The sequence below is a fragment of the Strix aluco genome, chromosome Z, assembly GCF_031877795.1.
Source record: "Strix aluco isolate bStrAlu1 chromosome Z, bStrAlu1.hap1, whole genome shotgun sequence".
NCBI classification, from domain to species: Eukaryota; Metazoa; Chordata; class Aves; order Strigiformes; family Strigidae; genus Strix; species Strix aluco.
Window position 1 is genome coordinate 24,456,910 of NC_133971.1, and position 144,179 is coordinate 24,601,088.

General features: G+C 40.5%; 1 protein-coding gene across 1 annotated transcript; it reads right to left on the reverse strand.

Moving 5' to 3' along the window:
* Positions 1–225: 225 nt before the first annotated feature.
* Positions 226–74,125, reverse strand: GRIN3A (glutamate ionotropic receptor NMDA type subunit 3A). The gene is made up of 9 exons (XM_074812134.1): positions 73,385–74,125; positions 43,019–43,623; positions 36,514–37,561; positions 20,718–20,863; positions 19,163–19,278; positions 16,610–16,761; positions 5,333–5,497; positions 4,476–4,549; positions 226–923 (listed from the first exon to the last, which is right to left on the reverse strand). Exons 1-9 carry the CDS (start codon positions 74,123–74,125, stop codon positions 587–589), a joined length of 3,384 nt encoding a protein of 1,127 aa, XP_074668235.1. The 3' UTR covers positions 226–586.
* Between the last annotated feature and the right edge of the window lie 70,054 nt (positions 74,126–144,179).

Here is a 144,179-nt window from a genome sequence, read left to right on the forward strand (position 1 = left end):
TTTGTGCTGACAGAGCTGAGGGAATGGTGTGTACTGGGATTGCCACCAAGAATTTGTCTCGTGAAACCACAGCCTGTGCCAGGAGGGAAGGGATTGCCAACACAGAACTAGCACCTGGCGTAATGAGGCAACCATAAGGAGCCTTAGCATGAACGGAGACTAGACCCATACATATCACAACAAAAACATACCAACAAGGAACATGCTTCCAATGAGCAGTTATAATTTCCTTCTTTTTTTTGTTTGTTTTTCTTTTTTGAATTAATGCACAGAAAGGGCTAAAAAAGTGGGAACCTCACTGTACTGTTAAGTGGAGGAACGAGGAACCCTTACTGTTTGGATATTCCTTGTTTCTCCAGTCCCTTGGGAATGGCTGATGTGTGCCAGGAGAATGAGAAACTTGTTATGAAAGGAGGAGGACTCAGGAGGGTGGCAGTGGCTGTGGGCTGCTGCAATTCTGCTCTCATGAAGAGCATATTGCGTGCTTTATTTTTGCACCTCTTTCTGGCATTACAAAAGTGTGTTACAAACTTTACAGGGGAAGGGGAGAAAGGAAGAAAAGGGAAAAGGGACCAGGTATGCTGGCCTAGGGCTCTGCAGTTCTGTTTGTCCTCTGATACTCTTCCAGCTCTGATTTCCTGTCCATGGCGAGTTGCAGCTCCTGCTTGATGATTTCGATCTGCTTCTCCAGCTCCATAAGCTCTTGCATCACTGAGGTCCTAGCGATATTGAGAGACTCTGCTTTTCCATTGGTTGTTAAAGAAGCCAGAGTCTCTCTCCTCATCTGTGGCAGGGGGATGTCCTGGTGCTGTTGGATTGACACCTCATTTTGCCCTTCATCAGTGCAGATATATTTCTTCCGGTGACAGTTGCCCAGATTGGCTGTATTCCACACAGCATGCTGGCTGTTCCCTAAATGGGACCTGAACAGAGATGTGAGAGTTAGTACAGAACCAGAGCCTGCCCCTGTGTGTATGCAACCCTCCCGTGTGAGCCATCCTACTGGAAAAATATGATGCTGCTGTTACAAATTACATAGAAATAGTATTCCTTTATCTTTGGAATTATTTTTCTTGAGAAGCACAAATCATGAACATAAGTGGCCAAATTTTTGTGGTTAAACCATAGCAGAGACTAGAACAGAATCCTAAAATTCATCTTTCCTGAAACTTTTTCTTGTTAGTTATGAAATTACAGTCCTCTCAACTACAGCTCAGGAAAATGTAAGTCCTCCTCCAAAGCCTTCTGAAAGCTTTTGTGGTTTCAATGTCCTAAGTTTATCCCAGCATTAGTTCTTTGTGTGTTAGTACTGTGTGCTAGCTTAGGCATTTGCTCTTATGGAGGAGGAAAGAGGTTGACTAGAGTTGGTGTGGAGAGATGAAGGGGAAAGCATGCCCTTTGGACTTGAAGTCTTGTGTAGTAGTAGCTGCTTGTGCTCTGGGGGATGGACAGGATGATGTGATGTATCCAAACCTTGCCAGGGACAGACATGAGCTTCCTGACAGAATAAACAGAACTTGGAGTTTTCATGCTGGGGGAGAAATGCCCATTTGGGAACTTTTTCAAACACTTCAATGTTTTCCTGTGGTAAGTCTTTCCAAAATATTTTGATTCCAGAGAATCTTTTTCCTCTTTCTTGGGAACTTTACTCTGCATCCCTCTGAAATCAGGGCATTTCCCAGGTTTCTTCCTGAACAGAGGAGCACCCTGTGGCCTCTGCTCTCCCGCTGGAACATAAGGAAGCAGAGAGTTTGCTGTTGTGGGAGAGGAGCTTGGCTTTCCTACCTACTTTCCTTTTTGGATAGATCTGTGTGCATTCATTTTATAAACTCACGTTGAAACTCTGAAGTAGTTGCTCTTAAAACTGCTCCATCATAGAGGCTGTCTGTGGGTATCCTTGGACAAAATGCCTATTAGTGTGAGCTACCAATTATCAGGTTGAAGAAGAGGAATAACATTTTGGGACTGGGATTGCTGAAAACAATAGGTTTCAGGAGGAGTCTGGAGCTGAGAGTAGATACTCTTCTCACCTGCCTGCAGAGAAGGAAGTTGGGAAGTGGAAATTTCTTTAGAAGAGGTGGTGATCAGGAGTGTTTTTAGAAAGATGGCATGGCAGACAGGGAGGAGGGGAGGCTTTAGGCAGGAGTGGCAGTCCCAGCCTGGGTCACACTCCAGAGGGTTCAGGGAACCGTAGCCAGGACGTGTATGTAGAGTTGTTTATTTTTGTGCAGATCAGTGATTTTGTCATAGTTCAAAATAAAAGACAGGAAGAGTCCTTGTGCTAAACTGTATGTGTGTTGCAATTAAGTTAATCTCCTGAAGAGATGAAAAACGAAGTACCTCTTAAGCACCTTTCAGACAGGGAATAGGATTAGCCTGGGCAAGTAGAAACTGACAAAGCATTTCCAGGGCCAAGAGCAGAAGGCCACCACACTGCATTTCCACACAGACAAAAAAGGCCAAGTAGGAACTACTGACAAGGGGCTGTGGTGCCCAAAGCTGACTCCCTGCTGTGTAGCTCTGCAAAGCCCATGGTTCCCACAGCCAGTGCGACCAACTTGCCTTGGAGCAGAAGTACCTGCCTCAGAAGAACCTGCAGCCCTTTGTTTTGTAAATATTTCTCAGAGTCATGTCATTAATCCATCATTTCTGATACATTTTGCTTTCCTCTTGTAAATCAAAACACTGCTTTTTGATAAAGTGCTAGTAACCGACAGCTTCTGCTACTGCTGGCAGTGGTGCTTTTGTCTGGGGGTCTGGGCAGGTGGTCTTAACAAAGGCCAGAGTCCACACTTAACACTCGAGTTTCATCAAGTAAACAAAACCCTTTACAATTTGGCTACTGACGCTGAGCAGTTCTGCTAGTTTTTGGAAAGTTAGGACCTGAAAAAACCAGTGGATTTTCTTCCCTGAGGAAAACAGCAGTAGCATAACACAAATTCTTTCCACCTTTTTTCTGTATCTTGGTACTTTTAATAATTCCACAGTCCCCAGCAGGAATAAAAGAAAGTGTAATAATAGAATTTATTTGAGAGTCCTGGGTTGTACCTTGCCACATCAGTGTTCATGATAAGCTAGGCAATGTATTATTAGGTGTCTTGAGTTAAATTCACCATAATTCTGCGTGAACAGCAACTTAGACCAGGAGAAGAGCAAGGGCAGTGAGTGGGTGTGTATGCACACACATGTGGGCTGGATGCTGTATGGGCCGAAGTTTCTGGGCAGCAGCACATCTTCATTCTCAATGTTGAAAGAATACTTATGTGGTTCTTTTCCTAAACCATTATCTGTGGGGCTTATGGCCGTCTCCTTGTGTTACGAATTTTTGCACTGCTCAGTATCTAGCAAATTCACCTGGTGCTTTTTGTATCATCAGATATAGAGAGCCCTCTCCTCTGGAAGACTCACCCTCGTGCTGAGTTAGTGCCTGAAGTTGTGGGAGTGTGAATGCTACCACCCAGCAAGGAGGGTGTACCAGGAGGAAATGTTTTGAACCAGTCAGCTCCTGATACTGCTGTTCAAAGATAAAAAGTGAGGAGTTGTGTGCAAGGAGGATCCACACTATGGGATTTTGTGGGAGAATAAGATGAAGGAACAGAGGAAATCAATTGCATGAGCTTTTATATACTTGTTTGTATATAGGCAGTCTGGAAGTTTACAGATGTTTACTTCTTACATTTGCTGCTATTAGTGCAGGAATGACAAACTAAACACAATATATATTTACATATGTGGGTTTCAGTCATGTCAAATATCTAGCAACAGCCTGGAAGACCTTTTTTTTCTATAGTCTGTGGCTGAACTTATCTGTAGAAAAGCAATACTGCTGCCTGTGTCTTTAAAAAGTGCACTAATAGTTTTGAATTACTGAGAAAATGTATAGTTTTAAAAAAATGCCTTGTGTTCCTGTTAGCTATAGATAAGATTGTCTCCTCTTCAGAAGAGACAGGGTATGAAAACAAGGCAAGGTTGTTACCTACTTTTTTCCCTCAACAGTTGTTTGAGACAAAGATTTCTGAAGGGACTACATTTTCCTCTTCTAAGCTTTCTTATTTCTCATTCTAAAAAGAAAGCTGAAGAAGTTTTTAACATATATACTGTCTGACCTCTCATTCATGGTGAAGCTATCTCACAGCGTCCTGGTTATTTGCCAGTGCTTTAGTATGTGAGTAGTTAATTACCTAAAAACAAGGGCAGTGGACTTACTTAAAAAACTTCAAAGCCTGTCTTTAGAATGGGGGTGCTTTTATTAGCTGTATGTGAAATCATGAAAGAACAGAATTTCTAGATTTAATACTTTCTACTGGAAACCATTAATTCCTTTCTGCCTCCCTCCCTTGTCACTTCTGTTTCCCTTTTTTTTGTTCTGTTATCTTCAGGGTTTATTAGATCCATCAGTAGATATCCAGACACAATGTATTTAATTTCAAAGTAATTTTTGTAGTTTGTTTTTTAAGGCATGCAAAACCTCCTACCTCTTTTCTACTCGTTTTGTCTTAGGCTGGCATTTGTCCTCAATAAATGAACTGTTCAGAGCACGATGTAATCTCTAGAGGGGAAAAAAAGAAAATAAATTAGTAAAGGGAAGATTAAGAATAGCTCCATAAATAGGTAAACAATTTGGGCTTTGTGTGATGGACTTGAGCATACATTACTTTGCATGTTCAAGGATATGAGCAATGTCTGTGCCTTGTCATTACAACAGATTTATTTTCCTGTGGTTTCCCAAGGAAGGGCAACTTGAAAGGTTGATCAACAGTTTGCAAACAATTCTTGGTGTTAAAATTCCTCAGAAAATAACAGTGGATCTTGGCAAACTCCATTACTTTCTAAAAGATCTCTTTCATTGTACTGCTTTAAAGCAACAGAAGCTCTTCCTTTTTGTGCCTTTTGCTGGAAAGTAACCTCTTCCTTTAGAGCAAACACCTAGAGCAATTTTCTTCCACTATTTTCCCTAGAATAACGAAGGAAGTTACTCAGCACTTCCTGCATGCATCAAAAGTTTGAGAACCCATAACAGTGAGATAAAATGTTCTGGTTAGCCAGTTCAAGATAACAACACTCTTGCTTCTAGTGTCCAAAGCAGTTGTAAGGTTACAAGTGCAAATGAAAAGGTCCCTTCTGTAGGCTTTGCGATTGTATTGGAACTGTCTCCTCAGTGCTTCTCACTCCATCATTAAGTAAGCCTCTGCAAATTCCAGAAGCTGCAGATACGCTTCAGATGCAAATCATCAGTGCTTTTATAAGCTTTTATAAGATTTTATACGTTGTTCTTGTCCAGGCTTTCTTAATCAGCCACATGACTTTCACAGGGTTACTTCTGAATACCCACCTGACTAGTATGGAGCCAGTACTTCATCTTGGATTTCTTCTTGATTCGTGGTAGGACCAGTCTGTACACAATGTGTTCCCCAATGGTAGTGAGAATGGACAAACCAAATCCAATGCACAGCATCACAAAGAGCCCAGAAAAATGCTTGATTCCCATTTGCAGTGTCTGTAAATAAAATCAAAAGGGGAGGTCAATGAAGTAGGCTGTTAGTGTATTTTAACAGATGCTTCTGCTTTCTCATTTGAAAATGTGTCTGACTGAATACACAGTGGTGAAATATTGCAGAATAGTCTGGATACTGTTCACAACAAACCCTTTCTGTGCTGCAGAAAACTTGGTGTTCAATCAGAGCAAAGGACCTGTCATGGGAATGAGAATCAGCCAAAGACCAGGGAATTTTTTTCCTCCTGCTGTTTCCCTGACGAGATTATGTGTTGAAAGCGTACAAGAATCCAGTATTTGTGGTGTCTTTGCATTTGTAAAAGCATATACTGCTTGACAGAATACAGTCAAAGAAATGTAGAGCAAGTCCTTCATCAGCAGTGAGCTAAGACCGACTGTTCATATTTTCTGGGAATTGATCATTAACTTCTCCTTTTTATGCTTTACCCTTGATGGAAGGTCACAGAGAAAATGTTTTGAAGTATTAGCACAAACACGGCACCACTCCACTCCCTACATCAACAGGACTGAAGTTGTGTTTGTTAGGGACCCTGACTGCAATTATGAAAAACAGAAACAGGAACCTTGTTCTGCTGACTCACCCTTTTCATGTAGGGTAGGAAGCCTTTAATTAATTTGCATCTCTTACTGGCATTAATCATGTTTGAAGACCAAGAAACCATGTACAACAAACAGTCTGTGCTACAAACACCTGCACCCCAATGGGTGGATCAGCTTTGCATGTTATGTATAATCTTAGTACCTTTATTCTCATGCCTCCGTAACTCAGTTGTGAGTTGATCAATAACTAAAATCTCTTGCTAATAATTACTGCCCACAGACTACTTTGGAAATATTTCCAAGAATACAAGTTCTGCTTGTGCTTTTCTATTAAAGACTGTTACTCCCCAGGTCAGGTAAAAAAAAGGCACAGAAAATTGCTTGGGTAGGGTTGTATGTCAGGAGATGGTATCCCGGATGCTATCACCCTGGAAAATTGACCTGTGTGTTCCTTCAGTTTGTTGTTAGTTTGGTGGGTGGGTGGTGGTGGAGATTGTGCTTTATTATGACTGTAGCTCTGTAATCCAGAAAAGAAGCTGGATTTAGTTGAAAGATAAATCACAGAATGTTTGAAATCTTGTTATGGGGTCATTTTAAGCTGAAGAGTTGAGTTTGCTGAAGTTGAAGGCTTGGAAGTCCCTTTGTGTACTTTCATTGGGCAATTGTGGGCAGTATATCTCTCTTCTGGTTTTCATATTTGATTTCTGTTCTTTAAAACACAGATGAGAAAGCATATCACAGATTTTTAACAAGGACAGAGCTTCAGCAATCTACCAGAGTGAGAACTTTTGCATGTGGCACTGGCAATGAACTCTTATTTCAGGGGTTCTCTGCCAAAATCAACCTGCTTGCCCTGAAGTGCACTGAGCAGAATTTTTGGGAAGAGAATTTTTGTACCAGTGAATAAACACTTCAAGGGTGTTGAAGGATATAATGGGGGTGTAAAAGCAATTTCTAAAGAAACTCACTGCAGCCTGGAAAGGAAAGTGGAAAACCACAGTAGAGTGATTCTGAGGTAGAAGGGTGTCAGAGTCTTGGCACGAGAGTCTTCTGATGCTGAGAGTGCATCAGTCCAACCTAGAAGCAAAACTACCCTCTCAGCATCAGAATTTCTTATTGACAAGAGCCTGTTGTCCCATACTGTGTCCTTCCAGTTAGAGGAACAGGATGGCAACACAAAAATCACAGGTGGTAGCACTTTAAACCACTCAAAAACCAAAGTGTTTGACTGGAGGTCTGTGTTACCTGGCCCATTTTTTTAAATGAGCAATGAAGCCCAACTTTTAGTCTACGTAGCAGAAAAACAGAATGAGGCCCAACATCTGACCTTTTTGTCAGAGGTCTTTAGAGCCAACTCAGTATGGTACATCTCTGAATTCAGCACATAAAAGTATCTGTAAGAAGCAAGAAGACTGCTCTCTGTACTAGCTGAATATACTGGTTAAATGTGCTTTTGCTAATTCTCCAAGAAGTATTAATGCAAATCACCTGCTTCCCAAGAAGGATGTTCAAAGGCAAGTATGAAACAACTTAGAGATGTAGAGTTAAGAGTAAATATAATAATAAATTGAATAAGAGATAGAATAATAAAGGAATAGATTTGTTCAGTTATCTGGAGAACACACCTATCTATATATGCTCCCAAGCTACTGCTGTTTGGTGTCACACAGAGTAACAGTCTACAGGTGAGCATTACCATCAACTCCCTCAGTGGCAGGAACCTGTGAATCACCTGGGTGAAGGTCCTTTTGCTTAGCTAACTTGAGAAGTAATGCAGAAGTCCCCAAAGGCAGGGGACATCAGTAGGGAGGCGTGATCTGCTACTGTTAGGTTGCTGTATGATAGGGAGCATTTATATTGCTCTGAGGATAGGAACTAGGTTTAATGGAATATGATAAAACTCTAGCCATTCAACATAATAATAAAAAAAGACACACAGTGGCAACTGCAGTGGGGATTCCTGCATGCGTGAGATGCCTCCTCCAGCCTGAGGTCAGTGTTTGATGCCACTCTAGTACTGGTGCAGAGAGAACACTTGGCCAGCTCCTTATATGAAAAATAGCTCCCTCATCTTCAGTAACGCTGCTCTGATTTATGCCGATCAGGGTGTGGCTCACTGTCCTGTCAGCTCTGCAGAACAGTTTTCTACCTTCCCTGGAAACACGTGAAAGAAATTCCAGCACTAGCATCTCTGATGTGTTTTTCACTTGTAATGGATAGCTTTTGAAATTGTCCCAAACAAGATATCTTTTCCTAGGAAAGACAATGCCAAAACAAATCATCAATAATATTTCATCTAGCAATAAAAAAGATAATGCATTGAAAGAGCTGCCTGATAAAGGCTGCACAGCAGAGGGAAATTTCCGAGACTAAATTAAGTGGGGAAACTAGGTAGGGGAGAAATAATTAGCACAGTGTGTCTTACAGTGTATGGAGTGATTATTTATAGCAATATCAGCACATTTACATACCACTGTAAAAAGGCAATTTATCAGCTGTTCATAATTACTGTAGACACACACATGCTAAATAGTAAAGGAAACCATCTAATAGAGGCACGTCTCATTTTCACAGCTTCATGCTGATTGGTATCAGAGCAGCAAGCTGTACTGCTTATTTTGTAGCTTGTGTATGTGTTTTTAGGTGCATATATAGAATAAACTGGACTCTGTATCACTACTTTCCTCTCTGCTGAAGTGGTAGGGTTCAGATGTGTTTGTGTTAGATTTTTGTTGGCAATAGAAGACCAACTGATTACTTTCTCTACTGCAATATCTTTTTTTTTTTTTTCTTTTTAAAGGAATAAAAGCCCAGAAAGTGGTGTGTTCTCTATTAACCCAGGATAAAAATACAGTCCTTGCTACAACTTTGTAATCATACATTCAGGAGGTAGCTCCCTGCATTTTAGAAGAAGGAACTCAATTATGCCCATGTGGTGGTTCTGAAGCAATAAGCAACCATAGTCAATCCTGTGACGATTACAGCTAATGGGTGCTAAGCTCTACAGTGGCAAGAGCCTCCAAGTTATTTGCCACTTGCAAATTGGGAAATTGGCAGTTTCTGAAAACCAACATATACAAGAGCAGAAGTGGAGGTATCTGCTTTTTTATATATCCTTGGAGAGACTTTCTGATTTATCAACCCATATTTACAATTGCTACCTAAACACTTCCTGCTGTCTCCTCTGTAGTTACATGCTTTTTCTTTGGGCCCTGAATAGAAGGAAGGGGATGCAGAGAAGAGAGTTTGATATTTGTGACCTTTTTGAAGGGGGGAGCAGAGACAAAAAACAGCACTTGGTGATTTCATTACTGGATTCACAGGAAAAACTCCTGCTTTACTCCCTACTGCAAGAGACTGTAAATGCTTTACTCTCCCTGGTTGTACTGAGAGCAGTGAATAAGCCATCAAATACATATGTGGTCCAGTTTTGACCGATTAGAAGCCTCTAAAGATTTTTGTGGATACTGTGGATACAATACAAGTTGGCAGCACATCACAGGTATTGGTGCTACACACTGCTGAACCAAACACTAAACAGGGACATCACGTGTATATTAGCTATAATAATAAGCTATCCTTTTTGATAGCATGTTCCCTGCAAGGATTTTAAAAAGCTCTGCTGAGATCAGGAAGTTAAATTTTGCAGCACCTCTGTGAAGAAGGAATTCTTTCCAGCTTTACTAGGGATAAATGAAGGGCAGATTTCTAAACACGTTTGGGCATCTCAGTAGGTTTGCAAAATCCTACTGATGCTGATGTTTGCATTTAGGTAACTAAACAGTATGAAAACCTGTCCCTCTCTTCAGATTGTGGCATTTCTTGTAGCTGCAGAGAAACTGTTATTTATTTATTATTTGTTCTTATGGCTTTTTGTGCTCTCAAAGAAGTGGCAGCATTGAAGTAATATATATTTAATCTCTTTAGGGAGATTATCTCTAACAAAGATCAGTCATTGTGGCTTTAGGGTTTCAAGTGCCAAATTTTAAGATACTGTAAATCATTGTCTTGTATTAGCAAGAGAAGTTGCTTTCCTGTCTTGTTGTGAGGACTTTTGCACAGATCTGGAAAAATACTCCCCTTTTGTAATAAACCTTTTTCTTTCAACTCATCCTCATTTCTGAGCCCTGTCTGTAGTGGGAAGAAAAACAATACACATATCGTCCGAATTAGGTACTGAGAAGATGTTTGCTTCTGTGATATCACAGGCTGGTGAACTGGGAATAACAGCTTTGTCTCCTCAGATAGTGAACTATTCTTTTTTTTTTTTCAGTTTTGACAGGTGAATCTAAATCTGTTACTCATTTTCAGGAGACTCAAAACATGCTTTTCCTGACTCTGATCAGACTCAATACTCATATACTCTTTTCTTCAGGACCATTGTGTAAAGTATTTTTTACCCCAGGGCAAGTCCAGATGCCACTGCCTGTTCCCACACTGGGATGATCCCTTCGCAATGTCTTTGTCGCTTTGTGATACCCTTCTTCATAATGTTTCCAGTCCTCCAGTGGGCAAGGGCTGACTCTCCTCCCCAGACAGCATACATGGAGACTGAGCAAACTCTCTTGGCAGCAAAATCTTTGTTCCTGTTCTTTGTGTTTGTTTTTCATGCACTGGTAATAAGGTACTGTGAAAGGTGACTGACGGGTAGCTTCTATTTATGAGCACAGGGCAGTTCGTTCCCTTTGTGGATGGGTCTGCATGGACTTCCCTTAACACCTGCAGTGCACCAGAGACAAACATAAAAACCAGAGCTTCAAGGTAATGGCTAGGAAACTGACTGTTGAGTTGCCAGATGATTTGGTGTAACAGAAAAGGAAACTAACTTTTGACCTGTGAGGAGACTAGGCAAAACTCAGAGCAGAAAGGCACAATTTGCTGGATGACAACTGGATAAAATCATGGCAAGATGAATGAGGCACTGATTGTGCATCCCAGGTGATGCCAAGGCCAAAGATCACCAATTCAGACACAAGCTATGGCAGGTCAAGTTTGAGCAAGTTCCTTCAAAGACTCCAGAGAGGAGCCATCAGTGGATCCCACCACTGATGAGAGAAGACGAGAGGATGAAAGGACTTCGTTTTCGCGGTGTGCCTGGTCTGGATCAGATGGAAGCCCATGGTCAATGACCAATCCCCACCATTAGCAGCATGGACCTCTCCCTCAGGCACTGGCAGGAGGTGCATGGCACTGTGCCCTCCCCAGTATCACCACCTGTGGAAAGTAGTGGGTCTGCACTAACAGAGTCAGTTTGGGCTGCCATTGTTTGTGCATATATTGTTATTGTAAATGTCAGGTTAGATACTGTTTGTGTGAAGCATCAGTAAGTTGCTGATATTAATAGTTGGAATACTGTTACGTAACGATATATAATTTTTATTCCATGTATTGGTTGCTATCTGACTGAACTGCTAGTCTATGTACAAAACAGTCTCTTAAGTTCTAGAACTTCAATTGTTTTGTGACACTTGGAATGGAGAATATGTAAGCCTTTCAAGTGAAATAGAAGATACAGTTTCAACAATAACATTTTAAAAAATGTAGCTTAAAAGCTATGCAACAGTCTGAAAGCACAGTTAGCTTTCCCCAAAGTCTGACTGCTCCCTGGACCAGGAGTGGCCCTTCTCTTTCATACTGTGTTGAGAAACTGTGGTGTGCCAGCTCATCTCCTCTACACCCTTCCCTGATCATTACTGTCTGGTCTAAACAGTCAAAACCTCTGCTAATTGACAGGCAACTTGCCTGTTCAGGCCATCCACCCTGCCTGCTGTCATAGTGGCTTAGTGCCATAGCTGTTCGGCTACCATGAGCAGAAAGTTGCAAACCTGCCAATTCACTGTATTTTGGTTCGCAAAAATGCCACACAAAGAAAGAATTTGCAGTCTCCCCTGAGTCTGGGTGGAACTAATGTTCTGGAGGGGAAAGTCCTAGGAGTCTGGCTCCTGCTAAAGTGGTATTCATGAGAATAACAGTAGGGTAGAGGAAGGGCTACATGTATGGTATGCAGACTGCAAACGAATGACATGGATTATGTCCAGATGTAATATGTGCAAATATAGTTCTGCCAACCCCACTTCTCTCCTGCACCATGCTCTGCCCTAAATAGGGACTTAGCAAATTTATAACAAAGAAATTTCCTTGAGACTAGAATATGACAATTTTAAATTGCTTGAGTACTCAAGCGATATTGCTAGCAACTAGCAATCAGCATGAACAGCCGCTGGTACCAACAATTACTTGTGGTGGAGAGGGTAAGATGCAATTCACTGCAGCAATTCATTCCAAGTTTGAGTTAGTTGCATCCCCCCTGAATGATCCAATGATGCTGGCCAGAGTAAGATGCCTTGGGCAAGTGCTTTTGCTGAGAGGTTCATACAAAACGGTGGAGTCAAGCCCTACTGGCCTCTGCACTTTCAAATTCATCTTTATTTGGTTTCTCAGCTTGAGGAGTCACTGCAATTTTCCAGTCCCAGTCTGAATCATACCTTTCCAAGACAACTTTGTTTTCAAATGCAATTTAGAATGAGCAAAGTACTGCCAGATAGAGAGAGATGGAAAGAGCTAGCAGTGAGTTCTTCCACGGGAAATATAATTTCCCAGTGTAAGATTAGGAAAAAATGATGAGTAGGAAGATGAATCTCAAAACAAATCTAAAGAAAAATTAACCTCCGTGGGCAGGAGTGGCAAGTGGATAAGAATCAGGTACAGCCTAAAGAGGTAATGACAAAAAAGGAAGATGGGTATTTCACCCATTTAAAGGCTACGGTGATCAGTATTTCACCTACGTATGTTCCCATTCTTGGGTCATTACGGGTGGTCAACGGGTGCAGTGCGTCACAGACCAAATTTATCAGAAGACATAGAAAAACACAAAGCCTTACTCTAGCTATCAAAAGGCAATTGCTGGGTCTTAGTTTGGTATATAATCCATGTGAATGACTACCCACTTGGAAGCTTAGACTTTTCTGAAAATTAATTATCGGCGTCTGTGTGGAACGTTGTCCACACTTCAGTGAATCTGTTGAATGTTACTGTGACTGACTGAAGGTTATTAAATAACAGAGATTTCTGGGCTGTACAGGAGTAAAGGATACAAACTGGCATAAAGATAAGATCAAGAATAATTCCCGTGCTTCTTGATGTAATGATGGGGAAACTATGCTTTAGAGCGTGTCTGCTGCCTGGCCCTGTTTAGTTTAGTGAAGTTGCCCCAGGTGTGAAACTGCAAGTTCTAAAACCTGGAAATTCCTGACCAAGATGAGTAGATAAAGAGGAGGGTGTGTTCATGGGAGATGCAGTGAAGTAGAAGAATTCCGGAAAAGGAAGGTCTGGACTTAGCAGAGCTTACCCCACAACGGCACAGCCTTACAAGTAGTCTTTTGTTTCCACTCACTCTTTCTGATTGCATAAGGCCTTTGAGTAGGTGTGGATTTGTTCAAAGACAAAGCCTTTGAGTGACTTTTTGGAGTCCTTCCGTTCATAGAATCATCTAGGTTGGAAAAGACCTTGAAGATCATCTAGTCCAACCCTTAACCTAACACTGACCATTCTCAACTACACCATATCCCTAAGCGGTATGTCAATCTGACTCTTAAACACCTCCAGGGATGGGGACACCACCACCTCCCTGGGCAGCCCGTTCCAACACCTAACAACCCGTTCTGTAAAGAAATGCTTCCTAATATCTAGTCTAAACCTTCCCTGGCGCAACTTGAGGCCATTCCCTCTCGCCCTATCACTGGTTACTTCGTTAAAGAGACTCATCCCCACCTGAACCAGCTTGCTGGACTTTGGCCTCTGAAGAAGAACTGTTACGCATGTTGGGTTAGTGCAATTGAAGATCAAATAAGGGCTATTGTCAGATAACCTGACTAGAAGAAGAGCAGCTAGACCTGCCTTCCTTTCTGTCCATCACATGGAGGTTACACTGGAAAGACTGAATTATGTTAAAGTACAGCATGTCTTCCAGCTGCGACCCCATGCTTAAAACCTATTCAACACTGAGAAAAAAGGAATTCCATGGGACTATTAATGTGACAAAATCAGAATTTCAGACTGGAATAGCTTTTTTCCCACCTCCGCTCCCTTTGCTGGCAGACCTTGAGGAATCTTTGAATAATTAAGCCATGTCATTGTTTTTTCATGCCATGAAGAGAAGTTTAAGGCTTACCTGGAAATCAGTGACTCTTAGTATTGTGTCACTGAACATGAAGGGGTTAATAAAAATCTAGGAAGCAAAAAAACTGGGTTTGCCTCAGATGATGTACAAGCAATAGCTGTGCAGGAAAGTGGTATGGTCTCTCCTCATATTTTTAAATTGCAAAGGGCTTTCAGAAGAGTAACTGTAAAAATGACATGCTGCCTATCAGATTTTTTTCTCTCCAGTTTGAATGCAAGGTTTATTCTATCTTTGCTCGTGTTTGCTTTTCTTCACAAGAAGACAAATCCAATTGGTTTTATAATATGCCTTTTGCAGTTTGTCCAGCCAGGGCTCATCGTTACTACTGTATTTGCTATGGCAGAAAAAAAAGTTCCTGTTTCTTGAGACAGTCTTGAGATCCTAAGGCTTAGAGCAGTGATCTCCAAACTTTTTTGATCATGCACCTCTATCAGTAACTTTTTGAGCATGCACCCCCATATATGTATATTTATTTATTTTTATATATATATATATGTGTATTACTGCAGTTCTAATATTTTCTTCCTGCAACCCAAAGATTGTCTCATTGCACCCCTAGGGGCTGTATGCATCTCACTCTAGAGACCACTGGCATAAAGGAGGTAATACGTATTTTGGGAGAAAACCAGCTCTAAATAAACCCATATTTTTTAACTGGAATATGTTTAGAATCGATTCTGTGTCTTAGCTATTTCTCTAGGAATACAGAGCCCTGGATATAGCTACTGGAGTAAGATTCTCATGATCAGAGGAAGTTCCTTATGTCTCATCACTGGGGAATTATTAAGAAAGTAGATTTGTCTCTGCTGTAAGAGTTTTCAGTTTTAAGACAGTTGTGGTAATTAATACCTTTACCATTTGGTAATTTTCCTGAGATTTAAATCAAAGAATTGTGTTAAAATGTAGAGTAACAAGAGGTCATTGAATAAAGTGCTTGTCAGGAACAGATATGTCAGCTACATTAAAAAGAAAATTCCCCAGATACATGTCTTGTTAGATGATAATATAATCTTCAAATAAGCTAGATCAGAATAGCAGTGAATGCACTCTTCTGTTTAAATGTGAGTTTTAAATTCCTGTGTTGAATTAATCACAAAAAAAAAGAAAAAATTTAAAAGTTGAATAAAACCAAATTTAATTCTATTCTATGAATGTCTGATGTTAAAATACAATTTATTTCATATTGCCACGATCTTAATGAAAAAGTCTAAAATGTAGTAAGAGATGCAGAAATACCTCAACAATCTATGCATTAAAAAATTCAATTAAAGATTTTGTCTTATCTCTAAAAAAATGCTAGTTTTCTAGTGAATTAGTCAGCAGTCAGAGGTTTGCAGACAAGACGCTCAGGTGACCACTGAAGAGTGGGAGTCAGAGCCCTAGGAAACTGGGCTTCTCTTTTAGGGGAGAATGGCCATGCTACCACTTCCTCGGGGAACACGTAGGGTTGGTTTGGTATTTGGCTGAATGCTCTGAGGAGATAGCATATTTCTAGCTATGTGTTTTGTACCATTGAGAATATGTAACCTGCATCTTTTGGAAGACCTTGAGCTAAAAGTGTATGCTCTAAGCTTCAGGCATGCTGGGTCTTTTGATTCCTCAGTACTTTATCTTTTTTTTATTTGACAGTCTAGGAAACTTGATGAAAAACTGCTATTCCCATAAGAGGATTCTTTTTCTCATAAATAATGGCCTATGTCTTCAGCTGCCACAGCTGGCATAACTCCTCTGATTTGATATCAGGATGTAAATCCAAGGAGATTTACTTCTATTTCCTGTAGATCTTCTTAGATGTGAGACCCGATTTTCTTCTGTTCCTAACATGATATCTTAAGGGACCATTTCTAGGCTGAAGTCCTATCTTTGGTAGAAGTAGCTGCCACCCATGTTAGGAATTGGTCAGGGTTATATCAGAAATTTGGAATATACTAAATTCCCACTTTGTCTGCTTCTTTTGCTTTTGTTGGTCTCTCTGTTAGCTATTTTAGCTACCACTCCCATGCGAGATGGTTCAGAATCACTGACAGATCCTGTAGACAGTGATACACATAATTGAGTGGAATCAGATAGATCTGTGGTGCAGTGTGCCAGGTCACTTTTTTAATGCTACGTTGCATGCCCCGTTCGTCTCTGAAAGTGCTTTCTGATGCATGCACTGCATGCCTAACTTAGCAGCACAGTCTTGCTGATGTTTTCCTTGTGCTCTGATCTGAACACTGCTGGGCTTAGCATCTCTTGCTTTTGAAGCCTAATGCCTTCCTTCAGCTGCAGCCCATCTCTCTCATGTGTGTACATCTACTGCACATTGTGAACACAAGGGAATAATCAGCAACTTGAGCAAATCCTCATTTATGTGACCAAAGCTCATCGCTTACCTCTGTGACAGCAAAGCTTCTTTTCCCACATGGAACAACCTTGTACCATTTGTCATGCAGAACATCCATGAAACCATGGGACTTGTACTGGCTTATCAGTTCAGAGATGTTTGAGGTGAGAGGAGAGTTGGGGGGAAGACCAATACCATATCCTAGAAGGAAAAACAGTACAATCATCTCTCTCTTACTTGTTTGCTTTTTGCTAAAGTATGTTCATTTCAGCTATAAACTACCAGCACGGCAGATCAAGTTGGCATTCAGTTTTAGCAAGCCAGTTCAAACCTGGATGCTGGCTTACTGTGGACTGAGAATGCCGAGAAAAGACTTTTTACTGTGCAAAGTAAAGTAGTCTAATACAAACAGGAGATGCAAATTCAAAATTGTTAAGGCCACAAAAATATGTAAAATTGGAGGTTCAAAAACTTAAGATGGAGGTACAGATAGATGAATAAATCTGTCTTATCTCTAGAAACACAGCCTTTTTCATGCCCTTGCCATGTGTTCTTCTTTTTTACCTTGTTTTAGGGGTACAAAAAAAGGCTTGCAAAAAGGCCTTAATGTCAAGTAAACCATTCTGTGATCCCTTTACATTTTTAGATCAGTGGATGTGACTGTGATGTCATATGTGACATTTTCTTTTTTTCCTATGTACTTTCTGATGAGAAGCTGTGTGAATGTAAATGTACATGGGAGCAGTCTATATTGTTGTTGCACAGCAATTTAAAGCCCAGGGGCTATGCTGTCCATTCGTGCAGTTCTGCTCTGGCAGTGACATGCACCTTTAGATAGTAATAAATACAGTTTTTAGCTACCATGTCTTCTTTCACCATGTTAAAGTGCTGGTAAAGGACTTAGTGTAAGTGAAAATGGATTCCATAACTATAATATGGTCTTTCAATTCGCAGAATCTATGTGTTTTGACTTTAGAAAAACAAATACAGTTCATGCCTGGAAGACATGCAGTTGCATGCAGAGATGTCCTGCCAGTTGCCTGCAGAGATTCCTTTCTAGTCTACCATGGATTTTTGTTTTTCAGTTCAGAATTCAGAATTTCAGACTGTCTCCTTTAAAAAAAACCCACAATACAGGAAGAAAAAATCCCCCAAACCCATAAATGTACATGAGTGGTAGATTTGCCATCACAGTGGCTTGCTTTTCAATGATGCAGAGTGATGTGGTGATATGCGTACCTACAATGCAGTAGCCTCCCTTGCTGCTGATTTTTGTACATTGTGCCTGTGTTTCCACCTGAATATATTTGCTAACATTGAAGGAATGAGAAGGCTTTCAGAGAAGGCATAGCTAATGTTCATGCATACTACATTTTCAGCATATTTAAGTGTTTCGTAATTAGGTGATATGAAGTCCAGTTATGTAAAAACGTATAGTTTGGGGTTTATTTGTTTTTTCTGTATTGAGATTTGCTTTACTTGATTCAAAGTTGTGGAAGCTGATGGTTTACTTCAGCAGAGCTGAGCTTTCTGAAGTGGAAGATTTACCAAGTTTCATGCACATGGTAAAACATGCAGCTGCACACACACAAATCCTCCTGCAGCCTGAACAGCTCTCTGTGCATCTATCCTTCCCAATAACAAAAAGAAAAGAAGAAAATGGATTGCTTTCAGGTCTCTGGTGTGAATTCAGATGAGAGACACTGATGAGGTATGGCAAAAAGGAGCATTCTGCAAAATGCCTAGTGCTGGTGACTTGTAGCTGAAATGATTAAAATGCTTAGCTTCCTCTGGCCTTCATTTAGAATACTGCCTTCCTCAATCAGGTTTGAACATTTCTGAAGAAGGTTGTTTTAATGTGTGATGGAAGTGGCCAGAATGATTGTCCCTGGAGGGGAGAAAAGAAGGACCTTCAATCATTTTCACTGGCCATCTATCACGAAAGTGATTCCTGAAATCTAATAGCTGCTAATGTGGTCACCCATGCTATTAGCAGCTTCAGATGAGCCTTGCTTCCAGGCTGCCTTCTGATCTGTCCTTGCTAACACACCAGGGCTGCCGAAGGCCACGTACCAGGGTAGTCTCCCTTCTTCAGCTTCAATCAGCTACAGATTCAGTGGGAATCTTTAAAATGGGAACTGACCTTTAAAATGGGAACAGTATTTATCTGCTTCAGATGAGAGTGAAAATGTAGAACAGCATTTTGAACATATTTCACTGAGTTTTGAACATGTGTAATGAAAGTGAGCCTACAAAAAGCTAGCCTCATTTCAGGACCTACTTTATTTAATTGTGAGCAGTGAAATGGACTGTGCCTCCTACTTGTTTGGAGACAGACTGCCTGAGCACTTTGAATAATTCCTATATAGAGCACGGCAACAGATGGTACAAATCATCTGAAAGTTCAAAAATCACAAAAAAGGGTGAAACTTTTGTTCTGCTTTATCACTGAGAATTTTACCATAATCCTCAAGGGGTCCACAGTTTCACCTGCATACTTTCATTGAGAATACCAAATCACAATAAAGCAAATGCAACACATGAGAAATAGAGCAGTATGATATTAAACTTCAATGATGGTATGCAGCAGTATGATTATTACCTTCAATGGCAAAGGGTTTTCCCACAGTTAGAAGCTTGCAGTCAGCATCTATTGATACTTCATAATCTAAGAGTGCTTTATCCATGATGAAGGCATCGAGTTTCTCTGGATCGTGTCTGTATTCAACATCAAAGTCAGAAACAATCATTTCACAGTCTAAGACTCAGTGATGCTCACTGAACATTTATCTATGCAGCTCTCTGGAAGATTACTGAATGAAAACCAAGACCAGGGAATGCTATTTTAACTGCAAACTGATGTATATTTTGGAGAAGGGAATTGTGCATGAAATACAAACTTTGTGCATCTACAGCAGGACAATGGGCATAGGACTTACTTTGCTCCCATGAAATACTACGGAATTGAAAGACAGGAAATAGTAAAATATGTTAGACTTTGACTCAATTGAAAGGTAGCACAAAGTTTTATTGGAAAAGATCAAAAATTGCTAAAATACCAGTGCTGTCTTGGCTTCTTTGTGATGTTAAAGTTATGGTCATGAGAGCAAAAATGCAGAAGGATAACTCATACAAAAGTGTTTCTCCTCCTTTCTCCTTGAATATGAGATAAATTAATTTCCTTCACCCAGATCAGCTTTTCTCTACGTTCAGTTTTTGTGAACACAGAGGACTCAATTTTACTAACAGAATCATTTATAAATAGCACACTTGCATAAAATGATGTTATAAAAGAACAGTTGCAGTGCCTCTTCTCATCTGATCCAGGGACTGCCCCCTCCACTTTTGTCACCTTAAAGGTCCCGGTGTTCTCCTGATGTGAAGTGGCATTACTTCATTGATTTCAATGGATTGATTCCAGTTTAACCGAAAGGAACTGCCATGTATCTTAATTATCATTAGGATGGTTCTGGGAAAGATACGTAAACAGGAAACTACTTCTGGTGAAAAATTCTCAGGCCATCTGTTATGCAACTTCTATGTGTAAAATGAATGAATTATTTCAGGCTTATTATCACCTCTCCTGTTTTCTGGCAGAGTGAATCAGTTGCGTGACCCCAGATTGTTAGGCACAAATGTCTGAAACACAGCGATACCATGATTCCCTAAAGCAAGAAGACTTGGTGTTTATTATTTTTTACCAGTCTAATGCTTCTTTTATTCATTTTAATGATAAATGCTTTAAGGTTTCTCTCTAAGAACCTTCTCTCCTCCCAGCATGCTGGAGATGCTGAGGAACCTCATTTGCAGCTTTTGCTTGGACTGTGATTTTTTTTCCGAATGCTCCTCACTGCCTGATGAAGGGCTCCCAAGCACAGAAACTTGCCAGGATTTATATGTTGCCCATGCTTGATGGCACTCTAGCAGTTAGTGTGAAGCACTGCTTCCCCTGGAAACACTCCAGCTGGTGCTACGCTAGCTTGCTCTCCAAGTACCGCTTCCTCCAGGTGACTACGTGCTTTCTCCTCTATCTCCCACACTCCCTTCAATGACTGTTTTGTGGGATAAGTGACACTGAAAGTGGGAAACCCATCACCATCTCACTGCTGTGCGTTCTAGTCAAGGGACCAGATCTGCTGTTGCACATAAAGGCTCACTTTAGATATGCCACTCCATCCGGGGTTGCAGGGACATTGTACCGTCGCATGTACTCATGCATCTCTGGGAAGCTTTGCCTCACATAATCTTCTGCGCTGCTTTCTCGCACGGTTCCAAACCGAAAACCTTGGGATGGGTGGTGGAGCTGAGGAGATGAAATTACAGATTAGCAGAGTCATTTGCCTCCTTCACAACTGGTATCTTGGTCTTATGTGTGAACAGTTTATCAGAAATTCTCTGCATTCAGAGACCTGTCTCTGATGTTTTCCTGCAGTCAGCTTTCCACATCACAGAAAAAGTTTGACAAGACTTACCAGGTGACTGATTAGCCTATTTGTGTACTCTCAGGGTTTTCTTCAAATGTGAAAAACATTTCCCTTGAGACACCCTGAACCCCCAAATCCAGGTGTTTATTTAGATTGTTTATCTTTCAGCATTTCAGACATTGTCATGAGAAGCCTCTAGGCTTGCTAGAATCCACTTTCTGGGTCTCCAGGTAGCCAGTGAAGGACCCACAATCTGGATTAGTTTTGGCAGAATGTCTTTTACTGGCTCCTTAAGGATGAGATGTGGTCTTCTGCAGAAGGGTAGCACGACCATTTCATTTCTAGAAGCCAAGACACCATACCATAGGCCGCTGCTGTCTTTGCTGCCATTCTCCACAGCGAAACTAAGGATTGAAGTGCTGTGGACACCAAAAAGTCTCCCCTGGCAGTGAGAAGGAGGAAGAACACCCCTCAGCATAGCCCAGGCTGTAAGCTTGATTACCAGGCTATGCACATAGACTTTTTGCAGTTCTGTGTCCTTTCCACAGCTGGCTCCACCTTCTGTATTAAAGCCCAGAGTAGTTTGGATGTTCACAAATTTCAGACTTCTGTTTCTAAAGTACCCTGTTTGTCTTTGGAGCATTTAGTGACTCATGGGGAAATTCTCAAATTGCAGCGGAGGTGCCAGGCGGTGTCCTCTATTATGCCAAGCACTTCCTTGAGATGGCCGAGTGTTGCCAAGACCATACTAATTGGAAAGCTTTCAGCAATGTACCAGCTTCTTAAAAGGTCAAACTTTCAGAGCACGGGAACGCAAATAAAGCTAAGGCTGAAATAGTCATGCTCTGTTTACTTTCCAGGAAGCTCATGATTTTCACAGCAGCTTGCAAAGATGATCTCACCATGGCCATGCTCTGCTTTGCAAAGACCAAGCAAAGAGGCATTGTGATGGCCCATCTGGCTATCTGTATTATCATCTATGTAAAACAGAGTGTAGGGCAACACAAAGCCACACAAAAGACATTTCTCACTCTTCTCTTCAATGACCCCACGGATAGAAGAGTATTCCTAGCTTTTTTAAGAATAAAAAAGGTAGGATGTAAATGCACAGTCATCTAGTTCAGTCTGAAAAGGAACAGAAAAAGGTCTTTTGGATGGTATTTTGATGACCTGGAAGGTATGAATATACTGTACTTCTGGTAATTTTTATCTGGAAAGTGGGCAGGTGCTTTCCACATTGTGCTCTGCTGATCTGGTCCCTGCGTTACAAACCAGGAATGAGGCCTGCAAGTAAACGCAAGACTGTGGGCATGGAGGGAGTCTTGGCATGTTTTTTGGGGTGTTCTGGTCTGGATAACCATGGGACAAGTAATGCTGGGTGCACCTCCATACAGAGCTGTCCACAGCGCTTGCTGTGCCAGAAGGACTGTGGGCGCAAATGGAAATGTTCTTGCCTGAAAGTGTGGAAGCAGCATGCAAGTGCCAGAAGACCTAAGTAACAGAGACTTGTGCTGTCACAAAACATCATGGAGACTTCCAGCACAATGCTTTAAACCCAAATCTAGTTCTAGTCTCAAGCCACTGAAAATGACAAGCTTAAAGAATGAGCTTGGAGTGGGCTCCATGTCCCAAGAAGCTAATCATCACAGTCAGTACTATTTTTTTAGGTTTATTTCTTGGCAGTTTCAGTGGAGAGACCAAAAAACCCACTGAGTCTCAACACAGAACCATACTGCCACCTTCTATCAACTTAGGTGTTGTGATATTTGTGGCCCACCTAGTGATGCCAACTGCATTGCAATGTCTGATTTGCAGCTAAAGACTGCTGATGCCTGACTTCACTGGAAACTATCCCGCAGTCAGACTGTCACCAATGTCTACATCTAGGTAAAAAATCGAGCCTCTGAGAAAGGCTAGTACAAAAAAAGAGAGTAAACTGCACCTCCATGCAGTTTTCTTTCCCAAATGCTTTACTGAGGACTCTCCATGCTTTGCTTTGTGTTGGGCACACTGTCAAATTTCACCACAAATGAGACAACATTGGAAAATGTATTAGATCAGAAGTCCATCTGGCTTAATATTGTGTCTCTAGCAACACCATATGTCTGGTGGGAAGTCTTAGGAAGTCTATGTAAGGAAGTTAGGTAGTGATCCTTGGCATCCTATGCTCTACCTGCTTCTGGCAATCTATGCTTTTTCTTAAGCATAATTATGCGTCTGCAACTTTGTATTTGATGACTCTGGACTCCTTTTATGAAGGATAAATCTTAATAGTGTTTTAATCCTCTGTGTCTGTTAGGACTTTTATTTTCTTCTTATTGCTGCTTATCCACATGAGGAAAAGGTTTGCTTGCAGCTATATGAAGAGTGAATTAACAAGGCAAAATGCTGCTGAAGGCAGATAATGGACTACCTGCACTACCTTCACTGCTGATCTACTGAGACTGCTAAGGGTTACTTGCTTCAACAGAAGATAAAAACTTCAGGATGGAAACAAGACTCATCAGTTCTCACTGCTGCTTTCTTACCTTCTGTAGTACTCTCCTGGGAAGATTCTGTGAAAAGATGGAATCCACAAATATCTGTGTCCCGACAGGATAGGTAAATGTCCTAGTCTTCCTGTGAGTCTTGCCGTATTAGTTGTCTCTTTTTTTATTCATCTTTTGTTTCTCATGCTCTGTTTCTTTTGTGTTTCTTATATTTTAAGAGTCCTATACTGAAAGAGTCTTTCTGTTTTCTTTAAACCGGTAACAGAATCCTAATGCCTAGGGCTTCAGAGAAATCAGGAACTCTGCAAAATCAGCATCTGAAGAATCAAGAATGGATTATGCTTTTTTTTAAACTGGTAATTTGTGGGAAACAGTTACTTGATTTTTTATCAGTAATAGCACATATAAACACTATCTTACCGAGATGAAACAGCTGTCCAAATTATGGGCATTTCTAGTATGTGGAGACTACACTTCTGTGTATGTTTTACTGTGTTTTTTCCATTCAAGGCTCTGTCAATGTGAAAGGTGAATAACCATCACAAAGCAGGTAATGGGCACTAGGAACTGTTGACACTTTTTATATCTGTATTGTGCCTAGAGATTTGCTGGCAATTCAAGTATGATTAAAAATAAATGATTGCAATAGCTGCAGATCCATCTCCAGACAGTTTTCTTGGCACTCAGCTTAGATAACCTTACAAGGTCCCTACAAAATCAGACATCTATGGCTGTAAGAAATCGAAAGAACAAGGTTTGTTTTGACCTAGAGAGAGACTTTCAGGGGACAGTGAATTCTCAGCTTGACAATTCACTGAACACTCACTCGTTTTTTTAAAAGGGTCATTGCCTCTGAATATAATTGCTCCTCAGTCAGTAGGCTAACTCTGTACTCCCAAGCAGCCTCTCCCATGCAGTGCAAGTGAGCTAAGCATTGCTACCACACGTGGGACTCATTAGTATTTAGCGAGTAACCAGCCCTTTGAATGTTAGCTAGCAAGGCCACCACAGCAAACTGCAAACTGTGACGACCAAGCAGCTGAGTGGGAGAGGTAGGGGAATTCCAACAGCCTGGGCAACGTAACAGTGTGTATATGAATATATCAATGGAGTAGCTAAAAGCTGATGGTTTTGGGGGGTTAAAAAGCTATTTAGTGTTGCTAGTTAGTGGCTCTCCCAAAAAAGGTGAAGGCTGTTGCAGTTAACAGTATCATTTTTGCAGCTCAAATATTGGAGATCAGGGATTTCATATTAGTAAATGGAGTTTTATATCTGAAGCACTGGTGTATTCCATGAATGGCCATACTACTTAGGTGCATCCCAAATTTTTAGAACTATCTCCCCAGTGCGAAAGCTGTTGCACATCAAGTTGTGAGACACGTGGTGACCTTCCACTTGGATCTGGGTTAGTATGTGGTTCAAACTCAAGAGATGGTCATGAGAGCCCTCGCAGCAGAGGGATGTAGTGCCAGAAGGAACCGAGCGCTTGTTGTCTTCAGTCAGTACTCTGAGTTCACAGGTTCAGGGCTGCAGAATGCCAAGACCAGAGGACCTTGCTGCATAGGTTGGGGGCAGATGGTTCAGGAAGATGACCCACTTTCTGTGACAACAGAGCTTTTGGGAGGGAGGACTAGGAAATACTGCTGGGAAGTGCAGGATGAAGGTACAGGAGAACGGCTGAAGAGTTTCGGAAGTGAGTACACTTTCTGGAATTGCGGTACTAATGCTGTCCCTGTGACCTCTAAGGACAATATCTACTGTGGGATGCATGGCCTGTGCCAGTACTTCCAAGGACAAGTCTCACTGTTTAAGAAAACATACCATGGCTAAGAAAACAAACAAGGACTAATGTTTTCCTACCTCATGTAATAAAACAAGGGGTAATGTGAATGCCTCCAAGTGCTGAGGAGGTGAAATGGTTGTTGAGTCACTTGAGCACTGAGACAGGGAGGTCATGTAGTGTTAAGGAAACTCAAGAGCTCTACAGAACATCCAGCTTCTCTGACAGCACCAGGAAAAGCTTTGGGACTTCTAAGAGTCTTCTATACCTTGTATAGCATTGTGCTACTAGACAAATGATGTTTGTGCTGCTTACTGCCAAAAGCAAATACTGCAGCTACCAGTTCCCTTGGATTGGCACCTTACTTTTAGATCTTCTTGGTTTCTGTCTTCTGTTGTTAAAACATCTGCTGTGTAGGAAGTGAAGAACTTGTTTTATTTGGGAAGATGTTGAGAAGAATTGGGCATCTGCATACATCTATGGCTTGGGGTGCCAATTATGCATGAAAATACCAATGTGATAAAACCACAGGAACAGAAACAGGAAAATGCAATCCTGAATGTCACGGATTTTTGCATTACTTGGCACATGCCAGTTTATGTAATACAGTGCCATTGCATTCAGTGCCATCAGCTAGGCTGAGAACACCTAGACTCAGACATGAAAAGACTCAGGCATAGAAATATCCTATGCAAGTTGGGATTTAAAGCTGAAAATGTATAAGATGCTGCCAGCAGTTAACCCTGACATACTCCAAAGTTGGACTGTTGGGTTTTGAGGTCTTTCTAGCAGGTTCTGGCTTCTGTATGATTTTCAGCGCTGCAAAGCTAGAGGATTTGGCTCAAAGACTTTTCCCCCCTTGGTGCCCTGGTTGTTATGTCTACTATCATTTTGAGGTTTGCATCAAACTCGGTTGTCGTGTATTTTTGCAGTGTGTAAGAACCCCAGGTATTCAGAATATAAATACACAGAAAAGATGGTCTCAGCTCCAAAAAAGCAGGCAAGACAATATTGCCTTCTGGTCCCGTGGAGTTTGAGCCTGCTGGGAACTGTGAAGAGACAAGGAAGGTCTAAACAGAGCAACTGTTGGGAAGGGTAATTACAGCTATTTTCTATAAGCAATGAAGTGACTGAAATCTAGGAAATGCTTTCACAGTACTTGATTGATTGATGGGGTGCACTAACTGCCTCGCTGAATCTGATTCAGAACTATTCTGTGCATCTGGATAGCTGGCTGGAGGAAAAATGCTTCAGGAACTCAATTTCTAATTGGCATCTCAAATAATTAAAATGATTTCATCATTTATTCAGTTAGCCTCTCCTTACCAAAATTCAACTCCATGAATTATTCTTTGAGGGAAATGAGAAAAGGGCAACCCAATATACAGTGGAGTGCAGTGCCAGTGACTGAACCCTACAGTGACAGATGTTAACGTGGATTCAGCTTTTACCACCACCTAGAATACTGCTTTTAATTTTCATAAGGTACAGAATGAGGGAATATGGCTGAAAACACTTTCCATACTTTTACAACAACTTCTAAGGAAAAATTATTATGTAAAGGTTTCTGCCCCATGATAGTGCTGGTTGTGTTTAACGGACATCTCGTATATCAGCAGAATTGCTGTTAGTGCAGCATGATCTCTGCCAGGGAACTGCTGCAGAATCTTGAAAAACTGTTTAGTTTTAGTTGCTAATCACTGGAAAGGGGTAGCATTAAGTGGTCTGCTCTGCTGTGAAGAGCTGACATGCTTTTAGAGCTGTGCTGTTTTGCAATGAGTCTTCTGTCTTTCACATATGAAGCAATAGCATTTTATCTTGCCCTATGTAACCAATACATTTAACTGGTCATCTAGCTGTTAATAAATTTCTCATGACCCCTTGATAAAAGAAATGCAATTGGTAGTGCTAAGCAAAGTTTCAGAAGAAAAAGAACAAAACAAATGAAATTTTTAAAAAAACAAACAATGTAGAACTCTGTTCATGGGCTTTTCCCTACTGGGGAAAACTAACTGGTGAATATTTATGGGGTGCAGAGGGAGATGAAAGAAAATTATTCACAGTGAAGCAATGAATTTCAAATTTTAGCAGATGAAAATTCACAGCTGAACTTCTGCAAGTGGAGGTTTTGTTCAGAAACTGTCCCATGTGTTCAGGCTTGGGAAGTGGAGACGTTCCCAGGGCCTCCAGGAGATGGTGTATGCAGAATACATTTGAAAGCTCACTTTCCATTCTCTGTTGCAAAAACTGTCAGTGGAGCTGATGCTTGGCTTGCCAGGATAATGTCAGATTTTGTTAAAATCCTGTCACTTTGAATCCAACTCAGTTAGGTCATTAGTTGGCATAAATCTTTACAGCTGCATTGAAGTCAATAAGCAGTTTCAATCTAGAAACAAATGCACAGTCCAGTACTGACAGTTTATTCTCCTGCATTGCAACAAGAGCATACATGAAAATAAATTGTGACTTAGGTCTCCATTTAAAAATATAAAGCCTCTGTATTGACACTCCCTGTGTGAGTGCTAATAATTAATTATATGATCTGCTCTGCTCCTCTGCGTGCTGCAGAAGCTGTACAGCTAAGGGATGAGACTGGGGACTGTAGTCTGTGGTAGGTAAGCTAATTTCTCAGGATTGCCTTGCTGATTGAGTTGCTGGACAGTGTTTTAGTGCAAAAAGCTCCATAAGAACAAAACTCTGGTGAATATGCAGTTAAAGGTGTGTTTATCCCTGTTTTTAATAGCACTTAAAGAGTTTTCTGCACAGTGGGATCTTTGAGTTGGGATTTATTTCAGGAGAGCTGAGAACTGTAAGATCGTAAGCGTAAATTATTGTAGGAAGAATTGATAGAGGAAAAAAAAAAAAAAGGGATCTAATTCCCAACAGGCAATAGATCAACTGTTTTCAGTTGTACTTCAGCAGCACAAAGCAGCCGTAAAAATGCTCCAGACTGAGTCACTTCATCTGCCATGTTCTTTTGCTTCCTACTTGTAAAATAGGGCTAATGCTGCTCTAAGGCAGGTGAAATCCTTTTCACATTAGAAGCAAGGGAAGGAGAGCTGTTTGGCTGAATACATGCTCAAACTACCAAAGAGACATGGGAGATTTCTCATTAAATAATCCCTCTTGGCCTTTATCCCGAGTCTCAGGTCTGTGGATGAAAAGGTATCACAGTTCTCTACAAGCAACTGAGGGCTGGAAGGGGAAACCTAATGTGACAATAGCTTAAAATGTAGGTAGCCTTCTCTACTTCAAAACAATCACCTTTCAAATCCTTTTTCTTAGAAATTTGTCCTGCTCCAGCTGTTGCTAGTTGATTAGGGCAACACTGTCAGTCCTCCTGGCCCCTGGCCATATGACAATTGTCCCCCAAGTACCAGGGCTGAACACAGTCCTCTATGGTGACACTGTCTAAACTTGCAAGGAAAGGCTAGTGCTCTGTGGTTTCCAGGAAAGGAACAGACAACGGTTTCCTGTTGCAAATGGGTCACCAGTTACTAGGATGAAGAGGTTTCCAATTGCAGATCATGGAACTGTCTACCAGTGCTGCCCTAATTTCTTAAATATATTATTTTCTGTTGGCTTTTGGTTCAAAAGCATCAAGTGAAGGTAAATCAGGAGTCCTTTGTTACTGACATATCCAACATTGGAACTAAATGTTATTTTTTTTCCTTCTTGGAATCAGTTTGGAACAGTGAGGCATGTATTAAGCATGGAGTGTAAAAGAAAAATGATGGGCTCACTCGTATGCCTTGACCTCTCTCACAGTGAAATATGGCCGACAGTATTTGACTTTACCTGGTGTTCAGCCAAATCTTATTGTACTCAATGAAAACTACTTTTTTTCTAGAGGGCTTGACCCCTTGGAATCCCTGAAATCCAGGGGATCAGTGTGGGAGCTGAGGGAGGACTTCTATCACTAGGAAGGTGAGCCAGGCTAGTATCCGGGTCTCTGTTTATAGATCACAATGGCTGTGACTTTTGTGAACAATAATAAATATCCTCAATACTGCTAAGTCAGCTGTACAATGATCTTCCATCTGCCAGGTGATAAGATCAACCTTAAGCATCTTCACTGTTCTCTGCTCCTCTTTGCCAGTTTCTTCAGTAACATCTCCTCATATTTCTCTGATTACATTATTTCCTGCAAGGGTCTGAGTCCCATCTACGATGCAGTTGCTATTTCTGGTGGTGTGCTCACTTTCATTTTTTTAAAAACAATGTGACATATAGGTACACTGCAGATTGAGACTAGGAAACTGATGTGAATACCGCTGGGAAAATGCTGAAACACATTAATTCCTTCTGGTGCTGAAAGAACAACCTTCGTGACCAGCATCACATGGAATAAAGACGTCAGGACTTCCTCCCTTCCACCCCTACCCCTACATTCTTTGGATCAAACAATTAGCATGGTGAGGTAGAGAGTGGACAAGACAATAGGTGACAGTGCAAAGGCATTCTGTGTAGGTGAAGACCTGGAGCAGTAGGGGTTAATATACAAAGATACCAAAAAGAAAATGGCAAGAAGGCATAAAAAGGCAGGTCTTGATGGGAAAGGAAACTTGATATGGAGGACACGGCAGTGCATTATCTGATAAACTGGATATCAGAATGATAAAAATCTGAACTAGACAGATTCTGAGCCTCCAAAGCTGTAACTTTACAAGAAAGCTTTAGCGAGGTGATGGGGAAGCTAAACAAGTCAAGTGGTCACCACTTGGCTAAAGAAGCCAAGATTTCACCTCCATAAATTGTAGGTGTCTTTCATTGCTGTATGAGATTGCTCTACAACGCCTGTTCTTTATTCTGACTTGAGTCTGATGCTTAATTTCTCCTTTGTCTGAGATTTTTTCCCTTTGGTCTCTGTGACACTTAAAGTCCTGAGTTCAGATCCTTCACTGACTCATTAATATTCAAAAAAGCATCATGTATTAATTAGCAGGCTGTGATGCTGTGAGTCATGACCTTTCTGTGCCCAGTGACCTTCTGCACAGAAACATACTCTATAGATTTTGGGGCCAAATTCTTTTAATCCTGCAGTCCCATACAAATACTAAACCCCATGGGAGCAGTAAGATTGCTGTTAACTTCACTGACTTTGTTGCTTGGCTTTTTGCTATACAATTTAATATATTTAAAACAAATTTAAATACATGCTATTTCATTATATATTTAATACTCAGCAGTGCAAGTGGCATTCCTTATAATGATACATCTTAGGTTGCTGCCATGAAAGAACATGGCAGTCTTTAAGAGCATTTTCTTCAGTGTAATTCTTACGAGACTTCCTTTTTTCAGGAAGAAAATTTATCAATAAACACACAACAGTTATGGCCTCACTCTAAAGCTTGATGAACTTGAGGGAAAATATCATTAAATGCAGGGGTATTTGAATCATGCCCCTAATGATGAAAAAGGCCTATGTAGTGGCTGGACCTTTCCTTTGGTATTGCTAAAGCTCAGCTGCAGTTAATTTCCAGTTGGAATTTCTGGACTATTTTAATACATGTAACAGGGAGCTTTTAACTGATATAATAATGGACATAAGGCCTCTAAATTAACTGAGATTTTCATAAATCAGAAATGAGAGCTCACACTCTCACATTTTATATTTTAAATCTAGAAACAAAAATCTGGGTGATTGTATATATTGAATCCCTGAGTAACAGAATCTCATAAATATCTTGCCTGGATTACTCAAAGTGCTTAGTTTTGTAATAAAAAGATGGACAGCTTGTAAGAGCAAGTGTTCAGATAATGGACTGGAAGAGAAGCAGAGACTTCTGAGGAGTAATACCAAAGCACACCACGGCTGTTGAAAGCACTGTTGAATGAGACTTGTCAGAGTGATTGTACGTGTCTGCAGTGTATTTCTTGGGGCATCTATGGTTTTTGTGAGACATCACTACTGGCCGTGCTAGTACACCATCATGCATGATGGAGAGTAGGCACTTTCCGGGAATGGTCTGGGTGATCTCGCCCTGAAGTAAGTGTCTTCAACAGCAGCCCAATGTGTCCACTTTCCCTAACTAACTGTAAAAGCATATTAGACTGAGTAAATAATTTGTAATGTCTCCACTGCAGATGTGTAGTTAGATGAGATAATGCAATAAAATTGCTGAGGGTGGGATTCACAGGTGTAGCCCTTTTTGTTAAATAAATCTCAATAGGTTTGATATTTTCTGTCAAAATACAATGTGGAAAGGAACTCCGCTATTGTCAAAGGGTGTTTTGAAGGTAAAGTGATGCAGAGAAGTAAAACTATAACCATAGTAAATTAACAGGCATAGCTACTCAAGTGTATCCTAAAGATGGCAAAGAAAAGTTGACAGCTGTCACAGAAGTGACAATGGTCGGGTAGCACCTGAAAAGCTCATTATATTGTTGAAAGAATGACACTTTTAGCAGAAAGAAAGGCCAGGCGTTGGACCACCTTATGGAAAAATCTGTCCAGCTCCTCAGCTTCTGCTGTTGCATGCCTTCTTGCTGGAATGTCTGAAATGTTTCTTCTGTCCTCTGGGCTTCCACAATTATTTTGCCCCAGGTAATCTGAACTACTCAAGAGACTCCTGCCTTTATGGTGCATCTCCAACTTGCGCTCTTGCATTAGAAGCCTGAAAGCAAAGACCCTGCTTCAAGTCCCTTTGCCACTAAAAAAACCAACTCCCTGGGGAGATCCTGTAATACGGTATCATATTGTTGGATTTGATAACAAAGGGTTTTACTGGATCCAGCCTTAGTTGCAGGCTTGCTGGCCAGAGGAAGGCACTGACACTGCTATGCACTTACAGATAATTTCTTCTTTTCCCTGTCTGTGGCACTGAGACCTAGATTACTCATATGCAGATAGTACCACCTTATGGAAACCATACCAGAAACTGAAAGATAAAATATCTGGATTTGTCCCAAGACTGGCTAAAAGAGGCAACAGCCATAAAGATATATGCTTCTGAAGCAGAATAGTAACAATTCTCTTTTTTGTGCCCAGAGCCCCTTGCTTATCAATGTGCCCCTTCTCTGCTCAGCCTGTGCCTGCAAGGCTGTGTACTCAGCTGCTGCTGTAGATCTGTAATGCAATTACCACCTATCAATCAGGAAAAAGACAACAGTGGCCAGCTGTCCTAGACGTATCTGTCCCCATCTGCATACCTACATGCTCCTCTGGCACCAGCTCTGTTTTAAGGAGTTACCTGTTGCAACCTAGTTTTGCCACTGAAAATGGGCATTGGACCCAGCAAAGGATAAAAACTTTGGGTGGTGGCTTTTTCAGCTACAGATATAATAATATCGTATATATCAATATGAGTATTATGTCAATATAGAGTATAATGTCATCACCAAGGGGCTAAGGAGCTATACAATAAAAAAAGCGATAATCAGGTTTGGGAGATGTCAGGAATAAAGCCAGCTGTTTCCAGGACATTACAGGTAGGTAGAACAAATGATCAGACCAGCCCAAAGGCAGGCTGCTGGTCTGCATGCCTGTAGGCTGAATAACTGACCTTGTGAAGAAGTCAACTTGCACAACAGCATACCTGGTCTGCCAAGCATTCTGACAAAGAAGAATGTTGTAATTTTTTGTGCATCCAAAGATGTGACATTAGGAGAAAAACTGAAATAAGCCTCTGTTATTCAGGTGAGAGAAAGGATAAAAGTAGTATAAAATTATCCAAATACAGGGTTTTTCCTCCATCTCTACCTCCTCTGCAAACAAGCTTTTAAGCTTCTGTGCCATGTATTGTAGAGAGCTTTCTAAGAGGTAATCAGGACACTGCTACAGCGTTCATCCAGGTAATTGGCACATTCATTCTGTAGCTATCCTCTTGAGCTCAAACAACAGACTGAACATGTTCAGGTGAGTTTCTTCCCCAAAAGCTGTGTTTGCCAGTTTCCACTGGCAAGAGATGATACTCTAAAATGTGTAAGATTAGAAAATGAGAGGAGAGGGGGCAGCTGTGGCCCAAAGCTTCCCATTGTCTTAGAAAAGTAAGATTTTTAGATGGCAGGACATTGCTTTAATATTTCTGCAACTTACTATGTTGTAGCTCTTACTGTAAGGAGTCACCTGAAATGTGACCTAGTAAAGGGAGTAGCCAGATTTGATGGATACTCCAGAGGTTTGGCTTTAGTGACTCACCCTTGTTAAGATTCTTACACAGAAAATACATACTAAGTTCCCCAGATTCAAGACATATTCCAGGAACTTAATTCTCCTGTCTCCCACTGCTTGCCTTCTGCTCTGGATTGTCTTGTCTCACTGGCCGCTCCTTTCAGCAACGTGATGGTATTTCTATATTCCCTTACTTCTCCTTCTACATCATTAGTGCATTTAAAGCTCCAGTAGAGATATGTCTAAGTCTGTATTTCACTTTACCTTGTGATTAGTGGTTGTACCCCAACTCATTTCTTTTGATTTCCGATTAAAATGTTGTACCTTAGAGACTTCAGCAACACAGGAGGACCATCTTTCCTTTGCTGAGCTGCAACGAGCAACTCCTAAGCACTGTACTGCTTGGTCAATTAAACATCACTGTTACATGAATTTTTGTAGAAAGGCAGATGCTATTTATTCAGGCAATATCTAACGTCTTTTTTTAGACAAGAGAGAGCATACATATTCCTGGAAATACTGACTTTAGATACCAGTTCTCTAACCTTGAAAAACACCTTTTAATTTTTCCCAACTTGTTTTCCTTCCTGACTGTTTGCAATGGTAATTGGTCAATGCCAGTCGCCAATCAGATGGGATTTGCTGTTTGTGGCTGCCAGCCTGAAGAAATTGTATCTCTTACATCACCTCAAGAAGGTTGCTCCTCTATTTTGGGTTTGTTTTTTAAATACATTTCAAAAGCAAGGGCATATGCATCCTGAGAGGAGCAGCAGAATGTTTAAAAGTATATTAAAGCTAAAAAGATTATTTCTGCATCCTGCTACCATCTTTCTGGAATGAGTCTCCACCACTGAAAAGAAAGAGGTAAGCAGATCTGGGAAAAAAAAGTACAATCTTTAAATCATGTAAAAAATGCTTTATGCAACTAACTAAAAAGTGGTGCATGTACCTCTGCAACTGTTGTGCAGAGGTTTTTCCTAAACCTAAGCTTTAAGTCTTAGAGAGAACTTTGAATGGGCACAGCTCAGGCTTTGTGTGAGAAAAGATTAAACCACTACATTTTCTATTATAGCTACTCTTACAGACTAAAACTTTGGAGACAAATGCATGAATGAAATATATGAAACTATTTTGTAGTTCATGTATTGGCACGCAATCCTCTTCCATAAAATCTACCTTGTCTTATTCCCACACTGGGCTCTGATAACTACTGAGAAGCTTAGATCTAGTCCATGAAGCAGAGAAGTGCCTGTCTAGGAAAGGCCAGTAATGCCTCTGATTTAATGGGATCACTGAGGTTACTAACTGTGAGTCATCAGTGTTTCTGTTCAGGACGAAGACCTGTATTTGCAGCACCTGATATGCTTCAATACTCTGAGCTTAATTTTGTAACACAACAGCCAAGCTTTACAGCACAGCTTTAGATAATTTCATTTTTTTGTAATTGCAGAAATTTCCCAATACCTGTCTTATGAATTCCATGTGTAGTCACAGTAATTATGCAGAAAAACAGGATGTAATCTGATGCAATTTGATTTGATGGATTAGGTGATGCCCATGCAAAGAGTGGAGGACTAACCTCATTTTCAAGCCAATATTGCAGCTCACACAACAATGACCATAACACAGATATTCCTGGAGCTGGGGAAATTCAGCTGAAAGCTCTCCTTTGCTTGTTCAGAATGCTCTGAATAAAACAATAAATGATTCCTGGACTTTTGCAGCTTAAACTGATGTAGTATCTATGATATTTTTTATGGGAGGGGAAGGGCAGATTATTAGTAGCAATTTGCTTTAAGCCGTAAATCAATTTTAGAGTGCTTCAGGCCAACCATAAAAAGTATTATTCTTTGTTTAAAATATTTCTGGTAGAAACAATCTAGATAATATTGGAGGAAGTGAGTCAGAAATACTCACAAAGTCAAAACTGCGTGGTCATTAGTCTGAATGCAAGGTTTTACTAACGTAACATATGAAGCTTGACCTTTGCTGTCTGGAGGGACATATGTAACCTTTATTTACACAATTTATGAAAGCAAAATAAATGTTCAGTTCTTAAGTTCTTAAAATGACTTTTTCCAGTGGCACAATGTTATATCAATTCAGTCACCTGAGACAAATTAATGGTGGATGGTTCCAAAGCTATGTACCAGCAGTTAGGTCATGAGTATAAAACTGCAGACAATACAACCACACCTTCACTGGAGAAAGTGCCAAACAAGGAAAATTTGCTGTCAGGTGAAGAGGATGCCAGCTGCTGTGTCACCTGCAGCAATGTGTTCTCTCTACAAATCATTCTGCATGCATGTTTTCATGATCATGGCAAATAAAATCAGAATAGTCTTATAAAATGACTGGACTTAAATTCCAGCTGAAGATCCGTTCATCCTGCCTTGGGAGTTGGGGAGAGAGTGGGTGGAGGCAGTCCCGCTTCTACATTTTTCCTTGCCTTACCAAAAAGTACTAGGAAGTCTGAGCTATTTGCAGATGGGTTGTCTACAACAAAATTTATCTCCTCCCATGACAGTTCCTCAGCAGAAACAACACTGCAAATCAAATGTCTGACTAGTTGTAAAGTGAATTTCACTGTTTTGATGCATAAGGCAGGATTTTTCAAGAGATTTCAGTTCTGCTCCATTTGATTTAGCTTTCACGGGGAATTTTACCAGTAATGCCTATGTAAGCACCATTATGGCTTGTGAAATATGGCTTGCAAAATCCTGCCTAGAACATCAGTGGTTTTGTTTTCATGCTGTGTGGTTGGTTTGTTTGAATCAATCTCAAGATGACCCAAACCATCCAACTGATCAAAACAACTACAGCCAAAGTGACTTCAGAACTGAAATCAAACCCTTAATCTGCATGTAGAAGCCATTTTTCTTCTCTGCAGTGGGCAACACCAAAATCCTTCACTTTCCTCCTCGCTCTCAGTCTTTGACATCCCACCCCTACACTATGGATGTTTAAAGATATTCTCTCTCTGAAATTTCCTAATGAAGTGCCATCACGTGGTAACTAATTGTAAGTGTAGCTGCTGTTCTGCACACAGATTGGTTTCTGATTTTGTTGGAAACCATAAATTACACCACAGTGAATTTTGACTGGGAAGAAGAAAAGGCTGTGTTAATAACAACAGACATGCTTTACCTTTGGGTCATGTATTCCAGAAAGCTCTTCATAGATCTTCTCTCCTACCATCACAGCAGCTAGGTTGGCTGTGTACGTGGACAAGCAAAACAGACAGAAAATAGCCCAGAGATTCATTAAAAACCTTCCAGTCCAGCACTTGGGGGGTTTGATGGCAGCTGTTCTTCCAAACAAGATTGCATAGCAGACATTCAGGGCAGAGGAGAAAGAGAAGACTTTGTTCCTATTTCTTCCTTTGGGGGTCATCCCAAAAGGACTTTTCCACTCATACAAGGTGAGGAATACAGCTGTGATGTGGAGAGCCACAAATATCCCCAGCCACATAGTCCAGTGAAGTGGCCACATAAAGGCTCCAATAGGAGCTGCTGTGTCTCTGGTCCTCACCAAGATGCCCAAGCTGGTTGAAAAGAAAGGGCTGGTGAAATCAATTACTTGGCTGCGGGCAGTGTTAATGCTAAATGACGTCACTGCCATGTGAGCTGTGCCAGCAAGAAGGTCTCCCACCAGCCCTGTCCAGTGGCCATTCTTCCAGGCTCCATATTTTCCATCACCAACAATATACAAGTCAAAATCAAAATTCATATCCTCAGCTAGCTTCTCCAGCAGGTCAATACAGTAGCCATAGCAACACTTCTTCAGCTCAATGGGAACGGTGTCATTTCCTCCTTGAAGGGTTTCAAACAGGTTATCCAGCACGGCTGAATCGTTAGTCAAAGGATCCAGGCACAGCTGCCCTGCTGGGCAAAGACCTTCATCATCTACATCTCTTGTAAAGACGAATGGATGCTCAATGAGAGTTACCACTCTGAGGTGCAGCCGGGTGGGGTGTTGTATGTGATTTTTATGTCTCTGGGCCTGTTCTGGCCATATCCCATAGTCCATGATTATCTTTCCTTCTTGCCAGCTCCCCAGACGAGTCCACATCGGGTTCCCAACAGGGTCGTGCTGCAGATTCCAGATGAAGAAGTTGTTTTCTGAGCTGACAACAGAGGAACCTTTCACCTTAATGTGGCCACTGAGACCATCAAAACTTGTGTTGGCTAAAAACCTGTTGGAGGGAGAAAGCAGAGCAATCAGAAGCAGACAACTGACGTCATCATGCTAAAGCATATGCAGACACCATGAATTTATGTTTAGGAGAATAGATTGGGGATGTTGTTGAACACCTGGATCATTAATAGCTTTTCTATGGCACGATGAACAAGCCACTTAATTTATGACTAAAGTACTTGGAAATGCTCTCCTGCATATCTCATCATCTAATGTAAATGAAAACTCTTCAGGAAAGATACTCTTTTTACTTACTAGAGAAGAATGAGAGAACACCAATTTTTTCAGCTACCTTTGCCTCATAAATTAATGAAACATAGGTTAGTTCTAAACTGAACTCACCAGATCTTTAGTCAGTTCCCTAGATAAAAATGTGCATGAAAATGGAAGGGTGGAAATTATGTATCAAATGTCCTTCCAAGAAAAATCCTATAATCTCAGTAAGTTACATAAGAGAGGGTACTGAAGTGCTGTCAACAGCTTTCAAGCACTCTGAAGTGAACCAATCTGGATTCAGACATGCAAATTTGACATTGGTAAATCACTGTTAGCCACTTCAGAATGAAGAAAGGGACTCAGTGAAAGATGGTTGCCCTAGGACAGTCCATTTCAATTCTTACCAAAAACAAAGAAGTTTCCTAAAATATCCGCAAAAATAGTGTTCTCGAAAGTGCAATTTTGACACTGTAGTAAATCTCATGAAGTGTGCCAGTTTTGGACTGCACATTTTGCATTGAGATTTCTCAGTTTTTACTATTCCAGATATTCACAATAAAGTTAAGTATTTCCTTTGTATTGGGTGGCAATGTTTGCTAGTAGTTGTTGCCCTGCATGTTGAATTCAGCTTCTGGTAAGTCATTATCAAAGAGGCTAATACAACGTAGATAAAGGAACAGGGAACTGAGCAGGAAGTAAGTGCTATGAGGAGAAAAATCCTTTTTAGTGTAAACACCATGACCAGCTGAACTGCACTCTCTTAATAACAAAGCTGCTATGCGTTTTGCAGGGACTGTAGAGGAACCCTGCTAAGTATGGTGATTCCATTAGAAACAACTGAGTTAAAATGCTGCTAACACGGTGCAAGGTAGGTCAGGCATATATTTTTCAGTAAGAGGCATTCAGAAGACACACTATTTAGCTCTCACAGTAGAATATACCACCTCACATTAGTTCTGGGAATTGGATGAAAGCAACTATTGAAAGAAATATAAAGGCTGTAGCTGTCATTCCAGCCTCAATAAGCAAGACATAAACTTTAAGCAGTGTTAATTGTTTATCAATAGTTAGAAGGGATTAAAAATAACCTCAAATCAATTTGAAAAGGATAAATCCACAGCAAGTGTGCGTGCATGCATACTTCCACCCCTTTGTTTTGAAAACTTTTGATGATTTTTTTATAGAGTTTCAGCAGAAAACTCCAGACTCTGTATGTCTCAAGATCATGTCAGTTTTTGTCCTCAGCAAAGGGTAAATTTACGAAACTAAATAATGCAGTTTTGAGTATGGTTGTGTGTGTGACAGCCTTCTCTGCGATGTCTTCAGAATTCTTCTTATGCAGTCTGTTTTGAGTAGGTTGAGTTTGGAGAAAGATGATACAGTCAATACTGTCAAAAGCAATTGATCTGTACATGTGTTAACTTGGGCCTGAAAATTATGCCTAAAAACACACACAGGTGTTTATAAATTAGATACATGCATAAATGTGGTTCTCACTTTTAAAATCCTTTACCACTTAGTCTAGCATTAGCTAAATGATACCGTAACTTCATTAATCAGTGATGTCTGTCACTGTTTGATGAGTCCCTTCCTCCTACCCTGTGTTTCGTATTTGATGGTGTACTTGCATGTTTCTGTATGTAAACACTATCAAGACAAAGTTTATAGGGGAAGGTAATCTTAAGCACTAAAGAAAGGTTTATGTGCCCATAAACTTATATGGTTTTTATCTCTCCTCCTCAGTCTTTGTAAAAAATTGTGCAACTTTTTCCTTACAAGCCTTGCTGGGCTTATATGCTGAAGCCATCACTTTGACAGTAACTGTAAAACCATTGCATGTGGAGGTGGGCCTGTATGTAAAATTTTGAAAGAATTAAGTGTGAAAAATAGTGCTAACAGTTCACAAAATGCCAAAATTGAGGGACACAAGTGCTCAGATGGAATAAGCTATCAAAGGTCTAATGAATTTGGCCCCATGTTGCCACTACAGCACGACTTGCATATCAGAATGCTGCAAGACCAGGTGCTTTGGGAGTAGCTAAAGGTATGGAATAATACATTAGATGTATTTTCTCCAGGTAGCATGAGAACAGTGGAATTTATGCACTGTGTTCTCTGACATTCACTGTAGAAATAAGTGTGCCCATGAGGGTGAATTGAGCCCTCTGTACCTGTCCTGTGGTTGAATTGTGTTAGAAGCGGTTACCTGAGAGATTTAGTAGCATTTAAAAGTATGAGTCCACTACCTTATTGAGTTAGTGGCTTACTTTTGCAGCTGATTTGCATGTTCTATATATTTGGTAGTGACAGGACATTAATCAAAATAAATGAGGGGAACCATGTGGGAGATACATTTTAACAACACTTTGTTTTATATGCGAGTGGCTAGGCTGCTAATCATTTGCATATGCTGTATGCAGCACTAGTGAAACTCATGCCAGGGACTTCACGTAAAAACTCCCTTACTCAATAACTTTAGGAAATAGATAAGAGGATCTGACTACATTATTTAAGCCACAATCTCTAGTGTGAATCTTTCAGAATTGCAAGTGCTGAGTATTGCATTGATACATTGGCAATATCTGAGCACTATCTTTTGATAGATTTGTATGGAAAGATGATGTATACAAATTTCAGAATGCGAAGGGCCAGATTCTCAAGTCTGACAGCTGAATGAACTTCCTTGATGCTATGTCAATATGTGTGAGCTGATGATCACACTGATAGCCTGTGATAAAATCACTTCAGTTTGACCGATGAGTCCAAAGTGTGTCATTTGCCCATTTCAGTTTTATTTGTTTTTCATGTGCTTTGTTGTAAGAAATGCTTATTAGAGCTTTTGCAGTACTACCATACTCTAGCAGTGACACCTTTGTAGTACCTTTAATAATGATTTAATTAAATGATTTCATTTTCTTTCAAGCTTGATGGCTTGGTTGGAAAGTTTACTGGAGGCAAGAACTAGAATGGGCAAGCAAATAGCAGACTGCTGAAATTACCCAAGAAGCAGAGTTATAAGCTGTAAGACTAGTTGAAGCTGTAAGACAAGATGAGGCTTTGAAATTTTAATGCCTTGTTCTGCCAACAAGGATGCTCCTATGAGCAGTCAGGAACAGATCAGGGAATCAATCTCATCGTAAGAGGAATGAGGGATAGAGACTTACAACAGTATAATCTTCAGGGGTTTGTACATCTATATCCATATCTATACCCATATAGATAAAGGCATGCTTTGCCATGGACCAGATCTTGGTCTTGTACACAATCATTATTCTGCTCCTGGGTGTCATTTAAATGTCTGCACAGCCAATGTATGAGTGCAGTGTTGGCAATGAAAACTCAGGTGTCAGCTGTGCCAGCTTGTGGGACGGCTGTTTAACTACACACTGCAGTTAAAAGAGGTGAAGGTCTGTGCCACTATGCCTTCTCCATCCCCGCCCACTGTAGCTCCCAGGCTGTGTATCAGGACAGATGTGTTCATTCAGACAGAAAAATGCCCACATTAGTAAACACTCAATTAAGCACCAGATAAAAATTTCTTTTGGAGGCGCACCACTTTCCTAGAAGCACTCGTGCAATGGACAAGGTTGGTCACAGTTAAGCCACTCATCTGTGCTTCACGCCTGAGAAATTATTGGTACCACTCTAAGTTAATAGTTAATACTGCTAACTCAAATACATCAGAACCGACCAGCAGGTATCTGTCTCACTCACACACTATAAAAACAGCTGCAATGATTCAGGACAGGGGTTTATCTAACTTGTTATTTTGTCTTTAAGAGGGTCCACAGGCAGATGCCTAGGGAAAAAAAAGGCTAAGCATATGATCCTTTTTCTTTTCCACAATAACTTTACCGTGATTAAAGGACAAGAAATTTCACAGACGTGAAATTGCATAATGTCTACCAAAATATAACAAAAGTTGCAGCAGTCACTGTTCATGAGAGAGCTAATGCTTTTCTGTAGAAAGCAATGATGAAGAAATATTTTGCAGGTAAGAGTTTTAATTTTGCTCTCCTTTTTCTTTGCCCCTTCCTTAACCCTCAGAAAGTCTGTTTGTAAAACTACTGTCCTCAAATATTTGTTACTTTAAGAAACCTCTTGCTGAGCTTTACTTTTCAGGGACTTAGGTATGATCTAGTTAAAATACACAGAATACTGAGATAAAATTAGTATCACAAGTCAGTGGGGATATTGCAAGCCAGTGCTGTATTTGTTCCCAAGCTTTGTTTCACTCTTTGGAAATGTGGTTTTTGACTCCTAAGTTATGGATGAGTGCTGACTAGGGAACTGTTAGGGACTCAAATGGTTGTGTTTTGAGCAGTGCTGTTACTACAGTATTGTGAAGACACATCTCAGATATCATTTCAAAAAAAGTTGTAAACATACAAAAAGCTTCAAGAATTTTTATCCTAACTCCATCCAACAAAATCTGTATGCTAAAAACAAGGTGTAATGCAGGGGAAACATGCAACAGTCACTGGATGTAAAGTAGCTGATGAATTTACATACTTAGCAAAAGCCATTTTATTTTCAAAAAGAAGCATGCAATTTTTCCTCTCATGTTAAAACCAAGAATATTTCTAGACATGAATCCCCAAGCGGTTTTGGGAATAACTTCCATATAGTGACATGCAGTGATCTACAGGAATAGTTTTAGCAGAAGCTGAAAGAGGACCCTCTTACACCAAGCAAGAGAGAACACTTCGTAGTTTTGAGTGCTCTCACCAGCAGCAGTGGCCTGTGAGGTGGTCAAGGTGCATTTTTTTGTTTCTTTTCCTTGGAAGCATACTGGCAAGGACTACACATCTCCTTTTATACTCTTTGATTGCTTTGGTAGATAAAATATTCTTATTGTGCTTTGTATTCTCTCAGGTAACTCAAAACCTCAGAGAATTTGACACTAGCCTTGACTATTCCCTCTTACGTGCATAAACATAATACAAAATACTTTCAGGCACAGTCTGTAGCCTAGTCTGCATTTACTGTGTGATCTCTACTTCTGTGGAACAGTGTCATCTTCTACAACTGGCTTAATGTCCCTCTCTGGCTAAATTTAAGTTTCATTATTTGCCCAGAAGTAATGAAGGAGGAGGATGTACTGCAACAAATGCATGTATGAGGGAGGGTTAACAGCATGATAGCTAAGCCACTGAAAATGGTTGGGAGGGGGAGGAAAATTATTTTTCTTGTACATCACAAATATTAGCTACAAAAAAGAAAAACGGGAAAAACTTACTTTGACAAATACTGTCCTGAAGTGATATTCTTTTCATCTGTATCCATGCAATTCATTGTACTTGGAATAAGAGCTAGTTCAGGCTGAATCATGGTGGCTGCTGCTACAGCTCTTGCTACCAGCTCCATTGCATCCTGTACATAATGCTCAAAGAGTGACTGTGTTGTCTTGCCATGAGCAATAAGACCAAGTGGCAAACCTTCTGTCCTCAGTTCTTCAACGTTCTGTGAATCCCCAATAATCCAGTGAAGTTCTGGAGGCATCACACCAAATTGGGTAGTTATTTCAAAAATCCTACGTGTTTTTTCCATGTCACATCCAAACATCACCATGGTGGATGTTGTATCTTTGATGCTCTCCAGGTAAAACTGTAAGTAGTTCAGAAGGTCACTGGTTGAAGTGAGGTTTGCTGTGATGTTTATAATGGATCCCAGGTGGAACTTGGAGCTCTGTTGCGTGAGGAAGAGAAAATCTGTGATGTTCCATTCCTCCTGGCATAGCATCAGGCTGAAATTATACCAGTTGTTCATTGCAAGGATCGAGAAAGTGACGTCAGCATCAGAACTCAGAGAGTTTTCTAAGCTCATCTGCAGGTGAAGGGGATTCTGCAGTTAAAAATATGACACAACTCATCAGAAATATGCTGGACTCAAAAGTCAATGAGTTTGCTTAATTTTTATTCACTCATTTAGTTCAAAGTAATCACCTGTCAACCAAGAGAGCTATGTGAGAAACAGGGAAACTTACATCCACCCAGCTTACATGGACTGTGATTCATGGGCTTCCTCAGCTAGAGTTTGAGTCAACTTCAGTAGCCACTAATGAGTCTGTTTTCAAGAACTTGTACTTCATTCAATCCATTTGTACTTTTGGATTTCTTGGCATTCTCAAGCAGATTTCCCTGCTCTCCTAACAGGGGTATAAAAATTAATGTTCAAATGTTCAGGTTCAACCCTGGTGCTAATGTTCAAATTCAGTGGATGCTGACAAGTTTTTTGGTAAACAATAAGAAAAATAAAGAAGAGCCCTCAGTTCTTTTTATCATCTTTTTCTTTTGGTAGTTGGGGGTTTTTATTACACAGACACATGAGTAACCTAATTAAACAGATCACAGTCTACAATCAATACACATAATGTACTGCCAACAAAACATGAGAAGATAGATTCTTTAGTAAAGGAAAAGTTACTGAACGTACAAGAGACTAAGATATGCAGACTGTGACTTCTGAGCTGGAAAATATTAGATAAATAAGCATTCCATACTCATTTTTTCCATGTCATTGATGATAGAACTTAACCCGTTACGCTTCCCAACACCGCTGCTCTTGGCTTTATCTTTTCCAGAAAGGAGGAAGGATGTGAGGCTAATTCATCTGTTCTCTTAAGGTAAGTATTTCTTCCTTTCTTAATAATAATATTAATAAATATTTTCCCCTTACTTTTATTCCTCTCCCTTCCCTGGTCCCAAAAATAAAGTGTTATCTACAGATTTGTTAAAAAAAATAAAGAATCCAAGCAATTTCTGACATTTTGCTACAAAATAATGTTTCTGTTGGGCCTTCAGCTAGCACATTATACACTGTCCCAACTTCTGGTCTGAGCTGAGAACTTGACAGTCTTCAGCATAGCTTTGCTAAAAAAGTTATTTTACTTTACACTGTCACTCTATTCCAGCCATGAGACTGAACAAAAAATGTGAATTATGATGCCTGTTTTAGTGCATCTTTTGGTTTGTGAAATCTTTACTGTGACTTTATGTCAACATTTGTCTGTATTCATGCTCCCTCACAGGTGCCTGACTTTTATCCTTCTATGCATTAAGTTACTAAACATTTAAAGTCTGTTATTATTTTCTTACATTTTCAGTAGCTGATGTCTATTATATATGAGGGATCAAATCTTTAGTGTGTTTAAAGTTGGTATAAAATGCTGTCATTTTGACTTTAATAGTATTTTAATGTTTATTATAGGCTTTAATTTGTATGGATTTTAGAAATGTCATTCTGAATTTGGAATAATACAATAATCACTCAATTTACATTAGTTTTACAAAAATAAAACCCTGGGCTCTCTGATACAGATGTAAGGGGTGGAATGAGAAAAAAAAAACCTGAAGAGCTAAACAGCATTTATAAACAGCAAGCTTTCATTAAATTGCGTTAATTTGCAGTTACATGAACTCATCATCTGTTTTCCAGAGCATATAATTTGAATTCAGAGCTTGATAAAGAGAATACTGTAATTGAAGATGTTCTCAGCTCTTTTTCTTATCTCTTGGTTTTGGTACCTGTGGCCTTTTTTTACACAGATGCATGAATAAGCTAATTAAACAGATCACTGTCCACAACTGATGCACATCATGTACTGCCAACAGACTCAAGAGGATTGACTCTTTGATATAGGAGAAGTTACTGAATGCACAAGAAGCTAAGCTGTGCAGACTCTCTGAGTTCTGTTCTGGAAAACACTGCCTACTAATTAAAATACATGATTAGTTCAGGAAAAAGAAAAAGCATTGTGCGTAATATGTGGGTTTGGGAAGCTGATTTGAATAAATTAGTCTCTGCAAGCTGAATCACAACAAACTTTTTTTCTGAGGTTATGAGATGATCACGTAAATTAACTCTAGTTTGTCTCTCATTTCAAATATAAGAGTGTAGAAAGGATTTTCCTTGCGTCCTCTCTGTCCAAGATCAAGCAAAAGTATGAACACTTTTTACATGATGATCTGCCTCCAATCAGCAAAACTTTGCAAGCCTATTGGCTTAGTTGAGTGTTAGAGAAGAAATGAGTTATTCAGAATACATAAAACATTTTGCATATATGATAGCACACAACCTGTCCATACCTGTACGAAGAAGAGCAAACATCTTCAGTATATTCAGACACATAACATCCCAAGCATAGTACTGTAGCTATTATGGTATAGGTGCAAGTATAAAATAAAAATTCTATTGGATGCAGAAACGCATGCGCTGATGAGTGATGTAAGTTAGCAATACAGCTGTGTCCATATCGTTGAATAAAACAGCCCCAGGAAACAAACTTGAGCATTTGTATTGCTTCATTTGTCCCTGGTCTGGTTTTTATGTCCATTAGCTTTCTCATACCATGCACTGGCAGTTTGGGTCCTAGCACGTTTTGGGAATCACTCCCAGCAGGCAGTATGGATAAGACTGCATTAGAGGTGGCTCTCCATCTTACCCAGCAGGTTTAGACCTTTGAAGACCCCTATGTCCTCATGCTAAACCCAGTGCATATGCACAGTTTGACACATGCAAGATGGCTTCTGCTTGTCTACACAAGTTCTTCCAGTATTAAAACACTCTGAACTGCTGAAGATACACAAAATGTAAAAATTACACTTTAGGGTTACTGGGCATTATACTGGTCCCAGAGCAAACATGGCACCAAGCACACACAGTTCAGAGGAAGTGAAGCTCTGCCTCAGGGCCAGAAAACTGGACATAATTTTACTCAGCAGTGCAGGTGAAGACAGTTTCCATCTGACTTGGTATTCTCAGGAGCAGGGGTGGACTCTCCTAAGCACTGCAGCTACAGGCTTAGTCCTCAGGAGCTCTAGCATTGGTCCCTGTCTTATGTACAACATACTTGGATGTGTCAGTCATCCAACAGACTGTTCTATTGAGACACTGCTCCTCACTGAATAGAGATGGATTTGGGATAACCTGGCTTATACTGAGCCTGCATGTAAGAGTGCTTCTTGCTGTGAAACCATCTGTGCTTCAGCTGCCACTTTCAAAAGCCCACAGGTGCATCTACATGAGCACTTATCACCACTGTGATTTATTAGTTGCTAAATTCCTGTTAATGTGCTTGAAAGGTAAACATTCAGCCCTGAAAAAGTAGCAAACACCATCTCCTCTCTTTATTGACTGTACTGGGACTGCAAACTTGTCTTCAGAATTTTTCTGATACAATAATATACATAAAATTCAGTCACTAGGCATTTGTCTTTGGCTTAGCTTTCAGCTAATTCTCAGCCCACCATGCAAACACTCCTGTAGACACTGGGGAAGAACAGCAATTAATGTTTGCTTTGTACTGGGACTTGTGGAAGGGGATGCTTGATGGGACATGTTGTTTCACATCTCAACCAAGAACTCTCTCTGGCCTCATCTAGTGAGTGCTTGGTTGACTTCATCAGTTTTATATGCAAAAGAAGATCCTTTTAGGAAAGGCTGTGGAGATGTTTGGAGATGTTTGGATTTAATGCGTTCTTAATTTTGAAAGGTTTGTCATTTGTAGAATGCAGTTGAACGTATAGGCCCTGAAAAAAATTACACAGAAGTCATGTCAGTATACAGCCTTTGATATTACAGTGTTCTTAATACTTTTACATACTTTTATTGATTTGTCTTTCTTTAAAATAAACAATTACTGCTTTTTAATGAGGAACTTCCAAAAATTGTTTATTCAGTCATTCAGTAGCCATCACTGAGACAGCATAATTTCACTGCAAAAGCTTCTGACAACTTAAATGATAGCTTAGATGTGTATAACTTTGTACTTAACATGGAACAGAAGATTTATGAGATAGCATCAGTGTATTGAACACTGTATGTTCAGCCTGATTAAAGTTCTTAGGCAAAGTCCTTGATCACCTCACTTTGGAAATTAGTACAGTTTGACTATTTCAGTTAAACTGTCAATTAAAGCTCATATAGAAATTCAGTTAAAGTCATTAAAGATGATATGACTTGCAACAGTTTTTCTTCAAATTACACAAACAGACAACTAAACACCATTTGAATAATGTTAACTGTGATCTATTTTTAATAATATGTTTGCATTTACATAGTGTCACTAGCAGAAACATTTTCTACATCTATGAGAGCTTAATTTTTATTGCACGTCATTGGCTCCTGTTTTATAAACCAGCCATGATCAGCTGACTTCAGTGTTTACTCAGTAAAGAACAGGCCTAGAATCCTTAATTTCTGACTAATCACCTTTGGATTGGATACCAACAGTCTTTCTACTGACTTTCAGTGGGCTTTGGACCAAGCCATTCATGGACTATTAAGCTTTACATGGTCTGATGTGTTTCACTCCTGTATATCAGCAGAGACTGTAACGACTTATTTGCTTTTTGTAGCCCAACCAGAGCAGTTTTACAGTTTCATTGCCTGAGACACCTGAGATAACAGGTTCATTTAACAACTGAAACATGATTTGCATTTCATTAATGCAATATTTTTCAAGCCTCCATTTCAGTCGTCTGTAGAGCCATCCTTAGCCCTTGTAAATCTTGTAAGCATGAATGCCTGGAGCTGGACTGACACCCTGAAAGATCTGGCCATTTATCTCTTCAACCAAATTTGTAATGCTAATTAGGCATGGTCACAGTGACATTTTATTTGACATTATGATAGCTTAATTAGCAGAGTTAAAGCATATATGTGAATATTCTTTTGCTAACTGTGTAAAAGAAAATAATACACAGAAAATATTATTCCTCTCTGACTCTCGGGGGCAAAGGCAGTGCTCAAATGTATATTTATGATAAGAAACACCAAAGAGAAAAAAGGTTATATATCAGACAAAGCTCCACTGAAGGAAAAAAAAAAGCCTTCTGGCTTACAGTGCAACTGTGGGGACTCACAGCTTTACAAACACAGCTAAATGGCAGCTGTGAGCAAGCTGATGCCGCAGCTCTTTCTTCCATGATTGAAACGACAAAATTTAGGCTTAAAACTTAGTTCCCTAAAGGCTATGGGCACACCTATTGCTTCTTTCTTTCATGCCATGAAAGAAGATGCTATGAAATGTTGGGGTTTTTTAAATAACTGCCATACTGCTGACACTGCAATGCTTCAAGGAGGATTTTGTGTTGGCAGCTGACAGACCATGGGAAAGACTTCGGATGGAGAGGTCCTGCCACCTTTCCCAATCAGCCACTGAGCTGCCCACCGTACTGCATCCCGGTATGCCCGGCAGCAGCAGAGGAAAGCTGTGCTCCAGCACATCCACCCCCACAGGCTGCTGAGAGAAACCTGCTCTGCCCGCAGGGCAGACCGTGACCAAGAGGCGATGCTTCTGCAGGTTCCCACAGCAGATGGTGAAGTGTCCAGGTTTTCTTCTCAAAATCCATTCTGCACCTTCTGCAGAGATACAAGCTGTGTGCAGGGCAGGCATGCATCCCTCCGCTCCCCTGTGAAGAGCACCGGGAGCTGGGCCTGGGTGTTTTGCGGCTCCTGGGCTCTCTCCTGGTTCCAGTTAAACCCCAGAGTCTTGTCATGGACGTCAGTAAGCATTAGATTTGGCTCCTAGGCCTTCATCCAGCAAAACAACTAAGCATCTGTTTAAGCAGCAGCATCAGTTATGATTAAAAACACCAGTAGTACATTTCTTCTGCTATTTAGACTTTTGGTTCTCTGGGGAAGAAAATCCCAGACCTGCTTTGGCCCAAAAAGAGGAGGATGACTTCATGAATGCCTCTTTTTCTTGTCTTGCGCATCTGTTTCCACATACACGCCTGCCTGACTAAGACCATAATTTGAAACAGGGTAGGTCCCCACACTAAAGCCTCTTTTTTTGCAGATGGTTTAAAAGCTTCTGAGAGAGAAAAGCTAGCTTAGACTAGCCAGAGCTATTCTGATTCCTGCAGCTAAAGAAGCCTGGCATCTATCCAGGCAACACTTATAAGCAGATTCTAAAAAGGCACTGTTGACTTTAAAAAATCACAAAACCACTGGAGTTAGATTAATTTAAGTCTTGACTTAGTTTGTCCTGAAAATTATTTCTCTCTTTAGACCAGATAGTCATGACTTGAGGTTGCTTAGCACCTCTAATGCCTACAAACAAGTACTCCAAACTAATCGGAATATGTACAGCTCTCTACAAGGTCAAAGAGGCAATATAAAATATGAACTTTCAGCTATTCTTGGAAAGTAAGACCCATTATTTATCTTCATAGCCACTTATAAATTATCATAAGTAATACTACTTCAAAACTTCAAGGTGTTCTTTGCTTCAGGAGGAAAAGAAAATCCAACATTTAAAGTCTGACAAAGAATATTTCATACAGATGCCAAGAGCCAAAATAGTTTTTCCTTCCATCAAATTTGTCATTATAGTTAAAAAAAGACAGATGGTTGCCAATACAAATAGATCTGGGGAGCTGCATTAATTCTCCATGATAGCCTTTCCTTCATCATTAAAATGGCAATGCAAAACTCTAGAGAACCACCTCTGCTCCACTTCACTGGTACACTTCAAATGGGACAAAGAGGTGGCCAGGTCCACGTCTGTGACTCTTGCTCCCAAGTGCTACAGTACTGTAACTAATGCCTGCAAAGCCCTTGAAAATGCTTGGGTAAAAGATGTCAGAAGATATGAGTATAAATATTCACCACAATGGAAAATTTGTTACTGCATGGTATTATTTTCTAAAAGCTCAACACTGTTATGGAACCAGGTTGTCACAAGTAAGTGAGAACATGCCAGCAAGACCAAGGAGATCCTGGCTAGCTCTACACCAGCTTTTCTAATAACATTTCCCAGTAACACATTTCTTTACAGCTGGCCTCATCTAGACTGTCATGTTTGTGAGCAGGATTTCTCATTTGGCATTCGTGCCGCAGCTACCCCATTACAAGTCTTCCCACACTTGTAAAGGATGCAAAATACAGTGGCTGTTCCACAGAGGCGTATCTTTTGGGGGTTCTTCTGAATGCCACTATAAGCCTGAATGGTAGGAAAATAGCATTTAGCAGAATTTAATTCTTCCCTTAAGGAGACACAGCATTCAACTAACTCAAAGCTCTTCAGCAGACTGTCTAGGGGAGTTTGTGTGCTCTTCTGTTGAGAAGCACCTCAGAAACATTGGTGCTTTTCACATCCTGGCCATTAGTCAGAAGGGCTCTGTTCTAAAGCAACTCCAAAGCAGGCAGTCTGTTTTCCCATGGGTGTTATTCAGGCAATGCACAGGGGAAGGGCTTTTTTCCTCCAGTTTTTAGTTCATGAGGGTAGGTAGCAATTCAACTTTTGATAGCATCAGGGCCAAAACCAGGGCAGCACTTGGGAGCAGACAGTGCTTGGAATTTGGACTTGCTGAGATCTGCCTCCTTGGTCCTGGCACTCCTAACATCTGAAATGCAATGCAGAAAGACCCCGTTGTTGCAAAGAAATTCTGGTAACACACCAGTGGTGCTGTTTTAACCTGGAGAAAATTATTTAAGTAGCTACCAGAGCACCCTCTGTGTGTGTGTGTCTGCTAATGGAAGAACTTGCATTAGTCTTTTAGAGTGATTACTAACAACCCTAGAGCAAGGATATAGGTGTGATCAGGCTGCAGTAATAAAATGTTACTTGGATTATCAAGAAATCACAGTTCAAAGGCTGCTGAAAAAAACAAACAGGGTTGTATCAAGGATCCCCAGAAGCCCTGTCGCAAGATGACAGCAGAAGCCTTAATACTGCAAGCACAGGATGGCACCAGAGGTGCCAGAGCTGAAAATCACAACTCACCAATGGTCAGTTACTGGTCACTAGGAAATTGCAAGGTGGAGAGCAGAGTAAAACTGGGTTAAGGGGTAAGAGAGAACAAGTATCCAATATGTTAGAAGTACCAGACACCACAAACGTGGATATAAGGTGGAACTACAAATGAATGAGAAATGGGCAAGTAAATACAGCAGAAGTGCAGACAGCATTAACAAACATACAGAAGTGACCAAAAGCAAACCCAGAGGAGGTAGAAACTCCCATCATCAATATAATACTCCTCCCTTTAGAGATCCTGGGACACAGACAACTTGCTACAAACAACCCCCTCACCCTTAAAGCATACACACACTTGCTCTGTCTCCCTAAAGATTTGTGAGGCCAACCTCAAGTCCCAGAGGTACATGGAAGGGTGAGGCCAGTATCTGAGAAGAGATACGGAAACTGCATGTATGACAATCTGAACGGTATCATTACTGAGAATGATCTGTGGTACTTTGATAATTTCCCTGTAAGTGCTGGCATCATTGGGACCAATACACCTACACTGATAAAACTGTTAGGGCTTTAATTAGACTAACAATAAATCCTTGGCTTTGCGTATAGAAAGGGTTTCTAAAGCTCATGTTAACGGCACATGGTGTTTGCTCTGATACCTTGCTCTTGAGGACTACCATCAACACAGTGCAAGAGTTGACAAAGAATTTAGCAACCAAGGCTGTAATTACAATACACATTGTCAAGCACTGCTCCACACTGGGCTCGTTGGCATGTCACCCCTGCCAGAGTCCTCAGCATAAAGGGCTCTTCGAATGGCATGTCCGTCTTTGCCCTGTTACAGCAACTTCCACCTTCCCACCAGCAATATGGACAGCAGCACATCACTAGAAAATGCTACTTTTTCACAAGCACAACAGGCTATGAGTACACTTTCTGTATTACCTAGCTTTTTAGGTATGAGCAAAATTCTGGCTGAATAAAAAGAAACTACTTCTGGAAGAAAATGTAGAATATAAAGAGAGGGGGTATAGAGAAGACTGATTTATGTTATGCTGATAAAAGAAGTTTGATCCCATTCTACAAAAGCAGCTACTGTCCTTTCTGACATGCACCCAGTGCACCCACGCAGCATTTAATCCAATTAGATTTTATTCACCATTAACACCTGCAGCAAGGACTAAAATCTGGAGCACTGTTTTCACTTGCCAGTCCAATTCCAGCGTGGCTTGAAAGTGTCTTCAACTCTTTTGAGCATTTGCATTCCCCTTGCCCTCAGTAGCTGTACCCCCACGTCTCATTATTTTTGCAAATGACTATGTGCCTACCACCAGACTGTGCAACCCTATCTGGTGTTCGCAGCTCAGCGGAGTGAAACTAGGTCATTCTATCTTGTAGACAAATAGGGAAGGAGGTGGCAATTCAACCAAGAAACCTTCCCCGTTTGTTCTGAGCCAATGTTATAAAACGATGTTCAGGCATGCAGAGCTGTCCTGCTGCAAGCTGGACCTCCAGAAACAGGACAGCCCTACAGACAGGGCTGCTGTGGGACTCCCTGCACTCCTTGCAGGGCACTGGGTGCTGCTCCTCGAGGACAATGACCATCAACCAAGTTAGCCCATTCATCTTTACGGGTCCCTGCCTGTTGGAGAAATGCCCACAGGTTGTGTTGCATGCAGTTATTTATGCATGGAACAGTCACTGAAATGATAGAATGTAGAAAATGATTGCATGTAGAAAAATACAGTGGGAGAAATTAATGCTGACCCATGTCCTGTTCCTCAGAAAGCCAGCACCAGCTCATCATTGCATCCTCTTCTGCTGCGCCTTGCTCCGGGCATGTTCCACAGGATTAATTTTGCCTACAGGTGCATTTCGCTCTGTATTGATTTTTTGTATGAAAGAAAGCTGAGAATTAAGATTGCAAAGACTGATCTCTTAACTCTAGAGGCCAGGGTAGATTAAGTTAGTAGTTCATTTCTGAGGCTAGACATTTAAATCATGGTTCTAAGGTGAATATTTGTGTGTACTTGCTTGGTTTAAAATCAGGAACAGAATTTAAACATCTCCACTTGAGGGTTCTTATTTAATACACCAAGGCTTTAATTAGAAAGACAGGAAATCAGAAAGAAGAATTATAACTGGCTCTCAGGGCAGGGGGTGAGCAGGAGAAAAAAAAAATTAAAAATCAAACATCTCTTCTAAGAACACTCTGCATGCGGTGGGGCAGCAAGCTAACAGAGGGGACTGGCCACCGGGACATGCGATCTCAAGTGGCCTTGAAATGCCACTCGCTGCCTGCCCCAAGTCCACGATGCCCAAAGTCCACGATGCCGCGCCGCTGGCCAGTGTAGCAGTGTCTCATCCTGCATGGGCATTCCTGCCTCACTGGCACCTTTCACTAATTGTGCCAGGCGGTGAAGCTACTTTCCTCAGCAGGAGGCAGTTTGTTTGCATAAGAAATAGTTCAAGGATAAGTGCTGCTCAACACCAGCTGCAGGAGGAAAAAATAAACAAACTGGGAGGTGTGATGTTTGTTAGTTTCTCAGCTGCAGATTTACTATCTTTCAACAGAAGACAATATGATTTTTGAAAATGTAGCAAAGCCTAGGGGCTTATATTCGCTGTAAATTTTTTAATCACTGCTCCCTATTTTTCCTTCGCAATTCTGAATGAATACGTTGTCATTACAAAACAAACAAACCTCAAAAGACAACTCTACAATTTAGAAGTTTCGTGGCAGTTTGCGGATTGCTTTTCTGGGCATGCAATACACAAAATAAGGCATGTTCCTCTAATCAGGAGGTGCCTACCCCCCACCCCCAAAGGCAGAAGCATTTGAGTTTCCAGTAAAGTGTATAGCAACTACCCACAAAAGTGTGTAACTGCGCAGAGCCCGTTACCAAGGCACACAGGGAGAGGAGGAGGAGGAGGAGGAGGAGGTGGAGGAAGGGGCCCTGGCTGTCTGTCGAATATAGAAACTGAGTGATCCGGTTTGAAATCCCTGCCTCGTTTTGTGCTCCCTTTGCGAGCAAGTCCCTCTCTGTAAAATGGGGATAACCCCCTCCACAGTGCCCACAGATCATCACTGCAGCAGGGCCAGGCTTTGTGTTCCTTTGTGTAACAGCTCTCTGCCCATCTTAAGGCTTACAACAAGATAAATATTTCACACCCTTTTACACAGGGAGGGATCAGAGGGGAAAAAGGAAAAAAAAAATAGGTTAAGTCACATGTCTTGGAGAATATCTGAAGCTTTTGCCAGGAGCAGAATCTAGGGCTCAAATCTCCTATTCCTTCTTGTGCTAGACACAGCTGCCTCAGTAGTTTAAAGAACGTAGAAAATAACAAACAGCCATTTATTTTATGGGTTATTGTAAAATAATTTGGGCATTTGTACCATTACACTATTCAGAGTGCACAGGTCTCTCCTTCCAGACTAGTGTTTACCCATCCCATGGATACTTACTTCATCAGGACCCTGTGTCTGCAAGCATTTGGATACTGTGATTTCCTCACTAGTTTTAAGTGGATAAACAACTTACTAATAATCCATTGTATTCCAGAAGAGTCCTGGGTACAGAGTCGTGAAACAAGACCTTACTGTAGCGGGTACTTCACAGAGCAGAAACTGGTTCACAGCTAAGTATTGTGGTGAGGCTTGGGAGAATGTATCAAAAATCACCACCCATGCCTGAGTCTTTGATTTATAATGTGCAAGATCATCAGGTGAACATTTACATGTGACTCGTTGTGACTCAATCTTCCGCTCTCATCTAAATGCTTGACAGAAAATACACTCTACTATCACCTCACTACCATGCACAAATATTTGCATAGATTACTACTAGGTTTTCTTTTACTCTGCATCTAGCATGGACATTTAGACCAACAATGCACAGAGCTTTGTTTGCACAGAGCTTCTAAATCACTACAAAATATGAACGATATTTATTAACCCCTCCTTCGTACTGAGTTTGGATGCAGTGGAGCAGTGGTAACTGATACTTTATAGGCTTTAAGCAATGTCCATCCATATGTATGAAGTATGTGATAGTGGGCACAGACTGAAGATAAATATGTGACCATGCACACTGGGAAGAACAGCATGCCACGCTTGATGGGACCATCTGGCTGTACTCAAGATTTGTATTGCTGTCTGACACCATCACTTGCCAGAAGCTAGCACTAATTGCAAGACACTGGCACTGGCCAAACAAATGTAATTCTATTTTCCTTCGGCTCTGCCTGTGGCTCTCTCCCAGTATCACACTGTCAGGAGAAGATTGTCTGCCCTCCCCTGTAGGTATCATTCCTGCTGCAATGGCATAAAAGCACCATATGGATGTATCACTACTGGTGGCAATGGACCCCAATAACTGCCTGGCTGCAGCAGCTCTATGGTAAAGAGAGAGCTTTTTGCCTTACAGCCTTCCCTCCCTTTCTGTCGCGCTGCTGATGCTCAGTGTGCAGCCCGGGGGCGAGCTCTGCAGCAGAGGCCAGCACCACACCGCTGGTGAGGCTGGAGAACTGCATAAACTGCACGGAGTTGAAAAAATGGAAATCCATACTGCATCAAAGAAATACAACATCTGCCCTTGTTAATGAGAAACTCAATAGCACGTGGACAAAAATAACTCAGCATACTGCTCTTACTAGCGAGACCTTTGGTGGTGGGGAAGTTTAATATACTTTTTACCCTTGTAGTGAGGGGTAGCTGGACAAACTGTTCTGATGGAATTAAATACCAAATTTACTTCACTGTTCTTCATCCTACCTATTTATGCAAAAACTTATTTGTACTGCTAGCTTATGTTTCTTGAGGGGGAAAGGGAAAAACTGTTGTGGCAGGTTAATAGGGGTTGGCTTTGTTTATGAGAAAGTAATGAAAGTAACAGCAACAATTTAACAGGCTAGATGTTATTGATGGGAAGAACGCTTTGCAGCATTGAAATGAGAAGAAAGGCTTTTACAAACACAGTTTTCTTTTCAATACTGGCTCCGCCTTCTCCACTACAATTCCTTTAAATTTCTACTGCATCCATATTCCCCTCTTATAAAATATCTCCTCCTTTAAGTTATGTAGGGTTTGTGCAACTCTGAGACAGCTGAAAAGCAGTATAATCATTGCAAAGCACCAATTACCCAAGTACATTGGCTATTTAATTTATTTTTTAAGAGCTTTGTGCTTTTGGATCTGCTGGGGCTGCACATTTCTCTGAGTCAAAAGGCTCTCAAATACTCCGAACCAAATGAATCAATAAGCTCTCGTCCATTCTTGAGCTTTGTACAGACATATGAGACATTTTCGTCCTCACAGCTCAGCTCTTCCTGCCCTGGCCCATGTGATGGCACATATAGATGCTATGCTTTCTCTAGGTCAGCTCTTTAACCCTGACATCAGCAGATGGCTGATGAGTGATCGCAGCTGATGAAGAGGCCCTCGGCTCCCGATGATGAGCTCTACGAGTGTTTTGATGCACTTGGGCAGCCAGACCAAGCTCTCTGCGATAGGCTGGGTGCAGCTGGGGCAAACAGCATCTTTATTTGTGTAGCTGCAAACCCAAAAGCATCAGATGTAGTAATGGATCTGCTTGTGTATGACTGCCCTCTTCTGCACTTTGTGGCTTATAAACTCTTAAAACACAGCAGCTGTAAATTGTTTTGAATGGCACATCATTCATTGGAGCCACCATCCTTCCTACTGCCTTTGCCATTCCAGCATTTACAGACTAGTATCACTGTAGAGTCCAGCACTACCTGTTCTATGGACTAGAAGAAATAATTACATTTATGAATTTAACAAACTAGTAGACAGAAGTTATGAATTAAATGATATGGGAGCCAGTCTTGAGTTATGCAAAATACACTGAGTTAGGTATTCACAAAATTGCTTCAGTATAATTGTCGGCACGTGGATTGTTTGCAAACAGCTAGCACAAACTACTTAGTGTTAATCATTTGTTCCGTGACATAGTTAGTCATGCACTATTTCTGCTTTGTGAGTGGGTGATTGTATCCTCCTAAAGGAGAGGGTAAGAACCAGCAAAAATGAAGCACGCCCTGGGAGTTTAACATGGATAAGTGCTTGTGATAAAGTACGAAAGCGTCATGTCTCACTAATCTCAGCAAGATGTTTGCGTCTATCCATCTCCATGCAAATAATCCACGATGACTCTGCAGAGTCTGGTGAACCAAGCCTGGGGACGAGGAATTCACATCGACTATTTTTGGTGCCGTGATTCTTTTTAACTCTCTGAACAAGGGGAAGTGTTGCAGAGGAGTATCTAATTCCTCCAGACAACCTGAAAGGAAGGGATGACAGACCACCGCTCTTATGAGTTTGGCAAGAACATACAACCAAAACTGCTGCATCTCTCTGCAGGAAACAGCACTGCTTCAGGGACAGAGAACCTATAATAAAAAAATCACAGAAAATGTATATTCCCTGGAGAAAGAGGAATGTATTTTTTTCTTTTCCTCATTTCAGTTTTTTCTGTTTACATGATGCTAGCACTTGAATGCAAATCTTGGTCAGTTTCCAACAGATAAATTATACTTCTACACATTTCAGTGACCTGGGATGGAACTAAGGAAAATGAAAAACCATAAGCTCTGAATTTTGTTGTAATACTGCTTTGATATTTTGCACTGACCTGGAGGCTGCACTGCGCTGTCTGAGCAAGGGAACCAAAATATTCTGTAAAACTCCCTGCTTAAAGCCCTTTACCAGGTACCACACAGAACACCAGGATGTGTTAATAAATTGGAGTGAAACAGCCAGCCAGCTATAATAATAAAAGGGAGAGAGACACTCACAGAAAGCAGGATCTTCTGTGGAAGGTTTGCTTTTCTCTTCTGAAAGGTAAGCCATGTTTGGAGACCACTCTTAGAATGATGGAAGATTTTATACACGCTTGAGCATATTGATTGACTCACATATGGACTGATAAACTTGGGGGGGGACACACCAGGCAAAGAGGTGTGAAGGCTGCTGGAACACCACCCTCTGAGCTCACAGTGAAGGCAAGGGGAATTGTCCAGCAAGAAGGCAGTGTCAGTCTCTGGGCCCACACTGTGCGACTGGAAGCATCGCTCAAGTCAGATAAAGTCCCCTGCAAAAAGAGATTTTGTGCACAGCAGGGAACTTGCTTTCTGGGTTGGCTGTTTCTTCCTGTCACCGCTAATACCCTTAAAAAAGGATGGATGCTGCAGCACCACACAACAGCTCCAATGGCGACCACATCATTGTTATGTTGGGCAGTGGTCAAACATGCACGCAGACTCAGCACGTCATTTACAGACAGGCGATAGGGTTGCTGCTGATTTTGACAGCCTTGGACAACTTTTAACCTTCCAAAGGTAACTTCTGACAAAGCAAGGAAACTTGGCTGGACTTCTCCATGCCTGGACTGGTAGACCAGTAACTATTCCAGTACTCAGCCCAGTGTATTTTCCCATATGTTTTTAACTGTGCTGGAGAAGTCTGAATTTCCCATTTCAGTTCCCTGTTCAATGGTCAGACTGCACACTCCTTTCTCCCCCTCTTACTGACAATAATAAGTGATTTTGCAGCTTATTATTCTCTAATAAGATTGTAATAATTTTGAATGATTCTTGGAAGACATGCATTTGCTCTTACAGTGCTGGCATAATACAGATCCACAAAAAGATAAATTGTCTGAATTATTCTTGATCTTAGTGAATGGCTTTCTGTAGATATTTAAGTGAAGGGAACTCTCTGGTGAAAATAAGGCAAAGTCAGGTAAATTAAAGATTAAAGTTGATGGAAGTGTTAAGTTCACTTATGAATATAGTTTTAATATCGCAGCAACAAAACATAGATCCTGTTGGACTAATTCTTCATCCTAAGGAAAGCCATACCACACTTAATTGAACAGGAAGTCTGAATATATTGGTTTGGTATTTTTAATGATGGCAATTGCATCAGAAGCAACACACAGATACTCACGTGAATGAAATGATTCGCTTCAGCTGTTCTTGTTCTCAGCATTTGCTTTTCATGAACATTCCAGTAATCAAATTACACTATGAGAAATGCTCACAGAAAATGAATAGCAAAACCGAACACTTGCAGTATTTGCAAGTTCCAGCTTCCATGTATATCTCCAATTCTTGTGTTTATCAGATTGTAAGAGAAAAAAAATAATCATGCGGCTCAGCCAAACAACCAAAATGGTATCTCAAGCTGGTCCCTATTCAAAGCCAGTGAAGTAAAAGGAAGCACTTTCATACATTTTTTGGAAGGCTCCAGGATGCAGTTAATCCTAATGCTTATATTGTTTGTGCTTGTTCCAGAAATTTCAGGTGGTTTTCAGGCGGAAAAAAAATGTCTGTGATTATCAGCTGTATTATTCACTGTGAATTCTCACTTCCTTTTCCTCTTAAAGTATGCTTACTAGGAACACAAGGGCAGTATGATCTGGGCAACAAGCTGCCATTCTCTGTCAAGCAAAGCACCTTTCTTATGCTAATCATGCAGTATGCTGCATCCCACCACAGGTCTCAATTTGCAATTTATTCTGCTGTAAACCTGTAAGGGTTGTGAATGCCCAAGGAGGACTTCACAGCACAGCTAACTTTCACATAACTACATGTTACATATTTATATGCACTGTCAAAATGGTGGGAAGATACGAAATTGAGTTTCACTGGAATCTAGCAGGCTGAGCTATTTATAAATAAGTGTCTTATTTTTGGTGCTCTTCAGAGAATGTGATGAACAGTGAGTGATGAGCAATTTATGTTGCTGATCATTTGTATCACAATAGAGCCTTGCGGTCTTTTTCTGGAGTCAAGACTATTAATTTAGGATCCTTGTTATCCTACAGTGGAAGACAGGACCTCAGAACAAAGACCAATGGGCAAGATTAAGAAAGGGTGAAATAAGCATACTACACTGAAAATGGAAGAGTAGATAGACAATGGTGTAGCTGAAAAAAATTTGAGGGTTCTTGTGGATTCTGGGCATCAATATTCAAAACAGACCAATCACCCATCTCTTTCTCTCAGAAGAAATTCTCATTGTTAAGGAATCCTTTTCCACAAGTGTTCTGCACTGAAGGATTTTCTATTTATACAATGAAAGATAACACTTAACAAAATATGGCATAATGAATGTGAAATAAATGCTGTTAGAAGGATTACAGGCTCTAAAGAGATCTTAGGGGTATAACTGAATGAAAAAAGCAGATTTTAATTAACAAGTGTGTAAGTACCCTGTACTATGTAAATAATTCATGTGTATAAAAAGATGATCACAAGGGTAACTGAACAATCATCATTTTGGCTTCCCTGTGTTGACTGCTGATGCAAGATTCCTAATCAGAGGCCACAAGAGCATTGTTATCTGTACCAGCCTATCCAGCCTATATCTATACTGATACTTTGTGATACAAACTTTTGAGGTGATTAGGTGGTTTTTAGGTGTTTATTTTCTCTCCTGAATCTCCGAGGGACAAACACTCATGCCATGTTTTATCATTTCCTCCCATTACCTCTGCAGTAAACCATTTTATAGATGCCAGTGGGAGTTTGGCATGAGCTGTCCCTCTGTGTGGTTGAAGGTAGCTGGTAACAGCAGCAGATCATTCTCCTGCCACACCAGGCAGTGTAATTGTTTTTGCAGAACTGGCAACAAAGGGGAGATGTGGGGATCATACAGCACCACGCCACCTCCTTCTGCAGTCCTGGAGCAAGGAACCATCACTAAAAGTTACCGGTGCAGGTTGTGTACTTGCTGGATGACTGGGGAAAGTGAGCTGGCAGAAGAGCAGAGCCTTCCTTCGAAGTGTTGCTTGATTTTGTACTCTGGAAATAAGAATAAGCTCCTGGAAACTCCTGTTCCGCAAGTGCAACATGGTGCAATGATGCCTGAAGTTTTCATGTCTCAAAGCTTAAACCAAAAATAATCAATGCTTTTTGCTTTAATTATTTACCTACATTTGCCTCAAGGCTATTACTGGGTATATTTGTCCCCTTGGAGCTCTATAGTTTATCACCTATCATATGCAATTTAAACAGAGGAAACCCAGGCACATAACTCTTTCACCTTAATGCCCTTCCAATGTAGGAGTAAAATCAATCCCATGGTATTAGTGTACTAAGAAAATGTAAATCACAGATAAAACAGTTCCAGTACACTCCCAAAAGAGGGCAGCGATCAGCTCCAAGTACAGGTTAGATCTGTTTTACCCATGTTGACTACAGTAAATTCTTAAAAACAACTGTTCGCCTACAGCGAGCTGTTTAACCTATGAGTGAGCCTTACATGCTAGGAAAGTGATAAATAATTATGCTTTCATCTAAAATAGCACCAGAAAATTATCAAACTGTGAACTCATAATACTGACTTTTCATCTGACTCAAAAAAAAAAAAGTTCTTTTTAAGCCAGTTTGAGTGAGTACGCTATTAAGATGAGTGTAATGTAACTGCTTTATCAGTAGCATCATTGAGAGAGCCTGGTGCATAATACAGCTGCTCTTTCTGGCTATTAATTGCTATGTTTAATAGTTCTTTCCTTGCAACAAATGCAAAACTTAATTTTTAAAATCTCAGTTTATGCTTGAAGATCTATCTCGTCTTTTAACTCTGTCTTAAGTTAGAAAGCCTTGTAAAATGTCTTATGAACAGCATAGGCAATCATTTCCTTCACAGTCTTAAAAAAGCTGGAAGTGGAATAGCATGCCTTTAGGGAAATACTAAGAATTTAAAATATGCCTGTGTAGCATATTCATAGATTTTTATAATGCATTTCAAATACTTTCCACATTGTAAAAGAGGCTTTGGAAACTATCATCGCAGATGAAAGCTGGTGAAGAAAAAGTAATAAAAATACTGTAGCAAGAAAAGGAAAAAATGGTGCCTCCTTCTGAATTCCCTAACATTTGATTTCTCCTACATAATAATAACAATCAAACGATCAGAGTAATTTCCACATTTACTGTGCTTTAGTGGCAGCTGAGGGTGCACTTGTGTTCACATTCATTCTTCTTCCCCTCCTTCTCCCCCTCCGCATCCGCTGCCTGCAACCATGCAGATTCAGGTGACTGAAACATTTCAGATAAAAGTTAATTAGCCAGCACGCTGCACATCAGATCTTTTCAAACCCGTGCCAAGTGGAAACCTTCCAGTCAGCTCCTGAGGGTTGTCTCAGCTCACCACTCCTGCAAGGGTGCAGTCCACTGCAAGGGAGATTCCGTGGAGCAGGGCACATCCAAGAGGTTCCACATCATCTCTCAACTTGCTGATAAGGTACTTGCATACCTTGCAGAGATAGGGATGGCTGCTTAGCATGGCAGTGGTACACACATGCTCTCTGTTTACACCAACAGGGTGATATATATATGCTTACAGCGATGCAAGATGCTCGTGAATGGCTGTATTGTACTATGCTGTGGTGAAGTGAAACAGTAAGCTCACAACTGAGTGGTGAACATCAAGCCTGAACAGAGATGCGTTTTGAAACCCTGTCTACAGCCAAAACCATCTCCCAAGGCCAGCTGCACATAAACATTTGGTGGCAATGACCTGCAGAGCCGGCACGTAACAATTACTGTGGCTTATTGTGGTTTGTGGTATGTCATGCTGTCAAGACCCTTGTCAGTTTGTCATGTAGCTGTCTGTAATTACCAAGAGTAATGTTAGTAGCTTGATGTGACAGCTGTGAACTACTCGGGGCCAGATTGTGAACTTAGTCACACTGATGAGAAGTCCATTTCACAAATGGCTTTGCTAGAGCATGGCTCTCTTAATAAATGAATCATGTATCATTGCTGCCTACTCAAGCTTAAATCTTTCTCCCAGTTCTGCTGTTACTTCCACCATCTGCACATCCTCTCCTCATGGTGGTGAGAACCAATCTGGCTGATTGACAGGGTGTTTGGGAAAATATGGAGACCTTCAGGGCCAGACCAGAAGTAACAGTTGCTGATGTCCAAAGCTGCAATCCTAAAGCCACAGTGCCTGATCTTGCTCCCATTTATTAGGAAATCCCTTTTGGGTACCTATTGGTATGATGCTGCATGTATCCAAGCGACCTTTGTCTGTGTCTTGGTGCTCTGAAATGCTGACCAGAAGATATATGACCCCAGGTGCCAGAGCATCAGGTGAGACTGTGTCCTGAGATGCCCACATCCATCTCTCTTCCTGTAATACTCAGCATCAAGGAGGAATGTCCACTAGTAACACCCGCCCACACCAAGGCCTCACACCCTTTGCAAGAAGCCCCTCCACCAGCAGCAATAAATTGCCATCTACCTTGAATCTAATCCCTATTCCTTTCACTGCTTCCTACATGTTGCCTTAGCAGTTTCCTGGGAGGTCTGCACTATTTTTTGGGGAGACATTACTCACTGGAAGTAGCCGTCCTTAGCCAGGGAGCAAGACAGCCCTGCTAACTCAGTTCTGACCTGGCCAAGCTGTTTCACTCTGCGCTTGGTGACCACAGCTCTTTGTACAGAGCTATCGTGTAAGTTACAGTTCCCTTGTTTTTATGCTTCTGGAATTACAAAAAGTAAAGGGACAGAGAAGGGCACCTCTTCCTTTTATTCTCAATTCAGTTTATTTTCTCATTCTCTCTTCCTGTGTCACCGACATTTATGTTTCTAGTTTTCTTGCTTTCTTTTCTTGTTTTCTTCCTTCTCTTTTCTCTGGCTCCTTTCAGCTATTCAGATTAAACTCTGCAATGCATAGCTACTGGTATTTCAGTGAGATTTCATGTACTCTCTTTTTCAATCAAATGGAAAAGGTGATCCTTCCTCTCTTTAAAAGCCCTTCAGTAAGATCTACAAAAGCATGGATTTATAGCCTGATTATTCTTTGAAAGACAAATCTAGATTTTTAAAAGAAACCATGTTTTTTCCAGTTTTCTGCTAATTACAATAGATAAATCTGAGCCATGCTATGACTGGATTTCTTTCACATTAAAAAATTACACTGAAATCCACAGAGGAAAAGAATAAAATACATGAGATAAACATTTTATTTGATGGCTTAAAACTGCAACTAAATCCAACATAGCCTAAAGTTCTAATACTGTGAGTTTTCAGTATTTCATGGGTTTAAAGAGTAAATAACTCATTTGATATACCCTAGATGAGAACATTTTTAAAGTAGTCTTTGAATTTAGTTGTGAGCATTGAATTGAGTAACATATAGCATGATCCTTGTCTGTTTTCTGATTTCCACAGCTCTGCTTCCATTTTAGTGGAAAGATGGGGTGGTTTCTCTGACTTTTGTGGACAAATTCTTGGGGGAAGTTATACTGAACACCCCAACTTCCATTTCAAGAGAGTGCTTCCTTTGTTAATAAACTGTTTGGTACCGTATCTTTTGTATTCATATAGTATCTGCTAGCAAATTTTCTTTGTCTTTTTGGGCCACATTTTGATTTTTACTTAGTAAATAAACCCAACTACTCTTTGGTGTTTTTTCTGATAATGCATGTCATTCAGTAAAGTAATAATCAACGATTTAACCCTGTCATACTCATTATCAACATGAGTTTCTGCAGTGTATTATGAAAGACCTCTTCCAGGCTATGCCGTGAGAAAGACATTGTTTTGTGAACACCCAGAATAGAAAAAAAAAACAAAAGAAAAGATCATGTATGGTATTGAATTTGATGTTAACTCAGCTTTTTCTGAATCAGCGAAGCAGGACCAGATAAGGAAAATCTTGTTACTAGCCAGCTCAGTTATTTTCTCCAGAATCTAGTATGGTATCATGAGTACAGTGAGGAAGGACTTTTATAAACAAATGCATATCAAGCTAGAAAAAAAAGTATCATTGCTTTTGAGTTTTCGTATCAATTCAATACAGATATTTATCTTCCATTTATGTAGGAAATGTCTACTGGTATAGTATTTTAACTACAAGAATCACCTTCCCTCCATCCCTTTCCCAAATCTTAACTCTTCACCACCCTTTGTAAATGGAATTGATATAACTGAAAATACAACAGAATTTATAAAACTGATTTGATAAAACTTGACAACTTGACAAAACCGGATGTACTTCAAGAGCAAAGTGAGCATTGGCATAATTTTATCTAAGGATTCCCAGACTCAGATACCTTAAATAATTACAGACTCTGCACATTCTAAACCTGGGTAATAACCCCTTACTGTATTTGAGCTAGATTGCTCACTGTTGACTTGAAGCCACTCAAAGAAAGAACCTCTGGAGTATATATTTCAAATAATGCTGCACTATCCATTTTTAAAGTCTGTAGTACTTATATCCCCCTAACTTTGAAATAAGCAAACATACACACTGTGGCATGTCCAACATTTTCTTAAATAATAATTGACATGAAAAGAAAAATGTATGGAAAATTATGGATAATAATGCTGTGAATGGTGGTTGTGCAAATCAAGTCTCATAACTTATATTACAATTACAAATACTATAAAATAAGAACCTTTATGCTATCTAAGCTAAGTGTTGAAGAAACTTAGGGGAGTTGAAGAAAGAAGCCTGCTGTAAGATTTAACTGAGACTTGGGTGGTAAGGAATACTAAATAACTAAGTAATACATTCTCATACCTCGAAGTATCGTATACATTTACTATATACCATGCTAAAATATCCTAAGTGTCAAGATCCCTTAATTTCAAAAGCCGAGTGGCAGGATAGCGAATTCAATGGCTTTCTGAGGGGCTTTCTTCCAAAGGAGAAGGGTTGGAGGTAGCACTGAAAGATGCTACTTGGGAAAGTTCACCCCAGTAGAGTTCTGGCTCCTTCTGTCTCAATGGAATGTTAAAATTAAGGATCCAGAGGAGAGAACTGGAAGCAAAAATACTCTCACCGCTCTCCTGCATTCTGAAAAAGGATATTTGGCAGTCATGATGAACTGAATCCTCCTTAAACACTGTAACTGGAATAAAGAGACTAGTTCTTTTTTTCTATTTCATTATCCCATGCTTCTGAGTATGCAAAGCTTGTTGATAGAGGAACTATCCTCACTGAAGTCCCCATGGGTAGGTAGGCAGGCTGCAATGTTCTGTTTTATACGACTGGGTGCCTTTAGTGGTGTTTTAAATAGTGTTTATTATGACTCTGACAGTTTAGGGGACAAGGATGACTTCTTGTATTATCAAGCATGCAACATACAGAGAAAACAGACCTTGAACATTAAACAATGTGAAAGAACGCAAAATACAGAAGGTGCCAATACAGCTCCCAAATGGTATGCCAACATCACTTTCACAACACTTGGGGGCCTTCTGACCACAGACAAGAATATAAACAAGGACTCCTTTCCCTTCAACACACGTCATTTATCAACTTAAAGGTAACGGATAGATTGGCTTCAGCTGACAACACAACTGAACTATGAAAGCTGTGGCACTCTCATAGCTTACAATGTTCAACATAGCAGAGGAGCACAAGTAAAGCCATTCTCAAACTAACAACCTGAGGACAATGTGTGATATTGGGGAAAAGCATGTGAGAGACCGGAGACTGGATCAGTTAGTAAACACTGCATCTGGCTTTTTAACGGAGGACTGGTACAATGAGGAGACCTCTCGCATGATGCTAGGACAACAGCGCTGCCAGCAAAATGTCAGTTATGCCTTTGACATCTGTGTTTAGAAGAATTAATGACTCTACAGGATACCTGGCTACAAAGCAAAACTGTTAGTTACACAAAGCTTTTTTACGTTAGGTGTCAATGTGAAAGGACTCTCACTTTATAGCAGATCAGTGGCCTAAACTGTGCAAGTTTCAAAAGCTCACTATGAGCAAAACTGCACAGAGACCTTTGGCTCAAAGAGAAGCTGCTAAACATTTGTTTGCACGTCCTTTCATCTTCCATCCTTTTTTCCTTCAAGGCACCTCCCATAAACCCTCTTGAAGTGCACAAAAGGTATGCAGTGTGAGGTGAGCAGGGTTGGTGATCACAGGGAAAGGCCGAATACATATTCCTCATCTACACAGTAACTAGTACAAAGCTAAACATTTGGACTAAGTCAGGTTAGCAATGATAGTTTGAATTACCAGAGCCTGCAGCTAAGCATGTGTTTTGCAGTCTCTCCTGCAAAATGAGATTTAAAAAAAAATTTTTTTTGGCTTATCAAAAACACTTTTCTGCAAAAATGCGGCTCTGGCTCTAACGAGGAAAAAAGTGTCTTTGAGCATTTAGCTGGACAGAAGCTTTTCCCCATGTCCATTCCCTTGCTGCAATTTCTGCCTGCCCTTCCTGTTCCACTGCATAGCCAGTGTCTTGCAGGTCAGTACGACTTCTGTGGATACCATACACACAGTAGTATTCCTGGCTATTTCCAAAAGGCAAAGATGTATAATTCCCCACTAATTGCCCTTTGTTATATATGAACTATAAAGCTGCTTTCAAAAGAAAGCTTAATTCCTTTAAAAACAAACGAAAAATTAAATGTTAATGGTCAGTTTATTTTTACAGCATCTGTTCTGAGGCTGACCTTGCTATTTCACCAGGAAATTCACTGTTTAACCTAAAAGTCGGACTTATTTATTCTTTTGACCCTCTCTGAAGTCACAGTAGTAATCAGCAGTGCTGCAATTCTAGTTCCTCGGGAAACCAGATAAAGCACAGACTGGCTATGCAGGGACTGATGATTCAGATTTACTTTATTCTGTTTCATTGCTCTGAGAAGATTCCTTCTCATGTTAAAAAAGACATCTACGCTACTGATTTATCTGAAAGCCATTGAAAATACTCCCTAAGTTCTGAAGTTCAGAGAATACTGCTGCAAACATGATCACCCATGTGTTTCTGATAGTATCACCTATAAAATGGGTATTATGGACTATTCTTTCCAGACTCTCGGTGCTGAACTATAGTACTAGAAGTACATTTATTTATGGTTCATGTTCCCTGGATCTTTACCCTGTTCCATCCATGGGAAAATTATTAAAGATGCTGGCAGTCTTGGAATGAAAAAAATAAAGTGTGTTTCTTCATACAAGCATACGTAACATGACAAGCCTTGCCTCAATGCCATCAGTGTTCATGAGCTGCTGTCTCAAAAATAATGAGCTGTCAGAGCTTCAGTGCAATTTGCATTCGTGTTAGTAGTAAAGAAATCCAGTGGTTTTTTGCTTGCTGAATGATAGTGTTAAATTGTTACTTTTGCTTACCAAGAGTGTGAAAATTTACTGGAGTGACAGTAAACTCGGAAAAGTAAACAGCTTTTTTCAGGTCTCCACAGTGTCTGGATTTACTGTCAATATATGTTAGTCATTAAATCACACACACAAATGAAAATGAAGACAGTATGGCACATTTTACTGTGTACTGTGCATCCCCTGAAGCCATGTGTGCGTGTTGCAAATGTGCTGGTTTTGGCTGGGACAGGGTTAATCTTCTCCGTAGTAGCTAGTCTGGGGCTACGGTTTGGATTTGTGCTGAAAACAGTGTTGATAACACAGGGATGTTTTAGATACTGCTGAGCAGTGCTTGCACAGCCTCCAGGCCTTTTCTGCTCCTCACACCACCCCACCAGCCAGGAGCCTGGGGGTGCTCAAGGAGCTGGGGGGGACACAGTCAGGACAGCTGACCCCAACTGACCAAAGGGATATTCCATACCGTATGACATCATGCTCAGCATATAAAGTATAAGTATAAAGTATATAAGCTGGCTGGGGGCTGCTGCTCAGAAACTGGCTGTGCATCCGTTGACAGGTGGTGAGCAACTGACCTATGCATCACTTGTTTTGTATATTCTAATTCTTTTATCATTATTATTATTATTATTATCCCTTCCTTTTCTCTCCTATTAAACTGTCTGTATCTCAACCTACAAATTTTACTTTTTTTTTTTTTTCCCAATTCTCTTCCTATCCCACTTGTCAGGTGTTGTTTGAGTGAGCGGCAGTGTGGTATACAGCAGTCTGCCAGGTTAAACCATGACACTCCTTTTGTCCTTGTTGGCACCCAACGTGGGACCTCTTCAGCACATCACCTCTTCCTCTGGTGCTATTGCAAAATCTTTGCCTTCTGGCCAGTCCGTGATCTCTTCCAATATTCCTGGGTGACTGGGGTGTCCTACTTGAGCCCGTTGTGTGATCAGTGCAACGCATTTACTCCACATGGCATCAGTTGCACGGTGTGTAGCGGGGACCATCCCTTTTAACATCCAGCCCAGCACCAGCAGTCAGAGTGCCAGGAGGAGCTGTGCTTCAGTCCCAATCACTTCCAAATGCTCAAATGCCTTCATACACTGCCAATTTTTCAGTTGGAGTACAGTGGGCTTCGGATCCTCTATATTCCTGACTCCAAAACCCCAGTGGTTAACCCTGGCTGTCCCCTGGTGCTCTCTGCCAGAGACTCCAGGTAGGGCCATTCTCCCTGGCTGCGGTTTAGAGCGCATTTTCAACATCTTGTCCTTTCTGAAATGGCCCAAGGGCTACTGCATGAACTATTTCCTGTTTAATTTGTTCAAAGACTGGTCGTTGTTCAGGGCCCCACTTGAAATCCTTCTTCTTCTGGGCCACTTGACAGAGGAGGCTTACAATTAGAATGTAATTTGGAATGTGCAGTCTCCAGAAACCTGCAATGCCTAAGAAAGCCTGCGTTTCCTTTCTTCTAGTTGGTGGAGACATAGTTGTTATTTTGTTGATCACATCCGTTGGGATCTGATGATGTCCATTGTGCCATAATTTAGCAGCCCAGATGCCTTTACCTCCATGCTGCCACACACAATCCTGAACCTCCAGCAAAAGCTGTTGCTTGGGGGAGAACAAATGCCACTTTGTGATGGCTGCTGTCTTGTGATTGTTAATTGTCATGGGGCAAGACTGCTCTTTTTTTTTTTTTTTAACTTCAGGAGAGTAGAAATTAATGAGAAACAGACTTTTAAAGATGCTTGAACAACCACAAAACTTTTGAAAACACTCTACATATCCATTTGACTGTAGGTGCCCAGCTGTGACACTGTGGCTTGCCTCGCGACGTCACACATTTGAAGCGTATCATCAAATGTCACGGAGGCAACATCCAGCATTATTGAAACATGTTTCAGTTCCGGATCCTTATTTTCCTGTTCATTTTAAGTATTGCTTTTTGTCATGTTTGGGAGGATTTGCTCGAAGATCAACATGCTTTTCAATTACAATGAGTATCTGCTTATTATAAAGTTCTGTATGAAGTAATAACGTTAACATTCAGCAGTGGTACAAGCGCTGTATGTGTACGTTCCTATCCTACCGTAATGTGGAAAATGAGACCTTGTTAGGCATTACCACCTTAAAGCCATCCTAGCAAAAATTCTGAATGCTAAGGAGAAGCAGCTTGAGACAGCATCTAGTGAACATCGACTTCGTTAGCATGTGTGCCATGCTCTTCATACGGCAGACAGTGGGGAACGCTCTTCAAGGGCAAACAAGTTTTGGGTCTGCTTCTGTTCCTGCCTGGAAGAAAGCTAACTGCTGGCAGCCCCCCAAGGTGTGCTGTGGTGCTGTTTCTGGAGGGAGGGAGGATTTCTCTGCCTAAGTATCAGTGGGAAGAGTGACCCCAGGGAGGCTGATGCTTCACATTTCTGAAGCAGGGTTAGATCTCAGTCTTCCTGACTTTTCTTCTCTGAAAAACTGCATGCTGGGCCTATCAGCACTGTCTCACCCACAAAGCTGTCATTTACACTTGCTTCCTCTAAAACTGCCAGTCAGTAGAAGCAGTCACTCTGTAGCTCCAGGGCCATTAAGCTGGGAAGTCCATGCTATGTTCATTTCATGCCAGTGCTGGCATGGGACTGTGAATGACATAAAATCCCTGCCTGTAGCAGGTAGTAAGATACCAGAGGCTGTTGAGGCCAGCATCCCCTGGGCCCAAGATGCTGTTGGAAATCCTGTAACTCTGGGAAGCGTGCAAGGTAAGGCTGCTAGAGCACTGCCTCCAGGGTTATCCTTAAAATTGTATTTATTATGTTAAGGTATGAAAAAAGAGTGTTCAGAAAGATGTCAGGCCCTCCAAGCCAGTCCTGAGAGACTAATATACTTGTATTACCTGCTGGCCTTTGAGTAAGGCTGAGATTTTTTTAAAATCCACAGACCTTAGAGTGATTTTTTTAGCTCAGCTGAAAAAAAACCCAGTCTCTATTCAGCACAGGTTCAATGTCAGGCATTGGCTTCACTGTCACTGAAGACAATGACACTTAAATGTCTGCTTAAGAAGAAAGTCCTGATTTGTATCCAGTTGGCTGCCCACTGAGAACAATGTGAAAGTTAAGCAGGCGCTGTGAAGTCTGTGGAAAGGAGCAATGACTCTAACCGTCTGCTATATGCGTTTAATGCATCTTGTGTCCTCAGGCAGCTTTGGATGAACTTAGACCCATCTTGCATGGAGTAGAAAATAATACTGATTTTAACAGACAAAGCAAGGAGATGCTGGGTTCAGGTGCTGTAGATGCCAGCACAACTGCAAGTGTAACTGCAAGGCTGGTATTGACATCAAACTTGGGTGCTATTGGCATCAAACACCCATCAATAGTGGCATTCAGTGGCACCAATTACCCTTGAGTTTCTGCATAAATCTACAGAAACCCAAGTCATGTGGGTTTTGCTAAGGTAGAAAAAACTGAGTTCAGACCAGCATACAGCAGTCACATCTTCAGTTACAGACTAGCACAGACTTTCCTTTCCTACCTTTTCTGTCACGATCTAACATATAAAAATATAGGAGTTTAAAAGTGATCCAGGCTGGGTTTCATATTTGCTTTTGGAAAGCAAATTCAGTTGGTAAACTTTTTTTCTGATTATGTTTTCAGAGCGAAGTTGAGCTATCTCTTTTTATATAAACCAATTATTTCTCCTGGCTATTCAAATGGCAGCTTCTGCCATTTTACTCATGACTTCCCTTGAATGGGTCACACAGAACAGAGTATTTTCTTCCAACCCTTTTGCCTGAAGATGATTACTAGCATCAAACACACATTTGCAAAAAATGGAACTATCACCTTTTTCCAGAGTGTGTAACACTAACTTGCCATCTCTGTATGATGGAAAGTTTAGCTTCCCTTGGATACTACTACTATTTGTGCCCATGACAGTCAAACACACTACAGTTTCTACTATTTTAGCTACACAATCAAACAGACACAGACTGGTTTCTACTGCTTCAGTCGGGCAACCAGATTTAGCAAAACTCTGGTCTAGCAGTGATGCATAAACTACAAGTAAAGAAAATCCTAATACTTCAGATTGCTCAATGCAAAGTCAAGTTACAGTGAACAACTTCCCTGAGAAGTGTCATCTGGTGAACAACCTACCGTGCCTGCACACAAACAGCACGGTATTTACACTGTAATAAATAAATACCCTGAATGCTGGTTTCAGGTTGGTTTTTTTTGGTGGGTTTTTTTTTTTTTTTTTTTTTTTGCCAACAACCTTCTTTTGGTCTGCAAAGCACGTCCTTCTCCAAAAGCCAAGCTAAGGACCTGCAGAAGAGCAGCTTGTGCAGAAGAGCACCAGCGCACGTCCCGGCCCCCCTTTTTTCCTCTGAACTCGACAACTTAACGGGGCAGACGACTTTGGGCTCACAACTTCGCTTTTGCCACCGAGCTCCGCCTTTCCACAGAGAGGCAGCTTGTCCCCCTCCATCCCAGGGCTGAGACCAAGGGCCAACACGGGAGCGGGTGCAAGAGGGGGGGAAGACCAGAAACCGCGACTCCGACGGCCCCGGAGTCAGCGCTCCCCGCCGGGAGGGCCGGGGCCGCTCCCTCCCCACCCCGTCCGCCTCCCGGCTCCCACCGCCGTGCCCCGCCGGCAGTCGGCCGGTCCCCGGCCCTTGCCCGCGGGTACCCGGGGGACGCGGGGCGGGAGCCGCCTGCGCGGGGGGCTCGGCGCTGCCTTGCTCCGGCGCGGGGGGAGCCCTGCCCGCCGCCCCGCTCCCCCCGGCGCCTTACCGGGCTCCGCCGGGGGAACTCGCCCAGCACGATGCTGACCACGGGGATGCGCAGCGCCGCCGAGATGAAGTCCAGCTCTAGCATCTCCCCGCGGCTCTGCGGGAAGGCGAGGATGGCGGAGACCCCCTGCACCACCACGGTGTGGCAGAGGCTCTGCAGGAAGGAGACGGGGTCGTTGCTCCAGGAGGCGCTGGGGGAAGAGAAGGGGAAGAGGGGCAGGTCGCCCAGCCCCGCCTCGATCGCCATCACCACCTCCAGGGACAGGTTGTAGGGCAGCAGCCCGGCCACGCCGTTGAGGTTCGCCACGGCCAGCAGCAGCGCGTCCCGCGGCGAGGGCTGGGGGGGCGGCCGCCGCTCCCCGCCGCCCCCCGGCCGCCGGCCCCGCGGCCCCGCGGCGCTGCCCACTTCCTCGGGGCTGCCGCCCCCCTCGGGGCTGCCGCCCCCCCGCCGTCCGCCCGCCGCTTCCCCGGGCCAGGCGGCGGCGCGGGGCTGCAGGTGGGTGGCCCCCACCCTGACGGTGTGCCCGATGCGCCGCAGGATCTGGCAGGGCTGCGGGTGGGACGCGGAGCCGGGCACCGCCGCCAGCACCAGGGCGCAGGGCGGCAGCAGCAGCAGGCACGCCCGCCCCAAGAGCCCGCGCACCCCCGGCCGCCACATGGCCGGCAGCCCCCCGCCGCCGCCGCCGCCTCCCCCGGCCCCGCCACCCGCCTCAGCCGCCCCGCGGGCGGCCGGCAGCGGCATCAGCCGCGGCGGGCGGCCCCCGCGCAGAGCCGCCCCCGCCGCCGCCCATGGGGCCGCCGCCGCCGCGCCCACGCCCCGAGGTTGGAGCTGGCGGGGAGGGGGGTGTCGGCCCCCGGCCCGCCCCCCACGGACCCGCGGGGCTGGAGCGGCCCGGCCCCGGGGCGGCACCCCGCACCGCCCCCCGCAGCCGCCGGCAAGGCGCCCCTGCCCCTCCGCGCGGGCGATGGCTCTGCCCGGCTGCCCCGCAAGGAGCGAGAAGATCCCCCAGGAGCGTGCGCTCCCCGGCTCCCCCTTCCGAGACCACCGTGCGCTCCGCTGCCCGGCTCCCCCCCCCCCCCCCCCCCCGCAGCCCCCGCTGCACCGCACGGCCGTCCCCGGCTCCCTCGCAATGCTCCCACCCCCCCGCAGCCCCCGCCCGGCTCCCCTGCAAGGCTCCCTTTTCCAGCCTCTCCTCCGCGGCTCTCCTCGGTGCACTGCCCTGCCCCGGCTCCGGAGGCGAGAAAAGTTGCCGGGCGGCCGCGGCGGCGGCTGCGGGCGGTCGCTGGGCTGCGCTGCGCTCCCACCGGGAGGAACGGCGAGCGGCAGCCCCGCGCCGGCTCCTCCCCGGGCCGCCGGGACTTGTAGTCGCCGCCGCCCCCGCGGGCCGCCCCGAGGGAGGAAGGAGGGTTTTCGGGGCTTGGCCCGCTCCCTCCCCGCCGCATCCTTGCTCCCTCGGAGAGGCGTCCCGGGACAGCCCCGACGGAAACCTCCGCTCGGGTATTGTCTGCCCGGGTCTTCTTCCCGCTCCCCCGGACGGAGAAGCGAAGCAGTTTTGCGGCGCTGAGGGAGACAGCGGGCTGCTCCGTCCCCGGAGGGGCTGCGGGCCGGGGCGGGGGGCTCCCCTCGCCCTCTCGGCTGGGGGGAATCGCGTCCCTCGCCGCCGCAGCGCGCCCGTCGGGTAAGCCAGGGGCGGGCTGCGCTCGGTGATGCGCTGCTGCTGCTGCGGCTTCAAACCCGATCGGTTTTCGGCACGTGGGACCCGAGATCCCGGCACAGCAAGCCATGGACACTTTCTAAAATTGCTTTTACTATAGAACACCCTTATCCTAAGAGGGAATAGGGCAGAGCAGTGATGGGCGTTTGTGTGCGTGTCTGCAATGGGTTGGGGAAAGTCCCGTCCTTGTCTCCCTCCTGTTAACCGGGTTCGATCCCGGGAGGTCGGGAGCCGCGCTAGTCCAGGGTCTGAGACTGATACCCCGATCGGGGCACCGACAGGCTCGTCGTTGTCTCGCTCCGCTCCGTGATCGATCTCCGGGACCCCAGCGGATGCCCTCTCCCAGAGCCACGTTGTCCATCAGAGGGGAAATAACCTCAGGGCTCCCCCCGGGAGCGAGCTGCGGGCTGACTGCCGACACGGGGGACGCCCCGAGATTTCCGTGTATTTCCTGCCTGCGGGACTCCTGTCATCGTTCCCCGGCTGAGCCAGCCCTGACTGAACGCAGTGTGGTTTCCTGCTGTGCCTCCTGGAAGGGCAGTCTGAGCCTTCACTGCTGGGGTGGTTGGAGACCTTCTGGTAACTTCTTCACGAGCAGTTTACCCTGACCTAGTGCTAGCATTATTCTTTAAGTTAAAGAGCTCTCCTCCTCTGAATGTTCACCTACTTTCCCCTTTCTCCAAGATTTATCTTCTGAGCTGTTTATGAAGAAACATTATACGCTCTCTTTCTTCATCTGGTATGCACAAAACTCGTGTAGAAACACTTTTCATCATGCTGTATAAAAGAGGTGGTCATTACCCTCCAACAGGTCTGAACTGCAGGTTTTCTGATTTAAATTAATCTTTCTTGAGGGGAGGTCACCAGAGGTGTACACAGTCTTCAAAGAGAGGTCTTACTAAGGTCTTGTGCAGCTGTGCTGAAATTTGTCTCTTATGTCCATCATGTTAGCACCTTGTCATACCTGCCTGCTGTTGTTACCATCTTCCAAAAGACCTGCAAAGCTAGTGTTTATCTCATACTGTTCTCTTTGAATTGATATGTGGTTGCAAAATTGGTTCCAAGGTGGAAAACTACAAATGGCAGGGTGGTGATCTGTAGGCCAAAACTGACTATACCAGCTGCTACGCGTAAAGGTGAGCTAATACTATGTCTAAGAGTTAACAACAATTTCCTATTTCCCCTTTTCTTCTTCCTTTTTCTCCTAGTCTTATTATCACATTTTTATTTCCTGGTATCTTCTCTGATCAACACAGGGTCCTCCTGTCCCTCTTCCTCTTTTTTTTTTTTTTTTTTTTTTTTTTTTTAAGGAATGGATCATATTAACAGAGGTGTTCAAAATCTCCTCTGTTAGCGATAAGGAATTACTGGCTGGGAGAACTGGCTTTGAATATGGTAAATGTCACACAGTGCAAACAAAAATTATTTTTCTCCCAAAACCACAGGAGTTAGCTTTCAGGTTGTGAGAATGAACTCACTCGAGATCTGTACAACTCCAGAGGTGTTGTCTGTATTTGCATCCTTTTTGTCAGGTTTGGAAAAATCTGGTAAGCACGTAACTTCTCTGCTGTGCAGTTAGGTAATTACTAGTTTTCACGTGGGAATTATTTTTATAACAAACGGTTACTCTTCCATGTCTTAACTGACAGCCCTGAATTGTCAGTCATTTGAAGCTTCATTATAGGAGCGGATCTTTCTCTGGCGTTAGGGCACAGGTGACACTCATTTAAAAAAGCAAGTGTTTCAGAAAATGTCATCAAACTTATTACTGAAACAGCTCTGAAAATTGCGTAAGAAATCAATCAGTAAAGGGAAATCATTCAGTATCTCCATCTTTTGTTTTTTAATTTGTGGGTAATCTATGACCAGATTGCTTGGTGATCATGCAGTACCACTCTTGTGAGTACTGCTGTAAATAATTCCTGGTCTGCAGCTGATTTTTGAGCAAGTCATAGCAAGTTGTCACAGTTAGAAACCTGAACTGTACAGAGTAGGCAAACTCCCCAGGCGATGTAATAATTTTTACTGGAATGGCTCTAGCTCTTGAAGCTATCTTTTCAGCTTGATTATTTATAACAACAAATTATGAATTTGTCTTCTTTGCAATTTGTGTTTATTTTTACTCTTTGCTCAAATATTCCTGTTAATAAAGTTCTCCGCAATACCCCTGATATACCAAAGTGTTTAAACACAGGCTTTTTTTAAGAAGATATTTAAATCTCTAGGTGCTGCTCTGTAAGAGGCCAGAGTATTTTCAGGAAGTGATCTGAAAAAGGATATAAACCACACCAAAGTGTATACATGTAACATTTGGAAAGTTGTATCATTAATTTTTCTGCTTTATTTGCATAAATATGCATGTGGAAAAGAGCACGATTGGTTGAGTCTAATACGGCAATTGGAGATGGCTGTGTGTCAATTGCACCTGCTTTTTAGCAACACTGCAGTTCCTCTTCCAAGGCTGGCAGCAGAATAAACTTTTTGAGATCCTTGACTTTTTTCATCTTCAACTAAAGGACTGGCTGCCTTCTACTCTCCTTCCCCCTTTTCCCTTTCTCATGGTGGTTGCTGCAGTAGGAATGTCCACTCTGCTCCTCTCCTGTGTTAAATATTCAACTGAAAGAAGACCAGGCAGATCTGGGCAAGTGGAGGGACGTCCTCTGATTTGGTTGTCACCTCAGGGTATACCATGAGTATAGCAATGCTGGTGGCATTGATTGCTGGGGAATGGTGACCACAGAAACTCATCCTTGATCAGTGCCTGAGCATCACAGTTAAAGCTGGTGAAAACCCTTCAGCAACAAAAAATGCAGTGGGGAAAAGTGATTGAAATCACCGATCGTATTTCTCTTGCTGCTCTTTCTGCTTGCTTAGCTCATTGTCATTTCTCTGAAGTAGAGTTGGTTTATCTGGCTTTCTGAGCTGCAGAACAATTGTGTTTCACAGCGACCTTCTGCAAGGCTTGTTCCTTCTGAGCAACTTGGCTCGTTTGGAAATAGGTTGTCACTGCCCTCCCGTTCATGTCTGTGTTGCTCTACTCCCCTTGCTCTGATGGAGAAGCTCCTTGAGCTTGCCAGAGCATGATAGCCAGATTGCTTAACCTCATGTTCATCTGCCCCATTTTTAGCCGCTCTCATTCTTCAAAATGCCCAAGTCACTAGGCTGAGATGCAGAGAGTACCACACACTATCTCTTTACCCCTGGAGAAGGTGAGGGATTTATTTTCGGTCAGCCTGGCATGAAAATTTTTTTCCTTTCATAACCATCATTCTAAAATGAGAATTAGGGAAAAATAAACCATTCAGGTAAAATTATTTTTTTCACTAGGAATAAACAGTTTTGTTTCTATTTAGATGCCTCAGTTTATTTAAATGCAGTTTCAAACATTTCAAAATGCTGTGTTTTTCATTTGAATTACCATTTAAAGGAAAAAAAAAACCCAACAAGTCACCTGGATGGTCCTTACTTTCTGTCCTCCACACTTTTTCCAGCCAGAAGAAATTTGCAGATGCTTTCAGGTATCTAAAACTGCACTAAGAATGTTAAGTAGGGTATTATATATTTGAATAATTTCGTGTCACTGTAGTGCTCACCTGGTGTGAATCGACAGTGCACTGGCTACTGCAGACTTATGCCTGCAAATATCCTCCTGTGGGCAGGCCTGGTGTTGAATCCAAACCATCACTTTGAAGTCAAATTGTTTCACCAGTGAGGGCTACGTGCTGTTTTACTGCCTCAAAAAAGTGTTTGAGACTCTTCTTGCTCCCTAAATAAAACTCCCATTTTGTTTCTTCTGGCAATATAAATCCAGACAAACTCTGATACTGTCAGAGGATGTTCAAAGAGTCAGCGAGGAAAATATGCAGTGAACCACTTCATAGCTTTGGTCCCTTTCAGAAAGAGCAGGCAGGAGATCTTGTAACATTGCCACACAGCTCACCAACCCCTCTGAGTTTGGTAGTCTCCCCTCTGAAATGGATGCTACCATGGGAATATCTCAAGACATTCCAGGTACCTATAAATGGAAAAAAATTAAGTGACTAGTATTCAGTCACAGCTTCTTTCCATCACTGGAACTAAATGTTCCTAAAGTAGGCATGAGTATACTCTGACTGTGAGACCTTTTTCGATTGCCAGAATGAAGAAGGAAGAATTTAGTTGCAGGTGAAAGTGTTGTTCCCCCTGTTAATGTGAGTGATCCGATCGATTGTTTTTATTGCTTCTTGTCTGAGGTGGTGGTGTATATCTTCCCAAACAAGTAGCTATAAAACCTTTACGAGATCCCCACTTGCCACATATTTTGTTCATGCCATATATTTTGAGTTTGACACTTAGTCATGTTTTTCTCATTGCTGGTCCTTTTATAGCATTCCCAATTGTTCTCACTTTTGAGATACATTAATCCTGGGCAGCAGCTAAACTAGTAGAGAAAGCACCATAATGACTCTGTTGGATACTAAGCCTCTGGCTATAACTACCTGAAGTTTCTGTCACTGCCTGTAGTTTTTATTTTTAAGTCTTTTCTGTTCTGTTGTCACATGTCCTGTGTTGTTCTTTCACAGTTAATATAACAGTGATGAAAACAACTCCAGTAGGTAGGAACAGTCCCAGTACTGCTTACTGCATCATGGTGGATGGCACAGAGAGCCTTTAGAAGCCCCTCAGTTTAGGCAGATGGTTATCTGGGAATCCAGGGGTTGGTTGATGTAAAGTCTGCCTCTTGAGTCTTGGAGTCCAACTCTGGTGGAGCCAACTGCACAGGAAAGAGCTGGCTGGCTACTCCAAACCTGAAGGTACAGGAGAGATTTGGCCAGGGGCATTTAATCTCTAACAAAAAAGCACCAGCTATATACCAGAAGTGTGTTATCCCAGTATCCACAGGGAGTTGATGAGGAAGAAAAGGCATCCCCACCGCAGGCCAGCTTCCCTAAGCTGGCAAGCTCTGAGCAGAGAGCATGGAAATGGTTTGAAGGATGATGTGTGCATGTGTTTGTACGTCATTACTGTGAGCACATCGATTTTTTTTGTCAGCAAGCTGGCAGGTACTCCCTTCCCCAATTTTTCTTCCAGGAGATCCTCTATCATGGCCCTGCTCAGGATCCTCTGTGAAAACAGGATGCCATTCCATGGACTTTTCTAGGACCAGGCTGGATTTAATGCAGTTTTGCCTGTACATATTTGCTTCTTTATTCCAGGATGACAGCTGAGCGCTTGTGAAAATTTTGGGAGGCGGGAAGAGAAAGAAGAGAAAAAAACTGTTTGAAAGCAGTGTCAAAATTGTTACCAACATCAATGTAATTTGAGTAGTGAGGTCAGACAAGCATCTTCTCATAGAGCAAACCCATAGTTTTGGAAAAAATACCAATACTGCTTTGCTGACATCGTGGTGCCCTCTGCATTATATGATTTCCCCCACGTTTCTGCAGCAAATATAAAAGTATTATAGGCTGTGTGCAACCTTTGCACTGTTTTGATTGGCTTCAAAAGGCGACTGGGTGTAAATGCTCAATAAAGATGAATAAAGTCTGTTTAACTTTCAGACAAAGTCTTCAATTTCCACAAGGTTAGAGGAGCACCCCCACACTGCATCACCCTGGCAACATCACATGCTCTTTACTGTTCATTCCCTCCTGCTCCTTCTGACTTAGAGGTGGGGGTAAAAGGGGAGGGGGAAGAGTGAGAAATCATGGGTGCTTATCAAAGTTAAATTATAAGGATGGTGTAAAAAACAGGAAAAGACTGAATAAGCAAACTAAGGAAAGGCCACAACAGCATCTGTGTAAGAGATAATTCACCCAATTTGTCCAGCTAAACAATTCTGTCAAGTTTACAGAGGGCTGCAAAATTGGCAAACTGCCTCATCTCCTTCGAGAAGCGCAGAGGCAGCATCGGCTTAACCCTTCTGTTCGCAGTTTAAAGAACTGATTTTGCAAACCCTCTCTCAAAGCAGCTGGGATGACCTTACTCAAATTATTGGCTTTAATAAGGATTTCTGGTACAAGAAAAACTGAGGCGGGCAGGAGTCAGCTTGCCAGGTGCAGTCATGACAACTGCATTCCTGAAAGTCTGTGGGCTTGCTCGTGCCTTTGGGCACTGCCTGAAGCTGCACAGCAGAAGATGAAGCTTGTCAGGGATGCACCTGAGGGATGCCACCCTGAAAGAGATGCAAGTCCCTCTGAGGATCCAGACCTCATGCAGAATTCTCTCCTTAGCTTTTATCAGAAGGAAAACCTCCTCGGGGTCTGAGTTTGCACAGCAGTGCTTTCTAGCCCCCAGGCTGGTGTGGTGCCCACACCTGTTGATTGAGCCCTACTTAGTTGTAATATTGAGCAGCAGGCTGCTGGTCTCCCCAATAACTTGCTTTTTCTTCGCAGTATTAGCTCACTGGCATGTGTGTGGGTGTGGTGTGCATGTGTAACAAATAATGGATTCCTTTTAAGATTCTTCTTGCTGGAATGTCCCTTAAGACATGCCACACCGACAAGAAAACCCAAACCAAAACCCACTCTGTTGTCCCCAGGTATAGTGCTGAGGTAATGACTTGGGGGAAGCCCCGGGAGAGATCGCACACCTCGCTCACTCTTTGCTTCAGTAAGAGATGTCTGAGGTGTCAGCTGTGCTATCCAATCTATCTGAGAGTCAAACACCCTGATAAGGCATGAATGGAGATAAGACTCTCCTGTACCAAGGAAGTATTCTAGCAGTTTGTTCCTATGCATCTGAGCTCATAGGCTACCCAGCAGGGGTATAATCTGCAATATAGTCTAAATTAAAACCAACCCTCCTTTAAAATTATATCAGAAACAATATGTGATAAAAATAAATTACTTAAAAGGCTAAATAATGCTGAAATTTGGCAGGATTAGGCTCACATAGGAGATTACATTGGCAGAAGGGAAATGTGTGTAAAATGCTGACGTGAGATAAAGTACAGGTGAGAATGCCATTCACCCAAGGTTGTGGTTTTAGAAGGAAACAGATGAACTGGATCTGTGGCTTTTGTTCCAGGAGCCTTTAAATAATGTGATGCTGGATGCTCTCCTGGCAAGGTAGTACAGAAGAAGCAATAGTTAAATCAGACATGGCAAATGACAAATGGTTTTTGTCATGCTCCAGAAGCAATCTAAGAACTGAAGAATTTACACATCTGTTCAATGAAAATGAATTCTGATATTTATAAAGGCTATTTTTAAAAACATAAGTTCCCTTTAACAACACACTCGTGAAATTCCCAAGCACTAATGCCAGCGTCAAATTATTCCCATTGTACAAATGGGCTGTCTTAGAGCAAGCTCAAGTATTTTTAAAATGGTGTTGGATAGCAGTGGATAGGTGTATCCTGTGAAAATAAAGAGTAAAGATAGCTCAGGCTTCAAAACTGTGATGTGCTTTCCAGCTCTGTTATACACTCCATGAGTCCTTACTGAGTTTCAATTTCTTGCTATCAAATACAGACTCCAGCACTGCTCTAGCCCATCACATGGAGACAGAAGGGTGTTACCAGGAAGGAAACATCTCTGAGAAAACAGAGCACCACTTTTGCAACACCAGAGATTCTTGAAGAATCCTTTTCATAAGCTGCTTTAAACACCTAAGAGCTCTGTGATGAGGAAGAAGAAAGTCAAGGTTATTCTCTCTTGTTTGCAAGCCTGCAGAATAAGCAAATGTCAGCTGTAACTCTTACAGTGTGGATAACCACTGCTGTGTAAATCGCCAGGAAAGACCGTGAAGCATCAAAAATGGAGACACAATTATAACACGTTGAACATCACTTAGATTTTTTTTGTGTTACTGAAGTCGTGTGCATTCCTATCCCTTGACAAAGAGCTATGACAAAAAACAAATTTTTGCTTTTTGTTAGGATTACTTGAAAAGGAAGGCAAAGCAGCTTGATGCATTTGAAAGGTAAACTATTAAATAAGGCTCTTCAGATAGCTTGCCTTTTTGCCTTCTGTATTTTAAAAGGATTTTTATATAAGAAGTTGCTTGGATTAATATGACCATAGACATAGTTTAGATGAGATGCCACCAGAAGAAAGCAGTTGTCTTGTCCTTATTATTTCCACAGTGGAGCAGCTTCTGTGAGCTGGTGGAGGGAGCAAAGGAATCTGCTGTAGACAACACATGCCTCTAGCAATAAAGAAGAAATTGCAGAGTGTACTGGCACCCTGAGCTTAGGTGCTTCTCTCACTTGCTTCTAGAGAAGCAAAATTAAGCTCCGTCCTTTATTCAGTTTTCACAATAAGATTCAGACCCACCACTGAAAGCCAAATGCTGCCACTGCTGAATTTTTGCACTGCTTGGCCCCTGCAAATTGACCTCAGTGGGAGTACTAGTGGAGTTAGGCACTACGCAACGGGAGCAAGCAGGGCATTTCTGACAGTATGTCAGTGACTTTAACAGCTGGGCATTGGCTGCTCCTAGCTTTAATAGCAGAAGTATTTTTATGGCTGACAAAGACTGGTGAGAGGTGAAAATTTTGGAGACTGTTTGGAATGCAGATCAGATTTAAAGTGCTCAGCATGTCCTACCTCGGACTTTTTCTGCAGAAAACAGGAAACTCCTTGGAAACATCCCTTGGGAAGATATCATTTTAGCTGATGAATTTCAATATAAATGGGAAAGATATTCTAGAATCTAAGAGTAATTTTTGCCATGGAGGGATAGACTTCAATAGCAAACTGAATTGTTTGCCACATGCACACAAAACGTTCATGAACTAAACCTGGGTAAATATGTAGGGAGGAAAGCAGAACTGTAGCTTAGCCCCATGCATTACTTAAATGTCCCAAGACATTACCCAGCCATGGGGGATAGCTCATGTGGAACTGTAAGCTGAGAGTACATAACTACTTGGTTTGGCTAGGAGTAGAACAAGAGGAGAAGACAAAACCAGAAGTTCACCCCTGAACAAAAAAAAAAAGTATCTGATGTCACTTAGAGAAAATTTCTCTCTAATAAGTGATTATAAGTATTCTGGAGTGGAGAGAAGTGAGCAAAGGAAATCCAATATTGAACAGCCTCATGACAAATTGATATGATCTGAGTCTACCAAAATCAGTAGGTGGTTTCTGCAGAGAGAATTTTGAGGAAACTTTTCTGATTTTGATTAAACCACTGGTTTGTTTACAAGAATGGATTTAGTTGTGTGTAACAGAGTTCATCTACTCCAGCTGAATGAATTCTGTGTCTTTTGTCCCCTAAAATAATTTACACATATAAATTTAATATTTTTGTCCTGGGTGTGCTTTGTTTCTGCAGATATCCTAAAAAATTAGAAAAAGGAAATTCCATAAGGACAATGGACTTCTTTGAATATATTTGTAAAAAAGAAATATTTAATCAGTTCAGGGCTACTAAGAGTCCTAAACTATATTGATTGGTTGGGAGCTGCATGATTGCATCACGTGTTTTGGAAGTGGGAAGAAGAAAGAAGCTAAAATTCCCTTAGTCCCCCAAATAAATCCCCACCTGATCAATTAAATGAATGAGTTCTAACCCAAATCCATGTTTTACAGTTATACTTTTGCAGTTAATAGAATAAGAAAGTTGTCCTGAGCCCTGTGTGCCTGATGAAACCTGTCATGCATTTGAATTCTGTCTATCAACGACTTGCAAGAAGCTGCTTTTGATAAATCTACAAGCTGAGACTGCATTTGACAAATAATTTGAGGAGCAACAAATATTCCAGAAAGAAGCATAGGCTGATTGCAGAACAGAAAAAGAAATGAGATTCACTGAGGCTGCTATGAGTTATTCACTGATGACTAATAATAATAAAAAACCCTCAAAATTATTGGACTAGATGTGCTATCCCTGCCTTGTTAACAACCCACAGCTGATATGGAGGCACTGCAAGTTTGTTAAGGGACTAAACCTGTCTACAGGGAAAAGCCGAATCTCTTTAGCCTAACAGAGCAACTGATTTAGTTACAGTGGTGCCCAACACCCAGGGAAACAATCTTAATCTAAAATAAGCACTATTCAGACTAAAATATGTATGCTTTTATGCAGTTGTCCAGACTGGTTTAAATAAGTAATTTAAAAGATCACATTCTTATTTAAAACCGTGCTATTTGTTCCTTGCTCAGTCCTTTCATTCTTCTGTGAAACTTGTAGCAAATCTGGAATAGGAGCTAATCCACATAATTTGAGATTGAGATGTCTGTGTTATTACGCACGTTAAACAGTAGAACCATAATAATTCCCTGTGAATAGATAAAACAGCGTACATGTTGACAGTATTTTTAAACAAAGTAATAGCTACATTTGTAGAACAAGTTGCGTGTTGCATTTTCTGTGTTGAGAAAGGTCAAATTCTAGACAGGTTACGAGCCAGAGATTATGGTCAATGGCATTCCTTGAAGGAAACCAAGAGGACAGTATGACCACACACCTTTATGACCAGCAAATTGAAGACAATGAAGAGTCAAGAAAAGTGAAGATTGTGGTTGACCTGCTCTTCCCAGGTCAACTGGCAAAACTTATTGAGGCCATAGTGATTTAGGAAGCTTTCTGACAGTATCTGCTGGATGGGCAGATGCTTTGGTTAAGTTAATTAACTTGTGTTTGAAGTTAGCTTGGATACAGGTGAATCATCTGTTGATATAATATTAGACCTAAATGAGTTTATGAGTCTAAAGCCAATAGGCATTCAGTAGGAATTCGGCCCCCTTTGACTGTTCCAGCAAAAAATCATCAGCTGTGGGAGGAATAAGTGTATGAGTGTGGTAATGGTTTAATCATACCGAACACATCATATCTCAGCAGAAGGCCTTGTGATCTAACCAACTAACTAGTAATAACAGCAGGGTTCTGGTACAATGGTAAGCAAAGTGGGGAAAGTCCATGACATGTTATTTGCTTTTGCTCCACTGAGGTAAACGAAGTTGTACAAATTAACAACACCTGCTGAGGACTGGGTAATTTAAAAGATTAGAGCCCCCGCCAAAGATATTCATACACTGAGTTAAACTGCTGGAAGAGCAAACATCGAGTTCTTCTGGTAGCATGCCAGGGAAGCATATCCTGCTAAAAATTCTGCAGAGGACTGCCAGAAAATCAGCGAGCATTTGCAGTTAAAAAGTTGTCAAAATACTCTTGTAAAAATAGACTTACTGTGAATAATGAAAAATACAGGTGAAAAACCCATACAGCTAATGAGTGAACAGAAAGCTGAATGAGTTAGAAATGCTTTAAATGCCATTTTTCTTTGTGTTAGATAAAGGGCAGCTTTCTAATTAAGTCAACAGTTATATATAAATTGGGGACATATTTTATGTCCATGTGAAATTCAGAAGTTCAGGAAAGATAATAATCTTTGGTTAGGGATTCAGAAGTTTCTTAAAAACTTTAGAAGCAAACAGTATTCCTACTGCAGGTTTTCATAGAGCAGACAGTAACATCATGGATAATAGATAGTACTTTGGGAGAAGACAGGGCTCTGGCAGCTGAGGATAAGCTGGGTGCTTACTGTGCCTCACTGTGTATTCTTTACCTGAAGAAGCCCTGGCATGAGGGAAGGAGAGGACCTGAGGTGTGCACAGGGAGGCTGCCTGGCCCAGGCAATAGAGGGAAGCAGGACTACAGAGAGCTGCCATGACTTTTTGCTGTCATGCAGGGTTAAACGTTCATTGAGTCTGCTGAAGAGTGTAATCTCCTTTGAAGACTCACATTGATGTGGATAAAGCAAGACTTTGGGAATGGTGTAAACCTTGATGACCTTGAACCAAACCTATCATGGCAGTTAAAGGCAAAGTTGCTCTTAGACCAGTAGTTTTCTAATTGGAATGGCTTCCTTAAGGGAGTGTGCCATGGAGTAGCTGGTGTTGACTCCCTGGTGAATGCACAGTTGTGTGGTTGAATCAGTCTGGTGTCTTGATATGTGCTCATGTGGCCCAAAGAAAAGTTATATTAAAATCCCACAAATATGTCTCAAGCCACTTTTATAGGAGTTGTTTAATTTCTATAGAATGTTTCTGGTTTTACTCTTATTAAGTTCAACATGACACTTCCTCAGAGAAAGGCAAGACAAAACCTGAAAGAATAAAAATCTTATCCACCGATCCATGCGTTTTTGTACACTTCACATAGAAACACAGGACTGGTTTTGCTCTCTGCTGGTGCTTATGCTTTTATCTCCTGCTGCTAAGGTCTTCTTTTGGGTTCAGAGAGTTTTTTCCATCTAGATGTCTGAACATGACATGTAGATTTTGGAGTTCAGTGATGGAAATAAGATCAGTGATATAACCTAAGTCAGTCAATCAATCAATCAATCAATCAATCAATCAATCAATCAATCAGTCAATCACAGTACACTGGTTTCATAGGCTTTTCAGAATATCACCTTACTTGTACCCCAGGTCTGATGAACTCAGTAGTACCTTGGGGGGTGGTGGTGGTCAAATATTTTCTCACGTAAGAGAAAGTGTGTCTGTATGTATTTTCAAAACACAATAAAGACTTGCTGTAGCTGAGGTTGTCAGCCTGATGTTTTCTTCTCTTCTGTTTCTTTGTCTTTCTGCACTTGTTCTGTTATTGTCTGCATCTCCACAGCCAGAGATCTTTTAGCGCTCTGCCTTAAAATCTTCTGTCCCCTCCAAGCAGCATCAGTAGTCACCCCTCAGACAGTAAAGTTCATTTTCGTATCTTGTCTGGAACTCATGTATTCACTCTCTGCCGCTCTTGTAAACCTTAAGCAAGTTAGTAATTCTACTTCAAGTGACATGAGAGCAAAGTTGCACAGATGAGTATGTGTACACTGATTTTTGCAGCTGTGTGAAGTATGCCTGAAAAGTTCTGGAGTATCTGAAATACACCATACAAAATATATTTTTAGTCTACTAACACATTGTGTTAGACATAAAAGACACATGACCAAAATTCAAAGCCTATTGACTTACAAAATGGCAAAAGAATGGATTCCTGATGTAAATATTATTTATTTCTAGCCTTTTCTGGGACATGTTTAGGCTTATCTAAGCAATTTTCCCCATGCTAGCTGAGAGTCTTCTTTAAGACTCCAGTAGTTTTCCTTTTTTCTCATTGCCTCTCTGCTTCTGTTTTTATTCAATGATCTTGACATTATAGCAGCCTTTTCTGCAATGGAAAAATTGCATGGGTTCAACACGTTTCTCCCACTCCTTGTTATTTTCAAGGAAGGACTGCTGGAGGGAGTATTCGTCGTGCTGGGTCATTCAAGGGGCTGAGGATGAAACTCCCAAAGGTGTCTGAAGTGCTTATGCGGCTCTTACATTCTGAGTGACTATCACCCATGCACAATTACAAGGACTGAACGGAGATTCTGCATAACAGCTTTCCAAGATCCCCAGTAGACATCTTTTTTCCTTTGGTTTCATGACACAGACCAATGCCAGACATGTGTTAGCATTGGCCATACCAAGATAGTCTCCCTCACTGAAGAGAGGCAACAGTGGATACTGGGTTGTTTAATCTAGGCAGGCCTATTTAATAGGCCAATTAACTAGAGGAATGATGACTCTGCAGTAGTATGATTTATAAGGACAGTGCTTTAGTAGCAACAGAAGAGCTGCAAATGCTAACACTGCACTGATCTACACATTACACTTACTTTATGCATTTAGGGTTTGTCATAAGACCAGAAAACCTTGAGTTTAGAGATTAGAATCAAAATTTATGCACCTGGGAGTGTGAAGATGCAGCACTTTGAATTTACTGTTAAGTACTTAAACCCTAAACATCTTCCCACAACAACTTCTGAAATTGATAGAATCCCTTCCAACAGATAAGACATTTTTTCTTGAAAGTCAGCTTTCAGACATGCAGATGAAGAATGTCAATATTAACTTCTGGAATTTCATAACAGACAAATGTTTTAAAACATCAGAGATTCTGGGACTTAGCACTGAGAAGAATGTGCATGTTGGGGGCTCGAAAAAGTTTGGGTTTTAGCTTGTTTTTGTTTTACTGAAATGTTTCCTATTACATTTCTCCCACTTTATGGAAGGAGGTCCCAGTTATGAAAGGTCTGTAGTGGTCTTATATTAGGAGACTTCTTTTACTTTTTTTATTTTCCAAACCTGAACATTTCACTTTTAAAGCAGACCTGTGCGTTCTCTCTTCAAGTTACCTTCAGTGTAGCTGAGGGATGGCATTCAGCACCTAATCTAAAAACGGAATTCCCCACACATGTTCAAGAATCAAGGTGAAATACTGAGAGAAGACACTGGCTTATGATCAAAAGGGAAATAAAATACAAAGAAATGAGAAAAAAAAGGTAAGGTCGTTACCATCCAAAAAAGCTGTAATACTGACATTTTTCCCCGAGCTTAAGGACAGCAAATATTTGTGGGCAACCTTGAGTTTGGAAGTATGAAGCAAATCATGCTGGATCACCCTAACTGCCTTTTTTTGCTGTGGTGTTTGGCTCTAGAAACAAGGAAAGAGCAATGGATGTATTCTTTGACTTCAGCAAGGTGAGGAAGTACAGGTGAAGGGCAGCCTTGATCACTGTGATCATGAGAAGACCAGGGTTTTTAGCTCCTGGGGAAAGAGAGCAAAACCAAGACATGAATGAATACTCTGGCCTACGGGAGGAGAAGAATGCACCTGGAGGCACTGAGGTAAGTTGGCTGATATCCTCGTGTAGTTGCTCTCTGTTGGTTTGGGAAGGCCCTGGTGGCTGGAAGCAGGATTCTGGGAAATGATGGGCAGGTGTTATGCATCTGACTCTCTGACAGTGGGTCTGATTCCACTTTCAAGAAAAAAAGAGAAAACCTGTAAACTTCCAAGAAATGTTTTATATGAAACCTATATGTTTTTTAATTCTCTGTTTCTGTCCAACCTATATGAGATTGCTTAATACTTTAGTCCTTTTCTAACCACATGCATAGATAGTCCTGGTAGAGTTACTCTTTGACAGATGGGTTAGATTTGCTCAGTACTGGAATTAGAAGTCTCCTAAACATACATATTGTTTAAATTCTGCTTTTTTTGAAAGTTAGGTTCACCTTCATTATTTGAGTAAATTTAGCTTTTACAGAACCTGAAATAGACATGGTTACGTCTATTTTATAGAGAAGAAATACTGATCAGAGCTGATTTCATCATGGCTAGACTGTGAAGTCTCAGTTCACTCAGGTGCTTTTCTATGTGCATAGCTGGGAAAATGAACAGTCATGTTGACTTCAGTCCAACCATACTTTTACACTACCCAGTGGGAGGAGATGTTCAGAGGAAGGGTTTTCAAAAGCCTAACGTCATGGCCTGTTTCTGCTCCTTTATACAGGGCATAGGGTTTTGGCATCTTTTAAAATTGTTTTAGTTACTTTAACCATCATGATAATGAGTTATGAAGCGAGATTTCTTTTCCACTCTGAAGTGAACTTTTGAAGAACCACTCATGTAGTTTGTGTTGATTTTTATTTCCTTTCTGATCTTTTTCCAGGATTCCTCAATTTTTGTCTTCTAAACAATAAAACAAGGGAGTTTATTATGGAAATTTATTATGTTATAATTTGCATGGAGCCTTGACTACCTACTTGGCCTTTATTTTATTATCTGAGCTCAGTTCTTTCGGGAATTGTGAATGAACAGGATATGGATTCTTATATCCTCCCTTTAACAGGGATGGTGAATTCTTCTCAATAGAAATTTCATCGATTTGTATTCATTGAAATAATTGTAATGATCTATTTGGCTTTTGCTAGTTCAATGCCATAAAGGGATCAGGTGATGGAAATGAATAAATGAATTTTATTTGTATATAATATCACACATATAACAGATTCTGAACACAGCTTCCTTCTGAATAAGAGAAACTAGTTTATGCTTCTGTGCATAAAGTCTTTTTAATCTGTTGAGTCAGACATTTTTGTGGGAAGAACTGAACTTGTTTTAAAGATGGAGTTTGCTACTTAGGATGTTCATTCTTGAAAATTTTGAAGACAGTTCATTCCTTCATTGTTCTTGCAACAACTCCAGCTTGCAGGACAAACCCCAAATCTCTTCCACTTCTCCCTGTTTTCCATTTTTTTCATAGGCCCTTTGTTCTCCGTACCCTGCCCTGTTATGAAAAGGTCTCATCTGAGTATCTTCTGGGTACCCTTTTTTCTTCCACATTGGGTCCTGATTTGACAGCTGCAAGTAGGAGTCTCTCTATTAATACTCAGAACGTCTGCTTCAAACACACTCTCAGCTTCTTACTAATTCTTCTGGAGATGATCTGCCAGTTGGTTATTTCCCAGGTCTGTTTGTTGGGGATGCAATCCTCCCATCTATTGCACAGAAAATTTCTTATTTCCATGTTTCTCATGACATCTGTTTTCCTCTCTGATATTTTGCTTTGTGGAACATTTGCAAATAGAGGGAAAGGATGGTGATGTCTGACCATCAGCTCTTCCTTGAAGGTCAGATGCAGGCAGACACTCTTGGTTTTCCTGATGGTTGGTGCTCCAGGCTCTCCAGTATACAGACCCAGACATAAAAAAGGGCTCTGCAGGTTATTTTTGAAAAGGAATAGTCTACATTAGTTTAATTTGTCTAAATAATGCAAAATAGATGGTAATTTTTAAAGATCTTAGATGAGAAAGGTATATCTTAGGGTCCTAACAGGCTGTTGTCAAGGACAGTTCAGTTCCTTTCATTAATTCAAAGCCAGAGAAAGTAAGATCATCCTGCAAATACAGAGCCAAAGTTGATTTATTAAAACCTTATGACTCACCAACTTCCTCCTCCTTCTCAAACCTGAATTTTGGATTGAAATCCTTTTAGAAAAATTCCTGTAGGCAATAATGAGGGTGTTCTTCATCAATCTGTGATAGATTAGATTTAGTAGAGCCCCAATTCCAGACAATCATTCCTCACAGACTCAGTATAAGCCTGACTCATGGTTTATTGCTGCTACTTGGTTTTTTTCACCTGTGTCTTGATTCACCTTTTTTTTTCTTTGATGAGTAAATGAATATGTCATTAAAGAAACAAATCCAGGCATGCTCTCTTTCTCTCTCCCTCTCTGAATAAGAGATTAATGGCTGAGGACCTAGGGAGTAAAATAAGAACTGAGGATTACTGACTCGGTATCCTGGAGGTCCAGTTTTCCAAGACCGAATACTGAACCCTTTCAGAAAATGAGGTAGTATTGATGTATCTGATGTGGGAAGAACTAAAATGGAGAGTCCAAAGTTACTAATTGATTTTGAAGAATTGGACCTTTGCTGAAAAGGCCAATGTCTTAGGAGAGAGACACCCCCCCCCCCACCACCAACCCACAATCAAAAGGTTAACACTTTCAAGGTATATAGCACACTGGCAGATCTAGATTTTTGCCAACAGACAGGCAGCAAAATGGCTGCAGTTGAAAATTCAGAATAAGCATACTGACTTTTTGTAGCCAGAGATGGAGTTTATGGATATCCTGTGGTAACAGTACAAAAGAAGGAAAAGTGATGGATACCAGAGGAATAGCATGCTCTGCAACTAGAGAGGGAGGAAGAACACATGCATTTTGTCTAAAAGCCTGTACGCTAAGAATTGTGTTGTCTGCTGTAATTAACTGAGTGAAATAAGTGATTCTGTTACAAAGAGGAAGCCCACTGGGCAGTGCTGTGGTTTGCCCTGTGTCACAGGTGATCTTGAATGTGAGACAGAAGGTGAAAAATGTCTCCCAGGTAATTTAGGTGATAATGTGTTGTATTCACCATGCTAAAAACTGCATGTGAATCTAATTGCATCTACAGTGAATTTAACAGTTGCCATGTGCCAATGAAATGGAATAAGCAGTGGGGATGGAGCAGCAGATCTGGTCCTGGGTCTTTGCTGGTGACATGCCATGTCTCTTCACGCATAGCCAGGGGGCTGTGAACTCTGACCAGGCTCTGGGCTTTGTTATTTCAACTTCCATCGAGGGTGGTAGATGTCTGGGCAGGGGGTCACACATTGGTCTCCTTCACACCTGCTTGCACCACTGCTGCAACTGAAGGCTCTACAGGTGCTTTGCTGAATATCTCTGCATACAAAAGGTTTTGTGAAAGTCAGCTGGGTCTGGCATCAACTTCTTCATTCGCAGTCTTTTGTCCTTTACTCTGTTGTCAAAATTCAAGCAAATACAAGCACATTTGTGAGGAAGGCATTGCAGACTTCAGGTGTTACCCAATTACTTCTTACATGAAAAGTATGTTGCCTTGCCTGATTTAAGTCTCTAGAAATGATACTATCTGAATGTGCTAAATAGAAGCCTGGTGGTAAAATGATGAAAAAGCACTGTAAATCTGTAATTTTCCATCATGAATTATTCATGAATGTTACTCAAGTCACAAACAGGAAACTCGTACGTATAAAGTTAGCTAAACATAATAGTTCATTTATGAAGAGAACTCACTCATGTGAAGGCTTACCATATGGCTTCCACTAGTAGAAGCAGAGATCCAGAGCCATATTTTCTGCTGGTGTACACAGGCATAGATTCATTGACTTTAATGAAGCTGCAGTTTACATTAGCTGAAGATCTAGCCCCTTTCCTTTGAAAGGTTTTGTTGTTGTTTCTCTACTGACCCATTTATTTTTCCTTGTGTTGGTTAGAATGTGGTTATAAATCCAGGTTTAAAAACTCTGTTCTACAATGGTTTAGGTTTCTTGTCTCTTCTAACGCATAACATGAATATTTCATAGGGGAAACTGGGTATTATGTACTTTGCTTGAGATCCAAGAGAATTCAAATATTTAAACAAAGATGAGAAAAGGGGCTTGAAAATATTCCTAATATAATGGTATTAATGGTTACATAACCCATTCAAATTGGGAGAGACTCAAACCAGCTTGTTTCAGAGGACTAAACATCTCTTAAGATTAGCATCTCCTGTATTAAAAAAGAACAATAAGTTATTACAATGGGCTTTGTTTGTCTCTCTCCTAATCTTCCAGCACTGCCTGGTGCCATATAATTATTTTTGGGAACATGGGCCACCTCTGTAATCTCTCCCTTATACACATGTTTCTTGTCCCATATTACTTGAGAGCACTGTGAAAGCAGAATGGCTTTATGGGCTAACTTGAGGCTTTCAGTCATGACATCACGAAGGTGGTAAATGGGCAGTAGTCTGCATGTTAGAAGCTCTGCCTACATCAGCCCTCTATGTTCAGTGCTGTCCGGACCTAGGTTATGCTACCAAAAGCCAGGGTATTCAAAAGGTACAAATATTAGTGAATTGTAGTATTTTATGAGAGGTCTCATAGTAGATTTGGGGAAGAGATACAATTAATAGTAATTAAAACTGTCTTGGAATGTGATGGGACAGTTCCACATATTTTTATGGCAAAAATCTACAATTCATTAGGTTGTGCTTTGTAAACATGCAAGGATGTTACAGAATAAAATTACATCTGAATGCATTGACTTAAGTGATGATTCACTACATTTTTTCCTGAGCTGCTGGCTGGGCAAGGCAGCAAATAGCCAGCCAAATGTATTTTAAGCCACCCCAGATACTCCAAGCTTGGCAAAATTGCTACTAAATATTCCTGTCCTTGTCTAGGAACAATTTTCCAGGATGCTAATTTTCAAAGCAGACAAATATTAGCACATCTAAGAAAAAATCTCTGCTGTCTTGAGTGCATTGTTTTAATGCCAAACTCTTGTGTCTGGTCATCTCTTGACAAGCAGCAGTTTGCTAACAAGGTTTAAGAGTATATAGAAAAGCCCTCAGTCATAAGATACTTCCTCTGCAGCACCAAGGAAGGGTGGATTTTTGAGATGAGAAAGGCATAACCACATGCAAACATGAGTCCTTGTAGTGCTGCAACCTTGCACCCTACAGAGTATAGGAATAGGCTGCAGATGAGAAGATTAAAGAGATGAGCTGCGTAAAACCCATGTCTGGTGCTGGCACCTGAAGAAGGTAGCACTGAATTGAATGGAGTCCTGGGGAGTCTTGATCCGAATCACACCTACAGTGCAAGTATCTGTCATGGAGCAAAGACATCTTTCTCTGTCCCATCTTCTCGAAAGTCAATAGGGGTGCTGTGACTGAGTGTTGTGTGGAAGAACAAGAAGGCTGCATGTTGGAGAGAAAATTCACACTGGTTGTAGAGCTTCCCCGAGTCTTGGGGCATCGGTGGAACTGGACAGGCCAAGTAAGGGAATTCAGAAACAAAAGGGACAAAACTGACATTAGTGAGGAACTGTGAAAGACTACTCCTAGCAGCTATATACAGATCCCTGGAGGGCAAAACAAAGGAGAGAGTTCAGATTCTGTAACTCTGTTAACACCAGCAGCGTGGTAAAGAAAACACGGATTACCAGACCATTAGGTAACTGCCATACCACTGTGTTTTACCTGATATATCATGCAACTGAATGGCATACCATTCATGCCAGGAAAAACCCGACTTCTTAAGTTAATGATGTTCTGAAGTATTAAAACAACAGTTATTTTGAAAATTTTCTTATACTTCCAGTTTTACTTTTCTTGTTTCTTTTTAATTTTTGAATAATGAAGCTAAACTAATAATTTCATTTTCTCTCCAAGAAAGAAAAGGTATGTTTGGACCCAGAATAATTCATTATTTTTGCATCTTGCACAGTTCCAGGGACAAAACAGCTTTATTATTAAAATATAACAAGTGTATTTCTTTTCCTCCCCTACGAGTTATGGTCCTTGCTTGATTAGGATTTAGATTTTGTAAAATATAAACAAGTGGGGCCTGAAATAACCTGTTACATATTTGTTTCTAATGTCTCTAATAGATGAGAACTTCATGGTTAGTAAATAAGTGAATTCCTCACAGTTACACAGTAAATATATATGAGAGCCAAGCACTCAATGTGAAATCCAGTTCCAATCCAGTGCTTTAACAAAATGGGTCTGTCTTTTCTTCTGACCATGAAACAGATTGCTGTTAGGTGGTTGACAATAAATAGCCACAGTTTGGTTTCAGAAAGGACAAGTGAAAATGTGGCTTTGCAGATTATCATTGATCACAGATATGGCTTTACTGCTGGAAAGGGAAGGAGAAAAGGGAAAGAATAAGGAAGCAGTAACTCATGGCTGCTTGCCACAGTGCTGAGACCTCACACCTTCCCTCTGTCTCTTGACCCTCACATTGGCAGCTGTAAGGATCTGGAGAGGAGACATATGTTTTTCTGTGATGTGCTGGGGAACTTCATATGTCTCCACATCTGAGGTTCCCTGACATGACCCTGCTCCATAATTCTGACACAGGACTGGTAGGAAGGGGGGCTCTGCCACTCCACTTGCCTTGGGATTGTGCCACTGCTAATCAAACATCTCCCTTTGTGGAGGCAGGTGAATCCAGGATGTACATGGAAAATATGTTCAAATGTAATGAAATACGATTTGTTCAAAGTTCCACAGCAGCATCTAAACTGGAGGATTTGCTATGCATCATGCATGTGTGGGTAATTCTGAATCCAGTTTGGGATGAGTGATTGGAAGCATATAGTGACAGCAATTCTGACAGAGTTTTACTTTGAAATCAAAGCAAAAGTTGACTAGGAACCAACCTCAATTCACATCCAGATTTGGACTTAAATTTTGTGTACAGTTTTTTTCCCCTTTCTTCTTTATGGTGACCCCAGTAAAACAAAACAAAAAAATAAATTCTGGTTTTCTGGGACATCTGTTCAAATCAAATGCCTTTCTTACACTTCAAAATATTTTCCTACACCCAGTCTATCCACATGGACTGGGACTGAGGAAGACTTTTCTGTGTTCATTACAAATCTAGTGGGAAAACAGCAACTCAGTATTCTTAGTCAGGTGTAATAAAGTGTGTTGGCAATACATGAAAGAGTACAACAGAAAACATGAAATTTCACCATTCAAAGAGAAAATAGCAAAAGCTGTGTGTTACATTTTCTGTAGTGAAAAGATCAAATTCTAGAGTGGTCAATGGCTTACTTGAAGGGAACCAAGAGGAGAGTGTAACCACGTGACATGTGATCAGCAAATTGAAGACACTAAAGAGTCAAGAAAAGTGAAGACTGTGGTTGACCTGCTCTTCCCAGGTCAACTGGCAAAGCTTATTAAGGCCATGGTGATTTAGGAAGCTTTCTGACAGTATTTGCTGGAAGCTTTTCAGGGCAGATGCTTTGGTTAAGTTTACTAACTTCTGACCACTGATGTGTCAGTTCATTCAGATTTCATACTGAGGTGAAGAGACAATAGAAGAATCTCGCTTTTTGGAGTCTGCTTTGAATGCCCCACACATGCCTAACTCAAGTGGAAAAGCTGGACTGTGAATTTACAACATAAATTTTCATGCAAGTTAGAATGTCATGTATTCTTTCAACCTGGTTCTTAAATCAGGAATTTCAGACAAAACAAGATTTAAAAAATGTGGTACAGCTTATTTCCCTTGTTTTGGAGCACCATGAATCTTGAATGAAATTATAAGTCAATACATAGGTTTATCCCATCTGTTTTCTTACCCTTATGGCTATAGACACAAAAGAAGGCAGAATGTTCATTTCAGGTGTGTTTTTGTAAATTTTAGCTAGTTCTGCCCTTCTTTGGGCTTGTTCTGGATTAAAGTAGGAGGGTTTAAATACACCCTCCACAAGAAAATCCTTCCTTCTGTAATTCCCGTGATATTCATGCAGCTACCGAATGAGATGTGAGATCGTTAACCAGAAGAGTCAGAGAGAGATGTGTTTCTAGAAACACACTAGGAATGGGAGCATATGTTTTCATGTGGCTAATATGTCAAGAGCTGAGATAGCCAGAGGCCACTAGCCTGAGCAAATGAGCAGTGACTCATAGATGTTCACTGACATTTGTTATAATGTGAACAGACTTCTTAGGTATCCTTATGGTAAGAAATCATCCCGTTTAAAGAAAATTAAGATGAAACTAACACCTGATATAACACAAGCCATTGGCTAAAACCAGTCCTATAAAGACATGCTGCAGTGCTATGACAGGAATCCAAAAAAATGCACTCCTAAGAAAGACAAAGTCTGTTTCTTTGTCTTACTGCTCATGTCAACCCAGGAAACAAAGATAACTTCTGAAATCATAGCAGACAAGGAATTTCTCATCACTTCTACTTCACTTGTAATTTTTCAGGGTCTCATAATACTTGCGTGTCATAGTATGAGGATGTTGTAATGATTGATCTGTTAAGATTAATAAATACCCAGCTCTCAGGATGGAAAGCACCCTTAAGAATAATAATCCCAGAACCAGCAAAATCACAGACAGAACAGGGGTCCCATGGTTCTGGTTTTCTGTCCCTCTGATCCCTAGCAAGTATTTGTCTCATAAGTGTTGTTTTGATAACAGAAGTTGGCTCTTGCTTTCATTGCAGGTGCCAGGTGGTGAAAGCCACATAATTTGGGCTCAGCAAACAGCCACAGCTCTGCTAGAAAGCCTGCTCCCGATTTAGATAAGATGCAGGAGTTACCTATTCCCTGAGAATTTTTTAATATCTGGGCTCCTTCCTTTAGGGGAAGAGACTGAGAACTCTGAAAAATCCAGAATTTTCTGAAGCTTATCTACATTTTTTTATTGATGTGAAAAGGATATGAAAATAGTTTATTTTGTGAGCTTTCTAGTGTTGGCTCTTTTTGTTTATTGAGAAAAACTTTTAGTTGTGGATTTTGGTTTTGGTTTTTTTTGGAGAGGGCTCCACTCTTTCCAGTTCCTGAAGCCTGAAAATTCAGACCATGAGAAAGATTCTCTTTTTTTTCCTCTTAATTACTTTCTGTTTGGTTTGACTTTCAGATACGGCTAGTGTGAAAAAGTGTTGTTTCTGATTTTCAGAAATAACTCTATCTTGAACTCGCAGGCCTAGAAACCCACAGATAGCTTGAAGTGAGACAGCCAAAACTGGAGACAACCTGAATTCATGAACACTTCTTTCATTTACATCTCTTATTGTGCATCCAAGGATGTCACCTCCATGTTTTCCATACAGCGATGAAATGATTAAAACAGAAATGAAGATTTGTTTTTCCTAAAGATAAACTCTTACATGCCTGCAAATGGCTGGCAGGAGGCATGGCATTTTTCTACTCACCTTGCACTCCTCTCCCCTTTCTCGTGGTTTTTATCAGTGCTATATTAAAGAATGTAATAGTTTGCAGGGCGGCAGGCAGGCGGGAGGCTGAGGAGCTGTGGTGAGCAACCTCCTGCATGCTTCTTCCTGTCCACCCGCAGCTCCCCCTCCTGTTGTTTTCCTTGTATTTAGGCTGTGTGAGCTCTTTCGAAGGTCCTGTTTTGTTGTTCTCCTTGTGTAGTACCCTGAAATAGTGAATTGCTGCTGCATGACCCAGGTCCATAGGAAGGAGGTGCTGTTACTATGTAATATCGTGCTGACTGAATAGGCAGATAACCAGAAGCAGTAACTGGGTGAGGGGAGAATTGCCATGTTCACTTCAGACAGGTTTTGTTCTGAATGTCAGCAATTAAAGTGGCGTATCCAGCACCTGCTTGTGCAGACTGCTGTAATATAGTTGCTCTAATCACCTCTGGTATCATTTGTAGATTTCTGGAGTTTGAAAACATCCCATCACATATATCTTTTCTCACTGCTTTAGGATATGACCTTTTTGTCTGGTGTAGTCCCTGATAATGTCATCAATCCTGCTATCTTCAAAACAGCTGTTTTGACGAACATAAATAAAATCTTGTCTCTTAGATTTCTTGATTTTGTCTATGTGCATGTTTTGTTAAGAGGAGAAAAAATAAAAATCTGAGCATACAGTATCTGAATGTCTTATACAGTGATTATATGATTAAAATTATCTCAGAATATCTGTCTGCATTTTTGAGTTGCACAATGCAACCTTAATGGCTGGTAAGTGCTAAATTTTGTCACAGATGAAAAGAACACAAAAAGTGCAAAGCTTGTTAACATGAGCCAAGCCTGCCATTTATCTGATATTTTCAGCACACTGAATGTATCTAAGCAGTTTTGCTGCCATTATGGAACTTATTTTAGACATATCAAGTGCCAATTTTCTTTCAGATCATAAAGAAAGATGAGAGAACAGGAATTTAGTTGTTTTGTTGATAAAGCTTGTCCTAGATCATCATAAAAAAGAACTGCAATAAAGCAAGGCTGCTTGGTGCACACAATGCAGCAAATAGAAGTTCTGCCATAAGTGACAGAATTAGAAGCCAATTCCTGCTGATACTTCTTATCTATGCACCGAAGTGTAATTGAATCAGAATGATGGGAGCCACAGAGAAGCACAAAGACACACTTCTGTGACAACTGTGTCTCTGCGCTCTGAGAATGCTGAGGCTGGGGACTGTGCTAAAATGACTGAAATCAAGAGGACTGGGAGGAGACAGGGATGGACAGAAAACCTCCTCTCAGACAGGTGTGGGATAGAGATCAAGTATCTTTATGTTCCTGTAATACAGGAACACTCAGTCTGTAAAGACCACTGATTCATACTAGTCACTGGATTGGACATTTATTTACCTTTTTGTCCTGCACTTTGAACATATATAGACTGCAGGATGAAGTGTTTGACTACCTGTCTCTGAAAGTGATGAAATCAACCTCCAACATACTCCAGACACTCCGCTTCTTTTGCTGACCTTGGTGGTAGAAGATCAGGACGTTATTAGTCATGTGCTGTGGATTTTTTAATTCCGATCCTAGAAAAATTGCTAGGAGAATTTACAAGCCAGAGGTTGTTTCAGACACAGTGGCTGGACAATTGCAAGGTAGTTTTTACTCTCAGTGGTATAATTCAGGAAGCTGTACTAGTTAACAGTGTCTTTGATCATTTTCTCTCTACTTCATCTTCACTTTTTGATGTTACATGCATGGCTGTGTGTACATTCACATGGTAATACAGGTGTACATTACCATCTGAGTGGGAAGGACTCAAGACCAATAGGTGGAAAGTTACTAGTTGAACTCTATGTACTTGTAGCAGCATGAACTGCAGGTTGCTACTGACAGCAGCAGTAAAATTTTGCACAGGTAGGAGAAAGAGATATTTCCCCTAAGGACTGAAATTCCTGCTCCTGGGGACCTATGAGGTTTTGTCTTGAGCTTTCTTTTTGAGTCCCTGAAGAGAGGAATGTTTCAGTTTTCTGAATTCAACAGCAGAAAAATATGAGTTGATCATACATGAATCATAAGTAAACAAATAAACAAACCAGAACCACTCCAGCAAACAAACCAATAATGGAAGTACCTGGTAATATGTTCACTCCAAAGCTCTCCACAGACATCCATGGGCTATGACAGAAGTTCTCAAATTGTCCCACTAATTACAGTATCAGGCCTAATTTAATGCTTTCTCCTGACAGGGTACCTGGTTTGCTGGACATAAAAGAAACAGAAGATGTGGTGTATTGATTCCTGACAGTGTGATGAGACATTCACATAAACTGCATAGTAGAACATGGTACAAAATTATGGCCTGTGGACCTATTTGCTGCCTTACATTGGGAAGATGTTGCAAGTGATGTCCTGAGGGTTAATTGTAGCAGAGAGATAATGTCTTGTTTAACGACTTAAATGATAAAATGGAAATGTTGTGCTAATCCAGATGGTGTGGAGCTGGGAAGGGCTGAGAGCATGATGGGTAATGGGTTTAAAATTAAATATGATTTTGATAAATTGGAGAAAGTGCACAGTATCAGCAAGATGAAATCCAGTAAGTGCAAATGCAATGTACTATGTTTAAGGAAAAAAAAAAAAAAAAAAAGAAAAAAATCAAGTGAACAAAGAAAAGGCCGGTAACAGAGACACAGTAGACCACGGACTGAGTCTGCATCAGCTGTGCTGTTGGGGGGAAGGGAGGAGGGAAAGACACTTATAATAAAAGTATTTATTAAAAGGAGTATCAAATGTCAGATGTGGGAGGAAATGATGCCCTACTCCTGGGCAGTGGTGAAGTCAGGGCTGAGGCACTGTGTCCCAGTGCAAGCAGAGGACTGGAGGAATGTTGGTTACAAACTGGAGAGAGTGCAGGAGGGAATACCAGGAATGATAACAGATTTATGAAACAGGGCCTGTGAGGGAAGGTTGAATGAATTAGCCGTGTCCATCTTAGAAATATAATGTTGAAGGGAGATGAACAGTAGCTGTTTTCCAGAACTAAAATACTTGCATAAGAGACAGCAGTAAACCATTCATCATGACCTCTACATGGGCAAAGTTAAAAGTAACTTCCAGCTAAAGAGAAGAAATAAGACCTGGTGAGACATTGAGTAAAACTCTTTATGCTAAGGATAGTTGATCAATGAAAGAAGCTACCTAAGGAAGCTAAGGAATATCTTTTTTCTGAATGCTTTAAAAAGAAATAAGAGTAATATCTTTTAGAGGTCATTTAGGATGCACCAAATGGTTCCTCAGGAGAGAGAGGGAGGAGGGACTACCTTGAAATAATAATCCTCTCCTGCAGGCTGCTAGGGATCAGGGAAGTAGAAGCCGAGTGTACAGATCCATAGCTGCTGTCTTCTGGAAGTCATTGATTTGAAGAGATCATCTAGTTTTTCTGGTGACAGAATGTATCAGTTATTTGATTAGGAATATTTTCCTGTATCTATGGACATACTGGGAGCTAGAAACAGATAGAACAGGTGTGCAGAAGAAGTAATAATGTAATGAAAATGTAGACAGATAAAAATGATAGATATAGCCTTAAAAAGAATTTTTTTTTTTTTTTCATTAGTAAATTGCTGATGTCTACAGTGAGGGCAGTAAGCAAGAGAGCCTGTAAACAGGGTTTAGTATGCATCAAATTTTTTGTATTCTTGCTTTTCTTCACCAATGACCTGTCAAGACAATGCATATTCAATCTTTTGGCAGCTATGCTGTTCATGAACCCTACTCTGCAGTATTTGCAGTGCTTTCATACAGAAGCTTTACTTTTTCTGTAGGGTAGTTTACAAGTGGTTTACAAGTCTCATTTAAAAGATCACAATTAATACATGGATTTAAAACCCTGAAAGATATTCTTGGCTTAGGGCAAAGGAATGTAATTGGATGACTTCTCTGAAATCCCTTCCAGCCCTACTTTTTCACTGATTCCATGTTTACCTTCTTGTGACTCAAACATCAGAAATTCAGACAATATTCCTGAGCATGGAGCTTACAGTATGTATTTATTAGCATTTTCCTGTATGACGTGGTGGGATTTTAGGCCTAGATAGAGAAAAACACAGGGAAAATGTTGCTTTTCTTCTGTTTGTAACTCCCTCATAAAAAAATGAGGATGGAAAGTTCTTGCACAGGAGAGAGTAAAGCAACTCTGTCAAGTTTCACCATACTCCACTGTAGGGGGACAGGGAAATGGCTTCCCCTAAAATACTTGAGGACATATAGTGGGCTGGGGAGTCTCCTTCTGTTTTCATTGAGTCTTTTAGTAGTTTGGTTTTTTTTTGTTTAAATATTGTCTGTTAATCAGAAGGGGTAACCAACATGAACTGTAGGGCTCCTGTTTTACCAGAAGAGTGTATTTAGTTCAACTGGTTGAAGAATTTTCAGACCTTGGATCTCTTTAAATAGGAGATTGTTCCATCCTCTTGATTTACTTGGTGATGTCAGTGAAGAGACATGGCTTCAGAAATGGTTTCTGCTGTTCCCTGTATGAAATTTCCAGGCTAAAGCTCTGATTTCATGAGAACTCCAGATTTATACCATATTGACAGATGAAGATTTGACCTTGTACTATTTAAATCAGACCTTTGTTACTTTCATCTTCTAAAAGCAGAATTAAAATCTTTTTTCTGGTTTGTTAAATAGGAATAGTGTGTGAAAAATAGGAATTTTGTCTCTTGGCCACCTCCTTAAAAAACTAAATCTTTTGCATCTATGTTCCTTTTGAGGAGTTAAGCAACCTTTCCTACACTTTCAGGCAGGGAGGAGCTCATGTATCTTTACACATTCTTATACATCAACAAATAAACTTTGTGATGTCAGATGTACAAGATCTTGCTACACCTTCTGGGGGAGTACCTGGAATCAAACTGGGAAGGTGGCAACATCCAGAGATAGTGAAAAGATCTCACCAGTCTCTGCACCTTTCACCTACCCAGGGGTCTTCTGTGGCCTCAGAGAAGGGTGTGAACCATTATGGAAGGTTTTGGAAGGACATTTTTATGTGGATATTTTTATATCTCTTTAGCATAGGAAGCTACATGGAAAGATGAGAATTCAGTTTAGCTACTATTAATATTTGTAATCCTCTACTTTTATTTTGAAGGAAAGTGTTTGGATCTTTTGAAACCCTAGGGCCATCAAATTTTTATAAATATGCAAGAACAATGCCTGTGGTGCTGCCATGATGGTTCTCATTTTCAAACAAAGAAAAATGGTGCTAAATTTAAAAAAATTATTTTCCCAACAATTTGACAGCTTGCTTATGCTTGCAGGAGTGTATGAATTTGTTATTTTATGGTCATTTTGTGGTTCACTCTTTGATATTTTCCTCCCTACTGTGCAGCTTACAGGTTTTCATGAATTGAGAAACACTGCCTGTGGTTACAGCCTAACTGTAGAAAGGGTATATATCCATCATGAAGACCAGCACACAATTGTCTAGATGAACAGTAATAGATTTTCACCTTTGTCTAAGGGCATGTCTACCCAGCAGTCACACCTACAGTTCATAATCTGGAGCTGACATTGATCGAGACTACCTTCTACTTACTGCTCTCATGGTTTTCATAAGAGACTCACTTGTTTTTCGCATGTCCTCTGCTATGTTATGTGCCAAGACTCTGGGGAGTATTTCTTTATCTTCTTGAGTTACTCACCTCGATTCCAATGAGGCCAAAGCAAATGGAATTACATAATTAAGAATACCAAACCCTTCTGTTTACAACAAATTCAGACATAGCAATGTCTGTAAGATAGGCTGTTAGAAGGTAAAATAGTATTAAAGATCAGGATTTATTTATTCCAGTCTTTGCTGTTATGACTCAGACTGAGAAAGTAGGTTACAGAGTCGCTGAGCATCAGAGAAACACATTTACATCAATTATTCTATTTACAAGGCCATGCAGAGACATTTATTACTACAACAAGGGACATTGTGACACAAGGTTCAGGGGTTTTGAAAGTTGTATTTGAGGGGGAAGGGAGAGACAAAAATGGAATGGTAACAAATCTTCATTCTTTTCTGTAGGTCATCTACAGATGTTCTTTAGTAGTATTTTTTTTTCTGATAGTTTTTTAGCAGTTTTCTGGGTTTTTTTTTCCTTCCCAGATTGTTTTTTCATATTTGAAAGCTATGAAGCTTTAGCCACACTTCTGAGTTTCCTAGTTCTTTGTCAAAAAAAAAAAAGTGTTTGACCTATCCCATGAATCTCTTCATTTTTTAAAGAAAAGCAAGCACCTCTCTTGACAGTTTTAATAAAAAGTAAATGTTTCTTCACTAGTTTAAATAGTGGGTATGTGGGAGGGGGTTGAGTAATTTAAGATGGATGTGGCAGAAAAAAAAAGTATCAGCCAAAAATTTAGGAGTTACTCCTTATCCTGCCTCAAATATACTTCTAGTAAAGAGATCAGTCATTAGCTGATACACTTTACCTGTGCTGAAAAAATCCAAATAAGTCACTATGAGAAAATTAGACAACATTCTAGCTGATTGTGACAGTAAAAGAAATCGAATAGAGAATTAATTTCATAGTAGTCTTTTAATAAAGTGGTCTGTTTTGTTTCTTCTGGTCTGATTGCCGATTGCCTATTTTACTCCCAGCTGAACTTGATTACAGCAAGTCCTGGATGTGCATTAGCAAAATGCCTGTTAATAACACTGACGGTAAAGCAGTGATCACATACGGACTGCTGCAGGTAACATTAGATGAGAGGGTTAAATGAGCACAACTTGTAAGGTGCAATTGAAAGTGAAAATTCCTTTTGGAGTTGTTGCTATGAAGGCATTATATGAGCTCCCAGTTCTCAGGGCGTGTGATCCTACCTCTGCTGACCTGTATTAACTGTGGAGTGAAGCACTTGAGTTAGTGCCTGAAATCATTTAAGGAACAGATCGTTCGGACGTGTTCTATATTGAAGTATGTATATACTGCAGATGGTTTTGTAAACACGTTTACCTCATGCACACACCCATGTGTGCAACTATCTGTATATCTGTAAATGAAATGCGGGGCTTGTGCAACTGTAATGAGGACAGAAGAGTGTAAGTCAACACTGTATGTAAGGTAGCCCCTGTGCCTGTTGGGGAGGCCAAAGACAGTTCAGATGAAATCAATCTTTCACATGTGAAACCTGGATCCTGCAATGGCATCTGAAAGGGCCAGAGAGGGTCACCTAAGGGCTGTACCTGTGGTTAGGAACACAGGCCTGGAAGAGGCCTCTCCTCTTTGTTTTCTGTCCACTGGAATTGGTGTGCTGGGATCAAAAAGAAGAGACCCTCCTTGTAGCCTCCAGCCTTGTGCAGTTGCATAGCAAGAGCAGCACTTTCTCTCTGCGGCAAGAGGGGCAAGGAAGGACTCTGTTACTGCAACACAGACCAAGGTCCTGACTAACATGGCTGACATGTCATGTGGCAAGTCTACTTCACTGACAAATTCAGTGCACATTTGGAAAAAAGGGGATATAGCTGTAGAGAGCCATAAGGAAAACTGATGTGCTGAGCATGGATCCATGCTTCAGAGAGCAGGAGAAAATTGTTGGTCTCGTGAGTATAGTACTGTGCTCCATTTGGTATATGCAGAAATATACCTGGATATTTTGTTATTCTCCTAAATCACTAACTCAATTTCAGATCCCTATTTTTATTCTAGATAGACTTTCTGAAGAATCGGGTGCCATAAATCTGTACTATAATAATGAAAGGAATCTGTCCCTTTCTTAGCTTGTAAAGAACTTAAAAGATATCCATGGTCTATCTTACTTTAAGAAATTATGAATTAATTCTGCTAAGGCAGGGACTACTAGACAAACAGGCCATTGATCAATGGGAGAAAAAACTGCTTGGGTTTTCCCAAAAAATATATTGGAAGGAGTTGTAAGGGTTTGCTGACAATATAAGCAAGATGGTAAATAATTCCTATGAGTAATTGTGTTTTTTCCACTCTCTTTGAGTACAAGCGCATAGCTATGGCTTTGCTTAAAGTAATCCTGAGTACTGGTAGCAGTGAATATTGGGTACTGCTGGAAGTCTAGCTTAATACAGAATCTAGTCGTAACCCCAAAGGCAGTGCAAATACAAACTGAATTTTCCAAGCATGGACCTGTGCTGTCATGTCTGGTAGATACCAGCTCCCAAAGTAGCTGTCTCAAAGACACCAGCAGGTATGACTGGAAGAATTGCAGCCCTGGCAGAGACCTTCACAAAATAAAGCCCTCTCAGGAGCCAAGAATGTCTTTGCCCCTGCATCTAAAAGCTCTGACCTTCTTACAGTGTGAAATCCGGCACAACGTCCTCCGTGCCAGAGTCCAATGCAAATTTTGTACAAAGACAGTTAAGCATGCAGTAGCAGACCCAATTACAAGATCTTGTCCTTTAAGATACCATATTTGGTAATGGTTTATGGTTTCATTCTGGTTTAATTTCTTTTGGAGAGGGAACCACCCATGTGAAAGCAAGAAGATACTGAGCATGCCTGAAAAATGTAATAACTGATATTTCCCAGATTTAGGATTGAAACTGTACTCTTGACCTGAAATATTAAATGCTCTATTTGATTGAAAACAAATAGGGAATCTGCCTGGGGCTTTATTTTTTAACAATAGCTACTGGTCTGCAATATCATAGGGGCTAATCATGCTTTTTCTGTGATAACTGGGATTTACATATGCAAACACATCTAAATCAATGGGTATGAAGATTTATGATGGACAGAGTATCTGCCTTCCTGTTCCTACATTCCTGTTCTTCCTTCACTTCCCAGCTGCTGTTTTTAGAAACAACCTTTTGTCTTTCACTTATAAAAGATATATTTTTATATTCTGTAAGATTAGTTCTACCAGTATGTATAGATAGGAGTTTCATTATACATGTAAACTAGCAGTCCCACCAGATTGGAAGGGCACAAATTTATGTAATTTAATTTTATTTCTTTCCATGTGGGAAACTTAAAAAGCTTAAAAAATAATCCAAAGCCTAATCATTAATGTTCTTTCCCCAGGGTTCTAATGAGTAGAAACTGATCTTTGTTTTTATTCAGATGTCAAAAGAGGTAATCCAGCAAATCACTACAATAGGCATGCATAATAAAATTTTCAGTCTGTTTACCTGTCCAATTGAATAAATTGCCAAACTCAGAATTAACACTTTATAACCTGCTCTTGCCAGAACTGCTGCTGGGAATAATCATCCTCAGTCTATGTATGCTTTGTGGTTTAGCCTCTTAAGATAAGGTAAAAGGATTGAGTTGAGGGTCTGAAGATAAAGGAGGAATATTACTTTTGCTATCTGACAAAATCAAGAAAACCCATTTAAAAAAAAGAATTAATGTTAATAGGTTGGATGTAATTGGTAGATGGTGCTATTAATTCTGACATTGCAATTGGTGTGCAGTTTATAGGGATTTTTTTTGCTTATACTCTGATGGAGTATATTTAGTAAAAGCTATCATCCAAAATCTTCTCTATCTTTCTTTTTTTTTGTTGTTTTGGTTTGTTTGATTTCAGAGACAGTGTGCTTAGACAGTTGAGACTTTTTGTACTGAATTTGTGTAAGTGACATGGCAAAGTTGTGTAATTCCTCATTCATCTGCTTCTACATTAACAACTCATTTTTCCGACCTTAAACACAGAGAATAAAAATAAAGTGTTATGTAAAAAGGCAATTTGTGAAAACCATATGCATTTCTTAAGCTCTTCTCAGTGATTAACATAACAACTATTTTTCTATCTAGGTCTCAAGAAATAATATAATTGAGGAAGCCCCTGTGTTCTGTTGAGTGCCACAAGTGAGGAGTGAGTGTTAGACCTGCTGATCATTTGCTCTTGGGTAGATCTTCTGAATAATTCCTGGAAGCATTGCTTTAAAACTGGATTAAAATGCAACCTGACTGGGCCACCAAACTGCTCTGACTAGCCTGAATCTTCCTGAACTATTTGTGCAGAACAAAGACATGAAATTGGTTTGCATGCTTGACCAAACCTGGATCTCAGACTGGTGAGGTGCTACCTCGTCAGAGCTGAAAATGAAAGCTTTCTCTAGTCCTGTTTTCTCCTCCTCTCACCAAAGGGCATGCAGCTCTATACTTTGGCAACCTGGGGAGGCACCTGGTCTTCACCTAGAGATCTCCATCTGGGTCCTCCTATTCATGGTCTGCTGCCCTTACACCGAACTGTTATGCTGCTCTAGCTTTTGAGAGTGCCACTTACCTACCAGCTCATGGAGCTCACAGAAATGAGCTCTCATGATAGGCCAGAGATGTGGTGGAGCCCTCTCTTCTGTCCAGGGAAAGACTAGAGAGATTTCAAATGCAACAAAACCTTCCTCTCCTTCTTTTCCTCTTCACTTTCTATGGAGTCTGGAGTCCCATCAGCACTTCTGCAAAAGATGCCATTCCAGATGAAAGCTGAGAACGGACTGGTCTCCAAGGACACCATAACTTCATCCTGGCTGTGTTCAACGTTTGCATTCATTGCATCAAAAAAGCAGCCATATGTGGATTTATGGAAGACACTGTACTCTCCAAAATTTCTTTCCTTGACTTGGACGGCAAGCTCTTATCACAGCCATTAATCTTAAACCATCAAAATGGTGAGATAACAGATGAGCTGGATTTTGTCTAATCTGCTTTCAAAGTAATAAAGAATAATGACACTGACAAGAAAACTCTTCAGGGAATCTGCACAGCAGCCTCAGCTTTAAAATGCTCAAGATACCAATACCACAAGCCGAACTGACAACAAGGATTTCTGTATAAAACAGCCCCATTCTGTTCTAGGCGATATTTGTGTTGCTTTCAGTCCAATGGTTAAAATGAAATCAGTGACAATTTTCCTGGTGACAACAGGGCAAGATCAAAAACTGCTGACATATCTTGCTTTTTTTTGTGGCAATAGGTCTGCTGAATGTGGGGTCAAAACTATATGACAGGACATCTTTAGGAGTCTATGTGGTATCCGTCATTATTTTGACTGGCAGCTTCCTTTATCAGCAGGTTTCACAGAGCTGAGGTCTGCCCCATGACTGTAACTTCTGCTTTGCTAAAACCTAAAGCAGCATCACTGTGATTTAGGGCAAATGAGGCTCCAATATGTCACTACTGCTGCAGTATTAAGGTGTTGAGAAATATGTCTTACAGAATCAATCTGGAGACTGAAGATCATTTGAAAGGCATAAACAATGCCTTTCAATAATATATAAACAATATAATTCAATACTAAACAATAAACAATGATGAAATTGTTCACAGATCTATATCAAATTGCAATCCTTTCAACATATAGAGAATGACTTTTAATGTTCATGTTTCTGGAATTATAATTTCCAGATGTTAAGAATGGGAACTAAACAATTTGTCATTTGCTCTTGACCTTTCAGAAGTCTTACTAGACATCTGGTATGCTCTACCTATCATGTGTTGAAGAATAAAGTTGCCCAGCTGAAACAATTTCAAAATGCAATAGCTGTTGATTTTTCTTTTTATTATTTATTTTTTTAAGAAGTGATTGCAGTGTTATCATCTTGATATGTTTCTGTTGCTCTGAAGAGGAAAGTTATCCAGCATTCACTTACAGGCTTCATGAGATGAAGACTCCTTCATGTTGCTTATTCTCACATGCCATATTTGTTTTCACTTACCGTATCTTTAAGTTACAGAATTTGTTGTGTCTTTTTATTCTTCTTTTCAAGGGCATTATTAGGTGCTGAATTTTTCCTCCTTTACTGAGGTTTGAAAATATAAACTTTCTCCCTACAGACCAGAGAGGAACTCTCTCAGGAAAACTGTCTTCTTTCCATAGAACAGGAACATAGGATTTGTCAGAAGAGACTAGAATCACAGGGTACCATTCAGTACCCCATTTCTCACTGTGCAAAGCACAGAAGAAGATGTAAGAAAACACAAAATCTTTGTACAAGAATGTAATTAAGTAAAAATTTAAGATATGGATTTATCATGATAATTTAACCCCCAGCATTTCAATATTCTTGATTACTACTAATCTACTTGTTTTTCCTGTGAACCCAGTTTACCTTTGTCCTTGAGGCAATCAAGATCTTTTTTAGTCTCTTCTACTCCCCTCCCACCCTAACTGATTTCTTTTGCTAATATTTTGTATCTTCAAAATGGTCCTTGCTCTGACAGGGTGAAACAGTTGCTGGCTGCTGCTGCTGCAATCCACATTAAAGAGGATTTTGTGTTGTTATTGATGTTTTTGCATCACCAGCAGATGTAAAGGAAGCTGCATTCACAAAACACTTTAAGCTACATAATGGCTCTTGAAAGCCAAAGGAGGGTGAGGAAGGGAGTGCACTCTGAGTGCTCTGGAAGGGTACATTATGTCTCTGCCAAATGTCATGCTGTAGAGAGGCACCAGCTGAGCAGAGGTTCAACGAGCGAATGCCTCTAGGAAGCATGCTGCTGCTGTTGGTTGCTCTCCTCTGCACACCACTCTGCTCCAGCTGCAGAGGGTGTAGCAGTGGGACTGAGCCCACTGGACAACTCAGCGTGTCTGTTAGCCCCAGCTAATCCTTCTCCTGACGGTGCTGGTGCTGCAGAAAAGAGGTCCATACCCCTTCTCCCTGGATATGGGCAGAAACAGGTAGAAGAAAACAGTCTACAGTCTTTTCCCCTATATTCAGACAGTGAAATCGCTGTCTTGCTCTCTAAACTTAGTGGAAGAGAGCTATGACTGACTTCAAATCACGGTCCTTGAAATGGAAGAAAATTGTTTTTCCATAGCTCCTATGTCTTAATTTTTTTTTTTTTTTTTTTTTTTTTTTTACTTGAAGACTCTGGGCATTAAATGGACAGCCACATTTTTCACCATCTGGGGAACAAGAAGAGGGGAGAAGGGAACAGAACTCTTACTTATGGGGTGCTTTCTCTGATTTTGGTAGACAGGCAGAGCTCTCTTTAAGGTTTGTGCTTGTACAAGGTTTCCTTTCCACCAGAGTACATGTTCTGCTGGACTCCTAGTGGTATGCTTAGTAAGATAGCTTTTCTGATACTTTGTATCAGTGTTCCAGGTGTATTCTGAAATAGCCTTTCCTGCTTCCTACCTGGTGACAGCTCAAGATCCACCAAATTTGCAGGTCATGAAAGTAGTTGTAAAAGCATGGGACAATGGTGTGACATCTTTGTACTTAGTTGGTTTTCACTCTCCACAAATACAAATGGCATTGTTTCTCCACATGCTGAAGTCAAGATTTCCTGGTGTAGATACTCTAGTCTGGTTTGAGAAATGCATTCTTTGCAAAGTGCTTTCACTTTGCAAAAGACTCTTGCCTCTTTCCCTTGATGCCGGCTCTTTATTCTGTCCTTCCTTTACCCCTCTTACATCCTTCTCCTCTTCCTCCCTTCCTCCTTGCTTCCCTCACCACTCCTCCCCTTCCTCCCTTCCTTTCTTTCTCTTTTTCATTACCAGGTGTTTCTATAATCAATAGATTAAAACCAAGGCTTTTCTGTAAGCACAGTGTTATATTTTCTGTCAGGGAAAGTAGTGCCTGTTTCATAAGCTGGAAATGGACCCTCTCCCATTTGTGTGTGTTTGGGGGACAGTGGAGAACATTGCTGGTGCTTCCTTTTCACCCCTCTTTTCTGTTTCTTCCTTATAGGTTATTTCTCTGGTTCATTCTCAGGTAAATTTTTAATTCCCTTGAATGAAGCTTTTCTTGCATTTGTTCTTTGAACCCAGTCCACCATCAATGAATACCAGATTAATTGTGCTGAAGTCAACAGTGCCATGGAGATTCAGAATAACTGGAGCTTTAGATGTATTACTTCCGTGATTTTGCTGCATGGTAATGTATGTAGGGTGCTTCTGGAGAGTTCTTTCCACTTTTCACCTTCACACTTGAACCTCACTGTGCTTCCATATATCTTATCATCTCTGGGCTTTGTATACAATATGATCTTGCATTGTGTGGTGCAGGGGCCATACTTTAGCACAATTAGCTTAGAGAAAGAGCACAAATTTAATTGCAACTGTTGTCTTTCCTTTATTCTTCAAGCTTAATTTGATGTTAAGCTTTTAAAAAGCAGAGACAGTGAGGTCTGTTTTGCTGCTGAATACAGAATTAGTTTTTTTATGTGTGCTACTCCTTTCTTCACTGTTTCATGGACAGGGTTGAATGTCTCCATGATAGACTTGTTCAAGAGTATAAGAGGACTGTAGATCATCTATGCGTGAATATTTGAGGGAGAGAGGCCTCTCTCCCTCAAATTACTGTCTGGCCTATTCGCATCTCTGTTAATATGACAGTCTCTTTATGTCTGTATTAATGCATCCTGTATGTAACTCTTCTAGGGTAGTGAGGATTTTCTCCTTGGCTCTGTCTATTCTCTGCATCAGACCAAGTACAGATTAATACTGGTTTAACAGCAGGTCTTTCTCCTGTGACCTGGGAAGACAACAGTTGTGTGCACAGCATATCACCGCTGATGCCAGCTGTATTGCCTTCTGGCAAGAAAAGAATTGAAACAATGCCAGGTAATTTTAACTTTTAATGAGACAAGTCTGTGGCCTATGGGTTGAATACAGGGATCAGAGTTTGAGATTTTTTTCTGCCCCAGAGGCTCTGTCCTACTTGCTGAAACACACATTTTCGTTTCTTACTTTGTAAGTTGTATATATCTGGAACAGTGTTAGTAAGGCCCTTGTTGCAGACGACATCTTGAAATGACTATTGAATTCCAGTAAATAATAGTACAGTAAATAATAGTAAACAGAGGTTACCTATTCAGAACAATCCATACATAGCCAAAAAGAGTTAGATGAACCTTTGCTAACAAAAATGAAAGCACATGTTAAAGAGAAGTCAAGCAAAATCTTATCTTGAAGTCTGAAATGTTATATTTTGTCTGTATTTGTGATAGACACAGTATTATTGTCTTGTTTAGTCTATCTCCATTTTGCTTTTTGCCTTAACATTTAGCCAGGGAAATCTGTTTATCCAGAATATTATACTAAGGGTGCGACTCTGGAAATCTGCTGTGCATCTTGGCTTTACAAATACAGCAGACCTCTAGCCATAACTCGGTAACTGGGTAGCTCGGGTACCGCAGACCTCTAGCTGTAACTCTAGCTGTAACTGGGTAATGTGGGATAGTCTTTCACTTCACATTCAGTTATTTGCCATAACATTAATACCAGATAGCATTAGGGTCTGAATACTAAAAAATAAGCCTCCTAGTAAACGTCTTGATTCTTTATTTTATTAAAACTAGAACATGGGAAATATTCAGATGAATACAGTTTTGTACAAACAATCATCTGTATAATTTTGAGCAATAACTGAATCACTAGACTAAATGAATAGCGAGGTGCTAAGTGACCTTCATTAAGACAGAGGCAGAAGTGTCACAGCATAACAAGTACACGCTCTCATGGGATGTGGAAGTCTTAGTTCAAATCCTCTTTTGCCTGATTCAGTGGAATATCAGTGCCACATACCATTAGTGACTGCCTAAAGTAGTATATGAAGAACTCTGGAACAAAGCTTTCTAAATATCTCAGGGCAATGTGGTTCCACAAGGATAGGTCAAAGAGAAGTTAGATATATAATTGCAAAGTAGTTTTTCAATCCTCATAAAAGTGTCCTACTGACTACTGAGTTATTTTTTCAGTCTCAGTTCCACTGAGTATATAATGCATCAACAGGAGAAACTGAAATGAGTTCATTGCAGAATACTGTAAGTTACATTTATAAGGTTACTCTTCTAGGAGGTTGGAAAACTATTCAAAGGGAAGTTCTTTGCTTTTGCAGCAAGTCGGAGAATTTTGTTTCTTTGCTTTCTATGTGTTGCAGGATTATTCCATCCTTCTCTGATTTTATAAATCTAGTCTTTTACTTGTATTAAAAGTATTACAAATCAGGTTTCTTTTTTACTTGAGTCTTTCTTTTTCTGAAAAGAAAAAAAAATCAGTTTGGAATTCAAGCAAATCTTAATTAAAAAACTCTGCTTAAGCCACTTTCTTAAGAAAATGAATGCCTTCACAATAGTTGAAGGCATGCATATTAGTGTGCATCAGTACATGCTTTTTACTGTATTTCACTGGTAAAAGTGAAATAGATTGTGGTGTAACTCCAAAAACATTGCTTGCATTTGCTAGAGATTTTGCCTGTGAGTAAGATATGTGTTGGTCCTAAATAGAACAACCATTGCAGTCTGTTAATGAGTTAGAAATAAAGGATGATGTTGCTGCTGTACATCCATGTGAAAGATGAAAGAATCTGACAAAGATAAAATGTAACTTCTCATCATCTTTGCTGTATGCCTTTCAGTTCAAGAATTTTAAACCTTGTTGCTGTACACAGAAAAAAAGTGAAGTCTTCCCAGAGGTAGCTGCCTTTGCTGTATCTCTTTGTCTGCATGCAGAGACCCAGGTGACAAGAATCTCTGTCCTGGCACCTTGCAGTAGCTCCAAATTCAATAGAAAGCAAGGAGTACCTAGAATCTGTAATCTTATAAACAGCATCTCTGTAAAACAAAAAAAGAGAAAGCAATAGTTAACCAAGAATCATTGCAGATTTCTATGAAAAAAAGAAATTTTGGGAAAGATTTTCTAAAGACTTCTGTGAAAACTGTATATTGTAGAAAATACCTTTAATAGGGTAGGAAATGGAGTGGGACATGGCACGAAAGAAATTCTAATAAACTTATTAGCTGCTATATCATACAACTCTTTTTCCCATTTTAAGCTTGGTCATTGGTTTCATATTTGCTTTTGAAATCATTCTTCTATATATGACCTATAAACTCTCATATGCAATGTATCTAGATGCTTGTGGAATTGCACTTCAAAATATTGGGATCTTTCTTGTTTGTCAAAGAAAATGTTCCTGTATAAGGTACTTAAGGTACATAATGATTTATTCTAATGACTTCTGAACATCTCTTCCCTTTCCTTCTTTCTGCCCTTCTCTTTTCTTGGCCATGAACCAAGTTCATCTCTGATGTCACACTGTTAAGTCAATAGAGTTATTTAGCATGCTGGGCCCAATTAGTTCCTGATATGCTTATATCCAGCTGGTATCAAGCTTTTCATTGGTTTCCTGTGATGTCTTTGTTAAGCTAGTTGCCTGGCTTGACTGCCTGTGAAAAGGATGAATTGCACTCACATGTATGTTAGAATGGTACTTTAGTACTGATTGAATTTGTTCATGGTCTGAGGGTTGATGTGTTCATGACTGCTCTTTTCAGAACTGAAGGGTAAAAATATTTTTTGAGAGGAAGAGCTAAAGTTTACTGAAATAACACAACAGGTCAGGCCAGAACTGCTTGCTGTCAGAACACCAAGGCCAGGTTTGTATAGGCAGATTGTTGCTGGAGTGGGTTTGAAATAAGATGTAATATTAACAGGAAGCCAAACCTTCCAGGGGAGAAAAAACAGTCCTTTCTTTCAGGTTACGTCGATTCACCAAGTCAGTTCTTACCACAATGTTGAAGCCTTAAGGACTCTAAGAGATGATTTCTCACAGATCTGCAGTAGCAATTTAAGAGGTTTCTTCCTCCAGCTATCTCCTTTGTCCTCTTCCAGAGATCACTATTTTCAGAGCAAAGTCAATAAAGAATACTAGTACATCAATACTCAAGGATGGCTTGAGAAAGAGAAAACTGTGGATGTTAACCCAGCCAGTCCATGGTGTAGAGAGAGTATAATTGCAATTGTTTTCATTATGGCCAAGTATATTAGTGGACTTTTTTTTATGAACTGTAGTTTCAATCAGCTGAAAAGAACAAAGCAAATATTTAGCCAATTGCTTCTTTATCTCTCATCACAGTTATCTGACATTTCTGGGAGCAGTTTCAGGAGGATATGTTGAGACCGGGTGGGAAGGGAGTTTCAGATGCAGTGATTTGGGTGAGCTGAAAGTGAATTTCCTCTCCTGTCATAGCAAAATGCTTAGGAGAGTTTCTTTCAGTACAGTTTTACTCCAATAACTCTCTTGAAAACTGTGCTTGCAGACCTGACTTACTTTGTGCTTAATTGATGTCAGCAGAAAGCTGTGTCTCCTGCCAGCTTTTAAAGTGATGGATGTATTACAACGGGATGAGCTGATGCCAGAGAGTGGGAGGGAGACACTCTTGTACCTGGGGCAGGTATAGTAACAATAAGAGCGGGATCCATACCTAAATTGAGGCCACATGAAATCATCACCTAGAGTCTTTCTGCACTCCAGCATCTCTTCTACAGTAAAGCACTTTGATAAGAGTTGAGATACTTCCCCTTTTTTTCTTACAGTTAATTTTAGGCCGAAGGGTGAACAATTTTTAACCCTTTTTATGTGGATAAATTAACTGGTAATCACATAACAAAACCATTCACTTAGGTTAAAATAAAATACTAATCTAGTAAAAATCCTAGTCATTTAGAGATTATCCCTAGGGCATTTAGTTTACCTAGCTGAATTGGTGAAAGGTGTTTGTGCTCTTTAAGGGTGAAAATGAATAGATAAACTCTTGCAACAGAACTCACTAGGAGGAACTCAACAGTCCCTGCACCTTTTTCTGTATCACTTCTAGGGGCTGTTATCCTAACCCAGTATCTTGAGCATGTTTTTACTGGAGACATTGTGGAATTTAAGCACCAAATGTACCTAATCCATGAAGGACCTGCAGAGAGTATGAAGGGAGAGAGACTTCTCTGTGCCACATTCACCACTAACCCATGGCCACTGAGGTCAGTGGAACCCATCCAAATTACACTTACTGAAACATACAGCTTCATTCTTCAGTGTATTTGTTTTACTTCAGTTCTTACCTACTTATAACACGAGGAGCAAGATTTTTTTATGCTATTATAATTTAAAGTTGGTAGTAAGCAGCTATGGAAAAAATGGTTTCCTAGGCTAGTGAGAAATGCAACAGGTGAAACTATATTCACAAATCCCATATTAAGGTCTAATTCTGCTGGCCAATTCCTTAAAAATCCAGTGAGGGTGGAGGAGAGTGAGAGCTCCACAGAGTGGGACCAGTCACTGTGAGGACTCTGGAAGCCTTAGCAGAGCTGTCAGAAATTCCCAACATCCATTCGGTTTAACTGAGTCCCCTACCTCACTGTTACAAAGACTACACTAGATAGTATGAGCTGTTGTTTCCTTCCAGAAATTTTCCTGTCCTGCTTCTCTCCAGAACAGGATTAGTAAATCCTCCTTCCCTTTCACCCTGTCATTGTGTTCTATACATATATTCCCTGCACCTTGATTCATGTCAATTTCTTCCATTTCCTCTCAAGACTATCCATGTAAGGGGATATCTGTATCCAGAATAGTGACATATTGGACTGAAGCCATTAGCTCGTGGTCTTAAAGTATGAATTTATAGATTTGCAAGTACATGCCTGATTAAGTAATGTGGGAAATGCAGGCATGAGTCACTTGGAACATGCCACTTGTAAGGAGGAGTATGTGGAACAAAGTTTGTGCTACATTTTTTTAATGCTCCATCAAGAAACCTGTGGAATGGAATGGTTAATGGTTAATTTGAATGGGACTTGTAGCATTTGGTGGCTGATGCTTTTCCTTTTTTTTTTTTTTTTTTTTTTTTTTCCAAAAACCCGCCTTATTTTTCACCTTAGGTTTTGATTTCCACAGGATTATGGTTTGGTGCTTTGTGAACCAAGGTGTTTTGCTGTACTTCAACTGTCTTCCATAACATTCCAAAACCATCTTGAATTATTTGAGCCAAACTTTTTCAAACAGCAGCTATATTAATAATACGTATTTTTAGAAAATAATTCCTTTATTCTTGTAGGCTATGTGCTTTTGAAGATTTGACTCTTGATTTTTCCAGCCCATTACTTGGAGCAATTCTGCTTTCTTCTTCCATTCATTATGAATTCTGGACTTCGACTGTCCTTAGGATGAAATTTTGACTTCATGAATATTGTGTACATGATGTGATGACTTCCAGATGTTGCTGTCACTGCCAAAATCCTACTGTGTTTGGCATTGTTTAGACACATGGAAGTAGCTGTAGACAAAGAACACATAAGGAGTTTTTGATGTTAGGTGCTAGAATTAACATGCGTGTGGTTGACCGTGTGAACTTTGAGCAGGTACTGTTCCCTTTAGTAAAGACTGAAAATTCTGCAGGTTTCTAGGAGAGCTAGTATTTTCCTGAATGTAAGCAAGTATCTAAATTTCTCTGGTGTTGAATTGTTCCTGAGAATATGATGGTCCAATTGAATGTATCATAATCTGTAATTCTGCTAAGGTACTGCATATTTGTGGATAGATGTCAGATATAAATAAGAATGGAATAATGTTAGTTATACTTATAAAACATCAACAAGAAAAAAGATTGGATTTTTTTTTCTCAATTGAAAAAACAAATCTGTTTGTTTCTGAGTTTGGTCTTTCCTGCCAGTTAGAGCCAGAAGAAGGTGCAAGCCGTGCCACTAAACTGTGTGTAGAAATCAGGAATACAACTTCCACTTGGGCAGGTGTGCGAAGAAAGATCACACTTCAGGTCTTATATATTGATAGATATTGATAATTGAGTGGTTTTGAACGGCTGGTACTTTTACAGAAATACACTGCTGCTTTCCATAGCTTTACAGAACATAACATTAACATGACTATGCCTGCTTTTGAAGTGTTTTTGCACCCTTGCAGGAAGACACTCTCAGCCTCTTCCTGCTGGTTCTCTGTAGATGCTGGTTCTTTGTACTGTTTTTGGCTGGGATAGAGTTAATTTTCTCCATAGCAGCTAGTCTGGACTATGTTTTGCATTTGTGCTGAAAGCAGTGTTGTTGATAACACAGGGATGTTTTAGTTACTGCTGAGCAGTGCTTACACAGTGTCAAGGCCTTTTCTGCTCCTCACACCACCCCACCAGCCAGGAGCCTGAGGGTGCACAAGAAGTTGGGGGATGATACAGCCAGGACAGCTGACTGCAACTGGCCAAAGGGATATTCCATACCGTATGACGTCATGCTCAACCTATAAACCTGGAGAAAGAAGAAGGAAGTGGGGGACGTTTGAAATAATGGCGTTTGTCTTCCCGAGTCACCACTACCTGTGATGGAGTCCTGCTTTCCTGGAGATGGCCGAACACCTGCCTGCTGATGGAAAGTGGTGAATGAATTCCTTGCTTTGCTTTGCTTGTGTGTGTGGCTTTTGCTTTATTTATTAAACTGTCTCTATCTGAACCCATAAGCTTTCTCAGTTTTACCCTTCTGATTCTCTCTTGCATCCCACAGGGGCGAAGTGAGCGAGAGGCTGTGGGGGGCTTAGTTGCCAGCTGGGGTTAAACCACGACAGTCTCTGAACTTGCCACCCAGGCTGGACAAAGCTTAGTAAATTTCTTCAGGGTCTCCTGCAGTACTGAGACAGATCCTCTGAAAGGCTTCAGGTTACAGTGGAAAAGACTTCCTGCAGGTGTCCAGAAGGAAATGTAGAATTGCTTGAGGAAGTAATGAGCACAGAGCTGCTTCCAGAGCTCTCTCTTCAAATGGGTCTGTGGTGTGGGATGAGAAGCCCAAGGAGTTGGGGTCCATGGAAAGCAATTTATTTTACACCTTTTATAGACTATCTCTGAAAATAGAATTGATTCCCCCAGACTCCTTTATGATGTTTTGTCAGAGTAGTCTGGGTATCATGAAATACTAAAGTGTTGAGCTTCCAGGACTTTCAAATTTTATTATCTTCATTTTAGAGGTGAGGCATAGCAGGATCAAAACTGGAGAGTGTTAAATATAGATTCTTGGTCAATCAAGTTTACAAGCCAAAAAATGAGGCAACATCCATCAGTTCACCAAAAAAACCCCAAACCCAAAACAAAAACCCAGTGCAAATTTGGCAGTTGTTTTCTGTTGGCTCCATTTGTCTTGCAGTTTTATGATAACTTGTAGTGCAGACTTCTGCAACAAATGAAACCAGTGGCTCTGAATCTAGCTTTGTGTAACACTGCTGGTATTCCTAATTCTGGAAAGTCAGCTAGTGATTGCATAGGAGCTGACAGAGAAGAGTTTAATAGGAGGATTATGATCTGATTAAAACCACAATAGCTTCCATACATGCAGAGGGAATAAATTAACATTCTGATACTTCATAACCCATATCTGACAGTGAAAGCTTCACTATTATTTAAAGTGTGTCCCCCCACTCCCCCAGCTGTACTATGTAATGATTCAAATCTGGATAGAAGAACAGACAGTAACATCAGAGCAAAGTTATGTGAAAAAAAAAAAATATTTTTTTTTTTTCAAGAAGAATTCCTGACATGAATTTCTGGAGTTCTTTATTGCAGGCCCAAGGAAGGAGAAGTGGAGTTTTAGTTCTGCTTTATTTCTGTGAAGACCTTCAGTCTCACTTATACACACCAGGAAGAGTGTTTGGTTTTATTGGTGTTTTGTAGATATTGCCTGTAGACAATATAATCCAATATCAAATAACTCTTAGATCCAGTTAACATCAAACTGATTTATTCCAGGAACTCAGCCATGTTTCCTCTTTTCGGAAGAGTTAATACAAAATACTCACTCAGATTTTCATGATTTACTGGTATTCCTCTGATGTTACCAGCACGGTTTCAAAATTGACAGCAGCTTTCTGGCCCATGCTTGCTTCTGGAGCTGCATCCATGCTAATCACTGTTACTGATTTGGTGGTCTTTGATTGTTCTCAGCAGCCTCTCCAGCTCTTTCCATCACTTCAGTTACAGAAAACTTTGCTGCCACTGCTGCAGAAGCTATGATCTCCTCTGTATCAAAGAGCACTTAGGAATACAAAAAAGTGTAATATTAATATATTTAATAGGTCAGAATGATTCACAGTTTCATATTATTTCTGGGTCCATTTCAGCTTGTTCTATGGATGGTATTTCAGAAGTGGATAATTTACTTCTATTAAAATGCATGTAAGAGATCAATTCATGGAGCACTAATATTTGCCCAAGGTAGTACTTTTGGGCAAGGAAAGATGCCCAGACTTGATGGAAGAACTGAAGTTGAAACCTTTAAGATTAATTTTAAATATCTGTGTGTCCTTCTTGTCACCTGCTTCTTATTAGTGCAGGCTGTTCAGAACAAAGATTATTTTCTTAAATTTCAGTTTCATTGAACTGAAGTTTCAGATGGGATCCTTATTCATTGCTGGATCTTTCTAGCAGTAGGTCAGTCATGCTGCTTATTGTTCTCTAGAAAGAATATCCATGCTACCATCCACCCAAGAGATTCAGTGTCAGAATAAGATTCTTGGAGTATTTGATGAGAAATCTATGCAGTGTATAAGAGTCATGCTATATCCTCTGGTAACTATTCCTGTCTGTTCTTAGTCTGATTGTCTGCAGTGTGTCTAATCTGATACCTAAATGTAGGCAGTGGTTAATTGAAACTTAAACTTCCCAGAAGAGACAAAATTTGTTTTCCTTTTGATAACCCTGACACTTGTTAACAGCATGCCGTACAAAAAAGAGGGAGTTTTGTACCTTAATTTCCACACTTCTCTACACAGAACTGAATCTAGAGCAGCTGGCTCTACTAGTGGTAGTTCAAGGCATGATGAGACTGAACTGACACCTGTCATCTGTGTGCCCTGAATTGTTAGCTCTCAACAACAGCTACCTTCAGGACTGAGAGTTTTGACAGACCCAATTAGAAGCATTCTGTCAAGTGAAGGTCATGGCTCTTTATTGTACATGTGGGGCACAACTGCATTGGTCAAAATAAGGTTTTTATTCTGACATATACAAAAAAGGAAAGGCTGAAGAAACAAGTGACAAGAACAATTGCCACTTCTATCTGTCCCAGTTATGGTGAAATACTACACTTATGGCTCTTACCAAGAATGTTTCTTGCGATCTTAATTTTTAATATTATTAACTTACTTCCTTATTCTACTGTGTACACTTAATACCTTCTAGTCATTCCTGAGGTTTAATTCCCCTAAGATGTTCTCATCCTGAGCCAAAAAGTTACAAGTTTAACTAAAGTATTCTGTAGCTACTATGTCATACTTGGATCCCCTGTGTTTTATTTTCCAACCAGATCAGTTAAGAACTATGAGGCTCTAAACCCCTCAGTTTGCACATACAGAAGTCTCTATGGCCCAGATATTATAGGTAATGACAGATCATATGTATCTTTACGACATAGCAGTCATAAAACTAAAACCCATCACAGTATTTGAGATGAGGTTTTAATTGTGCTCATAACTCACTGAAAATTCCTCACTGGCTAACCAGCATGTTTCTCAGGTCAAACATAAAATCTGTGTTTGTTGGCTAAAAGAGATAGTTTAGGATTAAGTTTTTTCTAACCAGATTTAAAAGAAAGGAAAGCTGATATATTTTAATCACAGGTTTATGAAGAGGTTTACTCATCTGTACCTGTAACATCCCATTAGGTAGCACTGAAGTCCTATATATCTCAGTAGTTTCTTTGCTTTTCTCTTACTGCTAAGCTATTTCATATTACTTCTAGAGAACGGAGGGTGGAGACCACATCATACTGTTGGCAGGTCACGACAAATTTATGCCTATACTTCAAGCTGAGAATACTGCTATTCAAAGACTTTTTTTTATTCTTTCTTTCTTGTAGCAGGTACACCCCTTGCTGTGTTGCCCATCCTGGTTTAAATAGTCTCCTTCCAAGATCTTTAATTTTAAGCAGACCTAAGTTCCTCCACCTCCCCAGAATACTTAGGTATTCATACAACTGTGCACAAACCTATCCTGAACACAGCCAGGAGAGTTTGTAATTAACTAAGCCCAAATTATCCCCCTTTTCTCTTAATTGCTTCTTAAAGAATGATTTTCTGATTAGTGAGAGAACTTAGTCTTTCCAAGAAGCCATTAAAAACAAACTTCAGGGAGAGACAGATGTTTGTAAAGCCTAAATTTTCATTCTGCTAGGCTATAGAGGTCTTACATTGTTTTGCCTTTTAAACTTGCTAGTGCTATGGTTTAGTTTTCATAGCTTCTCATTTAGTGTGGAACTGAAGGGCATTTCTAGGACACCAAATCTGGCATTACCACCATCATTTTCCCAAAGGCATTCATGTGGATGCCATTAACAGATGGTAATTTGAGATTGAAGTACTTGAGTAACCTAGCTGATCTTGGAAAAAGAAAGAGAGGTGGGAAGATGGAATGATTTCTGGTCGTCTCTATCCCAGGTCTCATTCTGTCAGATGGATCAATTTTACATGTGGCCTTTGCTAGTAGAAGTTACTTTGCGTTTATTCTGTAAGTGACTTGCTGGATTTTAGGAACACACATGTAGCACTTCTTTTTACTATTTAAAAAGAAAGATCAGCTAAAGTTATTCATACCTTTGAGTCCTCCCAAAGTAGACAGATGTCTTGAGTAGTAGTAGTAAGTGCAACTTAGATTAACCAAAGTGAGAGTCAGTTGCCTCTTAGACCCCTTACCTAGAATGTTCTGAATGTTGAGTTTAAACACAAATCCATTAAAAAAAAGAAATCAGTTTGACTAACTTGAGATCACCTCTAAGTTCTAAGTCAGCCTTTAACATTAGATAATTAATTTGTTAGAAAGGTGGCTATTAGAAGTGGTCCTTATAGAGTGGGAGATCAGTATAGAATCTGACACTTCTGCAAAAGCACACAGAAACTATGGAGAACAGTCAAGAAGCATGCAATCAAGTGCTTTATGTTCAGAAAGTTGTTGTGTTAAGATTTTCACTAACTTACCTTGAACTTATTTCATCAATTTAAAAGAATTTTTTACTGTGGCAAGTACTTAAATTCTCATACTATACAAATCTAACTGAAAACAAACAAAAAAAAATTGTAATATGTTAGAGTGTAGAAACACATGGAACAGGTCAATGGAAAAGAACTTTGACCAACTGTTGACCACAATTACACACATGTACCACTAGGAAGAATTAGTAATTTTACAAACACTTTTGTTTTCTTCTTCCAGCCCTTTACTCTTTTCTCATACTCTTATTTGATTTTCCTTGACATAGCCTACACTGTGGAAAGTAGGTCTGCTTATCTTACATATCAGACTGATGAACTCCTCACAGGGAATAGCATCCAAGACAGGCAGCACACAAAAGAAGCAGAAAGCACCAGATGGTTGCAAAATACGTTGATTTTACCACTGTTCTTTTTTCTTTCTGAAACTGTGGGGTTTATTTATGTGCAGCTGCACCTATTTCAGTATCTGTTTTCCTTTCTGATACACTCTTTCCTTTTTCTATATCACAGAATGATTGAGGTTGGAAGGCACCTCTGCAGATCATTTAGTCAACGCCTCCAGCTCTAAGCAGAAGCAGGTAGAGCAGATTGCTCAGGGTCGTGCCCAGTCGGGTTTTGAACATCTCCAAGACTCTACAACCTCTCTGGACAACTTGTTCCAGTGTTTGACCACTCTCCCTGAGAAAAAGGTGTGGGTTTTTTTTTAATATTTAAAAACGGAATTTTCTGTATTTCAATTTGTGCCTATGATAGAAAAACATTGGTCAAAGCAACAATGGGTATATTCTAAATGCAAGAATTAGAATCCTTGTTGTTAAATTAAAAAAAAAAAGCCAAGAAACTTTTCTTCACCTAAGTTTGATTGGTTTGCAGTTACTTAGGCACAAAAAAGAAAGAGTTAGTTAGGAGGCAGGCATTCCACCTTTAACAGGTAATTAGAAATAGCTGGTTGAAAAAGCAAATGTTCAGGTGGACTCTCAGGAGTTTGAGTTAGAGGTATGACTCATGCACGGAGGAAATGTGAGCTTTGAGATGGGAAAAGATTCAGCTCTGTTTGCCTTGTATTTTAGGAGATGGTTTATTTTTACTTGCTTTGTTGTTTTAATTGAAGAAGAAACCACAGTTTAGTTCATATTTTCTCTTGTCGGTTCTTAGGTTTTTATATTGAGTTTCTGTGATTCCTATATTTTTTGGTTGTCCCCTTTGGAACAGTTTTTGCTTTCGTTTTCTGTTTGGATTCCTCCCCCCCCCCGCCGAGTCTCTAGAGAAGTTTTAATAATGTATACTTGAAAGGTAGCTTTTGTCAGGTAACGAAGCTCAAGAGTTTGAGCTGTTTGTGGGAAGAAAATGTTTTGTTTTGTTTTTCTCAGTACACAGGAGTAAGAATAGAGTACCATGCCACCCTTCTTTGTCTAGAAAATCAGAGTTGCATCGGTTAGTGTCTTGCTGCATTTTTGTGGAAGTTGAAATCAGCTAGATAGCAGGTTTGATAGAAGACTCTTCTGCAGCTGGTGTGTCTGCAGATAACCACTGCTCAACTTCTTCAGTCGTCCAGGTCTGTAGGAGAAAAAAGAGAGTATTAACAGCTTTAAGAGCAAATAGTCATGTTAAGGAAAACTGCCTTCCCAGAGATCAATGCCATGGGTGTGCACCTCTGTTGAGGTCTCTGTAGTGTCTGGTGAGAGGTGTCTCACGTGGTTTCCTCCTGCTTCCTCCATTAGAGGAGTTAGTAGGATTCTCACCTCTGTTCATAGCCCATTGTAGAAAATTGGTAGAAATGCAATATCTTTGAGACCTCTGTCTTTTTGTTGCATAAGTTACAAGGGAGGTTGGAGAAAGTCATCTGGATGGATCTGCATAGGTGTATACAGTTATTTTGTCAGCCTAATGCATTTTCACACTAGAATTTTTCCTAGGACAAAGAAGTACATTTTTATGCAGTCTGTCTCCTTGAAGAGGAGATAGGTCTTTGTTGTCATAACTATCTTTCTGTGTAGTCATAACTATCTTTCTGTATAAGTATCTTTTTTCTGACTCCTCCTGTGGCTGAGCTCACAAAAGCAGGAGTTATACCTCAGTCCATTGCAGTTAGACCTTTCATTTGAACTGGATGAGGTGCCTATCTCCTCAGAGAGGTATGCAGAATGACAAGAGGAACGGGCCTTTCTGACACTGCTTAGGTAGGAAACAGTTTTATCTCCTGAAATCTCCTTTTTGTGCCCCTTTTTATTTGAGGGCACTACGTGTTCTTCTAATTGGGTATTTCTTGTCTCACATAAATGTAGGGGCAAGACTGGCATAAAAAGTGTTTTTTTAAATCTCTGGAGGGTTTAGTTTGCGCCTCTTTTACTCTGGGTTCTGTGTATTTCTAATGAAAGTCACATGTCTGAAAACCTTTTTAAAAAGAAAACTGGCAATCTAGCTGCATTTCCAGTTTAAGTATTTGGGCATCTGTTTTACCAATCTACCAAGACACCATAGTTTGCATACCTAGAACTATGATAATCCTGTTTTTTGTTGAATCCTAGTAAACAGTGATTGTTACCTACCAACACTTCTCACATTTATCTAGGCTGTCTGCTTTCTCTGAACAAGCGCACTGTTCTTTAAAAACTGTTACATTAAACTGATCTTAAACTATCTTAGCAATACAGGTTCAGTAACTTTCCTGTAGCATCACTTAGCAGTTACTGCAGTTTCAGGTGACTGATTTCTTTTAATGCCTTGAGCCTTTTTTAATGCCTTTAGCCTCAAGACTAAAAACCCACTGCTTTTCCCTGTGTAAAATGTCCTTCCTTAGGGTAAATACTGCATGACTCTGACCTTGTTTTTTAAAAAGACTTATTTTAGGGGTAAAAACTGATTACAAGTAATCTCAAGTGTCTGGGCTAAATACTCACTTATCTTTAAGAGCTTTAGTCAGTCTCCTCTATTTTCATCTGTTACAGGACATTTCAGATAGACAGATTTTGCCTAATATACGCAAATCTCAGTTATTGAAATTACATTCTATTGTGAAAACTTTAAGCAAAGAGCTTTTAGGCTCTGCTTAAATTTCCTTTGGAATTGTATAAGTCTGGTCTGCTTTGCATCCTTTGATTTTTACTGGTGTAATATTATTGGGCAATGTGTCTGTGTACAGCCATGAATTCTGTCTGATGAAGGCAATTCTCTGAGCATGTGTGTCAGAATACAACATCCATTTTGAATGGGAAGTTTTAATTTTCTTTAACTTGCATATAGGACTGAATTTTCAAAGGAATAAAATACACAGCTCACAGTAAAATTTTATGTCCCTCTGGTCACAAGGAAAATCCTTTGGATTGCTTACTATCACTTGCCTACTATGTTGCATTTATGTCTGGTGACAAATAAGTTGCAGTTTCCTTAAAGAAACTGGTTAAGGTCATACCAAAAAAAACCCAGGAAGTTACTGAAAAGAACTTTACCCAGAGATTTTTGGGAAAGAGAGGACAAGAATAGGAGAAAGACACCAAAAATCTTCTTCCCAGAAAGAGCGGAGAGGTAACACTTTCATTCCTTTTTTGGGAGCAGGAGTCAAAGGCATGTTGGCAGGAGGAGTTAAAGTGTTGTCAGCTAGGAGGGCTCTTAGAAAAAAAAAGATTGCTTACAATTTGTGTGGAAGATTGGTAAGACAGGTGCATGAAATTCTTCCTTGCCCTCTAAATATGTGCTGGCTGAAGTGAATAGCTATTACTTATCAGAACACTTGAAAAGTGAGAGTGTCAGTTAAAAGAACAACATTGAAGGATATTTGTGGTAGTGGGGAGATGGTTACAAGTTCAAGAGTAGTAACTACATTTTGTCTAAGTAGATAGAATTTTGTGATATCACATTATAAATTTCAAATTAGAGAATACCTGCAATAACAAAAGATTGCAAATACCTACATATTTATTTGCATAAATACTTTTACAGTCCTAGTACCCTTTTGCCTATTAAAAATCATGCTGAATAAAAGAACGTGATTTCTGTTACAGTTATTTGCCAATATATTTGAGAGTTGGTACCATAACACAGAAAAAAAATACCAGCTTTTACTGGAATGCTACTTACAGTTTACTTGCATTCTAATAAACAGTGTAACAGTCACTGTCAAAAGGTCATTTTATCTATAAGCTGACTCTTCTTGAAAAAGGTAATATTTTAACTGACATATTGTTTACCCAAGACTGTGTACTCTGCATGTTATACCGTGATAAAAAGCAGGTTTTACTCACTGAGAGGGGGGAAAAAAAGTAAGAAGCTCAAAACACAGTGTATCATGTTGCACCACAAAGCTGTCTAAGTGTTATGTACTGTTTCACTCAGATGAGAACATCAGTTTCCAGCCACAAAGGTAACTGGTGTCAAACTAGGAAAGGGTTCTTCCTGAAGCATTCAAGTTAAATTATATAAGTAGTTAAATGATAAAAGTACAGCAGTTCCCTCACTTGGTTCTTCTGCAAGCTGCAGGGGTTTTAAGATTTCAGCTGTACAAGTATGTATGTGAAAGGATTTCTTCCTAGGTATTAGTGTAGACACCCTTAGATGTTACTGTAGCTGGGCAAGTGCTGAAAGAACATAAATGATACATAATTCAGGTATTAACCGAGCACCTGGTTGGTCATACAGGAAAATCTTCTTTACTTCTCTTGCTGATTTGCCTTTGATCTTCTTTCTGAATTATTTTAGGGATCAGGTCTGTGACTTTTCTTCCTTGGGCTTAATTAATAGGTCCTGCATGATGTGATAGACATGAACTGATTTTGCCTTGCACCTTCTTTTTATTGCAAACAGATGCCATTTCTGAACTCTAGGCATTCAGCTTCTTAAACTTCTGGTATGCCAGTTCAACCAAGCTCTTTTTTTCCTCTAGATTTGTAAATTATTTGCCCAGAAGACAAGAGTGACTAAAACTATTTTGTGAAGTGGCATCAACTGTACTAAACTGGCTGAATGAGAAGTGAAGAATGTGTGAGGAGATGGTAGCATTCAATGGTTGTGCAAAACCAGGGCTGTTTCAGTTTTATGGATGTGCTTGCAAGAGATCTGTCTTTTAACAAAAACATGGAAGATGAGGTAGGGAGAGTCTGTGTAGATGAATGCTCTTTTTCTCTCTATAGCATTTAACTCAAAGGGTAGGGTATATGGCTAAAACAGAAAAGATACAGAACTGAAAGATCAGTTAATTTCACCCTCTTATTTGTCCACAGACTTGCTCGATTCAGCGTAAAATATTTTAACACCTTCTGAAGTTTTTCTAATATTTCCATGCTTCTAGAATCTTAGAAAGTACACAGTTGCAGAAACAAAAATGGTCTGTGCTGGTATTTCCATCAGAAATGATCTGTGGAATTTTCAGGTCACTGGAAATTTAAAAAATATTTTCATTTCAAATAGGAACAAAATCATATCCAGAAATAAGATAGTTCCTGTAGAAGGATATTTCTGAGATTAAGAGTACTCCTCTCTTACAGAATTCAGGTGAGACAAAAACTGAAATGAAAATATATTCAGTGATGATAAATGAAATCCTACATTACTTTGTTTTAATGTTTTTTGGATGGTCATTAAGTAACAAATTGGTATATTCAGAAAATCTAGACAGATTCATTGCTAGATGCATGTCATAAAATGCACAGGGCAGATAAACAGATGATAATGATTATCATAATGATAATTTCAACAAGTGACATCAGAATTTGAATAATAATGAAAACTCTTTTGCCTCTTCACTTGATATTTCTTCCTTCGGGTCAGGCTGGCTGTACCTTTAAACTCTCCTGATGATGCCTTTGCCTGTTCTGAATACTTTGACAGCGCAGAATCTCAAGTTTCCCAAAACTGTTGGAAAATACCTGGAAAAGCAAAAAGAAGAAAACAGTGAGTAGCTTTAGTAGCACTAAATAAATAGCATTCAGCTATTGCTTTCATGATTCCAAAGCTGTAACACTATAGTGTCATTAAATTCAGCAATTTCTCCAGGATTATAATGGACTGTTGCTCCAAAGAGACCAAAGCCATTCATAACTGCTATTTTCTTTCCCTTTTCCCCCTCTATGGCAAGATGTATAGTAGAATGAGCTCTAGGAAGAAGGATCACACTATGTGAAGTATGTGTAAATAATCTCCCTCACAGTTAAATGGTGGAGACAGTGTGGTGCTTTGCTGACAGGCTGCACTTTAAGCTTTCAAGATTTTTCCAGAAAAATACTGTACGTTGGATGGAATGTGAATATATCTAGATTTTGGGTTGAGCTGTTGTGTTTCCACCCCCTTATCTTTACTTTTGCAAGGTACACCTTCTTCTTACATTTGACGACTTGAAAAGTATCATTCAATTAATCACTTGTTGCTTGGATACTGTCAGTCATCTTTGACCTAGAATTGCACTCCTAAATCAAGTTTACACAAGTTGGATGAAACTCTAAAATAGCTTTAGAGTAAAAATAGCTGTCGCATTGCAAGGCATCATTTTTTTTTTCTAAGATTGACATAAATTTGCCAATCTGATGGAATTTTCTTCTGCATTCTTCCTGTACTAATATTAACAGTCCTAGTAGCTAGTTTACAATGCAGATTATTTTGTCAGAAATAATTTTGACTTTTCTTGTAAAGAGCCAATGTGATTACTCTTTATTTCATTTGGTGCTCTTACAGAACACTACAGAGAGACAGTCCCTTAGGAATATTATACATAGCTTCCCCAAGAATAAAGTTTGGATTACAAAGTAAAACTCCTATTTCAAAATGAAGTAGTTTGTAAAAATTTGAGAAAGACACTTCTTCTGCTAGAATATTATTCTACAATTGATCAGTTAAATTATATTTCATTATATAAGAGACTGTAAGAGACTGTTTTCCCTTTGAGAGAAAAATGCTAAACATTGAAAATGTTTGCACATATAAGCTTAATATATGCTTGTCTATATCATGCAGATAATTGCAATGTTGAGTACTGGATTTGCATAATGGCAGGTTGGAGGTCAATGGCACCAATGCTTTACATGCAGCAGTAACCATGACTTCTTTTGCAGCTAGAAGGCAGAAAGAAAATGAGAAATCTAGAAATTAAAGAACATGAACTGTGCATATGCCATCTAACTAAATAACCTCCTGATTTCTCTGGGTTACGTGTTCAATTTTAGGTTAATATCTCAAACACTTATCAGTTTGATTGCTGATCTATCCATAGAAATGGAAGGTGCTTTCTTACTGAAATAAAAAAAAAAAGTTTCCATCAAAACTTGCAGGATTTTTCATGTCTTTCTTCCACGTTTTCTCCATTTAACAAGACTTTGAAAAAGAACAGGCCAGGAAAAAGGAAAATTTCTGCCTGGAAAGGTGGGAGCTTGACTAACATACAAGTGACTGAATGCAGTGACGTTACTTACAGTGTTCACTATCGCTCTTAACTGTATATATTTTTTAAAAAGTAAGCTCAGTTAAAAATCTCTGCCATACGTAAAGAATGTATTTTGCAGAAGACATTGCCTTCTGTTTTGGGAAGTTTATGAAACAAACTAGAAACTGGGATATGACGTAGTGTTTTGCTGAAAATTAATAGGGGACCTTCAATGCAAATGGGTTCAGTGAATTGGGGCTTTGCCAAGCTCCACTGATTATTGTGTGGCCATTGTCACCGTTCCTCAAATGTGTGGGATATCCTTCTCCCATTGTCCCCGGCTCAGCAAGGCCTGAATTCAGCCTGTTGTTTGAAGAGGACCTATGCCAGCCCGCTGTATAATTAGTAGGTAAATAAGTATGAAAATTGGTGTCCTTGAAGCATTAGGAGCAAACTACATTCAGGGTGCTCCATTTGGCACAAATTCCACCTAAGCAATTGTGAAACAATTGTTTAAAGACTGAATTTAAAGCCCAGGTATTAATTTCTTTCTTTCACAGACCATTGCTGACTGGCATACAATCAATACATTGTTGTGAACAGATTAGTGGTCCTCAGATGTCCTCATCATGTTAACTGCCTGTGTCTGCAATCCTTCACTGCATGAACTTGAAGAAAAGCCTTTTCCTTTTTGTAGCTTCTTTCCTGGGTTTGTGTGTCAGCCATCTAGTTCTAGTAAAAACCTCAGACTGGCTTTGATAAGTGTGACCCTAATGATCACCATAAAACAACTGATGAGTGGTGAATCAAGATCACGGGAGATCTGTGTAGAGGGAGATGAAGTAGATCACAGCAGTCAATCGCAGCAGGGCTTTTTTTTTCTCTTTTTTTTTTTTTTTTTTTTTTTTTTTTTTTGTAGCTAACTGTATCTCCTCCCTTGAGAACTCAAGGCAAAAACAGTGGTTCAGATTTAAAGTCTATTTGTCTGTACTACTGATGTGTGGAAACAAACTCTACAACTCGGAGAGAGTTATAAAACAGACATGTTTATCCCGGCGCCGGAGTGCAAGGGGATTTCTCCACAAAGCTCGCACACCAACAGCACATTTTACCAGAAACTTATAGAGTGTGGATATACATATTCATTGGATTACATAACACAAACATACATATGCATGAGTAAGGCGTGGTTCAAAAGGTTGGTGTCAGCAGTTTATGTTCTCTTTGCGCCCGCACATTGCCTCCTGGTGGGCGTCTTCGGGGGTCTTTTGGAGGAAGGCTCACAGTCTTCTTCACCTTGTACTTTTCCACCCTGTTCCTCAGAGCATGCACAGATACTCTTAGCCAATTTCTTGAACAACAAGAATGGTCCCAGCTGGTTTACTCCCTCTATCTTATCTAAAAGCACTGGCATACTAGTTTCTGCCGTCTATACATGGCTATCTATACTCTACAAAGACTCAACTTGTTAGAACAGATCTTCTTTCCAAGGACATGTCTCTTATTTTTGCTGAACATAGTAGTTCTTGGTAAGTTTCCACAGAAAACTGCTTTGTTTTGATGAACACAGTAGTCCTTGGTAAGCTTCCACAGAACAGTCAGGGCAAGCAGGATTATTAAACAATATTCAGAAATCATTATAAGCTGCTATAAGTAAATAAGTTGCAAAGCAGGTGATCATTTCCCTGTATCACTACACAAGATGATAATGGTGAAAAATGTATTAGTTTCATCCCTCAAAAAATTACTTGACTTCAGGAAGTATGCAGACCATCTTAATCTTATATTTTAAATATGTTCTTTCCAGTTTCACAAGTCAATGCAAGTATTCTTAGCTAAAAAACTGGCTGAATAATTTTGAGTTTTTCAGTAATATGAACTATAGATTTTTCCCTCTCGTTCAAAATCTGTAATGTTTGGTCTGGAGAGGTCTTACATTGTCTTCTCTTCTAAAGATTGACAGAAAAGATGTTACATCTTTGTCAGGCTATCATTCATGAGCTCATTATTAATCCAATTTTTAATAAAGCAATTAGAAGGTCAAATAGCAGTGATAGTGTAGTTTTTATTAGCTTAAACTGAGCAAGACAGAGAAGCCATGAAAATGAAGAACATTTTATTTTTACATTTAATAGAGCCACATAACTGAACATGTTCCTCCATCTGTGGCCCTCTGCATTAAGTATGTTCATAAATGGCAAGTTAACTCACAAAAACAGATAAAGAGTTTACAAAAAAAAGCAAATTCCTCTTGTCTGAGTCTCTCATTGTGTTCTGAGAAGTTCGGATTAATGAATTTGCACTGTAAATGAGTTTAAGTAAGTGAATTGCATGATATTTCTCACCCTTGTCTGGTGGAAGAGAAGAAGAATGCAATGTTTCTCTTTTGGGAATTTTCTGAAGGAATATTTTAACTTTTCTGTCTGTAGTTCTTGGCCACTTATACCTGCTTTGGAAATAATAAAACAGGTTTCATCACATCAGAGATAATAGGGGCTGCTTGAATGTATAATTGGTTTTGTTCTTCCTCATCAAGAGCCTGTTTCCCAGAGTAAAAAAGGTACTAGAAGTTTATGTGCTTCCTGTTGTGCAGGAAGCACTTTTATTAATAGTCTTAAACCAGCTTTATTAAGAGATGCTGACATCTTGTCTTGTTATCCAGCTCCCTGTCATGAGCTTTTGCAGGGCCAGGTTTTTGCTCTGTTTCTGACTAATGACAATTTCAGAATAGGTTTGAGAAAATAACCTTTTAAGATGAGTAGACAGCCAGAAGTGAGGGCTCACAGCACCTGAGAGCTCTCCATGTTGTTTTTGCATGAGCCTTATGTGCAAGAGCCTGTAATGCCTTCCTAGGACTATGATAGATTGCCAATAGTTGGATAAATTGTGGTCATGTGACATGAAATCTTTACTGATTTCTGGTGCATGTCTTTATAGTGCTTTAATTCAAAGTCTTCCTAAATCACTGTTGCATACACTTGGGAATATACATTAATTATTCAGATCCTACTAACTATAAGATGCACTGTCCAAATATGCTGCAATTTTACTGAATAAGATTGACTGAGTCTGAGTTTCTCACTCACTGAATCAGTGTTCTGGTGTATGTTGTAAAAACAAATTTATTTCTACGTGGGCTTCCCCATTGTATAAAAGAGAAAAAAAGGAAGAGAAAAGGTACTGTTTGCTTAGAAACAGCACTGTGTTAAGATTCAGCTGAGGGATGATTCTGGTTTTACAAGTTTTAGAAATTAATTTGGGTTAGGAGGAATTGAAAAAATCTGATAACTGCATAAAGCATACAGTTGATGCCACAAGTACTTACTCATTTTTATACATCATGATACATGAGGCATGACAACCTTTTACCCTGTTCATTAATGACAGACAGTTCTGACATAGCTGTATGATAAACATACGTATAGCTTAGGCAAAACACAGCCTGGCAGGATTAAAACAAAAGTCCTGTGATAGTAGGCATGAGGCAATGAAAATTAGAGTCTATTATTTAAAATAAATTTTCTTTTGCTCTCCATCGTTTTTCTTGATGAGTATTTGAAGTTACGGGCTCTGTATTTTTGGTACTGAATACAAGTATATTATGAGGCTCAGGCTGTCCAAGCAGCTGGGAGTCTCACCAGATAGACCCTCTTCACTCTGCATTTCCAGAGTGCAACTCCCTCACACCCCGCAGGAGAAAGAACTCAATGGCTGTACTGGTAAAATTTACCAGCTTAAGAAAGGATTGAAAAACAGGATACAAAATACTAGGGAATAATTCTGACCAGCAGGCAGACAGTAATTTCCACCTGTCTGCATCTTTTGATTACCTTGATGCTGCCTCAGGGGTAAAAACAGCAAGTACTTGGGTGAAAAATTAATAATTTCATTTTTTTTGGTGATCATAATGCTTGCAGGAAGCACAGAGGCCATTGTTGCTATTGTATTCCCAAGGGTTCAGAAATTTCCTGACATTGCTTTGGTGCTCAGTCTCAAGCAGGGAGGGGAAAGCTCCAGGACTATGAATTTCCTTTGATTAGTAGGGAGGAACCCTGTTTTCCATCGCTACATGAGTTAATGATTTAGCTACCCATTTATCTAGCCTCTCGATTTTGTTGCCTAAAGGCAGATTGTGTGAATCCACTTTCTGCTCCATTGTTTTGTGCTGTTCTGACAGATTAGTGATTAGAGTTTCACTGTAGATCATTAAATGAGCTGCGATGTGTGCAGCAGGTGAGTTTGACATTTGGGTATAATCTTATGACAGCACTTATGGAAACAGCATTTGTGGAAATTAGCTTTTAGAGAATACAACCCAGAGGATCTTAATTACTATCATTTGCTATAAAAGATGTTCATATTTTGCTTTTTTAATAAATTAGTTGGCTGAGAACTTCTTTTGCCATTCAGTTTTCCTCATAGCCTTTATCTTGATCTGGAAATACAGCATCATATTATTAGAATGCCTTTGTGACTATTAGGTTATTCGGTTTGTACTTTAAAATACAGGAAGACAAGAAAAATGTGGAAGAGTGACTAAGAAAGGGAAAATAGATTAATATGCAGAATTGGTTTTAGTGGGAATAGTCACCAAAGCCTTGATGTGAGGTATTCTCCTGGGCTGGGGGAAGCAATATATTAAATAGTGAAAAAAATTTCTTTATGGCTTTAAGATAGCTTTTCAGAGCATGCACCCAACCACAGATGTGTCTCTGCCTATGTGCTGGGAGCCGCAAGGGAATGAGGGCACAGTCTGCAATGAGATAAGCTGACCTAGGAGTTGTAATAACAGGCTTATAAAATAGACTACTAGCTTCCCGACAGAAGGAATAGCAAGGTAGCTGTTTTGCAAACTGTAATTATTTGTCTTGATTGCTGCCAGATCACTGCAGCAAGGGTCTGATTTACAGGCTATGACCAGCCTATGCTTATTTTCCCAGTCATGTAGGAAACTCCTGTGTCAATTGGTCTCTGAGTACATTGTCAGTTTCTACTTTTCCAGCTAATGATTAACTAACCATCATTAACAAGGAGGGCAAAGCCATGATACAAGATGCCTCTCATGTTCCAGAATAAAAGCTAATTATCGAAGAAGTTCAGGAGGGAAAAAAAGCCCAACCCCCCCAAAAAACTGCTAACCTCTCTTCTTGCTACAAGCCAAACTATCAAAGAAATGGAAAAGATAAAGCTGGGAGCCTTTCAAAAAACTATCTAGTCTTCTGCCTCCAGGAAGGATCAACTATGTGGTTGTCATTTCTAGAAGATATTTGTAAAACATGCCCTTTAAACCTTTCACTTGCAGCTTTCACTGCAAGAGTTCATCTTTGTCTATTGGCAGACTTCCAATCTTCTCTTTCCTTCTGATGAGAAAGATTTTCTTAAAGTCTTTACTAAAATCATGAGGCGGTTTAAGATAATTGCTTACTATCCACAACTCTGGAGCAACTTTTCCGTGATTTAAGATTGTTATCCTGTTCTCTCTTCTCTAGACTAAATGACCCTGATTTTTTCCATGTTAATGTGATAAGTACCTTTCCTATGTCTTCCTTTTTTATTTTTTTTTTCTTTTTCCTACTTTGTTTTCCTTTTTTCTCTCCTTTCTGGACTCCAAGGCTTCAAGGTATAGTTTTCTCTTTTTTGGGTATGACAGCCTTTTCTGTGTCACCCCCAATGTCACTTCCTTGTTTTGGAGCAGCAGGGCATTGCTGATGCATCCTCAGACCAATGAAGCCTGTTGCTCGATTCCTTTTTATAGAACTACTGACTAGTCAATAATTTCCTAAATTAATATACGCGGTTGGTTATCTCTACCCAGAGAAAGAACTTTACCCTTACCCTTAACAAACTGTTCCTTTTGTATTCAGCACTGTTATGTTCCAGCTAATCAGAAGCTTTCTGAATTGTTAATCTTGTTTTTTGATGTTACTGAGACCTCTAGTTTATTGTCTCCTGCAAATTTAATATGGGTCTATAGTTTGAGTCACTAATGCAAATACTGAATGAGAAAATTCTACGGAATATCACTCGATAGATTGTTTCATTGACAGGTGAATTCTGAGTGCATGTTTTGTCCCAGTTTTGCATTCATGTAACCCTCTTTTTTGTCCCCCAACTTGCTTACAATTCTGCTCTGTCAGACAAGATCCTTGCTCAATTCAAGAAAAATAAGAGATTGCTCTTTTCCTAACAAGAAATACATTACATTAACTACTGCTGTCATTAATACAAGATCACATTACATATGTCAAAAATTGATGCAACACAGGACTACTCTTTAGTGGTTCAATGCTAATTTTGATTACTTATGGGCACTGGGTTAGGAAGTGATGCTATAGTACAATGCTGTACTAACCTTTTGCTTATGACATCCTGACCTACAGAAACTCTGCCTCCTCTAGGAAGGAAGAGGGGTATGTAGAAGATGTAATGCCTTTGGAGACATAGCCATTTACTGGTTTGCAGCTTGGTCAACAGGACTTCATTTCAGAAAGTCATCACAAAGAATGGTGAAATAAAAACCATTCTGAAGTTCATAAAAAAGTATTTCCTGCTAGGTGGCAAATCCTTGCATTCATGGAATGAAAGGAAAACATTGTTAAATTCTCGAGTTCTGTAAAAAGTTTCTGTAAAAAAAAGTGAAAATTAAATTTAAAAAAATATCCCTTTTATGAAAGAAGTAAATAACTACAAAAGTTTTGTGCATCAGTTCACCAGAACTTTCTAATGAAGTTAATTGTATCACACAAGTGATTTACTTGCTCTTCCTCTCTGTTTCTCATTTATTGTATCTATGGAAAGGCTTGGGGATGTGTGGGCTTTTTGCATCTCTGTGTGCACTTTTGGGAAGAAGACACAGCAACAGGCAGGCGCTAATTTCTGGGTTAAGGTTATGAAATAAAATAATGAGAAATGTTCTGAAACAACTCACCATTATGTGAGGTCTTCCTTATTAGCTCTTTGTAAAACTAGCCTCTTAAAACTGCCAGAATGGGGGGCGAATTTGCATACATCCCATATCTAAATAACCTTAAGTGATGCTTCTGTGATCTAGTGTTCTAAATTTCACCTGTAAAGAACAAAAACTCAAGCCAGACTTTTCAGGATTCCCTTAAGAACAACTGGAGATAAGGATCAAAGCTCTGTTGAATGGACAACCAAATCTTTAACAAAGTCCACTGAGTAGTGAATCCTCTTCTTGAGTTTTACATACCTGATGCTCAGGAAATCTGACTGGGTTTGTCTTGTGCTAAGCAGCAATGGTTTTAATCTCAAAGAAGGGAGATTCTATATTTGAAAAAAGAAAAAAAACAACCACAAGGTGGTCAGACTGACAGAGGAGCAAGGGCCCAGGGAGACTGTGAGAAATCTGTCCTGGGAGGTTTTCAAGACATGACTGGATGTTGTCTGATCCTGAGGTCTCAGTCTGAATAAGTGCTGACAGAGGTGTGAGCTGGAGGTTGGGCTAGAGGCTTTCCTTTGTCTCTTCCAACTGCAATTACCAATTACTCTGTGAGTCCATAGGAGTAGACTCACAGGAAGATTTGAAACCCAGTATGTATTATTGAAAAGTATACAAATCACTGCTTAGTACTTGTGAAAAATCTGTGGGAAACCAGTAGGATGGTATTTTTTTATCATGACTGATAAATTTTTCTGTGTATTCCCACTGCCCCCATTGATATCATTCCATTTAAAATTTTCCAGTCATGAGGTCACCACTGCTGCCTGAACCAAGTGTATGCACCATGCTACACCAAAAGCAAATGATGAAGGAAAAAAGCACAGATAAACGTTCTCTCTGAAAAACATTTTCCAGACCATTCAAATAAGAAACACATCACAATGGGGGAGAAATGGACAAGTTTGCAAACTATTTGCTAAACAAAGCAGAGGCTAAATTCTTTATGAATAGGATTAATAATTAAATAGTCAGCTTTAGTTTTAATTTCCTTTCCCCCTGCTGCATTACTGTGCTTACTAAATCATTTCAGAATATAGGTTCCCAGGTGGCCTGCTTTTTCCACCCCTGACAAACCTCTAAACATCAGAGGAGGGACAGGCCATCTCTTTGGAGACCAGGTTCATTACCTATCTTTGGAAAAGCACCATTCCCTAGCTTGCTGCTGTAGGAGACACAGTTGGTGTTCCTATAGTGAACAGCAACAGTGTGAAATAGCTTTGACAGCCCAGCAGTACACAACTACAGAGTGTAACATAGTTGAGCAAGGAAAGGGGGAAAAACAGGTGAAGGGAAGGTAAAAATGAAGTGGTATTTGCTAACAAAAACTTCCTTCAGTTTCAGAAATAATCCAAACACAGGAATGACCAAGGTTTCTTGATGGGAAAATAGGGTGGGAAAGGAACATTAAAAAATGCAGCAAAATTAAGAGCAAAGAGGTGACTGCTATGTGTTTGGATGTAAAAATAAAATAAAAATTTAAAAAAAAAGATCCTGGAAACTTTCTTTCTGAAAAGTGGACTTTTTGCCAAACAGAAAGGAACTCTAATGTCTGCAGCATCCTGTGTGACTTGGAAACTCAATTTTACAACACAAATGAGCTTTGTGGTGCTTACGTGTTCATTTCACTTAACAATATTCTTTTATTGTATCTGCGTATGAATTTTCAGTGACATTTCTATATTCATAGGAGACTGAAAGAGAAAACATCTAAATTGTTGCACACAACACAAAGCACTATTTACCTGTGGCTGGGAATTAGAGGACTGGGGGAAGGCAGGGGAATGCTGTTGTGACTCACCATGCAATCAGTGACATAGACGTTTTGCTTGGACAGAGTATACTAGAAATAGGCTGAAGGGAGCTGGAAGCATTTAAGTAACAGGGAAATGTGTCTGTTCTTGTCCATTTCATTCATTCTGTTCCATTCCCTCTAAACCAAGACATTTTTTAGCCTGTTAATCTGTCTGAATACCTGACTCCTGTCCCCAGCCATTCTGATTTAGTCAATCTAAGCCAGTCAGTCTAAGCTATTTCCCTGTCTTAAATCCTCAGTCATTTACCATTTTCCTTCTTCTTTTTTTTTTTTTTTTTTTTTTTAAATTGTCCTTGATTCCAGGATTTCTGGATATTCCCCTTACACATTTTTGTTCCTATGTCTTTTCTGTTCTTCTCCAAATACCAGTAGCTGTACAACTACTCAGTATCCCCAGCTGACAAAGTCTTTCCACCCCTAAACTATTGAGACTATTACCTGCCCCAGACTTGGTAGCTGAATTTAAAATAGAGTTTGGTCTCTCCTTCATGTTGAGCCAAGAGGAAAGGGGAATCTTTTGCTGGGCCTTGTTTCTTCTCTTTTCTCCCAGTCTCTGCTCTTTAGAAAGTGACATGAATTTAGCATCTGAATGGTTTTAATACTACATAACCTTTTTGCACTACATAATCATATTTGTCAATACCTTATACAGATTGCATATTGTCACTGCAGATCCTCAACCAGCTAGAAGGAGCCTTTTACTGCTTCAGCTCTCTGCATTTCATCCATTCTGCAGATAAAATTCTACTGAGTTCTTATATCTGTTTTCTTCTTAAAATGACAGGAAAATTTTAAGGATGTAGGTTTAATTTTTGAGCTGGAGTCTAAATTATGGCTCAGATTCATTCAGTAGAAAGGGAATTCCTGTGGAGAGCACAGAGGAATTGATAGGAGCACCCTGAGTCTCTGGTACATTTTCTCTGCTCCTTCCACAAACCAGGATCCTGATGCAGGAGTCCACAAGCCCTCACAGGCCTCACTGAAGAAGTGCTCAGAAGATAACTGGACAGCTCTCTAGGCACAGGACATTTCTTCATCTTGAACAGGAAGCGGCAGTCTTTTCCAAAATGACACCCTTTTGGTGTCACCAGAGGTTGGCATGATTCGTAGCATTGATTTTCCTTCTCACAGTGATGATTTCTGAACTGCTCTGTCCAAGAAGCTGGGTTCAAATTTGCTGGAGATGAATGAGGAAGTCCTATTGAAGTAGTCTGCAGGCCTCTAATCATATGAGAATCTTACTTTAGAGCAGACAAACACTGTCAGTCCCCATAATGAGGAGGAACTGACCAGAGGGATTGCTGGCTGCTCAACAGGATCAGAAAACAGAAGATGTGGCTGTACCATAGGTGCCTGCAGGAGTCAGAGAAAGGGTTAGGTGTACAGCTATGGGTGGTTATTCTTGAATTGACCCTACAGAATACTCCAGGGCTGATTTATTAGTGCCTTGGTGTATTATTCATAGAGAAGGAGGTAAGAGGAGGTCTTCAACACAAGACAAGGTCCTTGTGCCCTGAAGAATCCTTCTCAGACACTGTTTCTTGGTGGTATTTCTTCCTACTCCCTGTAGATGTTCTCCATATTTGCCATTATCTCGTGTCTGTAAAAAGGAAGTGATTTTTGTTTTGGCTTGGTTTCGTTTTTTAAATTTATTTTTGGTAATAATAGTTCTAATTGCTGTATTCTCATTAGGGTCTTGAAAATGTCCACGTGCTCTACTGGATGTCCAGGGCAGTGTTGGTAGGTGCCAAGTCTCAGATGTGACTCCACTTGCCTCCAAATACCAACAGGCTCACTGGCTCTTGCTTCTTGCCTCTGGGCTGGCCACTCAAACGTATTCAAATTCATAGGAATTTGTGACTTATTTTCTGAAACGATGCATTTAGGGAAGGTGGCATTTCAGAGAGGACAGGCTTCAAGATGCCAAAGGTGCTTTTGAAAATGTTTACCACAGTTTGTGCTGTACTTTGCATGTGTGCATTGTGATCCAGCTACAATGTCTTCCTGCTTCTGACTGACCTGTGTGCAGGCTGGGATGCTGCCAGACTACTCGCTCGTCCTGTTGTGCCGTTTGGCAGACACACTCTCTGGAGAGGTGCAGAGACAGCTGCGGGGGGCTGGGTGGTTGGCTGGCTGGTGAATTCACTATTTTTCTATCTCCTGTGAAAGTGCAGAACTGCAAGAAGATGCCCTTCACCTCTGCCTCTACCCTTCCCTCACACCCAATGGTTTCCAGCTTTTTCCTGTGGCACTGGTGCCCATGTGGGGTGGCTGGGGAGAGTTCTTGATGAGGAGGCTGGGGGCTGCCCTTGGCCAGCCACAGCTGGTTTCACCAAGTTGCAGACACTTCTAGATGTTTCCAGCTGCTCCAAGGACAAGGTGAGCACAGCCCAGCCCCTCAGCCATGGGTGCAGCTGCAAAACATATGGAAGAAACAGCAAAACCACTGGATGAACAGAGGAGTGAGGGAAGAAGAGTGAGGGACAGGACGGGGAAGAGCAAGGAGGGGGAGGCAGTCTGAGCAGGGCCTGGGGCTGGAGCAGATCTGCCCTGCCACCTGCGGAGAGCCCATGCTGGGGCAGGGGAGAGCGTGAGGGTGCTGAAGAAACTGTGTTGAGCGTAGCCTGTCCCCTGCAGTGCTCTAGGTGTAGGGGAGCCTGCAGTGAGGTGGGGCAGTTGGGCCTTGGGAAGGCCCTGATGGGGAAGGGAGTTGGTTTGGGGTTTATCTTTGTTTCTTACTACCTGAATCGATTTTAACTGGCAGTAAATGAAATCGATTTTCACCAAGTTTGACTTGCCTGCAAGAGTAGCTGGCAAGCAATCTCCTTGCCTTTATCTGAACCCAGAGGCTTCCTCATCCTGTTTTGCCCCCGTCCTGCTGAGTAGTGACTGGCAGAGCTGGATGGGAGTCTGACCTTTCATCAAGATGAACCCTCCACAATCTGTTGCCTGTTTTCTAGAAGATGTCCTGTGAGACTTCTGCACTGTTACCTGTGGTTTAGAAGAACTGAAATTGGTGGCCCAAATAAGTGTCCTTCACTCCAGTCTTTCTGGTGGTTTGGGATGTGGCAAAGTTTGAATACCTTGCATCGGGAGATAGACTCTTCTCGGTACTTAGCTGCTTATTAGCTGTTTTTCTAGTTAACTTTGGCACCACTCATATTCGAGAGAGTGTATGAAGATATGATCAGAATTTAGCTCTGATTTTCCATCAGGGGAAG

What these genes read in the sequence shown, in the direction of transcription:
- GRIN3A (XM_074812134.1), bottom strand. Translation starts at nt 74,125, where the DNA reads ATGCCGCTGCCGGCCGCCCGCGGGGCGGCTGAGGCGGGTGGCGGGGCC. An exon ending in CTGGAATACATGACCCAAAG is followed by an intron (nt 20,864 to 36,513) that starts GTAAAGCATGTC and finishes TCATCTCCTCAG; the next exon opens with CTCCACCACCCATCCCAAGG. An exon ending in AAAACCCTTTGCCATTGAAG is followed by an intron (nt 16,762 to 19,162) that starts GTAATAATCATA and finishes TTTTCCTTCTAG; the next exon opens with GATATGGTATTGGTCTTCCC.